Source organism: Diuraphis noxia, unplaced genomic scaffold (assembly GCF_037042655.1).
Source record: "Diuraphis noxia isolate RWA-SAM2 unplaced genomic scaffold, SU_Dnox_SAM2 contig0003, whole genome shotgun sequence".
Taxonomy (NCBI): domain Eukaryota; kingdom Metazoa; phylum Arthropoda; class Insecta; order Hemiptera; family Aphididae; genus Diuraphis; species Diuraphis noxia.
This window is the reverse complement of record NW_028301713.1, coordinates 20,050,143-20,194,321: the sequence shown is the minus strand read 5'-3', so window position 1 is coordinate 20,194,321 and position 144,179 is coordinate 20,050,143. Positions and strand designations below refer to the sequence as shown.

Below are 144,179 nucleotides of genomic sequence, written 5' to 3'. Positions count from 1 at the left end.
TTACAATAGTTTACATACTAAATAGAATTAGGTGTTTTAATTTGAGCATTTTGTTCATTCTAATTAACAGAAATAGCTCTATTGTTTTGAAATAGTCAAGAATTTAAATTATGAAAAGCATCTAGTATATAAAATTGAAATTTTTGGGTAATTTCTACTTCATTACTATATTAATTAATCTAAAATCATAAGTTTTATAGACGACTCATTACTTCAAACACAATTGCTGTTGAAAGTGTTTAATTATCCAATAAATAGAAATTAACTTATAAATATATTATATTATATAGGTACATATTATAATATACAATATACATATATTATACCTATTAAAAGAATATTTTTTAAAGTCAACAGAAATCATTAAATTGGTGTTAAAAACTTAAAACCATACATAAAATGTATATTTATGTATTCGTATGCATCACATTTAACATTTGTATGACTTATTTTTTCTGAATAATAAATCAATTGATTTTTGTATAATCATAAACCTCGGATGACGTTCAAAAGGTCTATAAATATAAGCCATTCTAGCTAATCCTCGAGGTTTGCTTAAACCACCATGAAACTACCAAATAAATTCGATTATATACTCTTATAAATTATAATAAATAACGAGACATAAAACCATATGCAATATATATATTATTATATGTAACATTACGTAAAATTTAAGTATCCCATATAACGTTTTATTTATTTTTAAAATCATTTTTGTCATAGAAAATAATAATGTGACATTTCGTAAGGTTTTTGGTAGATATTTGTGAACTGTATAATAAACTTATTACGCTGAATGTAAAATAAATATTATAATATATGTTTTATTGTATTAATTGACAATATTTTAGCGGCGAGTGTCAGCCTGTTTCACTGCACCTTAACGATCGGTGGAAAACGACGAACTAACTTACATACGATATCGCGATCGCGTAGCGACGATACCACAATCAAGTCTTATCTATGATTTATCCCAAACAATTTTAAAACATTATAATATTATAAATCATTATATAATATTTTATAATATATTATGTACTGTTTATTAAAAAAACCATTTTCATTTATAAATAAATTACTATAGGTAACTCTATATAAAGTATGTCATTATTTAACTTAAATAAATATATACAACTTTTTTCGCACTTAATGAGTCTAAAACTTATTTTTTCTATTATGATAAATTATTTTTGTATTAAAATTGTAAGTTTTTATAAATTTTAAAATTCTTATAATCTGTTTAAAATTTAAATGATCATTAGAACCTAATTCATAAACATTATGCATAAATTGAGGTTCTATATCTGGTGTCCAGGTATATAGTTTACTTATAAAATTCTTCTAATTCATTTTTGTATGTTGTATCCTATTGAGTTCAACTAATACCAGTTATACTATACGTATTAGTGTATTACGTATTCTTAAACGTTCTCTACATGTATATCAATTTATAAAATATATTGTGTATTATATTAAAACATTCGTATTTTATTTTTAAAAACACACCTAAGTGCGCATGTTAGATTCGTATTTTCTAGTATACGAGTACATGAGTACATTACATTGTTTTGTGTATGATGATAACTAAACACAATTAAACTAATCAAATTCAAATTACTTGAATTATCTTTTATATTTTTTACAATGGTTTACTAATAATAGAAAAAAAACTATATTTTATGTGAATTTGTTTTTCATAAACAATTTTGTATTCATAATGCACTGACTAAATATATTTTGACATCGAACTATAAATATTCTAGATATTGTATTTTAATGTTTATAAATAAATATATATTTCATATGGGTTTATTCAATAACATAAACATTGCAAATCATAACTAATGTGCATTGTTTTCCCACAATGTTTTTTTTTTTTTTTTTGCTTTATCTGGTGGTGCGTACCTATTAAACCATTATTCATACTTTACTAAATTAGTGCAAATAAATATATTTTTGGATATACAATGTGATGCTATATAATTTGTAAAAAATTAAAATAATCACAAACTTTTTAAATATTTGATTGATACATAAATGTAATATTACTACATGAAGTAAATAAATGAATCAATCATTACTTACCACAAAGATTGTGTGTGAATTAAGTACATATTAACGGTGTATCTTCATCACCTTTCTGCACCATTTTTTCTAAAATAAGCATATCTCTTTCTACAATTTATTTAATGCTGTACTTATCACACCTAAAGTATTTTTATACATCATATTTCTCATACAAATTATGTTTATATACAAATTAAAAATTATGCACTAAATGATTTCATAAAGACAGAGCACCTGTAGTTTACGATTTTATTATTAAAAAAAATAAAATCATCATTGTTTTTGTATATTCAAATGCTTAAAAATAAACTTTTCAAATAACTTAAACCAAATTACCCTTAATATTGTTTTAAATAACTATTTTTGAACAATAAACCATCGAGTAGCCGTGTAGCACTATCGGCTGTGAAAAAAGAAAAACAATTTAACACAAAACTTAAAATGGCTAAATGCTATTTAAGTAGGGTGAAAATATGTAATAAAGTTTATTATTAGCATCATTATAAATGTTTTATAAAAAATAAAAATACCAAATCTATAAAATATGATTATTTTTTCAAACGTTGAATAATAACAATTTTTTTCTTACATATGGCGTTCGCCACCTGATTTGTGCTGTTTGGCTTCGTGTTGTCATACTTGTGATATCTTAAGGCATAGACATTTAGATTTACAAGTATTAGCGACACTACTAAACAGGGAGGATACGAGAAGGTACAGCAACCCCCATAAAAATGTTGATTTGTATTCATGTACCTATAACAATAGTTTCAGTAATGTGTAAATCATTTTTAAGATTTATTAGTTTTAACTTTTAAATATTTATCGTTAAAAATTACTTAAAAGTTTGGCGGTATTCTTGCTGAGTTAAGAATCACCAAATTTTAGTAGTTGTTTTTTTAGGTTTTAAATGGAATAATATTATTTATTTTGGTAACAAGTAACAACATTGAATAGAATCATAAAAGTAATGACACGAACACAAGTACTGCGTATTTATAATAATACTTAATTGCATATTAATAGATAATAGTTAAATTAATTAAGAAAGTAAGCAGTCTAAAATGTAAGGGAATAGAGAAATGCCAGTTTTAAATAAATTAAGTCAGGTATTGTAGGCTTAGGAATACTTAATAAATAAAGAATGGTGAAAAGAAATTGAATATATATTTATTATATATTATACAAATACAAAAAGTAATGTCAATTTTTATTTTTATTTTGATTGTATTTTCTTTATAATAGTTATATTAAAAAAATAATACACACAAACTCGAAATAACTTTAAACGAAACATTTGGTATTTATAAGTATATATTTGATATCTAATCATTTCATTTTAATTATGAAACTGATAGTACAAAATAAATATATTTTATAATCACTTTTATCAAAGATGAAATTATTTTTTTTCCTAGAATCAATGACTTCATATTATACCGATACCAATTTTAATCTTTTAATGATATAAATGTAAATATTATATTATAAATAATTTTATTTTTTGACCCATGAATGTTTTTTATTTTATTTTATTACTTAAAGTATTTAAGGTGACATGCTGAATGAATAATTATATAAACGCACGCTAATACTATTAAATATTTAAAGACCAAGACTAGGTACAACTTTGATATATTTTATTCCTTCAGTATTATTAAACTACAATATATTTTGCACGTAGGTCATATGTAGTATTTTTGTATATTATGACTTATAACTAAGACACAGTAATATTTAATGATGAATGAAAGTTTAAAAATACTTTATCTATTACGAGTTAACACTCCAAAATATCTATATTTCATTTGTTTTATAACTTAATACAAAATTAACATTTTAAAGTTTTATCCACAATTATTGTTGGCTTATTATTGATTCCATTTATAAAATGTATGTTGAAAATGCTCATAGAATACAGTTTACAAATTACAATTACATTTACATAACGAATTCACCACGATAATAAATTTATATACATTTAAATATTATGTTTAATAATTAAGTAACCCAGTGTTCGGAACGTTCACTAAAAAAAATGAATTCGTTCACGTTCACGTTCAGTCATTAAAAAAGGAACTCGTTCACGTTCATGTTTTTTCAAACGAACGCGTTCATAAGATCGTTCATATAGGTAATTTTTTGTTTATAAATAGTTTACCAGCAGTTTGTATAAAACCTCATAAACATATAGGTCTCAAACCAGGGGCGTCCTTGTGGGGGGGGCGAAAGGGGCGATCGCCCCCCCCGTAAGGTGACTGACTTGCATAGTAATTATTAGTAAATTTTATAATTTATATTAAATTATTTGACATTTATATAATATGAAATTTCAGTAATTTCACAATATTATCTTGTTATCAAAACACGTATTCGCGATCATATAGTATCATACTAGTATCTATAAACCTTGCAACTACTCCACATGGCCATGATAACTGATAAGCGTTGACAAAATAATAGACCGCTTTGCTAAAAATAAAAGAATTTTAGATTTTGTTTTATAAACTACTTATATTTAACTATTAATCAATAAAATAAATTTGTATACTATGATGACTATGACAATTTGTTTTTAATATTGTAACATTTCAGTGACACAAATATTTTATAGATAGGAGACTATTATAGTTCTAAATTACAAAAGTTGAAAAAAAAATGGTTCATCACTCAGTATCTGAATCCCATATTCTCATGTAAATTAATATTTATTTTTTTATTATTTCGCCCCCCCCCCATAGCCAAGGTCTGGAGACGCCCCTGTCTCAAACCAAAAATAAAAACAATTTGGACTTTAGAGCATATACATTTTCTAAAGCATCTAAATTATATACATATTAACATATTATATTAATAAATAGTAAATAAATTGAGCGTCTTCAAAATCGTTCAAATTTATTAAAAATATAAACGTCGTTAACGTTCACGTTCTATTTTTAAAAAATGAGCGACGTTCGCGTATCGTTCACTAACTATGAACGTGAACGTGTGAACATACGTTCATGAACGACGTTCTTTCCGAACACTGAAGTAACCATAGGAAGTGTCATCAATGAGTAGCTCCTTTCATCAAAATAATGTTACATGTGAATAAGAATATAGGCTAATAGTACAATTATTGTACTATTCTTTACCTATATTCTTATTGTATTAATGTTATACAGATCGTATATTAATAGTAAAAATAAAATATATTGTATAGTGTTTACAAGTATGGGAAAAATAATAATATCGATTTTAAAGTATTAATAGATCATATTCTCAATTCTAACTTCTATATAAGTGACCTTGGGAGATTATAACTCTCACTTAAAATATAAATTATTGTTGGATTTTATTTATCATTATTGAAAATTATTGTAGGTATAATGTACAATACAATACAATAAAATATTATAGTCGATAGTAAATTTTTATCATTTAATTTCATGTATTTAATACATTAACAAATGATTATTGTATTTCATTATTGGTTAATGGTTAATGATAAATAAATAAATTATGTATAAAACTTTTTGAAAAATTTTATTTTATTACTATTTTGTAAATAATATAAGTCGTGACTTAGATAATAACTATAATAACTAATAAAGTAATAGGTAACTAATAATAAGTGATCAAATTGTGCAGTGGATTCATTTTTTGAATTCAACCACTTGTGTGACGCAGTGGAAAATCAATGGTAAAAAGGATTGGACCTATTAGGCCTAATAGTTAACTAATATAATTTACATAGGTTATGTTAGGTTAGGTTCAATAACAATTTTTTGTGTATTTAACAAAAAAAAAAAAGGTTAGGTTCAATATTTGGTGAAATAAAAATGTAAAACATATGATGCAATGATATTTCCAATGCGTAAATTCTGCCTTGTACTAATATTCTGATCATTATAAAAAGTTTGGTTTAATAGTAAATATTTCTTTTCGTTAACTTTAAAAAAAAAATGTGTTTTTGTGATAAAAATTCCTTTTTTACTCGTTAAAAAGGGGTGGATACAAGGATAAGTCACTGGATTAGAGAATGCGCGCTCGGTACGCACATATCATATATGCTACCTGTCGCAAATATACTACTAGAAAATTTTTTCCTGGTTAACAAATAAAAAATACATGTATTCTTTTTATATTATTTATACTAACACAAAGTAATAAAATATAACACAAACTGCTTTGCAATTTTTTTTAGAACATCATAAACCAAGTACTAATAATATCACATATATAACATATTAACTATATAATATATTATACGTACCTATATTGTACTTTATACTAGTTTGTAGTTTCTTTATATTGTTTGTACAAAATGATTGATTTTTCATGTCCCTTGTTTTCGTGTATCTGATCACATTATAAAACGACAATAAATGAGTGTGTGATTTTACTTGATATTTTTACTGTCAACGAATAATACTATAATAATGATGTTAAATTGTGTGCTTGTTTTTTTTTAATGAATTTGAATTCTTATTAGTTATTAAAATTTAGGGTTAAGTACACGTAAAATGTAAGTGCTTTGGATTATACGTGTATGTATGCCTAGTTTCCATGTCAAATTATAATATTTTTCAACTTTTAAAGAAAAGGTTGTGTATTTTCATAAAATCTATAGAACATAATTATTTTATAGGATAGTATAATACTTAATGATATAAGAAAAATTTAGTTTATGATAATAATACGATAAATATACAGCTATGTTCCAAAACTTTTAAAAGGAATGTTAACTAGTGTTGTTACTTTTTTTAAATAGTTAAAACAATTTAATTCTTACAAACGTAAAAAAAAACTACAAATTAATTTCTAAGTTAAAAACCCAATAATAAAAAATGGTTTAATCAGACAAGAAAAAAATAAAAATACATTTTACCTTAAATTATTTTACCGCAAGTACCTACCGTACGTGTTCCTTTGGGAATGAAGTTGGAGAAATAACCACAGTTTCTATAAAATGTTACTTGAGCGCGGACCCAATGAATACTGTCTTTTTTCTAAAAAAAAAAACAACCCCTTGGCACAAAATAAAAACATAAAAGCTCTCTATACTATATTTCACAAGTCAATATTATATATAAATATTTTTTTTTTTGTGAACCAATTTTATTATATAATATTTTTTTACATAGCCATAATCATATATAATGTATCTTGACGTTTATTTCATACTTGACAATGTAAGAAGAGTAAATAATAACAACCAATGATATTATAAAAAAAGTGAAAAATGAATTTTGATTTATTTTTCGTAAGAATGACGATGAGTAGTATTGAAGTATCTTATCATATTGTGATTCGTTTGACTTCTATTACATTTCACAACTGTTGTACCTATAATTATTATAACCTTTCGTGTAACTATAATATTATATTTACACTTACAATTAAACTACATTATTCATATTCCTATTTGTTTTTTTTTTTGACATAAATAATATAATATAATATTCGAATCATAAATTGGTACATCTAATCAATCACTTTTAATGGACAATAGTAGACAAATTCAAATCACATTCGGAACATACCAACGTATTTTTGTAGGTATCTATGAATCTCTATTCGATTATATTATTATGTTATTCTTAAAGATGTGAATTTGAATCACCTTGTTTTATAATCATTTCTATCTTTAAAAAAAATATATACAAATTTTTCAAATATATGTACTTTAATAATGTAGTAACTAGTAGTGAAATTATTGTAGGAAAACTACCTTACTATAAAAACTATAATTATGTGATGAAGTCTGTAGTCTTGAGTCTGTCAATAATAAGAAATAAATAATAATAATAATAATTAATAGGTGTAATATACACTATAATAGTATAGTAATAGTAATCATATTATATTTGTTTAAATGGTTTATTCGAGTAATTTATCTAAGGTGCAGTGTGAAAGTTAATTTTAATTGAATACATATATAAATGAAAAACATCACTAACTACTAATATTTTCTATTTTTCTGTTTTAAGACTTTAAAAATCAGATAAATCAATAACCAATTTTTTTTCTTAAAGTGGCTTTCATTAAAAAACAAGTATAGCTTAAATAAAGTATAATATAACCTGTAAATAGAAAAAATTTAAATTTAAAAATAATAATAAAAAAAGTAGTTATAGGTATACATTGTTAATACAAATAACTCGGGGCAAACAAAGGTTCAGGTTGGTCTATTAGAATGCCCATAGTTGAAGTCTATATTTGGCTATGGAACTACAGCTTTGCGACATTTTGTGGTCGAAAAGTTTTTACCAATGTCTGAAAGTGTTTTAACTTTAAGAGAATGATTTTGAAATTAAGTTGTCAAAGCATATTATGTTTAATTTGAAATGAAATATTTGGTTTACAGAGATAGTATTATTGATTTTATCGTCATGTAGATTAAAATCGGTATCCGGACATTTTCCCCCCAGACATTTTCCCCCCGGCTGTTTTCGGCGTAGTAGGACATTTTCCCCCAATAAATTTTTGGATGCGGACATTTTCCCCCCGTATTTTTTTCTATTATTTACCTTCGAATATAACACATATTTTTTAGCTTTCGTTTTAGTTTTTTATTTTTAAGTCAGATTTTTAGTTAATAATTATATATTGTTTATACAATCTTTTTTTATTTTTATGTCGGATTTTTTGGCCAGTTGTATTGTACTATATTATATTATTTAGAAAATCTATTTAAAATTATATTTTTACTTAACTTGTTTTAAATATTATTCATTATTTTTTTATTGAAATTAAGATTAGAGACTTTTTAGTTAACGTACAGTTTTTACAAAAATAAAAAAAAAATATATGAACAAAAGCTAAAAAATATGTGTTAAAGATAATAATTTTATATTCGAAGGTAAATAATAGAAAAAAATACGGGGGGAAAATGTCCGCATCCAAAAATTTTTCGGGGGAAAATGTCCTACTACGCCGAAAACAGCCGGGGGGAAAATGTCCGGGGGGAAAATGTCCGCCATTCATTAAAATCTAGAGGTTTTTTATGGTAGAAAGTTGAAGTTTTTATAGAAGTATTTTGTTTGGATGGGATATTAGGTTTTTTCTTTGGTATTTTAAACAAAACAAAACTGTAAGTTAAGTTTTCCAACTACTGAACTATAGTATTTTAAGTGTAAAGTGGTATAAGTCCTAGTTAGGTACTTAAAAAATAATAATAATATGTAGGTACTAAAGTATCATGGATTTCGAATAAGTTTTTTTGAATAATCAATGGAATCGTGTAACTGAGGTTTGTCGTAAGAGATCGTGAAGCCAAATTAACAAATATAATAATAATATTTTAGATTTTCAGTGGATGGATAATAATATAAGTGTATTGGTTTTACAATAAAGTGTTTCTATTTTTTTGTCAGTCTTCATCTTTTAAGGATTAAATGCTATATGATTTTATATTTTAAGGTTGCTTTATGGTAGAACATTTCTACTTGTAATTGAGATTTTATAGATTTGATATATTTGACTTTAGAATAATTGGACTAATTTAAGCAGATTTTATATCGAATCCGTTGACACCGTTCGATGGCATTTTGTCGTAAACATTGATACCTTGTTAGTAGGTAATAACTAATAATAATGAATGGTATTATATTATTGTAATAATTGTTAAGGGGGTGCAGTGGCCAGGTGGATTAAGTCGTCGGTTGCGACGCACACCGTCGCCGATTCGAATCCCGGTCACATGGGCGTGGCATTACTTTCCGGGCAGTTCATGCTGTTTGGAAAGAGAGGCCGCCGCCCCCCACCTGGCATGGCAGAAACTTACGGGTGCCCATTCGAAATTCTGCCAAAACATCCACAAGTACCAAAACTAACAGTCCCCTCCCCGATAGTTTCACAGGCTAATGACCCTTATTGTTGTCGAAGTCTCAACCACTAATAAAAAAAAAAAAATTATTATTATTAAATGCGATGTAATGTGATCGTGATCTTTAATAGTATGTGGCTTAGTTTATTACTCTTAATAATTAGATTAGATTTATAACTTTAGTGTTTCTTCTTTTCGACACTCAGATAACGGTGGTATGCGTAAAATAATAAAACGCATTTTCAGAGCCAGTTTATTTGTTCTTATATGATGACTTTCTGAACTGGTATATGGAATGTCGAATGCGTTATATATGTATGAATACCAAAAGTATTTCATTTTGTTTTAAACGCATTTAACTACTTCAACCATTTCATGGAAATATCTGCAAATGCCAATTCCAACATTGAGTCCGTTACCATTCCATAAAGATTCGAATATTTTAGATTATTATTTTGCAAATATATTATCATGATACTGAATACTTATATAGCATTTTAAGGAATTCCAAATTTTATAAAATTATTTATAAGAAATATTTTGTAACCCACTAAATATTTAATTGCAAAAATATGTGAGGTTTTTACTTAGATTTATTTGAACGTAATATAATTTTGAAAATGTAATAACTCATTAGTACCTTGGTAAAGATACATTTTTTGAGTTTGGAATATGAATAATATCAAATATGTATAAATAGGATTTTTTGACAGTGTATAACTAAATTGTGATTTAGTAATTAATAGTCTTGTATTGCATGAGAAATGGATTTTGTTTTAACATTTTAATATAAACTTTAGTATGTACCATTATGTTATAACTATTTTATTATTTTTTTGTTTACATTTAAATAGTAAACATCTACATTATAATGTTGCATTTCATTTATTGAGTATAGGTAGTTACACGAAAAGTGCAGTTATCAATGAAAATTGCATGGAAGTTCAATTAGCAATTGATACGATTTTTAAATTATTAATCTATTCTAATTTATTATTCAATAATCAATTGTATTTAATTCACATTAATACCTATTGTATCTGCTTAAAATTATGGTATATATATTATGATTTTTTTTGCCTTTTATTAAAAAATAATTATAGCAATATTATGATTTAATTATGATAAAAACGTTAATAATTATGTCATGTTTCACAGTCACATATTATATTCATCTAATTCTTCGTTTAGCCTGTATTATAATGCGTCGCCCGCATATATATATATATATATATATATATAATAACGGTCGTCCCGAAAATCCTACAGAAGTGGTGTGCAGTAATTGTTTTAGGTTAAATCTTGACGTGGGCTGAATGTTTACTCTAATTAGTCTCGAATATTATATTTTTTATTTTGTGTATTTTTGTCTAATATTGTTTGTGGATTTCAATAGTAGTTTCTTGTATTGACAACATTTTGACTGAGGTAAAATAAATTTTATTATTTTTACAAATCATATTTGTCGGTCATTATTGAAATTAATCCATTAATATTACCATAATATTTCATGCTGCACTAACAAGGCAATCATTACTTAACTGGGTTTGGGTCCCTGGGTATCTTGTATTGATGTTATGTTTCTTTTGGACTCCATCAAGTATTATTCTGGTTATAGTGCAAAGTTACCCATCTATTATCCGCATATACGATTGAATCGGATTTGTCGTCGAAGACAGATAATAATCCTTCTGTGATTTAACGATCAATCAGGTCGAGATCTGTAGGTAGAGGCGCATTGTCCTTACATCAAAGTTGGCAATTACATCTAACATTGTAGTCTGGTAGGAGTAATTCAGTACTTGCGTATCGTAAATCAGAACGAATTCCATTTAACGACCCTAGAGATTTTTCTAATTTCAATCCACAGTCATTTAAAATACACGGTTGGTTGGTCAACCGGATGGGAAATTCCATTAAAATGAGACGTGTGGGACGAAAAAAAAACCTAAAATCAGGTCGAATACTCGAATGTATAATATAATAAAACGATTTCGGATTATCACTATTTGTTTTTAAAGTACGACGTGTTAAAACTATATAATAGAAAAACAAGTAATAAATCAATAACGAAGCAGGTGTATTTTGCTAAAGCCTATTAAGTCGATTTTAATAAAACAAATCAAACATTTTTATTAGATTAGAAAAAAAACATTGGCAATAGTTCAACAGTATACAATACTGTATAGGTAAAACTATAAAGATAATAATATGTTGTTGGTTCATGCTGTACAATATACATTAGATCAGAAGAAGAACTTAATGAATTACCAAATAAAACTGGAGGATAAATTTAATTTTATACACACACATTATATATATATATATATATGTATATATAAACAATGAGCATTAAATTTAAAGCGTAACATATAAATAAGAAATTAAATAAAAAGTATCTTAAGACGTTTCCTCGAGTAAGAATTGTACCAACAACCATGAATGCATGTCATATGTATGATGGCATTACCTGCCAATTGAATTTTACTTTTAAAATAAACAGTTTACTAGAACTGTATTTTAAATTTATTATAAGATGATTTATTTACGATTGCCTAATTACCTAGTTGTATTTGTTTGAGAACGGAAATGAATCTCGTGTAAAAATATTTCATGTGATGTTAACGACAATCAATAATTCTTATTTCTTCAATAAAAATAAAAATATAATATATTTTCTATAATATCAATGAAGAAATCAATGAATGTTAAATCAATATTATGATACCATTCATATAGGGACCTACTCCACTACTTTTATTGCAATTTCAACGGTGTAAACTATAATTATAATATATCAAAAGAAATAATATTTTTAATTAAATAGTTGAATAATTATCAAATGTACCTACTGAATAAAATAAAATCTAACTGAATCTAACTGACCATTATTATTAATCAAAAGCACTGTTTATTCAAGATATTCTTGTAAGAAGTCAACCATGTAATTTTCGAGTTTATTACTTATTAAATCTTTCCAGCATTAAATATAAATAATTAACCAAAAATTGTTTACGTGGTAGCATCAAGGATGTTGTATATTACATTGAAAAGTACATTGCGATACTCGTCAACATTAAATTTGGAAGATTAAAAACATTATGAGTGTAACCTTATAGTTTTAAGCCGATAAAATTAAAGATAGGTGAAGTTGTTTTCAAATGTCTAATGAATAATATTGAGTACCACTAATGGGCGTCTTGGGTTCACTCCAAAATCAGTAAACGATCTAAAGATATAAAAAAGAGGATGACACGAATCCATTAGAATCTATTAGTAATCCATGGATAGAGAATAATTTACTTGATCCGATTAGAATGATTTTCACTTAATCAATTTTTTGTTGTTATTTTTTTTTTATAAGTCAATGATTTTGTTGTTATCGTTCAGATGATCAAATGTAGTATCGCAAAAATCAAGCTTCTCAATAATTACGAGTATGTGATGCCTTTTTATAATATGTCCATTGTTTTAAAAATTAATTACATACCTAAACGCACTACTTATACAAATAATTATGAAATAACTTGATTTAGTATAAGTTATTAAATTATTAAAAATTTTATAAATTCTGTTTTATTTGATGCTAAGAAATATTTAAAACATCTGTTAAATTGAATTTAGTGACTTATTATGAAAATCAGTAATTACTAATTATTATGTTATTAATAATATAGTAATGTGCCTATCATAAATGTTTGTAAATATTGTTTATCGTATAATTAACAGTTCACTAGCATCGTGTTTGAAATACTCAACTATAATTAGTCTAATTGAATTATTATTATCATTTTGAATAATATGAGATGATAAAAATGTATAGGAACCATAATTTAATTATGTAGTTTACGAATAATGTTTGAAGGTAAACAGAGTTGACAGCTTCTTGTATTATGTTGTTTACGACGTTTATCGAAATATTCCCCTAGCTGTCAAGCTTTATGCCGTATTTTAATAGTTTGCGATAATAATAAACAATATTATGTAAAAAAAAAAAAAAAAACTGAAGAAAACTTCTGTAAAGAAATTTAATGTTGTTGTACATCGATTACAGCCATCCAGTCATCAAGATCGACATTTTATTTCATCATTTTTAATCAATTATCAGCCAAAAAAATATTATTCAATTTATATTAAAAAAGGTGCTATGAAGAAATTGTCAACGATTATTATTATAACCATCGTTGAATATAAAAATTAGAATATGATAGATCATTACCTTCCATACTTATCTTCTATTAGTAGAAGTTGATCCAGACTCGCTTTTAAGTCCAGGCAAAAAAAAAAAATTAGAAATTTAGACGAAAAGTAATAATAATAGGCTAAACAATTTGGTTGAGTGATACAAATGTCATTCCAGAAATGCAACAGCCAACAATAATTGAACAATAAACTGCAGTGGACTTTTTAATTTCTATTTTCCTCGTATTGTATAATGACAGTAATTTATAAAGTATATATATATAATACTGAATACAATGAAACGTTCAAATGTGTCAAGAAAAACTATTCAACATTAATCAAAAAAGTGATAACCATTAAGCATATTTTATTTTATTCGTTTTGATAATTAAATTAAACGGTTTTCAAAGGAAACCAATTATTCAATAAATATACAATGTGTTTAACTTTTAAAATAAATAGTTAAAAATACTTGAAAGTCAAAATGATCAAAAAGAATTGCAAAATTAACACATTGAATGAAAACGTAATATACATACTCAAGACTTAAACACAAAAATAATACTATATAATAATTTGAAATTCTTTTTTTTTTTTTTGTAACTCGTAATAATAATATTTTATCAATTAAATAAAAACGTATTAACTATGTGTTCTAAAAATATAGAAGTCATCAAATTAAAAATAATAAATACCTATGTTTGGGTGTTGAAAAGTTTTGTTTATTTTACAAATTGAAACTTCAGAACTAAACGAATTACACGATTTCAGTTAAAATGTTATAACTGTACGAAACGAAAATAGAAATATGTAAAACAAAAATGTATTTAATAAACAAGACATCGTATATGTAAGTATAATATTATTTTTTTTATATAGTATAAAGTATAATATATATTAGGTATTACATAATATTTACGGATATTACCTATTGGGATTTGAGATACAATTAATTACAAACAATAAAACATTCATAAAACGTTAAATAAAAAACTCAAATCAGCATCATAAATTATATGAAACTCTAGTGTATTAGATATTAATACAATATGGCTAAAATCCTAGAAAAAATGCAACATAAAATATTTTTGACGAGTGAAATATTTGTGTTGTTCGCATATATTTTAGTTTCCACAGTTCGTCATCATCTAATAATTATGTTACAACAAGAATAATTACTATTCAAAAAATACTAGAAGATTCCAAGTCTTGAGAATGTCTATCATTAAAACAAAATTCCAAAGCTATTTAGTGCAAATACTCCAAATTTATTGTTTAATTGAATGGAAGCATCTGAGTGTTTAATATTAATAGACAATTAAAAAATATTACGTGTATCATATTATATGTTCAAAACTAGAAACACGTAAATTTAAACCAACCAATCGCGGCAATCGGAAAGTATATATATATTTTCTAAAAGTTTTGATTGAATCAATACCGTATTTAAAAAAAAAAAATTCAAGTATCTTTCTTGAAAAGTGAACGAGGGGGTTTTTTTTATAAAGTAATCGTGTTTCATTTTACTCTTTCAAGAACTCGAATGTACATTATTTAGAAGTATAATTCGACTATAAAATAAAAAAAATCTCGTCTTTTGAAGCACATCCAAGAATAGTGTTGACAGAACCGCCGAGTATTTTATTTCAAAGACCTCCCTTTTTTGTCAAATACGAGTAGTACAGTGACATCACAGTTAAGTGTCGGCCCACTTTGATTAACACATAATATATATTTTTATATACATACCACACAATTCTCAATATAATATAATATAGTATATATATTATTATTATTACGTGTGCGTTCAAAACCATCAATGATCGTGTCGGTTTTCAAAACGCTCACACGACGTTTTCCTCACTACCCTCACTACAATATTATATAATACACACTATAGCTATGTCATTTGAAAATTAAAAGCAATATGATTTTATAGGTAATTAAAATCTCATTCAGCGAGAGTGGTTATACACCATCATGAAACAAATATGAAATTAATTTTGCTTCCGAACAAATTCAATTAGTGTTGTGACAGTAAATTTTTGGTTACCATTTTATACCGAGCTTCCACTGGTTATGTCGTTATGATAATATAATATTATGTTTTTTTGCAAAGTTTTTTTTTTTAGTGTTTATATTTCCAGTCGCAATTTGGCGAAACGACAGATTTTATGGAATATCGCCCAATTATTTACATCCAAATAATAGTAAACATAAATGTTCCACCTCTCGGTTATTACGGCCATTAATACGCTGCACAACATGATAATTTTTTAATCGAACACTTGTGATAGTATTTTTAGTATTCAATGTATAGTTGGTAATTAATGTGTATCCTTGTAAAACAAAAAAAACTTTTAAAATTGTTTTTAACAGATACAAAAATATTACTAAACTATTGAATACACTTTTTATTCGTACAAATAGGTATAAGTATAAAATAATTGATTAGAAATTTAAAATTACTAATTTACAACTATAATGTCACATTTAAGTATAATCAGAATTTAGAATTTTGTACAAACTACTCCATTTTAATATGATGAAAAATAAAAAAAAATGTTAACTCTGAAATACTTGAATATTAATTAAACAATTAACAGTTGTATCTAATGAAATTAAAATAAAAAAATTAACTATTCAAATTAATGTCGAATAGTTTAATATCGACAAATACTTAATTGTAATTATATTTCGTGAAGTTGTTTATAACAGTTTTGTACGTTTCATTATTTATCTATCTGTGAGAAAATGTACACAAAGTCTGACAATGTTAAGAACATTACTATTATTTTATCTCGCAGCCAGTGGCACCGGTGGTACAAATTAATTTATCATGAAACCAGTATTATATTATTAATATCGTTATGCGATGAAGGGTATGTCAATTGTGCCTACTATGCACGTATGTGTTGGAGTGTTGCAAACATAATTGGCTCCGAATAATTCTGGGATTAAAATATTAACATAAACAAATTTATATTTTAATTTATCGTCTCGTGTTGGCGTGCAGAATAAAGTGTGACAATATAGTCTTAGAGTTATGCACTTATACAAAATTAGAATTCTGATCAGAATTAATTATGTCAAAATACATTAAGTGATTCGCTAATATCATTGTATACAATATATTATATGCCTATTGTTGGTAAATCTTGCAATTTATATCATATAATTATTATTATCGTAGTTTAACATTATTATTGTTCAAAAGCTTAAAAATATAACAGCTGGTTCATCATCATAATTTATAATTTTTACTAAACAATTATTTTAGCACTTTTCAGACATGATATACTATTAATTTTTAAATATATTAATATTGCTCTTTTTAATATTTATAAAATAAATATTTACTCTTTCGAATTATTTAAGTTTTTTTTTTTTTTGTTTTAGATGTTGCAGATACGAATTTGAATGCTCATTGTCAAAAAGCTTGAAAATGTAAGTAATTTCGCGTTTCTAGTAATTTATCCCTAAAACAAATTATAATTATCAAAAATAAATGGGTGTCTTTTTATAAGATTTCGAACTTTTGAAGTTAAAGTTCGAAAATAATTCGTAAAAATCATGAACACGTGCAAATTATTAATATTAGTAATTGGTTTTTCTACAAATATACAGTACGGTATAATGCTACCATTGAACTAATTGTTGACAAAAACATCACGTAGATCATACGGAGGCTGACCTGCAGTTGGGAGAGTGGGACTGAAACGTCTGAAACACAAGCTCCGTGTATATGTGCCGAATGAAACTAGTGACTTTGACCATGTAAATGTACACATTTTATGCTGAAATTAAGACTATCAAAATCAATAAAGTTCGGTAAAAGATACTCGTATAAAATACAGGGAAGTTGGCCGTATAACGAAATCGCGTGGTGAACGAAAAAAATTCGTGATATAGAGAAACTCGTTAAAATAATATAGAATTTCCACATGATTTAAAATGAAGCAGGTGATGATTATAAAAAATAATTTGTTACCTTAACAGAAAAATTCGTTGAATGGAAGTTTCCCTATAAAGTTATTTTGGAACAAATATACCTTATATTGAATACTATTTTAAATACTTGTTGGGTGATTATCAGTTATCAGTTGTGATGTCATATCGCACCTCACTAGTAAAAACAAATATACGATATACTATACGGTAAGTACTTACATCTGAGTACAATTTCATGATATTATTTACAGAGTATATGTTGATAATAAAACTTTATACCTATATACGTGCTGATTTATGACATCATTTACGCATCAATGATCTAGAGATATCTAATCGTTCGTAATTTTTATTAGAATAAAAGCCGAACTCCTCAGAGATAATATATTATTTTGCTCAAAACTTGTATTCTAAAATTTTGATTCCGACGAAAACTCATAACTGTGTATACTGTCGTGAATGTGCTTTCAAACCGTTCTTATTACTAATGATTATTTTTATTATATAATTTTTAAACAAACTATAAATCTCGTATAGACACCGCCGCCTTCATTATAATATTTTATTACAACAGACAAAACGGTGCTAGTAACAAATAAATTTGAATTAAATATGACCTCATGCCGCCGTGCAATACTGTAAATATGTTGCGACTATTGTGATTGTTTTAGTGTTGGCTGAGACTTCTTTCGTTTCACTACTTATATCATGAAACTGTGAGTGCACTTATTGTTGGTGTAGTTTTTAAGTTCTCATACCTACGAACTTCGTATTTGTAAGCTCGTAGGTATATAATAATTCATTGTATTCCGGTCCTTTGTTTTCAAACTACTTGTCGAGGATTAAAAACTTATGAACGTATTCGTTAAAATTGAGTAAACGTACAGACTCCGCAGAGCTGACGGTTTATTGTTGTTTATATATTTAAACGTGTACGGCTACAGGACGGAATCTGATAAGCGGAACATCCGAACATGATGTACGGTGTAGGTGTATTAAATTATTAATATTGAAAAAAAATAACTTCCTTCTGTCTGACCGTTGACAGAACGTTATTCCTAATTTAAAAAAAAAAAAAGTGTTGTACTTTTCATCTTCTACCAAAGTTCCATAATATGTTATACATTTTTAAAATTTTAAAATGCATAGTTGAGAGGGCTGAAATCCGAAGGGTGCAATGCACACGTCATGTTAGTCATTCGGCGTAGGTCAGCGGTTTGGTGTGCGATGGTCGCACAAATGGTCAGGCAACTCCGACTAAATTATTATAATAATAATATACGTTTGTTAGGGTTGGAAAAGGATGAGGAGGGGAATACGTGGACGTACCATATAAACTTATTTGGCGCCGTCCAGACATATAACGGAAGAGAATATCCTGTTGTTACTTGTTTGGCATTTCATCAGATCGGAGAGCAATTGTATAACGGTGATCATCACTGGCACAACGTCGAAGGGCTATAATAAAATATTTATATATTGAAGACAATTTTCAACATTTTCATTTAGGGGCGTTCGTGCGTGGAGCGTTATAGAGAAAACCGTTACGAATTATTGTGTAATATGTATGTTTATATTATCCACATTAAACTACCATAAAATGTTAATAGTTCAAAAACGTTGATCGGTCACTGTACACAAAGTTAAATCGAAAAATTTTACGGCCAAAAAACTGGAATTTTTAATTCAATATCGTATTATCGTTAATAATTTATCATAAGGCGTATCGCCGTATTATATAGTAACCACCTATAAATAGACCGCGATTATAATTATTATGGGCAAAAATTTGTTTTTCGCATTCAATTCGCACAATTAAATATGCACATTGCGCGTGTTTTGTGAAATAAATAAAAAGTGTTTAAATTTTAAGCCATTATAGCAAAATACTGATGTTTACAAATTTACAATTTATGTCCCATATAACTACAATAACGGTAATTCTATGCATTATAGAGAACTCCTGATGCATGTCCTTCATTAAATGCTGGTTCAATTACAATAAATTATTTATGTTTATAATTGTATCAAGTGTATCATATTTTATCGTTTATAACTACTATAACTGAAAATATTTAAGAGGACGTAACAATAAATTTATCATTTAAAAACTATATAGTGAATCGACATTTTATAAAACTTGGTGGCAAGAATATTATCTGTGTTTGTATGTGGGTTTTTCATAATAGTACAATTTTTTTGCAAGCTTTGTGTATATAAAAATCGCATAAATTAGAATACTCATAACTCACTTAAACTGAACTATCGTAAAAAAAACCCACACATAAACACAGATAATTTTCATACCATCAAGTTTCATAAGATGTGGATTTACTCTAATTTTAAATCTATGTATACCTTACGCACGGGATGATCTGCTGAGAGTAAATTTGGTATGTCACGCGCAGGGCCGTATTTAAGGGGGTACAACGAGACAATTGTACCGATTGGCAAATTTTTAGAGTGTGGAATATGTGGATATAGTTTTAAGGAGTGGTATAGTGAAAAGTTACAAAATAGTCTTCTCACAAGAAATGTGTTAATCTTAATATGAGTTAATTCATAAAATTTTTATAATGCATTTTTATTTTTTGTTGATACTTGTAAACATTAGAGCACTTAAGTTATTTCAATATTATTATTATGATTAGCATGAAATGTTAAAACTAATAATTTATTTTTTATTTCATTTAATTAATCCTGTTTTATTTGAAAGAAATTATATTAAAGTGTATATTTTATTGTTTCACGAGGAGGAGAGGGAGACAAAATATACCCAAACATAATATCTCTCAAAAAAAAATTCCCTAGATGGAGGGGCTGTGAACGATTTAATTTGTACCGGGTGCCAAAATTCTAAATGCGGCCCTGATTACGCACTTGTAAAACGGAGACAACAAATGTCATTGTTACATTGCCTTTTAATACGAATTTCTGATAAACATTTGCAGGCGAATACACTTAAAAACAAAGCAGACAAAAGATACAACTTTCATTATGTCACGTCATGCATATAAGATGTTTGACGGATGAAATTTAATTCAATCTGCAATTTTAAATATATTAATATAATAAATGTTGACAATCGATGACGACAAAATGGAGAGGATCCGTAGCGGAGAAAACTTAGGAACTTGTCGCAATCGCAGATAATTTAACAGCTCATGAAGTGATAAAAGACTTATAAGACACAACAATCAGGTTAGTGATTTTATAATAATTTATTTATATTTATAATATTTGTTTAATTATACGCTACGAATATATACGTTTATACACACATTGCATTATCTCCATGCCAGTCCCCGGAACATAAATAATATCATTTCTTCAGCAAATTAGATTGTACAAACTAATTTAATCAGAATACTCAACCTTGTCTTTGTTTTCTTTCATTTTTTTTGTTTGCTTGTTTACTACTAGTCAACTTTTAATATAATGTATATAATATAACAGTACAAATGTAATATTGCATTCAATGGCCACAGTTTCCACGAACTGGTTTTCTTTAAATAAAAAAACAAAACAAAATATCATCAAATGTTAATAGTTCAAAAACTTTGATCCGTCACTGTCTACACTGTATATAAAGTTAAATTGAAAAACTGGATGGTTAAAAACTGGGATTTTTAATTCAATATCGCATTATAGTTAATAATTCATAGTCATAATACGTATCGTCGTATTATATATATTATAGCAATACTCATATATACAGGGTTTAACAGAAAGATCTGTCCACAAAAAAAAAAATCAAACGTATGACAAAAATTGTTAATATCATATGATAAGTAAATAATTTAAGAAATATACTCATGTCGGTGTTATTACGTTCCAAATTAATTTAACCAAAAAAATATTGAATTTAAAATATACACTACTCGACTTCGATAAATCTTTTTAGCATCAATATTGTTCTTATAATCAGATTCACAAATATTCTATTTTGAATTTATCCAAAAATATTTGTACTAAAATTTAATTTTTTTATTTTCAGTTCTAAAATATAAACATAAAAAAAATGTATTATAGCGCTAGAGTCACTTGATGAATAAAAAATATTAATTTGAATAAAAGTTTTCAAAAGTCAGTTTTATCTGTTACACCTTGTATATACCACGATTATAATAATGGGAAAAAATTCCGAAATTCAACACGAATTAAACCTATTATATAAACTGTCCTGTATTTCCGTGTGTAATTCCACCAATATTCGTGATTTATAAACATTATTGATAGATTTAGAAAGTTGTTAAATTAAAATTATTTTACTTTTTTTTTTATCGTAATCAAAATCGTACCCACTACAATGGTGCTACAAAATTACTGTTTTTTTTTTAGTAATCCACCACTCCTTTATAACTCAGTTTTTGTGAAGAAATATTTTTTGAGTACTCTAACAAGCAGAACAATAATATAATATAATACTATACAGTATACACCAGGTGACTTTTAAGCACGCGCATCCTATTTTTATGCTTAAATTATGTATATAAATGGCGAATCTTACTAAAAATGAACACTAAATTGTTGAGCCATGAGTACCTAATCTTAAAGAATATCACTTAAGGATTATAATTAAAAAACAGAGAAGTTGCGATTTTTAATTACATATTTTAAAAGAAAGAACTAATTAAAAATCACCTGCAATGACCTGTAACTTGTAAGAATAAAAAGTGCGTTACAATAAAAATCCACACTTTATCAATAAGTTTATTATAAAACGAGAAATTAACGGTGATATGAGTGATGAGCAGCTTAGAATTTTAGATGGAGTAAAATTCTCAATGATAATAGTATAGTACGCATAATATTTTAGGTTAGGTAAAATAAAAATACAATATTATGTAAAAAAAATTGTTATAATTTTAATACGAAAATATGTTAACATTACTCAGTATAGTTTAAGTGTTGGGTGTACAGATTTCGTGTGACTTTATATAATATAATAGTTTAATTTTTTCAAGTAATTTATTCAGTAATTGAAAATAAATACATACATTTTTTATGCATATCATATTTTAATGTTTACAAACAAATTAACTATTTCAATAAGTTGTATAATACGCGGTATTAACGAGTAATAATATTTATAAATTTTTGTTGGTTTTAATATAGTTCTGTGTATAATCATTATAAACAATATAATTTACTCGCTACGGCTTGTATATTTTCATTGGCGGTCTGGTGGGAATCGCATCCTCGTTTTTGCCATATCCGACTTCACTTTCGGCCCGTATAAATCCGGAAACTCTGAAAAAAATATATATACATTTATTTAATATACGCGGTACATGAAAATATCTAGTATAAACCGTCAAGGTGAGATGGGACGTTCGCGCTCGCTACACGGAATATGCATTAAAGTAATCGTCCGAAAAAAAAAGTCGGTGGTTCGATTTAATAATAATAATAGTAATAATATCTCGACAAAATAATAATATCAGCGTACATTTCCTTTGGTCGGTCAAAACCAGGAAAAAAATATTCAATTTTTTTCTTTTCATTTAGCTTTCATGCGATGTTTATTTTCTTTGGCCGACTACAGCCGCCGCCGCCTTCGCTACCACCGCCGGAAGGTGTTCCACGTTTTTATTATTATTTTTATTATTATACGCGCAGTTTGATTGAAAAAAAAATATGGCAGCCCCCGAGCCACCACAGTTATTCCAAGTATTGTGCATATGTAACACGGCGATCGCGTTTTATTTTTTAACGAATCTCACAATAGACATTTCGTTTTGTTGTACATGCCATTACAATTATAAATCACAATATTATAACATATTATTATACCTACAATGAATAACGTACAACCTAACATAATATATATAACAATATATGTCAACAACCAATCCGCGTTAATTATTGTGATATGTTTTTCGCTTTTATCATTCACTCGATCGGATACGTTTTAAAATATTGTGAAGGGAAAAACACGAATTTTTGCAATTTCTGTGGCCTGTGAGTTTTCACATATTATACTGTTTACAATATAATAATACATCGTCTGGTATTATAACATAACATTATCTAACCTAGCATAGCCAGTAACCATCCGTCCATTTAATGTAACACTCATTATTTCAGAAAACACTAACGCTTTTAAAACATTACTTTTACATATTACGATTGTAAGCCGTTACAAAATAACATTTTAGATTCTGAGAAAAACGATAAACGGATTGTTTTTTGAAAATAATAAAGTTTTTACCATTTTTATTATTTATAATTAAACTAAATTTACTTTTATTCTATATTACATTGTAGCTTTATTACTTTTTTTGTTGTTTGTCTGTTATTACGTTTTAGAGCAGTAAAAGTGTTTCGATTTTCGACTTCAGTATCTCGTTCGATCAGAAAGTGAATCTAGTTGGTACTTTGGGGGGGGTCAAAAGTAAAAAATTCTTAATACTTTTCTAAATAATTGAGAAAAACAAACTAAAAATTAAGGGAAAAACGGGAAATTTTACGCACACTCATTTTTCGACAAAATCGATTTTGGTTTTTGATGTAACTTAACAAATGACCATAGATACATGAAATTTTCACCTAATGTTTATATAAGTATATTCTATCCACCATGCAATTTTCAAAAAATTTCGACTTAAGTTAAAATATTCATAGGCTTTTCAAATTTTCGATCATTATTAGTTTTTTTTAAATTAATATCGATAAAAATTTATTTGTTAGGCAGAAAAGCTTGAAAATTTAATACAAGGCTCTTAACATATTGTTACTATAGCAGTTGAAAAATAAAAGAAATTCATAGTCACAATTTTTTTTTTTGTGAATTACAGAGTATAACACTATATTATAGACTACAGTTTCCTTTCACAATCAATTTGATCTAGTGTAATAAGTTTTTTTTATAAGCATTCAAAGTTTGAATTTTGACAAAATACGTAAAAATCACGAAAATTCACAAATTATTTTAAGCTAGAAATTCATAAAAAATTTTCTTTTTAAATCTAAGATTTAAAAATTTAACACAAGATTCCTTACAAGTTTTTCAATCTTTATCACAAATAAAAATTCCACCTGAAATTCAAATTAAATTTTTATGAGCATTTGAAATTTAAATTTTTACAACATTGGATTTTCACTTTTAGCGATTTCCTTATTTTGGTGTAACTCTAAAACAAATTACCACAGATACTTGAAATTTTGACTGAATGTTTATAAAGGCGTGTTATATATTTTATTATATTTTAAAAATATTTAGATTTGTTTTGAGCTGTTTACTGACATTTTAATTTTTCAACTTTACTAGTTTTTTTTTCTATAAATATCGATAAAAATTTATTTGTTCGGTAGAAAAGCTTGAAAATTTAATACAAGGCTTCTAACACATTGTAACAATAGAAGTTAAAAAATATTAAAAATTCGTAGGCACAATTTTTTTTTATAAGCATTTAAAGTTCAAATTTTGACTAAATGCGTAAAAATTACGGCAATGTTCAAATTATCTTAGATATAAATTCATAAAAGTTTTCCTCTTTAATTCTAAGATTTGAAAATTTAATACAAGGCTCATTATAAATTTTTACAATAGCAATTGAAAAATAAAAGAAATATATAGTCACAATTTTTTTTTTATAAGCATTTAAAGTTCAAATTTTGACTAAATACGTAAAAATTACGGCAATATTCAAATTATCTTAAATAGAAATTCATAAAAGTTTTCCTTTTTAATTCTAAGATTTGAAAATTTAATACAAGGCTCCTAACATATTTTGACAATAGCAGTTGCAAAATAAAAGGAATACATAGTCACAATTTTTTTTTTAAGCATTCAAAATTTGAGTTTTGACAACATATTATGTAAAAATCACGAAAATACAGAAATTATTTTAAGCTAGAAATTCATAAAAAATTTTCTTTTTATATCTAAGATTAGAAAATTTAATACAAGGCTCATAATATATTTTTACAATAGCAGTTGCAAAATAAAAGGAATACATAGTCACAATTTTTTTTTTAAGTATTCAAAATTTGAGTTTTGACAACATATTATGTAAAAATCACGAAAATACAGAAATTATTTTAAGCTAGAAATTCATAAAAAATTTTCTTTTTATATCTAAGATTTGAAAATTTAATACAAGGCTCATAATATATTTTTACAAAAAAAATTGAAAAATAAAAGAAATGCGTAGTCACAATTTTTTTTTTACAAGCATTCAAAGTTTGAATTTTGACAACATATGTAAAAATCACGAAAATTCGCAAATTATTTCAAACTAGAAATTCATAAAAAATTTTCTTTTTAAAACTAAGATTTGAAAATTTTTAATAATCTATAATATATCCTAGACAGATAAACCGTCTTCGCTCAGAATCGTTTTTCGTATACAATGATATAATATCATTTCATTCAAATTTAATTCCATCCATTACAGTAACCCACTTGTAACCTACTGTACAGCAGAGCGACATACACGACTTACCCGCCTTTTTTTATTTGTTATGAGCTGTTTACTGACATTATATTTTTTCAACTTTATAGTTTTTGTTTCTATAAATATCGATAAAAATTTATTTGTTAAGTAGAAAAGTTTGAAAATTTAATTCAAGACATCTAACACATTGTTAAAATAGCAGTTGAAAAATATTTAAAATACATAGGCACCATTTTTTTTTTTATAAGCATTTATAGTTCAAATTTTAACTAAATACGTGTAAAAATTACGGCAATGTTCAAATTATTTTAGATAGAAATTCATAAAAGTTTTTCCTTTTATAAGATTTTAAAATTTAACACAAGACTCCTAATATATTTTTACAATAGCAGTTGAAAAATAAAAGAAATACATAGTCATAATTTTTTTATAAGTATTCAAAGTTGAATTTTGACAAAATATGTAAGAATTACGAAAATTCGCAAATTATTTTAAGCTAGAAATTCATAAAAAATTTTCTTTTTAAATCTAAAAAATAATCTAAGAAAATTTTTAGTAATCTATAATATATCCTAAACAGATAAACCGTCTCCGCTCAAAATTGTTTTTCGTTTACAATGATATAATATCATTGGAATCATTGGATTCAAATTTAATTCCATCCATTACAGTAATTCACTTGTAACCACCTATACTGTACAGCAGAGCGACATTCACGACTTACCCGCTTTTTTCATGTTAGGTATTGACATTTTTTTTTTATGTATGAATATTTTATGCAATCAAGTATAATTTTTTTTTCAAATTATTAATTGTCTCGCTGAACCTAATACCTTTCGTATAATATATCATAGTATTTGATACATGCGTTCAATGGCAATTAATGCTTACTATAGTCCAAGTTCCGGAGCCACGATGAGCCTCGAAGCGTAAAAGTTAGTTTATTTTTGTGTTTAGTAGTCACATTCATTGTGTATACTATAATCATAATCTTTTCTTCATATAATTTATGAAACTCGCCGGCAATTAAAATTAAAATTTTAATGACATTTTCTATTCTTGTTTTTCTAAAGAAACGTAAATAAATAATACGTTCAATAATTATACGACACTGCAGTTTAACGATTGCCGGATGTATAGGTACTGTACTACTGTAAATATACCATTTATGTTTATACTTTATATAGTTGTCATAAAAAGAGTATTTATTGTATTTACAATTTAATTTATCGCAAAATTTGTTGATTTAATATTTAGATACACTTTAATATTACTATTGTATGGATCACTGTATGCTCGTCAATGTCAAAAAAATCATATGATATTATGTATAGTCCATACCTAGTCGTTTTTAAAAATCTCATTTAACATCAGATACTAATTCCATTCAAATTGTCTGTTGGTAAAATATTTTGGAGTTACTTTTTGAGTATGTAACATACTATAGATTATATCAAGTATCTACACTTCCGTTCTATAATATTCCCACACCATATGATGGCCGCTAGTCCAGTTCGTACTGGCACCTTTGACACTTCTGCAGTTTGAAAATTGTAGTTGTCAGTAAATCATTAGTAGTAGCGAAGAGATGCTGACAACAAAGGAATTTCTCTTTAATGTTTATTTTAATAAATAGAAAAACCATAACAATAATTAAAAAACTAATGTACCATCATAGTAAATGATTGTTACGATTTATTATCCTCATACAGTCATACCGGTATAAACTCGGACCAGCAGAAGTTATAAACCCCTAGCTAATCTGTTCAGACGTGTGACATAATTAAACTGTGTATCAAAATATGAACTCGGATATTTGACATTTATAGAGCGTATACTGTGATTTAAATAGTATAATAATTATTAATTTCGAGATGAATCACGATAATAATATTACGGTAAATTGCAATGAACGGTTGTCGATGGTCTCCGCCGCAGTCTCGAAAACTCCCCTAGCATGTGCTCTGACTTCATATTATTATTATCTTATAGCAATGATTACGTGAATTCCGCAAATAGGACGTCTGAATTTCCCCTACCACCGTTGTCCTTGAACAAATGTATGTGTGATATTATAATAACTATAGTCATGATCCTACACGAATTTTTCATGACAAATTAAACTATGCTATTGGATTTTCTTAGTAATTTTAACTCCCTTATACAATACAAATATTTTTAGTCATTATTGGATCGTTTTGAATTTTTGATAAAATATAAAAATTAAAATCCAATGTTTTAATAAAAATTGTATTTTCTGTCAAACCTGCAGCGGTAATCCTCTATGCAAATAATAAAACATTTCGTTTTTCAACAAATCTCTCTGTCTAAATTTGGCTTCGCGCTGCACCATATCATACTCGGGTATACAAGATCACTCGTAATGTGCCAAATTTCAGAACCTCATCGGGTGCAATACACTTGGATATATATTGTTTACACACACACAAGCGCGCGCGCGCGCAAACGCAAGCATTGTCTTTTATAAATATAGATATAATAATAATAGTCAAATCAAACTATTACCGTCTGCAAAATCGTGACCCACTAATCCCTTCACCGCGAGTGATAATCACGAATACGCGCTTTTGTTTCCGTTCCATTACAATATACGCTATACGCGTATAATGTATATATATAAAATATTATAACGTATTGCTGCCGAATGCTGATAACTACTGCGCTGCACCTCTTTTTCGATTCACCGAGGCGGCGTTGTAAACGACCGTTTTTCAAGACGGTCCGCGCGGGTCTTTGTGCACGGCCATTAATCAGAACGAGAAAAGGCTTGAGGAAAAATACGTTTCCATTTATTCGGCATTATAATATATAAAAGCATGAAATTAAACGAAACGCCGAACACGCTATATACACTTTTGAAGCGCGCCGATTAATCAACCACCGATGGTGGGAGGGTACACGACACGTATAATGGAATGGTATGCACCAGGCAATATATTAATATATTGTTTTATCATAATATTATATTTATATTATATTATAATCCGCGAGAGAAGTGCGGTTATAGCTTGTGCAATGTTATTTTCGATTTTACTATTTGCGCGTATATTGCATAATAATATACATATATATATGTGTGTGTACCTATCGATGCCCTATCGCCGTCGTCCACCACACAAACCTATGCATAATTAAAACCTAGCTCTTTTGTCCTTGAAATGTACTTGTGCCCTAAAATAATTATGCGTTAACATTTTCAAAATTATGCGATCAAAATTTTCCCTAAAACATTTTTAAGTGATGGACATAAGATGGCTGATAAAACCGTAAATATCAGCCCGTTTGGTGTAAACGGTGAGTTGAATATTATCAGTGTTTAATAGTGTTCGGTCACTACTCATTATATATATTATTATTATTATCGGTTGTACTGTTATCGGTGATTCGACCGAGACACCGGATCTATAAAATTATTGTTAAGTCAGTCGACATAGTACCGCGCGACCGAGTGTGCGTCGTTCGACCCTCTAAGCTATTTTATATCATTAATTGTAATATTTCAAGTTATGTTTGCATCAGCTAAATAAATTTATACCCAAAGTAAAAGAAACCAAGTCGAGTAATTAGTTTCATGAGTACCTACCCAAACCACGTAACATGATCTAAAAAACATGGTCCTTCGGCCGGGATTATTTAGTTGATGCAAAATAATATTACATAATATCGCAGTTCAATTAATAAGAGCGTCTAGTGCTCATCGCGTAAATCGATCGTCCAGTGATTTTAAACGCGAAATCCAAAGTGCGTGCACAATACTTCATTATAGAGAAGTATTAAGAAGAGCTTCATCAAGGAAGAGCTTCATCAAGGAAGAGCTTCATCAAGGAAGAGCTTCGTCAAGGAAGAACTTCGTCAAGGAAGAACTTCGTCAAGGTCATCCAAGGCAAGGTAAGCGAGCTGTTAATAGCACATAGTCTATAAGTTAGTGTTTCGGGGTTTAGTTCCTTTTCCCGTTTACCTATTCCTAATATTCTGACACTCTCGAGTCGCGGTTGAAATTATATATTAGCGTATATAAGTATAGCCAGTGGAAAGTACGTGGTAGAATTAGACAGTGCATAGAATAGCTACACACTACAATGAGTGAGCTGGCGAACCTTATCACACGCCGGGGCCAGCTAAAAGGCCAATTAACTCGTATAGCAAATTACATCCGCGATAATAAAGGTAGTCCAGATATCGATCAAATTACGGTAAGATTGGAAAAGACCATAGAAACATGGCATGAATTTCAACAAGTTCAAGTGCAAATTGAAGAAGAAACCGAGACAACTAATGAGAGCGAGAAATACCGTAGCGAGTTCGAGGAGTTGTATTATGATAACGTAGCTAAATGCAATAAAATAATTAGAGCCGCGTCGCCAGGCGTTAATTCAAATCCGTCACCTAATCGGACTTCGAACGAATCCAGCAACGACGAAGCAAATGGTCATGTAAGCCTACAGCCCGTACAGTCGGCAATCAAGTTAGCTGCTATCGAGATACCAAGGTTTACAGGAGTGTATACAGAGTGGGCCGCATTCTACGATATATATACGGCGTTAATACACGATAATAAATCGATGAGCGACATTCAAAAATTTTTTTATTTACGATCGTGTCTCAGTGGAGATGCGGAAAAGGTTATACATTGTCTGCAAACTACGGCGGAAAATTATCAAGTAGCATGGACAAGTTGAATCACGAGGTACGACAACAAAAGGGTGTTGATCCAGGTACGCGTGAAAGCGTTATTTGATCTAGAGCCACTGAAAAAAGAGTCGGCAGTACATTTGCGTACGCTAATTGACACGGTATCTGGTCATTTAAAAGCGCTCGAGTCTTTAGGACAAACTCCAGACAGTTGGGGCGCATTGTTATCTCATTTAATAACGTCAAAACTGGACGCAAACACGAGACGAGCATGGGAAAGCGAAGCGACCAAGATGGAAGATTGCGGAGTGCCAATACTAATAGATTTTTTAAAATCACGTTTTCGAATTTTGGAGGCGATAGAATCAAATAAAAACATGAATACACAGGTACTAACGGACATTCCAAAGTTCAAGAAATCAGGCGACAGGTCTTCATCATTTACAACTACCTCATCTTTCAGATGCTATAATTGCAATGGCTCGCACTCAATTTATAAATGTACCAAATTTCTAGCACTCACAATACTAGAGAGAATAAAAAGAATTAATGACTTAAAATTATGTAACATATGCTTACGCGCACACTCCGACAAATGTAAGTCACGTAATTGTCCGAAATGCGCGCGTCCACATAATGGTTTGTTGCATTTGTCGCGCGCTAATAATAATAATATACATACAGGCGGTGCGAGGAACGGCGGCGAATCGTCCAACACCACTCCACCTGCGGAGAACGATAGAAATGATATCGCTAATGAGGCAATGATTAATAGCGCACCCGCATCGGTAAATGCTCATGCACGTCAAAATAGTGAAGTAGGTCAGGTATTGTTATCAACGGCCGAGATTCTCGTATTCGACAGTCAAAATAAACCGGTTTTGTGCCGTGCGTTACTGGATAGTGGATCGCAGCACAATTTTATGACCGAGTCATTGACCCGGCGTTTAAATTTAAAACGAATAAAGTCATCGTGTTCGATAATCGGCATTAATGATGCATCGCATACGTCTACGTACAAAGTAACAACTACTATTAAATCGCGTATATACGACTATTCATTAAATTTGGAATTTTTTGCACTTCCCAATTTAACGAGCAAGTTACCGTTGATGCCGGTTAATCTGACAGAACTGAAGACCCCGGTGGATATAAGCTTGGCGGATCCATCTTTCCACGTGCCTAAAAAAGTAGATATCATTTTAGGCGCCGAAATATATTTTGAATTACTAACTAAAGAACAAATTCAGACAGTTTCACGGGGGCCAATGTTCCAGGGCACTCGTTTAGGTTGGGTCATCGCGGGACCCATCCCTTCGCCAACAAATCAAGCCGAAAACTCAACATTTTCATTATGTACGAGCGTAATGTCCGAATTCGCAAATATAGAAAATCAAATTGCCGAATTTTGGCGCTTAGAGGAGGTAAAGAATTGCAACGTATACACATTAGAGGAAAAAAGGTGTAAACAACATTTCGAGTTAAATGTAAAGCGTGGTGAAGACGGGCGTTTTACAGTAAGTCTACCTTTTCGTGACAATGCTCCTAGATTAGGAAAATCGCATGATGTAGCCCTTCGCAGAATGTTATCATTAGAACGACGATTTCAAACCGATACCAAGCTCAAGGAAGAATATTGCAAATTTATGAAAGAGTACTCTGAACTTGGACACATGGAAATTACGCAAAACACGATTCCAGATGATAAAGGTTATTATTTACCGCACCATGCAGTTCGCAACGAAAGCAGTACCAGTACTAAACTGCGCGTGGTTTTCGATGCGTCGGCGAGAACAAGTACTGACGTAAGTCTAAATGATGTGCTTCTAAAGGGACCTACCGTACAAGAGGATTTGGTCTCTATAATGACGCGATTTCGTATACACAAATACGTATTCACAGCTGATATAAAAAAAATGTACCGGCAGATTTGGGTGTCGGAAAGCCAACGTGATTTCCAGCGCATTTTGTGGCGTGAAGACCCGAGCCAGCCACTAAATATATATCGACTAAAAACTGTTACGTATGGCATAGTCACCGCTTCATACCTGGCAACGGCATGTTTACAAAAATTATCCGAAGAAGAGTCGTCAAAGTTTCCCGAAGCCTGTCAGGCCCTAAGTCGTGATTTCTATGTAGACGATTTTCTCGGCGGAGCCATGTCAAAACAGTCTGCATTAAGATTACGCGATGACCTAATTACGATTTTGAGGGGCGCTGGTCTAGAGCTGTGCAAATGGTCAAGCAACGATCCCGACTTGTTGATTGGTGTTGAAGCAGTACCAAGTGCCAACAATGACTTAGATTTGCAGTATACGGAAAATGTTACAAAAATTTTGGGACTTTATTGGAATAAAGACATTGATGCATATCAATACAAAGTGTTAATGTACAATAACAAAGCGCGACCAACAAAACGCGTGATATTGTCCGAGATCGCCGCAATTTTCGATCCACTTGGTTTAATAAGCCCTGTAATAATTTGTTTTAAAATCATAATGCAAAAAATATGGCAAACGCGGGTAGATTGGGATGCAACGTTACCAACAGAAATTGAAGGCGAGTGGCGCAAGTGCCGTGCAAATTTAAAACATTTAAACACGTTAAAAATTACGCGTTCGCTCGTAGGTGACGGTGACATTGCAGATATACAATTACATGGGTTCGCGGACGCATCACTTACAGCATATGGCGCTTGCCTATATCTCCGCGTAAAAAACTATAATGGTGAGGTCATAACTAATTTAATTTGTTCGAAATCACGTGTCGCACCATTAAAAACAATTTCATTGCCACGTCTAGAGCTATTAGCTGCCGTCCTACTAGTGCGGCTGGCAGCCAAGTACGCGACGAGTTTATCTATACCAATTGAACACAAATATTTTTGGTCTGACTCTACCGTCGTTTTATCTTGGATATCGTCGGAATCGGCAAGATGGAAAACATTTGTTGCACACCGCATTGGCGAAATACATGAAACTACTTCGATTTCGCAGTGGCACCACGTCAGCACCAAGGATAACCCGGCAGATATAGTTTCTCGCGGCTGTTGTCCTACAAAAATCGGTGAATCAAATTTGTGGTGGAAGGGACCTATGTGGTTGCACAAAGATGTTTCTGATTGGCCGAAAGAAAATAATATCTATAGTAGAGAGGACGAAGTTTTATTAGAAGCGCGAACAGTATCTCACGTAATTACAGACAGGTACGATTTGTCGATCATAGAAAGATACTCATCTCTAACGAAACTAATACGCGTTACTGCATTTTGCCTACGATTTATTAATAATGCGTCGAAGAAAGAAAAATTAATTGGTGCGCTTCAGGCCGATGAAATCGACAAAGCTACGAATAGTATTATTAAGTTAGTGCAAGCTAGTAATTTCGCTGGTGAGATCAAGGACTTACGTAAATCAGGCCAAGTAAGCTCTAAAAGTGTATTGTTACGCCTGCGTCCGTTTTTAGATAAAAATGATTTGATCAGGGTGGGCGGTCGCCTAGGAAATGCATCTACTCTAAATGAATCGCAGCAACATCCGATAATTTTGCCTGCGAAAAATGTTTTAACCAAATTAATATTTATACACGAGCATGACAGATTAATGCATGGCGGCCCACAGGCTATATTATCCGCGGTTCGTCAAAAATACTGGCCACTTAACGGACGCAGTATTGCGCGTAGTGTTGTACATCGCTGCATAAAATGTTTTAAATATAGACCTGTTGTCGTACAGCCTATCATGGGTGATCTTCCCGAGGCTCGTGTACGGCCTACACGGGCATTCAAAAAGACAGGTGTAGATTTTGCAGGTCCATTTATGATCAGGTCCAGTTTAAGGCGGAATGCTCCATTGAATAAGGCATATGCTTGCTTATTTGTTTGTTTTATTACTAAGGCGGTGCACGTAGAATTAGTAGGCGACCTGACCACTCAAGCGTTTCTCAATGCGTTGCAGCGGTTCTGTGATAGACGCGGACTGTGCACGGACATTTATTCCGATAATGCCACGAACTTCGTGGGCGCCAACCGTCAACTCCAAGAATTGCAAGCACTTTTTCAATCTACTGAACATCAGGAGCGTATTCAGGACACATTATCCAAATCAAGTATTCAATGGCACTTTATACCACCGAGGTCACCACATTTCGGCGGCCTTTGGGAAGCGGCTGTGAAGTCGCTGAAAGCTCATTTATATCGTACACTAGGCAATGCCTCACTCACTTTTGAAGAGTTGAACACTATATTAATACGTGTAGAGGCAATTTTAAATTCGCGACCTTTAACCCCTTTGTCCTCACATCCTTCCGATTTATCCGTTCTCACCCCCGGCCACTTTCTTATTGGTGACGCATTAACTTCGCTACCCGATCGTGATGAGAGAGATGTCCCGACCAATCGATTGTCGAGATGGCGACGAGTTGTACAGTTCACGCAACAGTTATGGGCCCGTTGGACGAGGGATTATCTAACGCAACTCCAGGAAAGGACAAAATGGATGAGCTCCAGCGGACCTAAACTCGGAGTTGGTACGGTCGTGCTCATGCGCGACGACAATGTGCCTCCGCTCCAATGGTCCATGGGCAGGGTAGTAGAGGTCATTCACGGTTCCAATGGGCAAGTACGGGTGGCTAAGGTGCGAACTTGCAAAGGCGAATTTTCCCGGGCAGTTCGTTATTTATGTCCCCTTCCCTTCGAGGGCAATTCACCACTCGATCAACAGTAAAAAAAAAAAAGAAACAGTAAAAAAAAAAAAAAATTGTTTTTTCTAAAGTCATGGGTTAATAACCGAGTATTATATTTCGCATGGTATTAACTTTAATGTATACAATTTGTAGAATTATTTAATATTTATAGTAACCATATGTCATGATTTATATTTGCGTATCCACGCCTATTACATATGTATTTTTTATATTTTGTTTTATTTCATGTATAATCTGTTGATTGTATAGTAATGTATATGTTAATGTGTATAATAATGTATTTTTATAATAACTATAAGTAAAATTTGAAACTTAATGTTCCAAGGTGGGCGGCATGTTCGGTCACTACTCATTATATATATTATTATTATTATCGGTTGTACTGTTATCGGTGATTCGACCGAGACACCGGATCTATAAAATTATTGTTAAGTCAGTCGACATAGTACCGCGCGACCGAGTGTGCGTCGTTCGACCCTCTAAGCTATTTTATATCATTAATTGTAATATTTCAAGTTATGTTTGCATCAGCTAAATAAATTTATACCCAAAGTAAAAGAAACCAAGTCGAGTAATTAGTTTCATGAGTACCTACCCAAACCACGTAACATGATCTAAAAAACAAATAGTCTCGACACGAAAAACATGAAATACACAGCCCACATTTCATTCGTCCAATAACGTTGTTTTCAAAATGTAGTTATACGAGAATATTCTTAATAAATTGAAGAGAAAATTTTCTTTTATTTAAATTAAATTCTAATCTTAAAATAATGTTTGTGAAATATGCACTTAAAATATTAAAATATACGCTCATCCGTGAAAAATATTTAATATGAAAATTATTAAACTACAATAATGCTATAAGACAAATTTTTACCTATATCACTTACGTTAGATACGTAACTGCCATAACTACTATAAGTCTCTAACATTTGCCATTTATATTAATATGTTATATATAGGTAACTTATTTTATACTTCTGAATCATTATTACTCATATATAATAATATTATATCATATCCTGCAACGCTGGTCGATGCGACTTCGGAAACGCGAAATACTCATTTAGTAGTACCCCTGGGGTACCTAGTACTTACCCATATTTTTATTTTATCTTTTTAGAAAACGTTATTATTACTAATACATTAACCGGCAGCGATGGCGTGTTCACATGGTTCGTCACCACTTTTAGCTACCTCCAATACCGACACCGTATTACACTGCACGTTTACGCAGCTGCACTCAATTTATAAATTTTTAAATAAACATATTATAAAATTGTAAATTAACGACAACATTTTTTTTTTAAATAACGCACCATTATAGTATATACGTGGGGTGATCCATAGTAAACGCTTGAGGTTTTCAAAAATATTTGGTTTATATGATTAAAATTCGTTTATATTGATTCTTAATAAAAATTGAATTACTATATATTGTCTTATCAGCTATTTTTTTATAAGGTCACTTTTGCAGCATCGAGCACAAATAGAATGTTCGTTTCCAGTTATAGAAATGTACTATTTCTATGTATAGCTAAGTTAATATGGGCAAAATATATTTTAGTTTATTTTTAAATTTATAACCTAACCTTAATATGGTACCTGCAGTTTCACTACGATGTATTATTTCATTTTTTCTCACACCTGTTTACTTCGTATACATATCTATATCGAATGCTTCAATACGTTTGAATTTTTTTTCATTTTTGTCCGTATGTACAATGTACATACATTCAGACATGATACCTATATATAATGTTATATTGCGTTCTCGTTTAGTTTGTTCATCGTGGAGAGTGAATTCCGTCACGGAAGGCAATATGATGATAATAATATGTTCATTTCATTGACACTCATCCTCACACCGAGACACTCGTTTCGTGTATACATAGGTATGCAGGCTGATCCATTTAAGTGGGTACACTAATTATGTCGAAAAATAAATGAATCACCCTGTATAATGCGTTGTAAGTGTATAAACGCTAAAGCCAATAACTATGTATAATATTATTTTGTACATAACCGATGATACCCCTCTAATGCAACTATAAACTACCGCACTTTGCCGTGGCCACATCGATTATAACTCGAGTTTTCGTCAATTCTGCAAAACTTTTGATACTCGATCGGATATATATACCGAAATGTTGGACAAAAATTATCAAAACTTTTTTTTTAGAAACCATTCAATCGGTAAAAACGATATACACAACTACGTCATCGCGGGGTTCACGTTGCAGACAGCTCGACTTAAAATATTATCATCTATCATCCGTTGTCAAAAATTATGCGTCCGTACAACTCTTGCAGCGAATCTCATCTCGATGTAAATTTTCTCTTTTTTCTCCAACCATGCTAGAAACGTCATAACGCCATTTCATCCGACGCACTGCTTATACGACACATCCGCAGTGTATGTATGTAACATGATGGTGTGCCACAATTCAATTTAAATATTTTTACGTAACGGCGTAAAGTAATGGCGTCGAACTCATAAACTATGCGAAACGATCGCTTCAAACAGGTGAGTGGGTTGTGGGTATAAGTGAGTTCTAGGGATTAGCGGTTAATAATAGGTTAACAAAGTTAAATCAGGTGTGCTATATACATAACTGCAAAGTGTATTTTAATATCGCATTAGATGACTGAAAAATTTGGGTAGATGATGAGTTGGTGGGTAAGCAATTCTAGATTTCGCTTCAAAAAAAATCCAAGTTTGGCGTCACTGCAGGTAACGTAGTTGCTTTATACACAAGATGAACAAAGATAAATATTGTATTCATATTATTATAGTTTATTGTATGTATATTATCATGTTATTCTTTTCGAGTTATACATTCTAAGTGGAGCAAATGAACGTATTGATTTTACAAAATTATGTGTTATATAGCGTTTTTTTGTGTCTCTGTGCCTATACATGATAAATATAATAGTCGAAAATATTTATTTTTTTTAATTAATTGGATCATGCGCGATCTTAAATGGTTTTTACAATAACCATATGTCTGAAAAAGCGTTGGAAGCGTTTATGGAATAGGATGGAGGTACTTCGATGACAGTCTGTACGCCAAAATCTGAGTGCGCTGCATATGATATTTGTTTCATAGAAGGGCGTGTTAGTAATATTATACACGTAAAGGTAAAAGTTGGAACATTTTTGAATTTTGTAAAAATTAAATTTTTCTTTGCCGCAATTCTTAGTTTGATATCATGATAGGTCCAAATAGGCGTCTGGTGGATTTTTTAGGACGACAATTTATTTTCTAAGTTAAGTTTGGAGTGTTTTAGTGTTTACCTTTGAGTGGATAGTGTAGGGACTATTATTTTGTCTTAAGTTTAATAGGAGACGTTTTTGTTTTATGTATGCCCAACCCAAGTTAGACGTTGTTATCAGGGAGTTGAAAATACGCTTAGATTTTTTAAAATTATTGGATCTAGTTGGTACTTTTAAGATGTAAAAACGGCGGGTAAGTCGTGGATGTCGCTCTGCTGTACAGTAGGTTACAAGTAGGTTACTGTAATGGATGGAATTAAATTTGAATCCAATGATTCCAATGATATTATATCATTGTATATGAAAAACAATTCTGAGTGGAGACGGTTTATCTGTCTAAGATATATTATAGATTACTGAAAATTTTCAAATCTTGGATTTAAAAAGAAATTTTTTTATGAATTTCTAGTTTGAAATAATTTGCGAATTTTCGTGATTTTTACATATGTTGTCAAAATTCAAACTTTGAATGCTTAAAAAAAAATTATGGCTATGTATTCCTTTTATTTTGCAACTGCTATTGTAAAAATATGTTAGGAGCCTTGTATTAAATTTTCAAATCATAGAATTAAAAAGAAAAACTTTTATGAATTTATATCTAAGATAATTTGGACATTGCCGTAATTTTTACGTATTTAGTCAAAATTTCAACTTTAAATGCTTATAAAAAAAAATCGGGCCTACAAATTTTTAATATTTTTAACTGCTATTGTTACAATATGTTAGAAGCCTTGTATTACATTTTCAAGCTTTTCTAGGACTTTTTATTTGTGATAAAGATTGAAAAACTTGTAAGGAATCTTGTATTAAATTTTAAAATCTTAGATTTAAAAAAAAAAATTTTATGAATTTCCAGCTTAAAATAATTTGTGAATTTTCGTGATTTTTACGTATTTTGTCAAAATTCAAACTTTGAATGCTTATAAAAAAAAAATTGTGACTATGAATTTCTTTTATTTTTCAACTGCTATTGTCTCAATATGTTAAGAGCCTTGTAAAATTTTCAAGCTTTTCTGCTTTACAAATACATTTTTATCGATATTAATTTTAAAAAAAACTAATAATGATCGAAAATTTCAAATGCCTATGAATAGTTCAACTTAAGTCGAAATTTTTTGAAAATTGCTTGGTGGATAGAATATACTTATATAAAAATTCGGTGAAAATTCATGTACCGATGGTCATTTGTTTTAAAATTACATCAAAAACCAAAATCGATTTTGTCGAAAAATGAGTGTGCGTAAAATTTTCCGTTTTTCACTTAATTTTTAGTTTGTTTTTCTCGATTATTTAGAAAAGTATTAAGAATTTTTCACTTTTGACCCCCAAAAGTACCAACTAGATTCACTTTCTGATCGAACGAAGTACTGAAGTCAAAAATCGAAGCCCTTTTACTGCCCCAAAACGTGATGACAGACACAAAAAAAAAAAAACACACACACATCATGGTAAAATCAATACATTCATCGCTCCGCTCAGAATCTAAAATTAAAAACTCCCAATGCTTTTCTTTACCATCTGAAAAAAAATGAATAAATGTTATTTTATTGCAATTTCAGTTTATGACATCGCTGCAGTATATAAAATGTTGTGTAATGTCACGGGGTGAGATAATTATTAAATTTAAATATAGTTAATCAATATTTTTCATATTTGTATGTTTTTTTAAATATTATAAATCGTATATTGAACAATCGGAAAATTTCAATTGAAGAATTTTTCACCTCCATTTTCGGTGTATAGGATAGTGACATTATGTAGAACCGTATAGGAGTTACGCAGGCTTTAGATTATTTACTTATTTATTTATTTACTTATAATAAGTATATATACGCCCAAACAATTAGTTCGCAGTACAGTTATTTTTCTTTATGACCTTTACGAGAACCGCACTCGGCGCGCACATCAAAAAAAGCGTATACACAGCAAGCATAACGACAGCGGCGTGCAATGTTATTACTCTGAGTCGATGATTTTTATTATTTTCTGGCACGAATATATATTGTTATTATACGTATCGGGTCGGGCGATGTATATAATACTTTATAATATACAATGTATTTATGGAACGGCCATTTGGCGTTCAGTAGCTTGCGTTAGTGAGTACGACCCACAAAGACAAAATACTACGCAGTGCGTAATATTTTAGTGGTAATATTGTAATAATATGTGGGTAGGCACACACACACATTACACTACATCCGAAAAAAATACTGACGGAAAAAATGTAAACAGTAAACAGAACGACGTTATGAACGATATGCGAAACGATTATAATAATAATATGATTGTGTTATATGTGCATCATATAGGTGTTTAAAGAACAAATTGATTGTGTAGAGGTATATAATATATAAAAATATTACAAATGTGTATTTAAAAAACAAACAAAAATCATCGTTTTTTTTTCGCTAAACATCCTGTAATATCTATTTTGACATTTGTTGCAGGTTCGATCGTACATTAATTATATTAAAATCATAATAATAAATAATAATAACATCACACATGAGACATGAAACAATCACGGGGGATATGAAAACGTCCGGTCCCTTATTCTGCACGTCCTGCAGGCTCTATCATTGTACAATCATGTGTGTATACAGGGTGGTTCATCAAGCGTGCTCGCCTCGTCGTTTTATTTTTGCCTCAATAATGTAGACATGTAGTTATGCGAAATTTGATTTTCTTTTATTATTATTAAATGTATACATAAAGACCATAATACTATAATAGTGTTTTCAAATTCTTGATGTTTTTTAATAAATATTCGTTATGAAAGGAAAATATTGGGGCAAACATGTTGGGCGAATCATTCGGTACACCGTCATCGGCTATAGTGGTAAACAACATCATAATGTAATAAATAAAAAACAATAATGGTAAACAATGAATATTATGATAATAGGTATACTATACATAATATAACAGAACTGCATGTATATACGATTCCGTTTTACGGCAAAGTTCGGGTAATCGGTTTTAAATGCCGTTTTGATCCTGAACCGTGTTTATTTGTTTAATGTGATATATACATTGTACGGATGTGCGTAAAACGGATGAACAGAATAACATTTTGATAATAATAATAATAATAATAATAATAAAAGGATGCATTTCGTGCAATCAAAGGACGATTGTCATATACAAAATAAATCCATTGACATTTTCCGGTATAAGGAGGATTCCGCTTAATAGAGGGTCCGTTATAGAGAGGTTTTACTGTATAATATTTAAGATCACACTGGTTACAATTTTGGGATAGGAACCGCGTATAAAACAATAGTCTATACAAAGATTTGTATTTAGGTATACCTATATAGTCCATTGTTACAGTATGCATGATCGGGTTTTTCGAATATAGACAAGAATAATATTATACACATTATTATTATTATATCATAATTAAAAAAAAAAATTGTCTTTGACAACATAAAACCGAATTTCAAATTGCAGTATATGTTTTTTTTTTAAATACTTGGTAAAATGCTTATAAGATATTATTAATTAGGTTTACCATAATCAATTAAATAATATCCAAACAGTCTTTCTAAATAAAAATTATTAACTAAGGTCAAGTTGAAGTAAAATAAACGGTTCATACCCACTTTGCCGAATCCCAATTTGCCGACAAATATACCAGTTTGAAATTTTTTAAAAACATTCCCATTTCGCCGACAGTCTAGTTTGCCGACAAATTATAAATATAGTTTTAATTTTCCTGATTTGCCGACAGGTGACAATAATTTTTATCAAAAACGGATTTTATGACAGCGATAACACAGTATGTTGTCGATAAGTTCAATAATTAAATGATTTCCCACATATAAAATCCAGAGGGAGTATAAATTGGTGAATTTAGTTCATTCCAGCCGTGTGTACTGTAAAGTTCAAAATTTAATAGTTAGCCAGTTAAAAATTAAAATGGAATGGTTTAAAATAAAATCAGAAAAAAATCATGATTTATTAGTAGTCAATAATTGTATTCATCGAGTGGATAGAATACGGGACAAAACTGAATATTATAAATGCATACAAAATTGCGGCGGTCGTGCTATTTTGAAAAATAAAACTTACGTAAAATTATCGAAGTCTCACAATCACCCAACACACGGAGTTGAGTTGGCTAATCGTGGCTTTCGAAATAAATTGAAAGTAAGTACTAATTTAGTAATGTTTAAGTAGAAATTATAAAAATATAATTTCAAATATATTATAGTACTTATTAAGTGCATTATGTTCCAAGTTTTGTTTGTTTTTTTTTTCTAAACTTTGATTAATGAAGGAGGAACTTACTCAAAACCTAAGGCATTTAATGAAATTAGGAGATCTGTCATAACTTCAGGAATAGAAGGTGCTACAAATTCGAAAGTTATAGATGCTATTCCCGTATTCACCAGTATAAAAAGTTTAAGTATAATATATTGTTTATTTTTTTTATATAATATTTATATTCGGTGAATTGGGAATCGGGAAATTGGGAGAATGTAAAAAATAGTCGGTGAAATGAGGTGTCGGCGAATTGAGAGTCGGCGAACTGGGGTGTCGGCGAACTGGGGTGTCGGCGAACTGGGGTGTCGGCGAACTGAGAGTCCGCGAACTGGGGTGTCGGCAAATTGGGTTTCGGCGACGTGGGAAGACACGAAATAAACAACCAAAAACTGATCTCCATAACGATAATAAAATAATGTTAGTCAAAACTCCTAAGGCGCATTTAATAACTGAAATTTAATTGCATAATAGTGCTAGTAAGTTGATATTAACTGATGATTCACACAATATTTCAAATATTATTTGATTGTGCATACTTCTACTACTTATGTTATGTCTACAAATTTTTTTATGCATTTGTTTTTATAACATTAAAATAAAAAATATGTAAAAAAAAATCTGAATTGATACATGGTGTACCTATATTATTATTATTATAGTACCATACAATAAAATAATGTTAAGTATTCTATTATTTGTTTTAGATGAGCACCATCAAGTTATATTGAATTCGAAATAAAAAACAAGAAACTATGGGAAAACAGTAGTCCACACAATATTTTTATGTCGTGTGCCGTAAGTAACTAATACTCATTTTATGATTAGAAAAATATAATTAAAGGACGGTGTGATGGAATTGAAGTCAATGCGTGATTTCTATGATTATTGTTTAAACAATTAATATAATGTTAAATGGTAATTGTGTCCGACTATTTGCTATTTTTTATGTATAATGCTATGTGCTCTTCGTCATTATCATCATCATCACGCGTTTAAATCCTTTGGTGATCGTTTTTGTTTCGGAGTTAAAATCTGCTAATCTAACTGATAATAATGATATATATAAACGTTTGTGACTGGTCTCACAATTATTGGTAAAATAAAGTCTATACAAAAAATGATGATGATATTATAGTGGATACAAATTCATAATACCATAATATTATTATTGTGAAGTGAGTAGTGACCATGATTGTATACTTGTGTCAGTAGTTTAAAAAACATTTAAATCAACCGTCCATGTACAGATTATATATATTTTTATCACGCTTTTTGAAAACGTGAAACCCACGTCCGACCTTTACTAAAACCACAGTGCGTTTATATGTATATATCCTATTTACATCATATCATATAAGCTCCTTACTGCACGATTTCAATTATACATGTAAGAATATTATGTACTTATGCGTCCTACACACGTCTTATAATAATATTATTTTTGGTTTTTTCGTTTCTCAAACTTTATTGTAAGTAAGGTACACAGTCGGCGGGACGTTTCTAATAGTATATTCGTTCTGATAATGTGCTGTAACATCAACAATGTAAATTGTTTATGTCTTTAACAAAAAATAAAAACATATATGTATAATAGTATAAGTAAATAAATAAAAGTTTCCAACCGACTCGAGCGCGCGCGTTATCGCGAGGTAGAAGTGAGAAAAATATATACACACAACATATACAGGTGCACTCGAATAATATATATACGCGGTATATGGTAAAAGTATAGGTTCTACCTATACATAACCTATACCTATATACCTTTAACAGCTTTATATAATATATTATGTATACAATATATATCTCCGGGGCCTACGGTTATTCGTGTATATATTTTTGACGTTTCGGCGCCGTGATGGGACCAATAAATTTTCACCGAAACGAAACGAACTGAAACTTTGTTTTGAAATTATGGCCAATAAATTTTTCCACTGTACCTATACCTAATATAATAATGGATAAATTGTATATTACGAATATTTATTTTATATACACATATATGTATACATTTTACACCACCACCCTCCCCCCAGCAATTCTGCACTTTCTTAACCGAAAGTGTATTGTATATACATCTTATGTATATATACTCCACTCTGGTTACAATAATTAATCCGTCTATTGTTTTCCCGTTTTTCCTTTACAATACATGTGAAAATTACGTCAAAATCGACTCATATGTGCGTTTCAAAATCTTCCTCGGACAGTCAGCAAAATGTACATGTGCATATTTCATGCTGCAATAATAATACTTATAGAATTTTAATTGCTTGAACATATTTAAACATCATATACAGCGTTTAAAATGTCAATACTGTCATGCATGATGCATTCGTGATACGCAAATTAAATAATAGTAAATAGTTGCAAACGAGTACACATTTTCCAACAATCTTATAAGCTGTGCGGTAAACAATTTTTTTTTGGGATTAATGTATAGGAACGTACATAACTTTAGACATCCCCTACGACCTAATGTAGACGACTTATAAAATATATTGACCCTGAGAAAATCTAGGGTTTTTCCATTGGCTGATTCCCTCCCAACACCATTTATAAAGTTTCCATGGAAAAAAAAAATTATTCGATCATTTAATACACCTATTTTATTTTCTGTAAATAATTGCAATTCTATAATAATTAAAATAAAATATTCGATTTTCGATACCCGACACCAAATTCATGAATGAGGTAACATATTTTATGAATTTAATTATTGTAGTTGAAAAGAATAAGCTATAAAACCTTTGAAAAATTGTAAGGAACATCTACCATAAAATTCGATCAAAATTATACCGTAGAAACAAAATGTGCATTTACGGCTTTTTATAATATGGTTTACCGAACATGTTCAATGTTTATCCTCTTTTTTCTTCAATACGTTCGACTTCAATAATTTCTTAAAATCGGATTTCTGAAATTTTTACTTATACTTAAAGACCGTATTGTCAAATTCTTGAGATATTTTGTACTGATTAATAATTTATTTTATGCATAATTTCATTGAAAATGTTGAATCATCAAATTCAAAATATAAATGAATAGCACCATTTCAGTATTTACCTTTGCGGATAAACTTTAAAGATATGGAGGCTATATTATGTTAATTATTATTATTAATTAATTAACATTATCAATAAACATTTTTAATTTGTAAAAATAGTAAAAGTATAAGTAATATAACAATAGGTAGGTACTCATATAGATCTAATATTAAATGAATTCTATACTTTTGCTGCAAACCATTTTGAATTAGGATTATGAATTTATTCTTATATAAAATGAACATTTTTACATACTACTAAAAATGTAATCATTCGAATTTTGAATCAAGTAAATCAAAAAAAAATTACCCACTAATAATAATTTCCAGTAAAAAAAAACCACCGGTTTCTCTCTCTTGTTTGTAACACAACCTATACATATTGGTATCTGCACATCAAAACATTTTCCTGTAAAGTTGAAAAATAATAAGAAATTTAAAATATGGTTTTAAAGAATATTCAATATAAATAATGCATTTATAGTATATAAATGCATTATTAAATGAAATTATGGGAATGAGCATGCTTGATGAATCACACCCTTCTTGTAATCTTACTCATTATTATTATTATTACACATTATATTATGTGTGTTCTAGGTACGCATAGGGCTTAACATTATTTTGATGTAAAATAATAATCGTCTTAACGCCACTTTTAGTCGCAGAAAACTTTAATTGTGTCACATTGCGGCCGATCGTGGGTCGTCATTAACAACGTCGTTCAAATTAAAAATAAAATCATGCATATAACCCAACCTCGTATATACATACATTTGTATATAAGTATTATACATATAATATATATATATATGTGTGTGTGTGTGTGTGCGTGTCGCGTGTGTGTGTAAGCGTATAATATCGCAGTGGGTAGGTCATTTTGTACGAGTATGATGTTAGTGTGGCGTTAGTTTTCGAGCGTTAAATTGTGTGTGCGTAATGTGTTCAAAGTCGTTATAATTAATGCGAAAAATTATTATAATCGTGCCTGTATAGTAAAATAAGTTTCCGCTACCTATTTACGATGCGCGTTTAATATTATAATCAACCGTACGCCGTACGGTCCGTATATAATAGGGTTTCTAAGAACCGTATTTTTCACTGTCATGATTATATTTTAGCTATGTAGGTACGTCACTTCGGAATGAATAATTAAATTGCAAAAAGTACGATTTCGCCTGTCCTTCGAAAAATTTTAATTTTGTTATTGTAATAATAATTAATAATGTCAGAATTATTACTCGTCGCCGTTAAAAATAATATATTTAATTTCAGATGGTCCGTGGTGAATTTTATGCCATATTTAATCGCAAAAACAAAATGTTAGAATGTGACGTGTATTGTATATTAATAATAGTTATTAGTTTTGAACAACTGCTGTGTTCACAATAAATTATTAAACACAATTTATTTGGAATATTAAATATTCGGGCAAAACTTAATAGTTAATACACTAGATCAAATTGATTGTGAAAGGAAACTGTAGTCTATAATATAGTGTTATACTCTGTAATTCACAAAAAAAAAATTGTGACTATGAATTTCTTTTATTTTTCAACTGCTATTGTAACAATATGTTAAGAGCCTTGTATTAAATTTTCAAGCTTTTCTGCTTTACAAATAAATTTTTATCGATATTAATTTAAAAAAAAACTAATAATGATCGAAAATTTCAAATGCCTATGAATAGTTCAACTTAAGTCGAATTTTTTGAAAATTGCATGGTGGATAGAACCATGGCTAAATAACATGGTATGACAGCAACTGCGTAGTGCGCATAACGACTACGTCATCCGGTCTCTGTAAAAAGGCGCGAAATCAAATATTGTATTATGATTTATGATAACAGATAAATTCAATTTATCACTTATGAATTATGATAAAAAATAATTAAAATAATAGTTTTTGTAAAATTAATTAATTAATAATTAATAGTTAATTTCTATACTATATAGTATATTTATAGAAAATGTTAATTCAATACAATATATTAGAATAATAAGAATTCCCGCCAAATAATATTTCACATCGTGGGACCGGCTGACGTCATTTTACAAGTGATATAACAATGAATGCGCGTAACAACTGAATATCGTCAGAGTTGCTGTCATACCATGTTATTTAGCCATGGATAGAATATACTTATATAAACATTCGGTGAAAATTTCATGTATCTATGGTCATTCGTTTTAAAGTTACATCAAAAACCAAAATCGATTTTGTCGAAAAATGAGTGTGCGTAAAATTTCCCGTTCTTCCCTTAATTTTTAGTTTGTTTTTCTCGATTATTTAGAAAAGTATTAAGAATTTTTCACTTTTGACCCCCCAAAGTACCAACTAGATTCACTTTCTGATCGAACGAGGTACTAAAGTCAAAAATCGAAGCATTTTTACTGCCCCAAAACAAGATAACAGACACAAAAAAAAAAAATAATAAAAACACACATCATGGTAAAATCAATACATTCATCGCTCCGCTCAGAATCTAAAATATTTTTTTTTTTTTATAAGGGGAACCCGCGGCAACATTGGTTATTGGGTGTGGGGTGGTACAGTAGGGGGTTATTTTTGTGTATTTGTTTGTAAGTTTTTAAGTGGGTAGGGTTGTAACACGTACGACCGCGCCTCGCCTATAGCCACCATAAAAATATTATAGATAATAAAATGTACCTACATAATATTAATATACATCATAAATCTATTATACAAACATATTTATAATTTAGACATTTATTGTTATTAAACGTTTTCTATTATTATTATGTAACACCTTTCAAAAAAAAAAAAAAAAATGTATCTTATCCCAATAGCCAAGTTGCCGAGGGTTATTTCATTAATAAAAAAAAAAAAAACATATTTATTTTTTTTGTACAATTATAAATGTTTGAGTTATACAATTATACTATCATTTCAATGGATTAATTTTTACTCTTATCAAATAAATATTTAAAAAAAGAAATACGTGTATCATAACCAAATTTATTGATTGTTCTCGCTATGAATACAGTGTCATACAGATCTTAAATATGTCTGTTATTTTTTAATGAACAATAATAACAAATAAAATAAAACTAGATAGTAATTTTTAACAATATTGTCGTAACCTTTAATAAAAATCATAATTGAAATGACGTTTAAAATAAGTCTGCTACAAGTCGATTCCGTTCCCTATCCTCCATAGACGTCATCTGCTTATTATACGGGGGCTACGAGGGCTTGGGGGGGGATTCAGTCCCTCTAGAATTTCTTAAAGCCCCTCCATAATGTTTTGGTAAATGTATGTCAGTATGTGCTTAAAAACATTTTAGTATTAACCTCATTTTGCTATACAATTTTTTTAGGACTCCAGCCCCCCTAACGTAAAGAGCTAGTTACGCCTATGTAGTATCGCAAACTAAAATTTATACCGTAAAATGTGAATTTAAAACAATAAAAAATTGTTCCGACAATCATTTATGAACATGAAATGAAACTGCAAAATAAATTCAATTTAATCTGAAGAAACTTGTTTTCTAGTCCTGTGCACGATTCCAATGAACAGACATATTATTATGATGAGTACATGATATTCTTATAATATATGAAATCAGCAATGCGGTGTAGTTATCTCGAGTTTAAACATAAAAATTTCATAATATTTGATACTTTTATTGTATTATATAACATTTTATCAAGTAAGTATACTCCGTAGGGTGTGGTGTTATATATAATATCAGCAATTGTAAAGGTCGACCGGAAAATCGTATTTGTGAAAACCGAACGGGAGTGTTTGAAACCGCAGTTGTCAAATAAAAATGATTATACGATTTCCACGATTTGACCTTTTACTCGTCTACAATAACGAAATTCAGGTATAATATTATCTTTATGGTGGTGGCTAACCCGCGAAACGTGTGAACACTACAAATGCGAAAAAATGGAGAGAATGACCACGGATATAAAAGGTTCATAGAAACACGCGTGTCTCGCTAATGTTCGAATCGTTTATCAAGTATGTGTATTTTATTCGTCTCGATAACGCGGAAGAAGAGACCGGAAAAATCGTGAGATTCCTCTGCAAAAATACTGCAAAAAGTCCGGCCGATTGTAACAAGATTCTATCACACGGTGTCAAAGACTTAAAATAGATTTTCCATACAGGTGGAGGTGGAGAAGACGATAACGATAAGTACGTACCAGTGGTCAACACGAGTAAAAAAAATATAATAATATTATCGATGCTGAAATTCGAGGCACAAAAATTAATTATATCAAACCGTTGGCCGTTGTCTCGGTAGGTATATCGAATGTATTCAACGAGAAAACGGAGAAATAGATTAAAAGACCGGATGTAACGGTGCGTGTTCGAGTATACCACGTTATTATGATGAACACCGACATTTGAGAAAATGCCAGAGGACATTTAAAACGAAACAAACGCTAACCTTTAAATTATTTATATTGGATTTTTTTCAACGCTTATAAAAACGAAATTAGGACAAAGCGACAATTTTGTCATCTGTATACACAATGACATTTATTGTACCAGATAAAAGACAAGATAATTTTTCAACGCAAAAACTAAATCTATTTTTTTTTTAAACTGATACATTCAACAATAGCTTTCATAACTTTTAAAAATAATCTATCTTCATACAATAGTTCACAAAAATTATAATAACTGTATATTTTGGTGGTAAATAATCGTCACAAATAATTTGAAAAATACCATTAGCTAACAATTTTTTTTTAAGCTATCCATAATACTATACTTACGTGAACACTTAAAAAATGCTATGTTGCAGTTAGACTTATACCATATAAAATTTATAAAAATGTATTAAAAAAAAATAAAACGAAAAACTTATTAAAAGTTTAGTGTATATAATATATTCCGATTGTGGCGATTGGCAATATTCCATTTCGACATGAAGTTTGGATTTTTTTAAGTATAAAAGTTTGTAGCAATACGGTGACAATCACTGTCACTGAAAAGCAACCTAATCAAGAATCGAAAAAATAATTGCTTTATTTTTAGAACGAATGAACTTTTTTTTACAACTTTTGTCTGGAAAAGTTGCAAATAACACTACGGGCCAAGTGTGTTTTAAAACCATCTTCCAAATTATATTTCGATCGCTAACGTTCGGCTGAAAATGTACTTTGTGAATTGGATTAATGACTGAAATTAAAAACGAAATGTATACCTACATAGTCGTTTTTCCCGCGGTATATTATTCGGACAATTTAATCGTTAGAAAAACGCCTCGAAGGCTTAAAATGGGTATTGCACGACGGCACAATATAATACCACGATATGGTCGATATTTGAAATTCTCCTTTTCTACACTCTCTCTCCCATTCTCACGTCACTCACCTACCTCGTTCTCCGGCCATAATTGGTTTTCTTGACACGAATTTCGGATTAAAAATGATAAAATAAAATACGCGCAAGAACGCGACCTGCAAGTCATGAGTGGTGGTGATGGTGGTAGGGGGAGTTGGATGGAGCATTGTTAGCACAATTCCCCTCTTAACTTTAGTGCCCCTTTTTCCATTCTTTTTTGAATCCTGCACCGTTCAGTCTGAAGTACGATGTAAAGGACCGTGCATGTGTAGGTATATATGGATTCTTCAGAATTTTTTTTTTATTTTCCCGTCGTCGTCGTCAAATGCGTTTTTGAGAAGAGTATATTATTATATAAGAATCGAGTACAAGGTAAAAAAAAAAAAAGTTCAATAGTATTATAATAGACGTCAAAACGTGACAAGGATTGCGACGGTGCGTCTATAAAATATTTAACGTCTTTAATGTAAATCAAAGCAACATTTTTTTTATATCAAAATGTAAATTCCGCGGTCATCTGTAACCCGCCTGTGATCGGGGTTGGTAAATTGAGTCCCGGGTAAAAATAGGTAGTAGGTAAGTTGAGTCCCAGAAAAAATAAGGTAGTAGGTAATTTGAGTCCCAGAGAAAAACGATTTATATGTATTTAAAATTTAAAAATGTGCACTATAAAATTTTTATTTGTGATTTGTGGACAATTCATTGACTGCATGTATATGATTTTGAAAATAGCAACATGCATTTTTATTAATTATATAATTATTTTTATGCAATAAAAATGCATATTGCTATTTTCAAAATCATATACATGCAGTCAATGAATTGTCCACAAATCACAAATAAAAATTTTATAGTGCACATTTTTAAATTTTAAATACATATAAATCGTTTTTCTCTGGGACTCAAATTACCTACTGCCTTATTTTTTCCGGGACTCAACTTACCTACTACCTATTTTTCCCCGGGACTCAATTTACCGCTTTCAAAATGTACCAAACTTATCTTGGACTCAATTTACATAGCCCCCCTGTGATATATATTTTGTGCTCATACCTGTAGGTATATGTGAAATTCAAAATTTCTTAGAAAAATCTAATTTTTCAATCTAAGTCGTTAATTTTCTCAGGAATTGTTTCATGTTATAATTTTATATGCGTTGTAAAGGTGAGTATATAAGCGTTTATCTATTGTCAAATAATCGTTTTGTTTTTATTTTCAAATTACGAAGGCTGAAGGGTACCTACTACAGTAACCGTAATGGGTAGGTTCGTTTTTTTTTCGTTACAATAAAATGATTTTAATCGCGTTTAGATAATATAATGTTAACATTGATTATATTATATAATTTATCAGTTTTTATTTCACTTTCTTTGGTTAGGGTATGCCGTATGAACTGTATATAATAATAATAATAATATAGGTATATATATATATGTGTGTTATGGGATTATACTGTCACACAACATAATCTATATTACGGCCTAAACATAATATAGGTATAGTTAACTTATACGCTGTATCGATAAACAATAATTGAGTAATATAAGATAGTCATTAGTCAAGTAGTCGGTAGTTAGTAGTCACCATGGCACAAGCAATTGAAACTTTCCGTGTACGTGAAATATTTCTACATGATGGGTATATGTATATTTTTTATGCATTTAGTACAAATAAATTTAAAAAGTTTTTTGGCGATGTCGTTACAAAGATTCATGTAAGGCAAGGATTCATACAACAGTTGAAACTTAGGAGATCATTTAATATTTCATTATTTTAACTATCAGTAGGTATTAAATACATTTATTATGATTTTAGTTATTAGGTCTTGAAACAAATGAATGGACATTCGACTCATGACTCGGAAGCGGCTAAGATTGAAGCTAATTCTGCAGTCACTAAGATGAAAAAACGAACTCGTGAGACAGTGGAGTCTACATCAAATATCATCAATGAATATACGGGTGGATTATCACAAGTAGGAAAGTAATTAATTTGAGAATTAATTTTGAATTACTTAGGGAGCTTTGACGGCCGATGGAGTTTTAGAAAAGAAGATAAGACGCACACGGCGTGAAATTCAAACTAAACCAAATGCTCCAAAAGATTTGATTTCATTAATAATACCAGTAAATTACCAGTCGTATTTGTCATCTAAACGGTTTTTACAACACGATAGTGGACATGGAGACGATAAAAATTTAATTTCTTGTCGCCCTCAAAATTGAAATATTTTATCAGAGTCTTCCAATTGGTATGTCGATGACATTTTTAAAATAGTTCCTCATTTATTTTCGCAGGTATACGAAATATTAAGTAAATACCTCGTTGCAGGTGTTCATCCATTTATTTATGCTCTTTTACCCGATAAAAAAATCAAACGTATAAACGGCTGTTTACAACACTAATTGGATTAAGACCTGGGTTAAAACCAAAATCAAATGCTTGCAATTTTGAGCAAGCTGCGATCAAAGCAATTAAAAACAATTTCCCTGAAATTCAAATTCACGAATGCCTATTTCATTTGACAAACAATTTTAGCCTTAAAATGTGAGACCTGAAGTCATTTTCGAAGTATAAAAATGATGCAAAATTTTCAATTTATATTTAAAATGATTTTGGTATTAGCTTTTGTTGAAATTTACGACATTTACAACTGTTCCGGCTCTGGCTACTATATACAGAGTGATTCTTTTATCAAACAACACTCATTATTTAAAAAAGTATTGACTTTTTTTAAAATATTTTTTTACATAGTTTCAAGTTGTTAAAAACCAACGCTTTTATTAAAAAATTATATTTTTAAATATTTTTTATCCTTATCATTTTTTAAGTTTTTTACTTTTTTGAATGGCAACATAGTTTTTTAATTTCATATTTCAAAGCAGAATATTTTTCTAAAAATGTTGATACATAAAAATCGAATTTAGGACGAGTAGTTTATGAGTTATAAGTATTTAAAGTTTTGACAAGCGGATAGTAGTGGACAAACATTTTGCGGGGTAACCCCGTACCACTCCACTCTGCCAATCTAAACTTTAAATACCTATAACTCATAAACTACTAGCGCTAAATTCGAAATTTTAACGTAATAATTAATAAAAAAAATAGCTTTATTAATTTATGAAATTTTAAGTATAGGTTACCATTTGAAAATCAAAAGTTGATAGTGGTTTATCTAATAAATACAAGGGTGAAAAATATAAAAATAATAAATAATTCAAGAAGAGTGTAAATCTACAATTTGAAAAAAAAAAATTTGAAAAAAGTCAATACTTTTTTAAATAATGAGTGTTGTTTGATAAAAGAATCGCCCTGTATATAATGCACTATTAAAATCGCAACCACATAATATTCGTTTTATATTTTCAGCTTGCTATTAAATAAAACCCGACCGGCGACGATTCAATAAGTGAGATTTAGTTTAGATTTTTAATAATATATAGACAGAATCAGATATTTTATGAACGCCATAATTTTACCAGCTACTAATAATATTCGTCTATTTTTATATTATGCTTTCAAGTTCCAATATTATGTTAATTTAAGTCAATAGAGTTATTAATTTATCGTTACTATCTTCCGCGCAGGTGGATCATTCGTTTCATCGATTTTGTTTATTATTTACCTATATAATATTATGTATATGACATATTAGTACACTGCTGCAATGTTAAAATATATTTTATGTATATCATCACCGTTGGACTTTGTAACAAACTCGAAAGGAGGTCGCGGGACGGTCAGCTCCCATTTCGCCGCCGTTTCATTTTTTTTTTTTTTTTTAATTATGGTTAAGGCTTCGGCAACTGAGGTCATTAGCCTGGGGAACTGTAAGGGAAGGTACTGTAGGTTTTTAACACGTGTGTTTTTTTTGGCATTTTTGAATGGGCACCCGTAGGTTTCTGCCATGCCCGGTTTGGGGGCGGCGGCCTCTCTCTCCAGACATCGCGAAATGCCCAAAGAGCGATGGCGCCCGTGACCGAGATTCGAACCGGCGACTGTGTGTGTCGCAACAGACGCCTTAGTCTGCTCGGCCACTCCACCCCCAGCGTTTCATTTTGCCGCGGTACCATTTCGCCGACTTTAATTTTTTGCAATTCCATTTTGCCGAATTTATTTTTTAAGTAACTCTTTTAAGTAAACTTAAGATTAAAAATTACATACTAATTAGTTATATTTATGTAAAAATAGTAATAATTAGGTATCTTATATAGGTAGTCATAAATAAAAAAATCAATATTTTCATAATAAAAAAAATAATAAAAGTAATCATAAATAATATAAAATAATATAAAAAAAAAGTTTTGTTAAACAGGTCATAATAATATAGTTAAATTATTCGTTATGTTTAATTAAATGACTAATATTGTCCACAAAAATAGTCAATCCATTTCATTTACGGAGGATCGCTCGTCAATCTTTCCTTAAGACTACAAATTCTTTGTTCCATGAACTAAAGTTTTAATTAGTGGATCACCTTCAGATGAAACATAATCATTTTGAAGACCAACATCAACAACTTACCTATAAACTGCCTCACTGCCTGAGTATAATGAAAAAAACATCCACGAATTTGTGCATCTGGATATTTATTTTTTATTGTATTAAACATCGTTATTTCAAATTCTAATTGAAACGTTGTTGGCAATAGACATTTTCCTAAGCTATTAGCTTTTGCTATTAAAAGGTCAATCATTCGATTATATGTAGTTTCAGATTTATTTGGAAGTAAAGCATATATTCCTGGGAATACTACATCAAAATATACAAAATGTATAGTATATAATTGTAAAAATATTTTTGGTACACTTTTAAAAGTGCCATCCATAAACAGAGTTTTGCGTCACACATTTTAGAAAAAATTTCTGGCGTTCCAAAAATTAAAATTTTATCATCTAAACCATCGTCACATAAAATAAAATTTCTTCCATCTAATGTTTGACGCCACAAACCTGGTATATATAGGTCTTTTCTATTTTTCAGGTTGCGGAGGCACTTCCTTACGTTTATTTCGATGAATACTGGATTTTACTGATTGATATGTTGCAACAGCTTCTTTTCTTTTATTTTGGGTTACACAATCTCCTTCTTGTCTTAAAAAAGAAGTTCGAACTTTTTTATAAATCTATAGAAATTAGAAATACCAATATATTAAACTATAAGTGTGGACTGTGGTCAGTATGTTATTAAACATCTTTAATATTTAAATAATTTAATCTTAAAAAACGTAACTTTCCTTTTAATTATTACGTATAAAATACAATATATAATTATTACTTTAAATTATTATTATTCTGTATTTTAAATAATAAATAATAACTTTGTATTAAATTTTCAAGTGTTTTGACTCGGCCAAAAAATTTTATCGATATTAATAAACAAAAAAGAATATTAAAAATATATTTAGAAAAATTTAAAATTAAAATGCATTTAAAATTTCTCCTATAATGTTGCTTTGAGTTTTCTCTATAGCTACTTGAAGGAAAATTTATGGCAAATTTACTGTTGAAATTTTTAACCTTAGATATAAGCACATTTTTTATGATTTTTCAACTACAAAATCACTTGCAAATTTTCGTGATTTTGGCATATTTCGTAAAAATTCAAACTATAAACGCTTATAAAAAAAATTGTGACTATCGATCTTTGATTTCTTTTTTAACTACAATAAGAACAACGCATATAAAGAACCTTGTATTCAATTTTCAAGTTTCTTTGGTCATGTTAAATTTTTTTATCGAAACTTCAAAAAAAAATTAAAAATGTTATAATTACTTTCGGAATTGGTTCAAGAGGGTTTTCTTTTGCTCTCAAACGAAGTTTGGCCTTAAAACGTTTTTCTTCAATTTAAACTGGACAAGGACTGTGGTTGTGATTACAAAACTTATCGGAATGTACAGTGAATTCATCTGAAATTATTACACGAGCTCCACAGTTTTCAATACACTTCCAATATTTTTTATTCTTTTATCAATTCTAAAATAATAGTTATTGAAAATAAGGCATTCCCCTTTTCGCTGTGTAGAAATATATTCAATATTCGACATTATTATTTAAAAACTGTGAACTATAAATGCGCAAATACGTACTGGTGATAATCATACGACACTGACTGTGTTGACTTTACAGGTATCGCTGCGACGACACACTATTCATTCTATTTTATTTATATAATTATTGGGGATTTATCAATCGATAACTTCAGAATTGAGATAGTATTTCACTTAGATCATTTCAAACGATAAATATTTCTCTGAGTCTATTTATCACTTTTCAAATCACAAATTCATAACCATGTTTTAAGAAAAAAATAATTTTATGCGGCAAAATGGGTCGGCGGCAAAATGGGATTAATTTGGCGGCGAAATGGGATACGACCCGCGGGACGTCTGTGGTTAAAACAAACGTTCGAAACGACATGGTTCGGGATTGTCACTATAACCTAACAGCGTTTCACCATTAGCGAAATGTGATGGTTTATATAACGTCAACATTTCGCGAAACTCTTAAAGAAACTATTTAGAAAATAAAAAAAAACAACTAACCTCGTTTTTACCGAATATAAACGGCATTTGAAACGCTCTTGGAAAACACATCTCTGATCTTTATAATTTATATATATATGTATATATAACATAATATATTACGCTAAACATACTATTTTATTTTATTATAATCGTTTTCGCGAGTAATATTATGGTTTGATGTCTCGTTATTATGATCTTTTTTTTAAGCGCTTCATTTCGATACTTGTGCAACATTTTTCCGTGTTCAATATTCTGCAGAAAGGAGCGATTTCCGACCACAAATTGGATCTTTGGTGAGTCAAACTGTTTATTTTGCTTTTAAAATAATCGTGAAAAACAAAAAATAAAAATTACACGTTCGATTGTCAAAATTAATTTTTTTAAATTATCGAAATATAAGATATTACGAATATATGAAGTTGAAATAATATATGTATATAGTAAAATTGTGAAACTTTTCCCCTTTGGTTTTTGATTTTTAGACAATATAACGTAAATTTAACACAATTCAACAGTTAAATTCTTCGATTATGGTTCTCAGACACATAATATAAAACCAACCACAATAATATTATACAGAATTCATGAATACCCCCCCCCCCCCGCCAATAGGAAATGAATCTGTTGTAAAATTCTGTTTTATAGGCTTACATCGAGCAAAACAGGGAGACTTGTTTTCGTATATTTTTGGTCAACAGTATACGAACACCGATTTACCAGAAACTGTATAGTCACATCCATATTATTATTATTATTTTAAATTGTATTGTTCAGACATCGTTGAATTCGTATTTGTATTCATTTACGATGGTGTACACAAATCAAAATGATAGTATTATTTATTTAATTTTATATAAATCGAACTATATACGCGAGATAGATTTGTGTGTGTTTAACAAATGTTTTTCTCGGCCAAAGTAATAATTGGTTCATATCATACAACTTGGGCTAGTTTTTGAAATCGAAGTTTTTTTTCAGAAAACAAAGAAAATAAATATTAACGGAATAAACATTCGGTTGTTTAAGCCAGGGTTTTCCAACCTACGGCCAATGTGTTTGCACCGACCCGCCAAGCTAATTAATGTTTTGAAAATAACATGTTAGTTTTCGTTGTTTTGTAATTTATTTTTATTTTGGTCTTATTGATAACAACTTATAATTGTCATAGGTATATGTATACTGACGTTATCGAACGTACGTGTAATCTACGGGTTTTTCTAACTGCGCAAGTCCAGTGTAATATATTTGGGACAATGTTGAATCAGTTTTTATAATTATTGCAGTTTATATCGCTGTTTCTTATCGAGTGTTGTGCTCTGTGCTGTATATTTTGGTATTTAAGAGTTTAATACGAGTTTAAGTAAAAGACGGAAAGTCGATACAGAGTGCCGTGTTTTTAATGAAAAATGGAATAATGACTACTTCTTCATCTAACAAAATATTTTGCATTGCGTATGCGATATTAGTGAGGAAAAGGTTTCTGCTTTGAAAGAATATAATATTCGTAGAAATTTTGAAACCAAGCACACATCTACATATAACGAGCTATGTAATAAACTACGAAGTAAGTTTTCAAGTAACTCGTACTCTGGCGATAGCCGGAATACCTTTTACCGACGGTGAAAGTGTAAAGGAGTGCATTTTGAAGACAGTCGAAGAGATTTGTGCTGATAAAATCAATTTATTACACCGGTGTTAGATTGTCGGTGAATACAATTGCGCGACGTACCACAGATCTTGGAAATGACATTGTTCGTCAGTTTAAAAGATACTGCTAAAAGTTTCAAATACTTTTCAATTGCTTTGGATAAACCTACCGACACTTCAGACCCAGCGCAGGTGCTTTTATTCGTTCGCGGAGTCAATGCAACTTTTAAAATAAAACCGAAGAATTGGCCGACGTCCACTCTATGAAAAATACATGTACTGGTAATGACATTTTTCTCAAGGTAAAACAATCTATTTTTGCTTTAGGTCTTGTTTTAAAATTTTAAAAGGCGTATCTACTGAGTACTGACGGCGGGCGCAACATATGTATGGTGGAACACGTAAAGATTTGGTTGGAAATGTTTGTAAAGCTGTATTGGGGACTGGTACAGCACAACCAGTGGCTATATTCACTGCATTAAACACCATCAAACTTAGTGTGGGGAAAATTCTCCAATATCTGAAGTTATGAATGTTGTTGTACAGAACGTAAATTATGTTCGAAAAAATGCTATCGATCACCGACAGTTTAAGAACTTTCCTGCTGAAATTGAAAGCGAGTACCCGGATATTCCTTATCATTGTGAAGTTCGTTTGCTCGACCGAGGTTATGTCTTGAAAAGATTTTTTATTAGAAATCGACATATTTATGACGGGAAAACCCACGTTGTAACTGAGTTAGCTGATTTTTCATGGCTATGGAAGCTAACTTTTCTCGTTGATATAACTCAGCTCTTGAATGAGTTAAATTTAAAGCTGCAAGGTGCAAACTCTTTAATTTCAGATGCATATTCCTACATCAAAGCTTTCAAATTAAAATTAACTCAATTCACAAATCAATTAATAGAAAAAAAAACTTGCCAGTTTTCCAACATGCTACAAATACAAACTTGAAAACAATGAAGATTTTCCTACCGATTTTTTTGTTGGAGTTCTCGCCTATTCAAAAGTGCAGTTTCAGGTCCAGTTTAGAGGTTTCGAAAATGCAGAAGACCGTATTCGAATTTTTGAAAATCCATTTTCCATAAAAATAGAAACTTTACCAACAGAGCTTCAGCTTGAAGTTATCGAGCTCATATCAAACAACAGTTTCAAAGACTACTTCGAGGAAACTATAGTCTCCAACAATTTTACGCCATGTTGCTAGAAGAATCATTTCCAAATCTCAAAAAACATGCGCGTGAAATGATGACAATATTTAGCTCCACATACTTATGTGAGCATACGTTTTCAAAAATGAAATACGTCAAATCCAAATATAGAACTAACTTAAGTGACGAACATAATTTGCAATACTAATTGGAATCACAAAGTTTGATGCTAACTATCTAGACATATTAAAAAACGAGCAGTTCCCAAACGTTTCACTAAACAATTTACTCGTTTCATAATAAAGCAAAGTTTGAATTGTAAAATTCAAAAATTAAATGAACAAAATAAAATAATTATATAAATAAACATATACATTTTATCTATTCTTATCTATTCCTCAATTTCATAACCAAACTATTTCTCGAAAAATGTTAGCCCGCGATGCCCAAGCGTATCTTAAATTTGGCCCTCCGTAAAAAAGGTTGAATGCCCCTGGCTTAAGCTAATAAATATTCTTAACTTCTGTTCCTCCATTATAATAAGACTTGGAATAAATACATAATATTACGTTATATATGTATGATTATATTTTACAACGTATCTCATATTTAACAATCCGGAAATACAACAGAATAATTTTCTATAAGAAATTATTCTATAGGTTCCTATACCAAATTCGATATTCATAAGATATTTTATTTGATTTCATTCATTCGTCTCTTGTTGGGTAAAATACAATATTTAAATACAAAATGTTTAAATAAATATTTCAAAATTGCAAAAATACATTATAGGTAGATACCACGAGTATACTATATAAGTCTATAACACAGTATTATATAAATAAAAACATAATTTGAATTTTCTCTATTTACAATATTCTAAATACAATCAAAATTGTTAATGGTTACATTGCTGATGATCAGACAAATTTATCAATCTAAATTGTATGTAGGTACCAATAGCCAGACCACGATAGAATTACAAGTTATATACCTTGTCACTATTTACCTTTTTTTTTTTGTTGTTGTTGTTGAATCGCGGCGCTACAGGGAGGCACTTTATCCTAGGATAGTCCTTCTATAACCTTCACTATTTACTTAAATAATGGTTTTATAAATATATTAGAATTGGACTTTTATAATAATTATTGTAAATACATATCACTAAAATAAAATACCAACTTAAATTTAAAAATACGATTATTTAACTATTAAAATAAAAATATGGAAATAAATTGTATTTTAAACCTTTTAAGAATTGTAATAAATTATTATCATATAATTTTAAGTGACTCGTTAAGCTCCCTCATTAGTGTAAAAATCAAATTTAATCCTAGTGACATAGCAATACAAATTCAAAACAGATTAGAGGAAGCAAAAAATGGAAACAATACTATAATTCTAATTTGAATACCTTGACACACAGGAATAGATGGCAATGAAAGGGCAGATAAACAAGCCAAACTTGCTATACGCTCAAATGACGCACAATTCATAAACATTTCCCAATACACTGACGTAAGAAAACAGATTAGACAAAATACAATCTTTCTTTGGCAAAACATATGGAACATCCAAACAAACAAATTAAACCAAATTAAAAAAACAGTAAAAAGATGGAAAAGAAACCCAAACATTAGTACCACAAACGAAAAAAAACTGAATTAACTAGAAAGGGACACTTAAAATTGACTCACGGGTATTTGATGGTAAAAAACCAACCATTAATATGCCAAACATATTGTAGCACCAAACTCACAATTAAACACATTTTTGAAGAATGCAGAATATACCAAATACAAAGAAAAGAACTAAACATAAGCCATGACATCTGAATAAGTCTAGGTCCAAATCCTGAAAATGAGTCCAACAAAATAGAATTTTTCAAAACAATAATTAATAAACCTACTGTAAATCACAACTAAAATATTGTAAAATTATTTAAATTATATACCATATTTATTATTATATAATTGTATTTTATGTAACACTAGTGGCCTGTGTTGTCGAAGCGGAAATTTATTTATGTAAATTTCAAAATCAATAAAAAAAAAATTATTATCGATATTATTTTGCTAAAAATAAAACTAATAAAAAAATTTTTTTAAAACTAATTATGTACAGAAAAATACTTGAAATAATATTTGAAACTAATTAATCAGTGTTAAAAACATATTTCCCAAAAATCAATAGACATTTCTTTCATATTTTTATATTGAACACTGTTAAATATTTTTTATCCCACGCTGAATGCTCCATTGCGTTATTTATTATTATTATTATTATTATTATTATTATTATTATTAGGTACATGGAATCTAATTTAATTTGCAAGTGTCAACGTTTTTTACGCCAACACCATTATTATCTGAAAATGCATTTTTATATTTGTTTAGATGTTGATATTGTTGTGCATGTACCATAGTCAAACAATAATAACAATTTTATAATCATACATATTAAATTATACTAAAAAAAAAAAATTAATGAGTGGAATTCAAACTTAAATATATTAATTATAATTTTTTATTGCTAATAACCAGGGCTTGGAACTTTTTATCCACCAAAAATCTATGAAATATGTGCATACGTATGCAATAAAAAAATGCAAATATGCAGTAAAATATGCATTTATTATTTCACGAAAAAGATACATTTTAAAGGTTAATTATAAAAAAAAATTATTTTTGAATCATAAATATTTTATTTATATTTATATTTTGATGATTTGAAGTCTTTATACTGAATCTATTCCAAGAATCCTAAATTTAAAAAAATAGAATTTATCAAACACAGTGAATCATGCTAAGTATTAATTGCTATATTTACCTAAATTACACTGAATGATAAGATGCTTTTTATATTTTCGAGTTTAAATGATCGTCTGTTGTGGCTCAGAAGGTTATCGTAAACAGAAAATGATCTTTCGACATCCACGGACGTAATTGGTGTGTACTTGTAGAAAATTAGGTCATTTGTTGTCAGATCTTCAGGAAGACCATGCATGGTGGAGATTGATCCACTAAGTATTGACAAGATTTGTTTATGTGTTTTTAAACCAATATTTTTAGATAAAACAGTTTCCATTTTTTCGTAGACTTTTTTCCCTGGTTCACCTTGAACGGATTTTAATTGTGTTTGAACATTATCCACAATACCTACTCAACGATTCGTCTAAAGGCATGTTTTTAGTCTGCAGTTTTAAAATTGATTCAGAAAGAATTTTAAAATTTGAAGTAATATACACTAAATTATTTTGAACGTGTTCTTTTACCAAATTTTTTTTCGAAACTTTAATACTTAATTTACAAATTTACAATATTCAATTATTGAAAACTTGTATATTGTTGATTTTTAATACGTTTTTAACATAAAATGCATTTATATACTCAAAATCTTTAAATATGCAAAATCATATAAATTTACTAAAATATGCAAAAATATGCAATATACATTTTTATATTTCAGTTGTATGGTTAATGAAATTAATTTGTATCGAATCAGATTTGAAATATGCCGTTTCCTGAGAAAGGTGCAAATGCATAAAGTTCCGAGCCCTGCTAATAACCCATCAAATATAAAATTAACTCTGCTTTAGGTAAATTATTGTTTTATAAAAAAAAATTAAAACGATAAATCAAAGTTGGCTTAACATCACAATAGTTATATAATATTTAGATTGTGAGCTGAGCAATGAACATATTGATTTTACAATGATGTGAATGTTTTTTTGTGTATGTGTGCTGGAGATATTTTTTCTAGTAGAAAAAAGGTTAAGCTTAGATTTTCTGCTCTGAGGGTGGTTTCCGGTAGCGAATTGGATTTTGACGGTATATAATACTACATCGGGGGATCAAAAGTAAAAAAAAATTTATCTTTAAAAAAAAAAATTTTTTACTCGAAACCAGTTTTACAAGATCGATATTGTTTTATTGGTGTAAATCAAAGAGACATAATCGCAGGTGTCTACTTAATATTATCACAAAATATTTACATTGACATTTTTTATAAATAATAAGAATGATAAAATATATTGACTATTTTTGAGTTACATTATACTATTATAGTATAATATAACATTTGACGTTTTCGATTTAATTGTCTATAAATTTGATTAAAAAAATGTTGATTCATACATTTAAAACTGACTTACTCAATAACAAGTAGTTATAGACTCAAACTACTGCATATAACAGAATGGTTATCTACTGTCCCTCTCTTTATTTTTAACCATCATGTCCAATGCTCTATATTTATAATAAAACATTATTCATTTACGAGAGCTAAAACAAATTTCGGGAGGTATTTTCATTTTTATTTTGAAAAACAACAATTTATTTTATCAGAAAAAAATTTAAAAAGCTGTTTAAACGTCTCTTAAATGTCCTCGTATATTTTAATTTAATTTATATTTTGCATAAGTTGTATTTTCACGGAGTGTTTTAAATAGAAGTTGAACCGCTTGATTACGATTAAAAAAATAAAGTGTACCGCAAGCGCATAATCTATTTTTGATAAAATTTTGGCTGTTTTCTGGTTTATGTGTACAACAAATAGACACTGAAAAGAATGGATATTTTCTCGAAGGCCACAACTGTTCAACATTTATAAATTAATAATAATCAAAATACTGCGCGGGTAAATATATAATTATATATATATATAGGTATATAATATTTTGGATTTCGAGGAATTGAATATTTGACTGCAGGAAATATAATTAAAAATTCTTTTTTTCTTTTTTTTGGCAAAAGCAAATTTATCAAGAGCACGCAGGCAAGCATTCAGATTGCGAAGAGTTCAAAAAAAAAAAAAAATCCGCAACAACACCAATTCAGTCCTACCGAGTCAACTGAAACGAACAACCCTCTTTCGACATCACTCGGACGTTATTTATATAGATGTTATACATCATATTGTCCTCCAGCTGGCGTGCTACCCCGTAATAAATAGTGGCTTATTACTCAAAACCGGACGTCCTTCTCTCGCAGACACAAATAAAACACGGCACATATACTGTATAGCTTTGTCGTCGTATATTATGTTGCGCGATGGAATAATATACAGAGTGATTTTCGGGCTCGTCTTATTTTTTTATACGGTTAGTTATGCTAAATATTAAATTTCAGATTTATGTAATTTTTAAATACATCATATACCTACGTATTGAATACAATTTTTCGAATCATCATTGACATTTTTTGTACCACTTGAGGATAGTCGTCTTGTGACAATACAAACTTATTCGGGTTTTCAAACAGGAACTTCCTTTTTTTTGTTTTTATTTTATTAATAAGCAATTTTTTTTTTTTTTAAGAATTTTGATACATCATCTAAATCAAAATTCGAGCTAGCATATATAGGTTTTAAGGATAATATGTCCATGGCAATGGGTTAAGATTGTGGGCTAAGACGATTTGAAAAAGTTAGCTATTATTACTATTGATTTATCGGTACAAATAATTTATGTAAAAATGATCCACCAAGCATAATGAATACTACATCTAACATTACATAATATAGTTTTTGTTATCATTAAACCATTTTTAAGGATTATTATCCTTTGAGTAAACATTTTATTTGTTCAGAAACTACCGTTGAAAAAATGATCTGCTAAATAATTTTCAGTAAAAAAGGTGGGTTCTCGTTTGAAAAATAGAAGTTAGTATATCCCCCTTGATTATCACAAAAAATATCAGAAATTTGAAGAAAATACGGTCTTAAGTGTACTTAAAAATACTATAAATCAAAATTTGAATACATGTTAAGCTATCCAAGGAAAAATTGGGGGTGGGCATGCTTAAAAAATCACCCTGTATATATGTATCACGTAGAGATATTATATATAATATGCAGTATAGTATGTAGATAAAGTTGAACAATTTCCGTTTTGAAAACCTCGTCGGGATCGCGGTGGTTTACGGTTTTCAAACGATGACGATATTATATAAAATATTGATAGCAGGTCACACCTCCATCTGATATTTCCTCAGGACGTTTACCTGCTGAAAATATGTGTGACATAAAGTGGCCTGAATGGTGTTGAGATAATATGTCATCTTACGATGACCAGTCTGGTAACTGGAAAACATCTGCAGCAGTATTTAAAAATAAACGTAATTATACATCATAATACAGGTTGTCTCAGAAAGATAAAAAAAATTGGCTTATTAAGCGTATGACAAAAATTGTTAATATTTTATGATAAGTAAATAATTTAAGAAATATACTAATATTAGCAAATTCTCAAAAATCATATTTTTACAAAATTTATTACGTTCCAAATTAATTTAACCAAAAAAATATTGAATTTTAAATAAAGTCTAAAATATAAACTACTTGACTTCGATAAATCTTTTTACCATCAAAATTGTTCTTTTAATCAGATTCACAAATAGGCTATTTTGAATATATCCGAAACATTTTTTATCAGTTTTTAAGTTTTTATTTTCAGTATTGAAAAATAAAAAAAAAAATTATACTTAAAGTGTAGAGCAATTTTCTATGAATTATATATAAAAAAAAATTTTAATATTGAATATAACAAAAGTTATTCCATATGTCATCGTGAGACACTCTGTATGTTTGTTTTGTATTACGTAATAATATGTAGGTAGGCAAGTTGTACAGTCTTATCAATTTATTTATTTTATCAGCCATATATTGATACAGATAATAAATGATTTGATTAATATGTTTAGATGATCAAAAATTTATCTAAGTCAAGAAGTTTATTATTTAAATATTTTTAAAATTCAATAATTTGTTGTCAAATTAATTTGGAACGTAATAACTTTTTTAAAAAATATAATTTTTGAGAATCTTCTAATATGAGTATATTTCTTAAATAATTTACTCATCATATAATATTAACAATTTTTGTCATACGTTTAATTGACATCATTTTTTTTCGGATCTTTCTGAGACACCTGTATATACGTATAATAATAATAATAATATTCGTCAGAGTGGGATGAGTGCGTGACACGACAAACTAAACGTATTGGATTTCGTGCAGCTGCAAGGTCATGACCGATATTGCACGTATTCCAGAAAAATTATAGAGAGCCTCTGAGGAGAAATAAGGATAACCAGAAGAAAAGAACGCTTTCCGGCCATCGAGACAATATAACGACATCATTGTAGGCGGCGTATGTCAAATCTGCACGCACGACAATAATTATTATAATATGCTTGGAAAGCGTTTGCGGGAAATGTCGTAAAAAAAAAAAAAATGTATACGAATAAAATGCAATAGGAAAAACGAGAATATTGTTTGAAACGGTAAAAACACTAAGAACCCTTAATGACACATTGAATTCTCCGTACATTGCAGTACATATTATATATAATAAACATTAAACTGTATCGTCAACACCGCCATACACCGTGATTTTCCACTTTTCGTGTGCATACATGGCAATATTATTATTATTATATGTATGCTATCTACGGTCGGTACGCGTCATCATTGTGGTGTGATCATAAAATAGTCTGCAAAAAAAAAAAAAACGTAAAAAATAAAATATTGACTCGCACAGCGCAATGATAATACAATATAACGACAAACGTAAAAAAAATACAAATAAAAAAACGGATTCTGTCGGCCTAATCGGTATGCCTACGACGTCGTTTGATGTGGTGGATTTTGACGATAGTTTGTCATTAGGGGGGTGGGGGGAGGCGGCATAGTGTATAATGTACCTCCCTGATTTTGTTCGCGTTTCATTGGTCTGTCGTACAATATTAACAAACATGCTGCCGATGGCTGGAACCCGACTGAGCGCGATTGACCTTTTTCACAACCCGATTGAGCATGGTTGGAATCAAACAATTGGAACCCAAAAAAACCCAAAAAACAACACGATTGAGCACGAAAATAGGTGCGACGTTGCCATTTTGTATCGTATAATATTAATATTAAAAAATAAAATACATTTGAATGTAATAAAATAAAAATCGTTTAATGGGTTTTAATCACATATTACATATGTACCTACGTCAGTTAGTTTATTATATTATATTACAATGACAGTTAATTCCGTTAAATACTGAATATAAAAATACATAATATAAAAAAAATAAATAAAAAAATGTTGATAATACGAATCAAAATAAATTTAAAAATAAAAATTTAAATTTTTTCCCCTAAATACATATTTCCAACTTTAAATAAGTATTTAAGTAGGTTATCAACAACTTTAAATTCAGAGTACTCCTGATAAGCCTTTATAGTGAAGTTAATTTTTTGGTTTTCGATAACACTAATTTTTTTATGATTATTACTTGCTATGGATTGAATTTTCGTGATCGTTTCAGCCCGAGTTTCTTGTAACACTATAATAACCAAGTGTATATGTGGATGTGCCTTGTAAAATTGAGAATTGTATGTCCTGTGGAAACTTATGTTAGTAATTACCTATTGGTAATATCTACTACTCAACATACGTAGGTACTAGTGAAAATCTGACAACGTTGTATACAATATTTTTTTTTTTATCGTGCTCAATCGGGTCGTCTAAAAGGTCGACCGATAACGACCGTGCTCAATCGGGTATCACCGCTGCCGATGACCGAACCGTGTAAAAAGTTGATAATTTAAACGAATTACGCATACCTATTATATTATACTGCTTTATTGGTATAGGTACCTATTAAAATAATATAATTTTATTCATATAATGCTATAAAGTTATCGTTTATTGACAATATAATAATAATATTTATTAACTAAGATCCGGAGATTATACCTACACGATTGTTAAAAAAACACATTCTTCGAAAAATCTTGAATATGAAAAATTATTGATTTTTTTTGTTTGATTTCAGACGATTCGATCCCGCGTGCGGCCACGATCTATTCCAAAGCTGACCTATATATTATATGTCAATATTTTTACGTTTATAGCAACTGCCAACTATAAAAATAATAATAATAATATCCTCGCTATTATTGGATAAAAAGTTGTGGACATATTTTATTTTGATTGTTAATGAGGTTTACTTGAAATTGGCTTTTTAAATTTATTGAAATCCTGCAACTATTAAACCGATTATCATATAATATCGTTTTTAAATTTTAAACATTAAGAATTTAGCATAATTATATAATATTAAACTGGATGATGAAATATTAAAAATGTATTCGAAATACATATTGTATACTTTGCGACAAATATTTTTTCAGACATTATTTTGGAAGAAATAGATTAATACTGCAGCTTCTATATACCTATAGTTAATACAAATCAATTGACTAAAAGATTGATAGGTACTTTTTTCCACCCCCTCCCCTCTCTCTCAAAAAAAATCAAAGTTCGTAAAGTCGTGAACCGCATTTATTTGACATGTGTGTGCTTGCATGCTCAGGAACAACACTCTGTTATTTCTTTTATCCCATAGTCATCATACACACCCACTAATGATCACTTAAGACCTCACACATTTATACGTCACGCACTAGGAAAATCATTTATATCGAATCCCATTAAAACATTATTTAATGACATTTTCACAAGTTCGCGTTTTTTTTTTTCACTTGTATAGCCGCAGTTAGGATATACTTTGTATATAATATTATGTTAAGTATGTATTGTATATTATTTGTATATAAGTATATATTATTGACGTTTATTTTCGGTATTTTACTTAGGTATATAATAGGGACGGATATTTTGCGGCTACCATTGAATTGGCTCCCAATTTTGGGTAAATATAAATTCGATCCTTGAATTGGCTCCTGAAAAATGTATATTTAAATTGGCTCCTTAAATTGTTAAATATTATTTTTTAACCAGGGATTCTCATATTATAGGCGTTTACTTTTACGATGTAAAATCCAAATATATTCAACTTTTTCTATACCTGTATTAGATAGTACTTAATCTGATACAAAAATTATTATAAGTATAGACCCCGAAAAATAGTCTTATACATATAATATTTTTGTTTAACTTATTGATTTTTATGTATAAATTTTATAATGACGCACTTTGCTAAAATACTGTCTGTTTTTTCTAATTTTTTAATTTATATAATATACATAAATTTTATAATGACGCACTTCGGTAAAATATTTTCTGTTTTTAAATTTTTTAATATAATTTTGTGTAACGAATTACGAATTATACGTACTTTAAATTATTAACATATTGGCAATCAATAAATTTTTGAAAAAAAAAAACGGTAGGGAGCCAATTCAACAGTAAATTCTTGGGAGCTAATTCAAAGGTACTTAGTAAGGGTAAAATATTGACTACCTGTATTGGGGAGCCAATTCAATTGCTCCGTATTTTGCACGTGTCATCAGACCATACGTTATCTACTATTTCTTTTCCTCCAAGTCAACCTTTTATGACCTATAATTAAGTAACGAAATCCGGGTTTTTCCTGTAAGACAATATGTGTTTGTATTATAAAAACGCAAAGGCTCCGACTCCCTTCAGAAGACAAACACTGTTATGAGACGCTGTCGCGTAGATGAGTACCAATTTTCAAAATGTTCTATTGAAATAATATATAGAAGTTTTGTAGTGCATAAAATATAAAGGCAGTAAAATCGTTAATTTGTTTGCAGGTAAGGCGAATGATAAACACTACGGATAAAGATGATATATGTTTAAAGTTTTAAAAACCTTCACTTCAACAGTGTCAAAACCTAAAAGTGTCCACTCGACAACTCAGTCTGAGTGACTCGGTCCATCAATCGTCGTATACGACTGTAGTTTTAGTATAAAATGAAATATAACAATCTGTAAAAGTGATTAATCGCGCCATATGTATATGTGATATGTATATATATAATAATTTGTAAAATGTTATATTGTAAATAGTTATATATATATACAGGGTGATTTTTTTATCATGAACCACTCATTATTTCAAAAAGTATCAATGTTTTTGAAAATATTTTTTTACAAAGTTTCATATTGTTAAAAAAACAACGTTTTTATGAAAAAATTATATTTTTTAATATTTTTTATCCTTATAATTTTTAAAGTTTTTTACTTTTTTGAATGGCAACCTAGAGTTTTAATTTCATATTCCAAAGCAGAATATTTTTCTAAGTATTTTGATACGTAAAAATCGAATTTTGGACGAATAGTTCATGAGTTATAAGTATTTAAAGTTTAGATTGGCGGAGTGGAGTGGTACGGGGTTACCCCGCAAAATGTTTGTCCACTACTCCGCTTGTCTAAACTTTAAATACTTATAACTCATGAACTATTCGTCCAAAATTCGATTTTTACGTATCAAAATACTTAGAAAAATATTCTGCTTTGGAATATGAAATTAAAACTCTAGGTTGCCATTCAAAAAAGTAAAAAACTTAAAAAATTATAAGGATAAAAAATATTAAAAAATATAATTTTTTCATAAAAACGTTGTTTTTTTAACAATATGAAACTTTGTAAAAAAATATTTTAAAAAACATTGATACTTTTTGAAATAATGAGTGGTTCATGATAAAAAAATCGCCCTGTATATATATATAAATATATATTATATATATATAAATATATATATATATATATTATGTTACCATAAATTCAGTGACAGACGACAGATCTGGTATTATATAATATGTGAGGTACCCGCCCCCCTCACCACCGTCGAAGGTCCTTTGTATACGCGAAATATATTGTGCAGTATATTAATACGACACCGCCGCGATATAGGTAGAATATATATATATATATATAATATATATATATATATATATACTGACTTAAAAACCGCCAAATTCTCGCCTAGGTCTTGAATTTCGTTATTAATTTTCGTCTCCCGCGTAATAAGATATACAATGTGTATTTTGCGCGAAAACGTGAAAATGGCGGCGCATTAATCTAATCACTTTAGTGGATCGCGATGTCATTATTGCGCGGTCCCCGCGTTTATTATTCTCGACGTAATAATAATAATAATATAATACACGTGATGATATAATATTATAAATATGTATAAAATAAAATTGTGATTTTTTTACCCAACCCGTGAACGGAGCATATTTTCGCGGATTTTCCGTTATATTCTGCGAACGATTGATTTGCAGTTTATTGCAATATATAATCGTTGGCTTATAAAACCCGCGTAATCTTGGTGTGAACTATATACGCTATTCGTTTTCTCATCAAATCGTGGTGTTCCGTGTTTACAAACCGTATAATATACCTATTTTATAGAGAGGTTTTAGTTGTTTCATAATCGATTTTCCGACCACTGTTTTCTACCTGCTGCAGCTGCTCTACGCACAGTGCATGTGCAGTACGGTGGTGGTAATATCACATTGTTGCGATTATTTAACGGCAGCGGCCATAAAATGAGTTTCGATTTATCATTAAAATAATATTATAATACCATATTATTATAGCCATATATAGGCAGATACTCGTTTTAGTTCAGAGCCGACGATAAGAGAAAAAAAAATGATAGTATACCAATAATAAAGCAGTAATAAAGGTTTTAGATGGGTTCTGCGCGCGTGCCTATATGAATAGGTAACGTATATGTAGGCGGCGGATAACGATTTCATGAAACAGATGAAATTTAAATAATAAAGTCATTTTTTTAAATAAATTTCATAGCCATTTTTTTCCGTGACACGTTAACATTTCCCAAACGGCCAGCAGCTGCAGTGTATAAATGAGCGTTGCAGAGCACGCTTGAGTACGCGACGGTTTTAAATTTAAAATTCAAACTACGACACAATCATACCGTGAGACCTCGAACCAAAAGTCGTGCAGTGCAAGCTGTATATCATTATTACCGTCGTATATAATGATTTGATATTGTGTACCTATTATAATTTTTTTCTGTTTTGCGTTTAAATAAACAATATTCACTTTGCAGCCATTCGCGCGCGTTCAACAAGTTGTACGCGACGTGAAAAAGTTGATATTTTTATTTTTTTTTTGTCGGAAGGAAATAGCCACGCATAAGTAGGTACTATAAGTTATTCAACGCAATACAATATGCATAAATAGAATAGTAGGAAACACCGAAATGCGATTGCAGTACGAAATCGTGACTTTCCGCGTCGCCGGAACCCAATTTGCCGAATCTCAATTCGCCGACATCCCAGTTTCCCAGTTCGCTGACTATTTATTTACATTTTCCCAATTCGCCGACTTATTAAAAAATAAAAGTAAACACAAATTTGTCATGTATAAACGGTTATTAATACATAAAGTTAGTAGATATATTAAATAAAAATGAAAGTAGGTTAGGATATTATATTATTATACACAAAATAAAAGTAAATATAATTAATAAAAAAATTATAAAATTATTATATGATATTTTATTCTATCGTCGACATACTCTATTAAAGAGATTTCTTCTGATTTCAATCTATTATTATATTATTATATTCTGTCCACTCGATGAATAAAATTATCAACAACTAATAAATCTCGATATTTTTCATGTTTTGTTTTAAACCATTCCATTTTTAATTCAATTTTCTATAATCACTTTTCAATAGTTATACCAAAGTTCACTATAAAATCAGCTGGAATGAACTAAATTCACCAATCTATACTACATAATATGGATTTTATATTTTTAAGTGTGGAAAAACATTTAAAATGTTGAACTTATATCGATAACATATTAACATACCATAATAATATCGCTATAATATCTTATCCGTTTTCGATAAAACCATTATGGATCAGTGAACTGTCGGTGAATCGGGAAAATTGAAACTTTATTAATAATTTGTCGGCGGGCCGAGATGTTAAAAAAAAATTTTAAACTGGTATATATGTCGGCAAAATGGGTATGAACCTTTGAAATAAACGACGTTAGAGTGCTAGACGTACCTTTATTGGACGTAATTATATTGGCCTGATCTATAGTTCAGCGTCATTCGAATAATAACAAGAAATGTTTCAATACGGAACGATTCATTTAGCGCAAAAAACACTCATATTATTTCAAAAACAGTTATCGTTTCGAGACTACGTTTTTAAAACCAAATTATTTTTTATTTTTTTTCACCACAACATGCATTTTTGATTCCTCATTCTAGAATAAAATTATTGAAACATTGTTGTATGGTAACATTTATTAAACAGTTATAAACAATCCATTTTATATTAATTATTAGTACCTAATAATTTTGAAGTTTGAATATTCGTATTTGTCTAATGGAAAATCAACCTTTATCTTGTATAATAACTGTGCGTAAATATTATATTTTTAATAATTTATAACTTTATAACAGGATAGTATAAAAATGTTATGTATATTTTTCGTAGACTGAAGATAATATTTTGTGTAAAAAAAAAATAAAACCAACATATAAAATGAACATAATATCCACGTTAACAGTTATCTGTTCTATATTAAACACGAGTTACACTAGAGCTGGCGGTATGTGAAATTCACTCACCGGTATTCGGTATGTATTTACATACCGGTAATTCGGTATTTTTCGGTAAATACCGTCTCTTTGGTAAATACCGTACATTCGATAAATACCGTATCTTTACTCGCCGTACCGAAAAATACCGGTATACCGGAATATTCAAATACCGGTATTTTTAAATACTGGTAGTTCCAAATACCGGTGACTCACCGGTATACCGTGAATACCGCCAGCTCTAAGTTACACATGGTACCCAACGATTTTCCCGAATCGAAATTCCCGAATGCACTTTTTCCCGAAAATGCGAAAAACCGAAATCTTTTTTCTCGAATGCGTTTTTCCCGACGGTTATTGTACCCGAAATAAAAAATTTCAACATTTAATTAATAGCATATTGTCGCGGTCCGCTGGCGACGTGTGCGGCGATGAAGATGGTATTTATGAAAAGCTACGGGTATCTTGCCTTTATCGCACTTCACCAACGTTATAATATGAACATTCAACTATTTTCACACCGATATCATAATTACATTGTAATAATTGTAGTCGCGTGTACTATCAGCAGTCGTTCTACTTCCTAGTTCTTCGAACTAGTGTTTTATTGTAAAAATTGTTTTATTTTTACTTTACCAATCACCATCATGGCTGAAATTAAAATTTTGGGCGAAGCGAAATTAATTTACGATGGTCTTATTTACGTACGTTCTAAATTACCAGTCAACGGAAAAACATACTGGGAATGTCAAAAATTACGTATGAAAGGGTGCAGAGCAAGAATTATTATTATGTTCGGGAAAAAGTTCATTCGGGAAAAGACGTACGCGAAAAAAGGTTTCAGGTTTTTGGATTTTCGGGAAAAATACCGGTAACCCGTTACACATTCCGTGGATCTAATAAAAAACAAAAGATGGAAGTAAGCGTGTTCAAAAAATGTATTTATTATGAAAAATAGTAATTTTTTATGTTTATTTTTTGAAGGAACAGACAAATCTTGAAACAATTTTTAAAGAGATAAAAGAACTAACAAAAAAATCGAAGACGGCCAGCCTGCTATAATAAATTCACCCAATGTGACCACTAGAGACGTAAATGCAGTGGGATCCATTAAAATTGGCTATGATTATATTATCATGGACATGTTAAAACAATACTTTAATAAAGGTTAGACACCTCTTAACAGCATAAACGGGGACCTAAACGGCGCAGATATTTTCATCAAGGCCACGCTTTTTTGGACCATTTTTTCACAAATACGGTTGGCTTGCATTTCTCATAGTTTCATTGTAGAAGTTATTTATGACGGAATTTTTGTAGTAGTTGTATAGTTTGAAGTATCGTTTGGTGCTTTTTGAATGAAAATATCTGAGTAATTTTGGTCCCCGCCTATGGTGAATAATGTTATTTTCATCACACCTTTTGTTTAAGACTAACGATTAGATATTTTAGAAATATTAGATCTAAAACTAGAAAATGTCTGACACTATATGAAAATACCTAACATTTAGTCAGTTTTTGATATATAGCCTATATCTATTATACTTTAGTGGTAAAAGTCTAATATTTTGAATCAAACTATTTTCAAACAGCCATTATTGTAAATGATAATATTATGGGGTTTTTTTTTTAACGCATCAATAAAAATTAAGCTGTATATATTATTTACTTTTGTGTTTTACCAATTGAGTCCCCTAGAATCTTTTAAGATTTTCGGAGAGAAAACCCACATTATTAATATTCGTCGTTCGTTTTCCGGTGTCTTTAAAATGCTAATACATACATATTACGTATAGGTATTAGATTTTGTATGTCGGTCACGAGAAAAATCGAAAATCTTTGCGTTTATGTATTCATAGTATACAATATTATGGATGTTATAATAATATATTTGTTACAATAAAGCCATATTATAACATATAGGAACATATAGCTATACCATTTAAACCCTTTACGCAAGGATTTAATCACAAAAGAAAATTTAATTTCAAATGATACGAAAAATTATTAGTGCATCATAGTGCATTATTATGGGTATACATACACCGCAAATTATTATAATTGTATAGATTTTACATGTTCACCCGGCCCATTTTTCAATTTTTATTTTTTTATTTATTGCATGAATTTATTCGAATTCTGATTTTTCAATTTTTCAATACCTATTTTTATATAATGTGTCGTTCATGGAGTATCCTATATGGGTGATATTAACTGGTTCTTTTTAAATAAGTACCTAACACTTTTTTTGATTTTTTTTTGTTAATTTTTCGTCAGATTTTTTAATGTTTATGTACATATCAATCGAAATTCGAATGAGTAGTTTTTGAGATAACTTTGTGTAATTATATTTAAGGAAAACAATATCCTGTTAATGATAATGGATTTGAAATAAATTCAGGCTTTGATGATTTGAGAATCTTAGTGATTAATATTAGTTAATCAATATATTTGTAAATATTGTAAAGTATAATAAATTCAAGATCCAATATTACGCATCACATAAGACATAACATATTTGATATTTGAGTGAATTCTATTTTAATAAGTACAATCTTTAGTAGGTATAGGTAATCGCGCGGCACGAACATTTTAATAAATCAGAAATTACGCTTTTGAATTTTTATTTAGATATATTTAGCCATTATAGGTAGATAAAAATTTTCAAAAAAAACATCCTAACAATAACAAACATATAACAAAGATTCATATTTGATCAAAATAAAAAACGTATTACCACAGCTAGAGTTCTCCTTAGATAAGAGATCTTCAGCCTTTTTAGGCAGTGTGCTGCCTATTATTTTCTAAAAATTTCAAAAGCTAAAGTAATATACGGAAATAAAATGTTATAATAATAAGTGAAAAAAATAAAAATAAAAGTTATTAATAATCTTGTTGTAGTTACGTATAACGTATGTACAAATATACGGGTGCGTTCCGATTGCGTATGATACTATTGCTTGTGGACCTTTTCATTAAAACTATTGCGTACATTCTACCAATCCAAACTTAGTGCAATGTTACCTTTGTTCGAAATCGTGATAATTTGTAAAATAACTAATTTTAGGAAATGATTGCTTATATTTGTAACAATTTCATAAACGTTACTGTAAATATTTTTCTCGGGCCAATAATTTTCGATAATCTATAAAATACTATCTAATATTAAGATATCTGAAAACTTAACCATATGTAATAATAAACTATATGACCAATTTAAAATAGATGGTAATGTATTAAATTTTTTATCGGGAACTGGTTATCGATACCAAGGTTTTAACCAATAATAATTCTATAAATATTGTTTTTAGTTAACTTAAACTTTTTAATTTTTTAAATTATATTATTTCTATTGTATTTATATACCTATATATTTTATATTGTTTTTAATTGACTATAATAATGGTTTTTAAATTGAATTATATTTATTAGCACCTATTGGCAACGTTTCACTCATTTTCGTACGCAATCGTAGTGTTTCTAGGTAGAAAAATCGTACGCAATCGTTCTACTAAAAGGTTAGGTAAACGTACGCGATCGTATATCACCGCAATATATAATATGCTGTTCTTAAAATCTGTCCGTGATGGCCTAAAATAAAGACATAACGGGGCGCGGGTTGTAAACTCCGTCAAATGGTACCTACTACATATTATTTTAATATTTAAACCATGGTGATTTAATAGTTTGATAGGTACGCTTAAAAATTCCAAAAATAATCAGTTTTTGGATAAATAAACGGCTGTAATACGATTGCGCGCGGTCCTTATCAACGGTACCTTTTTAGGTGTACGATTGCGCGTGCTAAATTATTTTTGCTTCTAATCAACGTTGCCAAATATACAGATTATAGGTGCATGGTAATTATCCGAACTTTTTATGTAGACTAAGTGTGAATATAAAGTATCATCTGTTATTTTTTGTAACTATTTGTACTATTTGTAACTTTTTGTACTATTTTTGACTGATTAATTGACACGTGATGCCACGTTTATAATGTTATTAGAAATAAATACAATAACAACATATACGACAAATAACAAATTTTTTTATAATTTTTTTTATAATAATAATTATTTTAAATTTTAATAATAAATTGGCAACGTCGCATCCAATTTCACGCGCAATCGTACGCTTTTGAATAGTCAAAAGCATGTTCTTTTTTATTCCGGCATCGCGCGCAATCGTATGCCCAAAAAGGTAAAACGCGCGCAATCGTACTCCACCGAAATAAACAAATTAATAAAAACAGGGATGATCATGCTCGATGAAACACTTCACTGTATACAATATGCAATATAAATATATAATGTTTCAATTTCCAAGTTTCCTACTTAAATAATTTTATACGTTTTATAATATCGCACAATCTGTGCGCACATCGTTCGCTGCAGCAGCTTATGACATTTGCGTTGAATCGTTTTTTTCCGGTATTACACACGTAACGTCCCATATATATATATATTATATACTATACTATACTTTATTTTATCGATGTTGGCGGTATTACTGTTAGCTAGGTAGGTATATATTATTTTTCTCTGAGTGGGTATTTAAAATTTAAAAATTATTATAAACTCGGAAAGCATTTCTATTTAAATGTTTTATAATATAATACACAACACTGCACTGCACTGACGGGTTATTCGATTTACGACAAGTACCACAATATATTATTATATATGATTATAATATTAATTTAGCACAATGTATAATAAATGCACAAACGAGTAATATAATATCCATGTCGGTTTATCGATATATTGTTTTCTTCGTATTCGTTATAATATTTATTTAAGATTCTTCTGGTTCTTTCTTTATTCAAATCGTTTACAAGGGCACACTGCATACAAAATGCGCAAATATACATATGTCACAAATATATACAGAATTATACACCCCTATTTTTCCCTCGATTTTATTCAAATATCATGAATTTTTGAATTTGTGAGCCTTACTTAAAGTCCCTAATACGATTTTTTTTAGATTTTCATTATACCAGTGAATAAGTGCCCGTAGCATAAAAACTTATTTGTTTCAAATGAGAACCGTACTTTTTTAATATAAACAAAATTATATAGTTTTCTTGAGAACTTTGATGTTCATTATTCAAAATTCAAACGAATAATTTTTCTCAGTTATGTTAAAATGTTTGTTTTAACGATAATATAGTCCTTAAAAATATAAATGATGCATATATCCAAGACTGAATTTAATGTTTATTTGTATTATAATTCAACCATTTTTAAAAATTATAAAATTCGTTAGATTTATATTGGTTCCTAGCATTTTAGGTATTCAGAGTCTATAAGTACACAAAGATTAATAAGTCATAAACTATACACTATTTCAAATTTTTTTGATTTAGATACGTCATAATTTTTAATACTATTGTCATTTGAGTAGATTATATGAGTCTGCTGTGTCTCCATATCACAGGACTAACTTTAGGTTGTTCATTGAATATCAAGAGTTTTAAAATATGACCTTCAATCAGGTTTATTTAAACAAATTGTTTAGAATATTTTTTCGATGAAAATGATTTTATAATTTTTTGAATATTGGATTTCCGATGAATCGGTTGGCTAAATATTAATATTCAATATTTATTAGTTATTAGGAGTTTATTTACAGGCATGCCAATCTATACTTATCAATGAAGTTCGCTTTCATAAAATTACACGTTTTTCTTACTATATCTTAGATGTAAAAACATGATCTATATCTTAGATCTCGAAAACAATGAAAGCTAGAATAAAAAAACAATTATACCGGGTGATTCTTTTATCATCGAACACTTATTATTTAAAAAATGATTAATGTTTTTGAAAATATTATTTTACATAGTTTCTAGTTGTTAAAAAACCAACGTTTTTATTAAAAAATTATATTTTTTATCTTTATAATTTTTAAGTTTTTTACTTTTTTGAATGACAACATAGAGTTTTAATTTCATATTCCAAAGCAGAATATTTTTCTAAGTATTTTGATTCATAAGAAGTTTATGAGTTATAAGTATTTAAAATTTACACAAGTGGAGTAGCGGTCAAACATTTTGCGGGGTAACTCCATACCACTCCACTCTGCCAATCTAAACTTTAAATACTTATAACTCATAAACCACTCGTTCTAAATTTGAATTTTATGAATCAAAATACTTAGAAAAATATTCTGCTTTGGAATACGAAATTAAAACTCTATGTTGTCATTCAAAAAAGTAAAAAACTTAAAAATTATAAGGATAAAAAATATTTTACAATAAAGTTTTTTAATAAAAACGTTGGTTTTCGAACGACTTGAAACTATGTAAAAAAATATTAGTAATTTTTGAAATAATGAGTGTTCAATGATAAAAGAATCGCCCGGCATAGTAGATTTATGTGCATATATACAACTCCGCGGGAAATACAATACTCGTAATCGCGTATCAAAATTCAAAAATAACATACTACGCGATTTCAATATTTACCTATAACGTAATGCATAAGGCTAGAGCTCGAAAACTAATTTAAAATATTAAATTGGAATGTAAAAATTCATAAAATTGACTCTATAGAGCAGTATAACAAATGTATTTCTATAATTATCTACAATAAAGTATATGTATGGCTGTGTACGGTTTTAATATCGTTAACGTGAAAATAAGCCGTTGAAAAAAAAAATCCAAAGCCCGTATGGAAAATAAAAACGTATTTCAAATATTATTATGCTGATCACGGATTTCGATCAAATTCAATCTTGACAAGCAGCTGCAGTTCAGGGCTAATGGGGAACTCTGAACTAATTATTTAAATAACTATACGTAGGTATATATTATTTGCTTAAGGGGGCTGCAGCACTACATTTTTTCCATACATTTAGACCAATAAGCGAAAGAAAATTAAACATACTTCCAGTAGCTCGATTTCAATTTTGAAAACGGAATTCGATTTGCATTCCTCTTTTCTAAGTTTACTCGGAAGTGGATTTTTATATATTTAATTTCGTCCCTATCTACAACAAAGTTAAGTATAAGTTTATTTTGAGAAAAATGTAAACTTATTATGCATTATATTATATTAACTAAAAATAAAATCGTAAATCTACTTCCGAGCAAACCTAGAAAATAGACTAACGAATATAATCATCTTTTCAAAATTAATATAAGTCGATCAAAACAACCTGAATTTTCATTTCTCTTTTGGTACTGTTTGCATAAAATTGCTGTCCTAGAGCAGGAGCAAAAGTATTTACTTCGTGTTTATTGACTTGTGCATGCGCGTATGGGCGTTAGAACATTTCTAAGAATCTTAGTAGCCATAACAATAGTACCCTCATTCCGAACGATTATAAATCAATTAGAGCTAATGACTACGGAAATGAAATAATAATATATTATATAATAATTGTAAAGTATAAAATATATGGTAATAAGTAAATTTATGTTACTACAAAACAAAATATGATTAGTTGTGTTCAAGTATTCAGCCGGTTAAGTTCAATTTGTTTTTCTTGTCCGTGATTACTTTTTTAAATTTTAAAATGAATGAAGACTGGCGTTTTGGTAAAAAAGCGCGTCTCAAGCTATGTGCACCACGGAAAAAACCAAATTTGGCTAACTTGAAACGCAAAAAACTCGAAGATCATGAAAACAATGATGAGGTAGGTATTTATAATATATTGAATAGATTGAATTTTAGATTCTGAACGGACTGATGAATGTATTGATTTTACAATGATGTGTGTTTTTTTTTTTTTTTTTTTTATTTGTGCCTGGGGACAAAATTTCTACCAGTAATAGTGCTTCGATTTTTGACTTCAGCCTCTTTTCTGAAAGGAAAGTGAATCTAGTTGGTACTTTGGGGGGTCAAAAGTAAAAAATTTCCAATACTTTTCAAACGCGCAGGGAAAAACCCTAAAAAAAATAACGGAAAAACGGGAATTTTTACGCAAAACCAGTTTTCGACAAAAGTTATATTTTGTGGAGTCAGAAACAAATATTGTTGTATATGTCAATTAGCTGAAAACCGTGACGAAATAGCACAGGATCATTTATGTTTCAAAAATTGGAATTCGGCCTCAACCGCGATGGAAGCCGATATTATTGTTGAAGGGTTCAAGCAAAGTCTGCATATGCATAATGTTATATATTCTCAGTTAATAGGTAAGTGACTTTATTTTTTTTTTTTTGCATAAATATTTTCATTTACTTATACGTTGTATTATTGAATATATTATAAAAAAGGAGATGGTGACAGTAGTATTATGAAACGTTTAAGATTGGAAAAGCCATATGGTACAAATGTTGTTATAAAAAAAGTAGAATGTACTAATCATTTACTACGTAACTACATAAATCGTCTTAGAGATATAAGTGGGAAAAGAAAAAATGATAAAGGAGATGTCATACCTGGTTGTTATCGGAAAGTGGTTCATGATCGCTTACTTAGGCTTCGGTATGCTGTCACTGAAGCGATAAAATATAGAAGACTTGAACAAACAGATCGCACATATGAAGCAACACTGACTTTACTCAAAGCAGATATAACAAACGGACCTAATCATGTTTTCGGAGACCACACTAAATGCCAATCGTATTTTTGTGAGGGTCAAAAGAAAGGTATGTAATTTTTATTTGTGTACTGTATGTTTGTATGACATTTATGATTTATAGAATAAAAACTTAAAAATAACTATAAATAACTCATAATATATAAATTTCAAGTTAATAGTTTTTAAATAACGACAAAATAAGAAAATCGTTGTATGAGAAATGAGAATTAGATAATTTACGAGTGAATATATACCTAATATGTAACTTCAAACGCACGTAAAAATTAACTTGAATTTCCAGTAAACTTATTTGTATTATTTGTTAAATGTAGGAAAATTTAAGGGGAATTTTTTAATATATTTTTAAATCTTAGATATAAATAGAAAAATTGTTATATATTCTAACTCGAAAAAATGCCAATTTTCGTGATATTGATAAATTTTATCAACATTTTAACTTTAGGCGCTCATAAAAAATTACTGTAGACGAATGCTCGGCTTTTTTTAATGTTCAATAACAACAACTTATGAGGACGGTTATAATACATTTTCAAGATTTTTGACCTATAAATAGTTAAAAAATAATCGCAGTATTTTGAAAATATTATGGTGCATATAATCATTCTGTGATGCATCATCTACGGTTATATTTTTAGAGTTACAATAAAAAAACAAATTCTCAGTTTTTTCTTAAATTATTGTTTGGTTTTCTTGACGCTTGTATTATATATGTTTTAGGAGAAGAAAACATCGTACCCGATTTAAAAATCTTTGGTGTTTGGGATGATATTTGTAGAGCCCGAAATCTTCTAACTTATCATACCGAAAGTTTAATGTATGGCTATAATAACAATTCAGCTGAACTTTATAATTCAATTTTAACCAAATATGTCGGAGGGAAACGCGTAAATTTTTCATTGAAAGGGTCTTATCAACTAAGGTGTAGCGCAGCAGTCACTGCATATAATTCAGGACCAAACCGTCTTTCTTTGTTTAACAAACATGTAACAAATAAAAGCCCAGGGAGATTTACAAAAATGTATATTAAAAGGCATATAGTAAGAGCTGAAACTCGAAAACGACGGCGATGTCTTTTTAGTGGACCAAAAAATAGAAAAAAATGTACAACAATAGGAGGACCAGATGAAAACTATGGAAATGTGTCTCATGACCCACTTTCTGAACTTACTGATGTTGAAATCAAACAGTTAAAAAATAAGTTCATGGAAAATTTAAAATTAACTGAAAAACAAATTATAGACTTAGAAATGAATACTAAAAGACAACATCAATGTGATGAATGGCATTTGGAGCGAAAAAAAAGGTAGATATTTCATATTTTTTTAACAAAATAATAAGTTTATATGAATGTTTTAAAATGTTTTAAAATGTATACATTTTTATTTTTTAGACTCACTGCTTCAGTGTTTGGTAAATTATGTAAAATGCGCCAAACCACGTCTCGCGAAAAGGTAATAAAAGAAATGTTGTATGGGACTTTTAGTGGTAATGCTGCTACGCGATATGGAATTGCACACGAAGATATGGCTAAAGAAGAGTTGGAGAAAATAATTGGAAAAAAAATTGAAAGTGCAGGTTTATTTGTAGATGCAAATTTACAATTTTTAGCGGCGTCTCCCGATGGACTAATAGACAATGATAGTCTCGTCGAAATTAAATGTCCAGCGTCTGCTAAGAGTTTTACTCCAGAAGAAGGAATTTTAATGAAAAAAATAAAAAGTTGCACTATTGAAAACGGTCAACTACATCTAAAAAGAAATGATAGTTACTTTTATCAAGTCCAGGGTCAACTGCACATAACACGCAAAATGTTTTGTTATTTTTGTATCTGGACACCTAAAGGTAATATTATTTTGTTTTGAACTAATAGGATTCTAATTAAAATGTATAATAAATAAGTTATTTGTGTACAGGTTTGATGTATGAAAAAATTGAAAAAGACGATGATTTCTGGGATAAAAATATGAAGTCTCAACTAACAACATTTTTTACAGAATACTTTTTATCTGAAGTTTTAAAAGACAGTCTAATATTGAATGAATAAATATAATATTTACGAGAAATTCAAACCCTTTTTTATAAATGTTTTTATTATTCATTTGATTGTCAAATCATTTTTTGGTTATAGTTCATAACTATGAAATAACAAAGTGACTCTCTTGTGTAGTATAATGTAATTGCACATTTTTGCGAATTGCAGCGAAAGCCGAGTAGTGAGTAGGTAATATAATAGTAAAAGATAACGCGCGCAATTGAACATATTTAGTCATTTTTATAGCATTTTAATTATACGTAGTTCTGGGAATTCGTAATACTGTCGACCGATAGTCCGAGGCACGCGATAATGGATTACACACACTAATGTTCATTTACTACTCACACATAGACATAGCCCAAATATTCATGTTATGTGAATTGCCTAAATATTACTCCTTAAAACATGATACGCTGGAGCCCCCTTAACTGCAATTAGCGTTCGGTCCGAGTACAAAATTGCATTTAGATTAAAATTAGCTATATTAATTTATTACTAGGTATAGTAATCTCGAACCGTTAACTATATATACACAATCTATAAACACCCGTTCGACTATATTTATTTTAATTTCGCATAGGTATAATATCATACCTATTTCCTAAGTCTAAAACCTACACTGCTGCTGAGTGCTGCGCGCGGTCAATATTATAATAAGGTGCATATTACATTAGTCCTTAATAAATAATATATTATCAAATCAACCACTTTAATTCGAACCCTTGGCGGGAATAAAAATATACATGTAATATTATTATGTAAAATGTATTTCGTCCGAATTTATGCCAATGGTTAACGCAACTATTTGGACACCATCATGCACGATTCTGTGTAAAATATGCTCTCAGTTTTATTCAGTTCTCATCGTCACCATCGTGCACCTGCGTAGTTGAACAGTATAACTGGGTCGAGAGCCATCCTCTGCCGGCTCGCGCCTATATTATTATCCTTGCAATCGCATTCATTATACAACCTCACAAGGAATATTTTATTCATGTAAATACGCGCGGCTTAATCAAACCATATGCCATCATATACTACCTATGCCTATTTTATTGATATACGTTTAAACGAAGTAATGTTACACTTTTTTTTCTTCAACGAGCCCTACTCTATAATAACCACCAACTTTTTTCTGTTTCTGCGTCTCGCTATGTAATAATAAGTGTAATTGAAAAACAAAATATGTATGTATAATATCTACATGAAATATTATAATATCTTTTATGTACCGTTTTAAAATATGGTAAGCTGCGGTAAATTAAATTTTTAAACGCTCTCGTTATATTGTTGTACATGTTAAATCCCTTATTAATTATACTTAGGTATATGTTAATAGGTTTACATTAATTACTAAATATTATACTTATAGCTGCGATTTAACTGTAGACATTGTAAGTGATGGTATTCTTTAGGGTTGGCTTATTTTTATTGTCGTTTGTATGCGCGGAAATAATTTTTTTTCGTGCTTTACACGAACCTATATATAAAGCCATCATACTATTGCGAATTGATTTTTTGACTAAAGCCAACTCAGAACTTTCAAAACGGTTAATGATGCGTATAAAATTATTTAGGGGGTTTTGTTCAAGTTGAAATTTTTGTTCAAAAATTGTGATGTATATACAACTTTCGCCGTATTTAATATTTTAGTCTCTCGTTAGTATAATATAGGTAGTCAAGACGGGACGGATTGAAAGTATTAAAAATATTGTTTTCTTTTTGGGGTGGATAAGGCCGCGTATAAGCAAACAATTTCATACCTGAAAAAAAGTTCTATTATTGCTATTTAATAAATAGGTTAAATGGTATATGAACTTTTAAAGAAATGCATAATATAATATGGTACAATGCATAACTGCTATCTCTTGTAAATTGTTCGCATTTATACTAAAAAGCAATCGACTTGCAGTTATTAGGATATTTCATAACAATAATTTTAATTTCAATTGTGTGTTTTATTTTTGTAACGACGTTATTTTTACTATTATTGTTTTTAATTAGTAAGTCACCAGTCACGACTGACAATAATTTAATTATTGCAGCACATTAGAATAATACACATTCGTCATCAAAATTAATAAGATAAATGATGACTTTAAACTATAGGACATTATTACTTGTATACATTTTTATGATAATGACAATGATAATATGTTTTATAAATTGAACAGTGTTCATCGTGATTGGCACATGCGCGGATTCAGTAGTGGGCGGAGGGGGGCCGCCCGTAAGCTGTGTTTTGTTTAAGAAAAATGCCCAGTAAAAAGAATCAAAACTAATTTTAACACGTTGAGTGCCGCGGTCGACAAATAGTCGATAATTGTCAATTTGTATAAGCATCTTTATGGTAATATGGCCTTATAATTTACTCGGTTATCAGAGCAATTCTTCCGTTTATATATACGTAGTTTTTCAGTGAAATGTCTTCTTTTCAACGGTGTATTAGGATTTTATTTTCGTTCATTTTTAGCAAAATAATGGTTATTTTTTCCCAGAAAACTGTCTGACTGATGACGGCGACCACGACAATTATTGTATACCCAATGAGCAGGGTTCGGATTTAAGGGCAATATAATCAATAAAAAAAAGCATTTAAAATGTAAAAAAAGGCAAAAAAAGACATTTAATTTATATAAAAAGGCAATTCATAAATATACTACAAAATAAAAAAGTGAACATTTTTTAAACACTTTCAATTGCACACATTTTGAGAAAATACTAATTAAAAATTAAAACTGCATGCAAAATAAACTAGTTGGTATTAAAAAAAAAATTGACTACCATGTATTTTGATAGGCTGTCTTCAGAAAAACGGCTACGGTTAGGGGTTAAAATATTTTTGTACATCGAAAACGATCTTTCTACGTCCACCGAAGTTATCGGGGCGTATTTCATACTTAAATAATTATCTAAATTAAGATTGCTACTTGATAGAAAAAATTAAACACAAAATAGGCATTTATAAGTACAAAAGGTAAAAAAAAAGGCAAAAAGGCATTTATAAGTAAAAAGGCAAAAAAAAATGCATCCATCGTCTAAGAAATTAAATGAAACACATTTTTGTATAAAAATTATTTTTCTATTATGATAAATAAAAGAAAGGCATTTGCCTTCAAATCCGAACCTACTAATAAGTATGAAAAAATATCTGCTGATGTTGACAATATAGTTCTATCATAAATATATTTTTGAACATATAATATATGCGCGCTTGCCCACATATTCTATTGTATTTGATATTTTAATTTTTGTATGTGAAATATTCACCCCCCACCCCCACCCCCCCCAACATAATCTCGGGCTGGATCCGTCCCTGGATTGGCAATTTAATGGGTCCTATAACTCTATGATAATATTATATACAAATAGTTGAATTACTAATACCTATATATTAAGTATGGATAGGCATAGAATTGAAACCAACGAATTTCCTGTTTAACGGGGAATTCATCTTCGGCCTACATAAAAATGTTGAACAAATAGATCTTTCATCAATCATTTGTTGTTATACGATTTTAATGAATTCTTAACCAACATTTTCAAAATATCCACCCCCTCCCCTCCTCCGGATCACTTTTTAAATCATTTTTTGTCGTTTCAGATAACAGTTCGATAAATATATTTAGACTGTTAAGCAAATGTAAACAATACACATTAAGATATTATATTATATAGTAGTGTACATATATTGTGATATTTTTAAATATAGATATTCGATAACAATATATTATTATACAACAGGAAATTATGATATTGTTTGCAGTAATACCTGTCTATAATATTTTGAATTTTTGAGGGTTGAAAAGAATTAACGCGCTGCTGGATGAGGAGCAGTATTTTATTACAATATGGCGTATCCGTGTATAAAAATCCGCCAAAGTTTAGAATTTTAAAGAGTGAAATTGACGTGTCAGTAAAAAAAAACAATATAATTATAATACATATTAATATGTACCTACAACTTTAACTATATGACTATTATATACACAATTAATACACGCCGCCCGCGATAATTAATTATACGATTCAGAGTTTAAAGTTCAAAGTTTAAGCTATTAAACGCTGCCATGTAAACATTGTACACGATACGATTTTTGAAATATACGAACGGAAAATAAGACCACATCGCGATTAATTTTACGTCAAAAGTGTCTAAAATATACTTAATTTTAATTGCTTATTTCGGTTGGTATTATCACAGTGAATGGGATGATTCGTGACGTGAATAACACAAGACGCTCATTATTTTAGAAACCACTAAAGTTTTTGAAAATATATTTTTTTTAACTTTAAGTTGTAGTGTGATAAAAATTTTATCGCATTGTTTTATCTTATTTCGCTGTTTATCTTTTTAATTTATTTTATTCTTTTAGCTATGTACAATAATTGTGTTGAATGGAAAACTGTGTCGAATGATAACTCACAAAGTAAGCAGTCCGCTAATATGTTTATATTAATTAAGTCTTTTATATATATATCGTCATTGTTTTAGCAAGATTTTTACTCTTTTAAACAACAACCTAAGTAGAATATCATTCAAAGTATTTTTAATCTATGTATATTATTCTAAAAATGTTGGATATAATATAAATTAGGTATTAATAATAATATTATTTAAAGTTTCGTCGAAAGGAGAAGTGGATGACCAATCCACTACACTCATATAAACATTAAATACACTTAACGCGATTGATATCGATGAAATCCAAAAAATATTATTTATTATTATATTATACAAAATATAGTTCAATACAATTCACCGCTGAGGTAATACGATATACCTAGTATATAAGTATATTTTTTCGAGTTATCAATATATAATTTTAGTATAATACCGATTAAAAAATACTATGGCTGGCGGTGTGAGGGCAAAACAAGGCCACGCTTTTTTGGACCATTTTTTCACAAATATGGTTGGCTTGTATTTCTCATGGTTTCATTGTAGAAGTTATTTATGACGGAATTTTTGTAGTATAGTTGTATAGTTTGAAGCGTTGTTTGGTGTTTTTTGAATGAAAATATCTGAGCCATTTAAGGTCTCCGCCTATGCTGTTAAGAGGGGTCTCGCCTTTATTAAAGTATTGTTTTAACATGTCCATGATAATATAATGATAGCCAATTTTAATGGATCCCATTGCATTTACGTCTCTAGTGGTCACATTGGGTGAATTTATTATAGCAAGCTGACCGTCTTCGATTTTTTTTTTGTTAGTTCTTTTATCTCTTTAAAAATTGTTTCAAGGTTTATCCGTTCGTTTAAAAATAAACATAAAAAATTGCTATTTTTCATAATAAATACATTTTTTGAACACGCTTACTTCCATCTTTTGTTTTTTATTAGATCCACGGAATATGCAACTCATGTTTAATATAGAACAGATAACTGTTAACATAAATATTATGTTCATTTTATAATATGTTGGTTTCTTTTTTTTTTACACAAAATATTATCTTCAATCTACGAAAAATATACATAACATTTTTATATTATCGTGTTATAAACTTATAAATTATTAAAAATATAATATTTACGCACAGTTATTATACAAGATAAAGGTTGATTTTGCATTAGACAAATACGAATATTCAAACTTCAAAATTATAAGGCACTATTAATTAATATAAAATGTATTGTTTATAAATGTTTAATAAATGTTACCATACAACAATGTTTCAATAATTGTTTGAAAGTTATCATTATAAAAAGGTCCTATACATTATATCTAGAGTCTCTATAAGAGTCGTATTCTAATAACTAAAACTCTATTATTTTAGGATAAATATATAGATATTATATTGTTTTTATATCACTATCTAATCATCCCTATGATAAAATTACTAGAATGAGTACAGTAGAACCTCATTAATCCGGACTAATTGGAGCTCTAGGTTGTCCGAATTAATGAAAGTCCGGATTAAACAAAATAACCAAAAATCGTAAATTATAAACTTATAAAAATGTTATTGCATATTTTATTGTATCTTTCTTATGTCTGAGACGGTTTGTTTAGCTATCCCATATTGCGCACAAAAGCTTGACACAGATGCTCCTTTTTCGAGTTTTTCAATAACACAGAGTTTATCGTTAAGAGAAAGAGACATATGCTTACGCTTTTTACCTTGACTAGGTTTACTTAACGACATCACAGTAATATGTATAAAAACGGACGAAGTATAAATTACGAAATGATAAACAAAACAAAAACACATACGAAAGGTACGAAACACTCCAAAGCGTATCAAGCAACCGACTGACGTACCGAACATATACGTATACTTATATATATAAATGGATTATATGTAATTAGATAACTTTAATGACAATTGGTATTGATATATGTTATCGCAATAACCCGCATTTATGGGAAATTTGTAGAACTCGTTTTCATGTATTCTTAATTATTCTTTAATTTCTCTAAAAGTCATTGTACATCTGTACCTATCTAAGATTTCAAACTTGAAATTAGTTTTTTTATTTCAATTCAATGTGTATTCTTTGTCTATTTATTCTTTATTTAGCCCATTGATTTAAAATTTAAATTAAAACTGTTATTGGATATGATCCATTTTCTTCAAACAGTTTAAGAAAAAAGTTTGTAGTTATGTATGGTAAATTATTATGAAAAAGCAATGTTTAATTTCTCTTAAAGCCATTGTTCCTAAGATTTCAAAAGTGACGTATTTTTTTTTATTAAATCATATTCTCTTTATTGATATTGTAATGATAAGAGCCAAATATTTCATCACCTAAATATCCTACGATTCCGAAATATTACCACTTTTCTATAAATGGAAAAGTTAAAGGTGTGCTGGGGGGTTGCTCGTATATCTTCTCTATATAAACGAGAATTAGTATATGTTAAAAAGTAAACGTTATTAAGTAGATATATTACAACTGTCGAAATGAATTGAATCTAAATTCCAAACGATATACCTAATGTTTTGGAAGAAAATATAATATTTTTCAAAGAAAACCATACAACTTTTTAAAGACTTGCAGTTATATTTTATATGGTTATTTAAACCAAACCAACTATTTTTAACCAATCTGAGCATATGAATAATTTAACATAATTTGTAAGTAATTTGTAAAAACATTAGTCTCATTTAAATATTTCATAATATAATAAATATAGCAAAATAGTAAATATACAAATAACTTATTCTTCAATTGAGCCTCTATAGTACAAGCAATGTTCTCTAGGTTTAAATTTTGAAGCATGTTTTTATGAGGCATATACCTACCTATTAAACTATAAACTGATGGCTTTCACAAACTCTACATTTCTTTAGATACCTATTTTAGATACAAACTAGACATGTATGATACAATCTTAATAGCAGAAGGAACATTTTTATACTATTTACTATAATTAGGATAATATATCATACATTTAATTGTATACATTTTCCAACGTAAATTATATTTTTATGTTTTAATTAGATTAAACGTTGTGATGAGGAAAAGTTAATAATGGATGATCCACAATCTCGCCTATATAATGTTATTAAAAGTGATTAAGAAAAACGGAGTCCTTACTCGTAACACACTTTAAATAAATTAAGCTTTTTCGTAAAATATATAATAAATTAAAAACGATAAATGCTTGTCTTCGTTAATATGGGGCGTGCCTTATAAATACATCTTTATAAACAAACATACTTTTGTTGGTTTCACTCAATCATTAAAGTTTTAAAAAAAATTGTATTTATCACTGATTTTACACAACGGTTCAATGAATTATATTATGAACTTTGTTTAGAATTTAATTTTAATTTTTAATTTCAGAACAACTTTTAATAAATAGATTATAGCGTGCGAGAAACGACACTGACGTCCGGGCATGTCTGATAAAAACGTTGGTAAAATGACGTTTTTCGCATTTTTAATGATTTCGGGACACCACACCCGCATGTGTTGTCTCTGTTTCACAAGTGCGTAACATAACAAAAACTATTTCGCGCGAGAAAGAACCGAGAAAGCTACAGTGATAACTGAGAAACGAAATTTTCACCTTATAAAAAAAGAGAATTTTGTCTGTGCAATGTCGTTTGTATTTTTTCGATATCAGAACTAAAAAAAAAGTTATTCATGATTAAAAAAACACAAAAATAATGTATTTAGAAACATTGAGAACTTTTTTTGTATAATTGATATCGAAAAAAAATAAAAACGATATTGCACAGACAAAATTCCCCTTTTTATAAGGTGAAAATTTTGTTTCTTAGTTATATCTGTGGCTTTATCGGGTCTTTCCCTTGCGAAACAAATTTTGCTATGTTACGCACTTATAAAACGGAGACAACACATGCAAGTGTGGCGTCCTCTTAAAACTACTGGTAAGTTCTCCTATATCTAATACAATCTATGCTCGATTTCCAATCTGTAGAGCTGCTGCATAAAACTTTTTAAGCTCTTTAACTGCCCGAAAAAATGTGTTAACCGAAAGAACATATACGCCAAATTGTAATACCAATATAGCTCCTTAGCCACATACCGAATTTACAAAGAAACATAAAATGAAATCCCTTAAGTATAATACCTATATTTGTGTATCTGAACTCAAATATATAAAAAAACGTTACCAAAGTACGTTTTTATTATTTAAAAAATATATTCGGACTCAATACTATTTTTAATAATTTATGGAAAAATAAAATTAGTTTATGAATTGGGTATTAAAAATTCGATTTTTTATTTATGTAGGTACATACTACAACATTACTGCTTACAAAAACTCAAATCCAATTTGATGAGAGATACAAGTATATCAATTTATAGGTATTTTTTTTTTTAGAAAAAATAAAATATGCGAAGTAAAAAGCTGAAAATAATTATTTTAAATTCGTTTAAGGATTAATAAGAATCTAAAATGTTTTAAAATACCTACTCTGAATATATCGTATAACGAATAAAGCTTAAATAATTTTTTTTGGATTTGTTTTAAATCCAAGACATTCTTCAATATTTTTCACTTAGACTAAGATTAGGAAAACCTAAACGTCGAAATATGATCTACAACACCTTGCCTAAAATTTATTCATGACCGGAAATAAGACCCATACGCGATATAAATGGTTTATATATATATACGTATTATGTACAACCGTACAGTATATAATAGTATCGTAATCATGCATATCCCTACCAAAAAAAAAGTACATTTCATTTTCTTCTACATTGTTTTTTTTTTTTTTACAAGGTTTGTGACTATTTTCGTCCAAATATTTTAACCCCATAACATATTGATATTATATATTAGTTCATAAAATATTAAAATTATTCATTTCATATATTTAATTATATGGCACAACATAATTGATTTTTATTCTTATAAAATATACATATAATATAATACAATAATACATACATAATACGGTAAAAGGACAATTCGCCCCCCGCCAATTCGTCCCCGTCAAAAAACAAGTCCACGGACGTTTCGTCCCCGTCTATTATTAAGATAGGACATTTGGCCCCCGGCAGTTATATAGATTTATACCTACCCATAGGACGTTTGGCCTCTGCAATTTTAAATCACTAAATTTAAATCTTTTTTTTTAACTTAAAATTTCAGTTCGTGCATAGACGTCTTACCGTCCACACGTATATTGTCAAGCGTTCCGTCTTTATCAGCTTCCGATAGCGTGTGTAGTTGTTGTGACCAGTTTCGTCGCATACCTGTACCTTCGGTAATGTATTATTACTTCATAATTACCTTCAACCGTTACTTATCAACATCATTATGAGTCTTCCTAATCACCCACCGATTCCTATCGCAAAAAGTAATACAAGACCAACAATTAATAAGCCAGTCTCTCCTATCACCATAGTAAATCGCAACAGAGTCATTAATAATAACGAGCAAATATCCGATAGGGAAAAAGCTTCAGCCGACGACTGGACTGTTATACCCACGGTTCATAATAAAAGATCGCTCACCTCTCCCGGTGGTTCACCGAAATCAAAACAACCGAACGATAATCTATTTAAATCGAACAATCGCTACTCAGCCCTACAAAATGATAATGAACTAGATATGGAAACCACAGACACGATTATACCGACCACACATCGCCCCCCTCCTATCTTCATTAAAACTGATATTGATTACCAAAAATTCTGTTCAGCCATAAAATTACTTATCGATTCTACAGAATTCACTTGTAAAAGCAACACATCAAGCCTAAAACTTCAACTCAATTTACCTGATGACTTCAGAAAAATTGTTAAAATGCTAAAATCCAAAAATATCGATTTTCATACGTACCAGATCAAACAGGAAAAATCCTTTCGGGTTGTTCTCAAAAACCTCCACCACTCAACTCCAATCGATTTCTTAACTGAAGAAATCGAGCATCTAGGCTTCAAGGTTAAACAAGTCGTCAACGTTCTTCAACGACTTACTAAAAAACCATTACCCGTTTTCTTCATCGACCTCGAACCCAATATAAACAATAGCGATATATTCAAAGTAAAATCAATCTGCCACTCTATGATTAAATTCGAAGAACCTAGACCTAATAAACAGGCAATCCAATGCCACCGCTGCCAAAATTTCGGTCATACTAGGAGTTACTGTAACCATCAACCCCGATGTGTCAAGTGTGACGGCCATCATTCAACCTCCGAGTGTCAGAAACTCAAAGAAGACCCGCCGAAATGTACCTTGTGCGGTGGACCTCATCCTGCCAACTACCGCGGCTGCCCGATCTTCAAGGATCTCCAACAGAAAAAAATGACCAACTCTAAAAACACCTCCAAAACATTTTCTAATCCAAATTCAAATGTATCAAATGCTAACACCAATGTACAAGCACCCATTGGTATCACTCCCAACCAAATTCCCCTCAACCCAACACATAATCCCTCTTATGCTACGATTACTAGCCAAACCACCCCCTCCAACCATTCCCAGATCAATGATGCTCATGTTAATAATACCACCTCTGATGCCCTTTCCCAGCAACTTGCATCATTTATATTAGATTTAAAATCTTTAATCAACCCCCTAATTTCTCTCCTCACTACTGTTATTAACAAAATACTTCTCAAAAATGACTAACAATAACTCAAACAATAACTCTTCTCTCAGATTATTCCTCTGGAACTCAAACGGCCTCCAACAACACAAAAATGAACTAGAAACCGTTTTATACGACCACAAAATTGACATTGCCTTACTAACCGAAACCCATTTCACTGCTAAATCCATCTTCAAAATCCATAATTATTCATTGTACAGATCCGATCATCCCGATGGCACAGCTCATGCTGGATCCTGTATACTTGTATCCAATTCAATCCAACACAATGTTCTAGTTCCTTACCAAAAACCATCAATCCAAGCAACAAATATTTCTATTAAAATTAACAACGCACCTTTAACTATATCCTCGGTTTACAGCCCTCCTTGTAATTCCATCCGTCAAGAAGACTACGTTAATTTTTTCAACTCTCTAGGTAATTCTTTTATTGCGGGAGGAGATTTTAATGCTAAACATCCTATGTGGGGCTGTTTTTCCAACAATCACAGGGGGAAAATTCTTCACTCAGTCATTTCAAACTATCACTACTCCTTCGTTTCACCAACAGGTCCTACATATTGGCCCACCCATTCAAACAGAAACCCGGATATACTCGATTTCTTTGTCACAAACACCTCTAATTCATTGAGTAAAAATATTGAAAATATTTGTGATATAGCCAGTGACCATACCCCCGTTATTCTTTCAGTAGGTGGAACCCCCTCTTTATCTACCAGACCCTCTCTCACACATGGGCCGATCGTTTGGGAAACGTTCAAAACCTATTTGGACGACAATATCGATCTCAAAGTCTCCCTTAAATCTACCAACGAAATTGAAATAGCTGCCCAAAATCTCGTTAAATTAATAACCGATGCAGCTTCAAATTCTACAATTCCAACCCGTCAGCACCAAAATGTCCCAAAAAATATTCTTCCTATACATTTACGTCGCCTTATTAACGAAAAAAGATATGCTAGGTCTGTCTGGCAACGCACCCACCTTCCCAGTGACAAAACCAGTTATAATCAAATTTCCAATAAACTGAAAAAAATTCTTTCAAAATATAAATACGAAAACTACATCACTTATCTTCAATCTTTAAAGACCTCTGACAACTCTCTATGGAAGGCCACTAAAAGATTAACCAAAATTAAAGAGCTATCTCCACCTCTTCTAAAAGAAAATAATACCTTAGCAGTAACCGACATTGAAAAGTCTATCTTGTTCGGTGAGCACTTAGAATCCACATTCAAAAACCACCAATATCCAAGACCTGATCCTAGTCATACAGATAAAGTCAACAATTTCCTCTCGTCTCCTCTACCCATGTCCCTTCCCACCAAACCTATATCTCCAGGTGAAATCAGTAATATCATTAAAAAACTTCCGATCGGTAAAGCTCCAGGTTATGATCTTATTACCAACAAAGTTTTAAAAAATCTCTCCAAGAAAGGGATATTATTATTAACATTTATTTATAATTCCATGCTGCGTCTATCATACTTTCCTGCCATCTGGAAAATTGCTGTCGTAATTCTCATTCCGAAAGTCGGTAAACCTAAAAACATGGTTACCTCGTATAGACCCATTAGCTTGCTGCCCACCTTAGGCAAACTCTTTGAAAAATGTCTCCTCAAGAGAATCAGACCCATCTTATCCGAGCATAGTATTATACCTAATACTCAATTTGGTTTTCGATCAAAACATTCGACTCTGCATCAAGTACACCGTCTAACTGACACGATTGCCTCTGCGCTCGAAAATAAAAAATACTGTACAGGTCTTTTTCTCGACGTCGCACAGGCGTTTGATAAAGTATGGCATAATGGACTTCTATTCAAACTAAAACAATTTATGCCAGCTCCACTATACCTTATCCTAAAATCATATTTAGAACGCAGAAAATTCAAGGTCAGACACGGCAATGCTTTCTCTCCACTGTTTAACATCGAAGCAGGTGTCCCTCAAGGTAGCGACCTCTCACCTGACTTATATAACATCTTTACATTTGACATCCCTAAAACCGACAACACTCTACTTGCTACATTTGCCGACGATACTGCTATCCTCTCAAGTAATAGTGACATAACTATAGCCGCGCAACACCTTCAAGAACATTTAAATCTTATAGATAACTGGGCCAATAACTGGATGATTAGTATAAACGAGAGTAAATCTTCCCAAGTCACTTTCGCTCTACGCCCTGGCATTTGCCCTACCATCAAACTTAAAGACAAAAGTATACCTATCTCGAACGAGACAAAGTATCTAGGTATAATTTTAGATAAACGTTTAACTTGGAAACCCCATCTCCAAAACAAAAGGAAACTTGCTAACAGTAGACTCCATCTCTTCCGACCTCTTCTTAAATCTAAACTTAATCTAAAAACCAAAATGTTATTGTATAATACAATGATCAGACCTGTCTGGTCATATGGTATTCAAATATGGGGGATGGCCAAACCCTCAAACATTCGCCCCATCCAATCTTTCCAAAACATTGCCCTACGTACTTTAACTGGTGCTCCATGGTACATGACAAACCTTTCACTTCACAACGACCTCAAAGTTATAAATGTCAATGACTACGCCAAAATTCACTACCACCGTTTCCACTCCCAACTCAACTCCAGTACTAATCCTCTCATTAAAGATATGGCTTCACTGCATATCCCAGGTAACCCCCCTCGCAGGCTCAAACGAAATTGGAATCGAGATCTCCTTAAGTGATCTAAATCCGACTATAAGTTCTTAGGTGTTACCAATGGGTGACTTCCTTAAAAGTTGTTGTTTTTTTTTTAAATAAACTATGTATATATTCTATATCTAAATAACTAAATGTGCTTGTTGTACAGATTGTTTTTGAATAAAAAAAAATAAAAAAAAAAAAAAAAAAAAACTTAAAATTTAAATTCTTTTTAGTTCTTGTTCGTAAAATTGTTAACTTGTTAGTTTACTATTATTATTTTTTGAGTTAATTAATTTAGAACATAATAAGTAGGTTGTTAATGTTAAAATTAATTGTTCGTGAATGTTATTGTGACACAACATGTGGGTAGAAAAAAACATTTACGTGCATTAAATATTCAAAAAAATAGAAAAAAGTGAAGTTGTTCAGACATTAATTAATACCGTTTCAAAAAATAATGCCTCTTTCCTAACCTAACCTAACCGGGGGCTTAACGTCCTATGAGTAGATATAAATAAATCTATATAGCTGCCGGGGGCCAAATGTCCTATATTAATAATAGACGGGGACGAAACGTCCGTGGACTTGTTTTTTGACGGGGACGAATTGGCGGGGGGCGAATCGTCCGCGATTCACATAATACATAATACATATAATATGCATAATACTCATTAAATGTTTACGACAATATTTTTATAGTATATTTTGGTTTAAAATGTATTACTTATTTATTCTATCTATTTCTAAGCCATTTGAAATAAATTATATTTGACTATATTTTATTAGGTATGTTATTTTTAATTTCAATTTATTTCTGTTGCCAGTGCATAAAAATAAAAATATAAACTTGGCTAGAAAATGATAGGATAAAAATTTTCTTATTTTAATAATGCAAGAAAAATAACAATGGAAAGAAATTGTCTTTATTTTAGTTAGTTTTTTTTTTCTTTTAAAGAAAATAATCAGTGTAGAAGATTACGTGATATCTGATTTTTATAGAGAAAAAAGGCTTTGGCGCCGTTTTCGACGAGGAATGAAAGAATGGTTTTCCAAACGGAAGTCGCGTTACATATTATGACACGTGATGTGCGCGCATGTGTCAGGTATCCAGAAAACAACTTGGTAACTATCTGCGCGTGTGTGTTCAAAATAAAACTATAAATAATATTATATAATGTATATAAAATAGTAGCGCTTACTTTGCCGTCGCTATTGATGACTAATTCGGAAGTCCAATGACCGGAAGCCGTTGTCGGTCCGGACCGGTTTCCGATGCCGGACGTCGGCGACCGGCCGCCTCCGCCACCGTCTGACCACCGCGGCCACGGCCGATCGTTTCTTGCGTCGGCGGCCCGTGGACGGCGGTGGCGGTGGCGGTGGTGGCCCGAAGTTGATGACCGTTCCGGACGGCGCGTGTTTGACTGGCAGCAATTGCACGTAATCGCCACGGGCCGAGTGAATGACGCCAGACGCTGCCACAGCGAACGTCTGTAGCCGAGCTGAGGCGGGCACGGTTACCAGTCGGGCTGCCAACAGTATCGGCACCAGCACGGCGGCCGCCACGACGCCGCATCCTAGCACCAGCATGGCTATGATGACGACGACGGTGCGTCGGGTTCCAGCACCACCGCCGCCGCTGTCGTCGGCCGTCGCCGAAGAAGACGACGAAGACGACGACCTACGGTGGTGATGGTGGTGAGGCTGAGACTGTGGTTGCGCGTCCCTGCTGTGTTGGTGGTACCTGTACTGGTAGTGGTGTTGTTGTTGTTGTTGTTGTTGTTGTTGTTGTTGTTGTTGTTGGTGGTGGTGGTGGTGGTGGTTATGGTGGTGCAGATGCGCCCGATGGCACGAGGTCGCTGTAACGCACGGCATCGGTTCTTCCTCGCCGCTCGACACCGACGGCGAACGGTCATCTGTCTGCGGCAATATCGTATACTCGAGCTCGGCCACCAGGTCACCGGCGCCATGTTGGGCGCGCACCGTTTTGAACATGCGGCGGCAGCGGCGGCGGCGTCGAATCGCACAAACCCAGCTGACACCTACGTGATAAGCACAAAACGAATTGATTTTATTTGCTTAATAAAATGGGCTGATGCCCAATATTAGTTTTTAAATTTAAGCGGTGGTGTAAAGGTATACTGAGTTATCCTAGCTGCGACGCATACCCATTTACCATTTGGTAAATTAGTGTTAAGGTTGATAAGGACTCGGAAGCTGTAGCATTTGTACGTTTTTTGTGGGCTATTATATTTATTGCTAAGTAAAACGTCTTGCGTCGTACTCCTATTTAAGATTCTAAGAGGAGCGAGGAATGCATTGATTGTGTGTGGTTTTTTTTGTGTCTGTAATCACGTTTTGGGGCAGTAAATGCTTCGATTTTTGACTTCAGTACCTTGTTAAATCAGAAAGTGAATCTAGTTGATATTTTTGAGGGTCAAAAGTAAAAAATTCACAATATTTTTCTAAATAATCGGGGTAAACAAACTAAAAACTAAAGAAAAAACGGGAACTTTTACGCACAATCAGTTTTCGACAAAATCAATTTTGGTTTTTGATGTAACATTAAAACAAATGACCATAGATACATGACATTTTTGTCGAATATCTAAAAAAATATTGAAAGTTTATAGTGCATATTTTTGCATATTGAGTGATTTTAATGTTTTAAGAGCATATTTCACAATTTTACTATTTTTTAGAGCATAATTTATTTTTATTTGAAAATTAATTAATAATTTTACAAGGGAAAAAAATATTTGTTTTAAGTTTTCATTAGGTATTATTATATCATAATTATTTTGAAATTCCAAGGAATAATATAGTATAATGCGATATATTAATATGCGTACATTAGAAATATCTGCTATTAAAATACGATTAATTTTACTCGTATGGTATTAATAGTTAATGCTATCATTTATTTATTTTATTTTATTTATTCAATACCTACATGGAAATGGTGTTTTAATATTACAAACAAATATTTACTAATATTTGTACTATTTTAACATTTTTGTACTGTTGGGTATAAAATGTATAGGCAATTGCAGAATTCCGTCCCGGGGGCGGAGCAACTATTATGTCCAAATTCCGTCCCGGGGGTGGATAAACTATGTCAGAATTCCGTCCCGACTAGTTTTAGACGGTATGAATATAAGTTCAATTTTTATAGAACTTCAAGAGGCTTCACCTGACATCACGCGTATCGTTTTTTTGTATTATCGCAATTATATTCATTTCATTTGAAATTCAACAGTTATTTTTATACTTCAAAACCAAACATATTTCAATTCACAGAAGCTGTAAAAGCAGTACAAACTGAAATTTATATCAAAATGCGGAATACATTGCCAAAATCAAAAATAACATTGGAGAGAGAAAAGTTTTTAAATGATAAAATGATGTTTTGGAAAAGTCGAAACATAGATCGACAACAGTTTGTGTGTCAGGTGTCGTCTAAGTTTTTACCAGCCTATTTCAAATCTAAAAAACGGTTAAGTGAATGTCGCTCTGCTGTACATTAGGTGGTGGGGTGGACGGTGGACCTCTATCTATGGTAGGTTAGATTTGAATGCAATGATAAGTATCATTGTATACGAAAAACGATTCTGAACGGAGATGATTTGTCAGTCTAGGATATATTATCTATTATATTTAAATATTATCATATATTCTATTTTGAAACAAATATTTTATTTTTCAATTAGGACGCATTTTGCATAAGGCATTGTTAATCAATTTTTACAAAAACATTGCATGTAGTAATCATAACTCATAATACCTTATATTATCATAGATATACATATACCTGGTTTGAGGATAAATCGTTATCGTTACGCGATTTCATAAACATTTAAAACTCAAACGCTCAAAACATTTTTTCCTATAATGACACTTCAAATTTTCTCTAAAGCTATTTGAAGCAAAACTTATGGAAAACTTAGTGTTGAAATTTTTAACCTTAGATATGAATAAAAACAATTTTATGAATTTTGAACTACAAAATAATTTGCAAATATTCATTATTTTTGACAAATTTTTGTCAATATTTGAACTTCAAATGCTAATAAAAAAAATTGTGCCTATGTATTCTTATAATTTTTTAATCCCAATAAGAATAACTTATGAAGAACTTTGTATTAAATTTTCAAGTATTTTGAATAGCCAAAAAAATGTTATCGAATCTTAAAAAAAAAATTTTCAGAAAAATTGAAAACTTCAGTTGTCTATAAATATCTCAAAAAAAGTCAATATATTTTGAAAATTAAATCATGTAAAGTAAATGCCAATCTAAATAACTGATAAAATTTTCAAGTATCTACGACTTATACTTTTTGAAAAATAACAAATATCGTTTGAGGATAAATCGTTATCGTTACACTATTTCGTAAAAGTTTAAAATTCAAACGCACTTAAAATTTTTCCTATAATGATGGTTCGAGTTTTCTATATAACTACTTGAAGGAAAAGTTAGTGTTGTATTTTTAATCCTTAGTTATAAACACAAACAATTTTATGATTTTTCAACTTCAAAATTACTTGCAAATTTTCGACAAATTTTGTAAACATTTGAACTATAAACGCTTATAAAAAAAAAATAGTGACTATGTATTCTTATAATTTTTTAATCACTATAAGAATAACTTATGAGGAACTTTGTATTAAATTTTCAAGTATTTTGATATGGCCAAAAAAATTTTATCGACACTTATTAACTAATATTAAAATATTGAATATAATATGTGAAAATTTTGCATTAAAAAATAAAATAATTGAATATTTTTGTACTTCTTTAAGCGCATATACTATATACTCTATATAGCATATTTAATACTTTTTATGTGCATTAAGTGTCGAGTCCTCACTGATTATAATAAACAAGGTTGACGTAAAACACTATCTTTATGTACGATATAAATAAGCGAAGGAAACGATTTTGGATAGTTTTAAGGTGCTGTACATAATGTAAGAATATTAGCAAAAAGATAAAAATATGACTAGACTATACGGAAATATAATATATATAATGTGATAATCCCAGATCGTCCTATAAATTATTAAGAATTAAAACACTAGAGTTGGATCAAACTTCAATTTTCACGAACTTTAGCTATTCCTCGAATTTTTGGGATATTTTCATCTTTAAGACTTTAATCGGATATTTTCATCTTTCAGCCTTTAATCGGATAACAATGCGACTATAAAATTGTGAACATTTATTGGAATCATAATACGGAAAATAAAAATGTTATTATAGGTTACGGCTATTAATTTATGGGGATCTAATTTAAAATATAACATCGATAACTAACTTGATTTTCCTCGAACTGTTCAAAACAATTTCCGTGTTCGATTTCGAGTAAATGTCCAAACTTCAAATTCGTCGAAGTTCGGATCATTTGAGAACCATCTTAATGATATTATGCGTTGTAACGTAAAACTCCCTACATTCTACATTGGTAGTTAAAACGATTAAAATACTATAAAGACTATTTTCGATTTTTCTCTAGAATCCCTCGGTGGAACAACTGGGCGACTGAACTTTGTTGATGTAAATTATTGTCTTTTCCGTGAAATTCCGAGTTCATGGAAAAAATGTATTTTTTTATTGGTATACCAATAATTACCAGACATTTGTTCTTGCATCATGATACCAACCATACAAATCCGATTGTTATTTTCCGAGTTGTATCCGCATATTACATTCCGTAAATTGTTTTCTGTGGGAATAAATGCAGGGGAATAACAATTATTTTCGAAATGGTCGCCCTGCAAAATTCTGAAAAGTGAATTTTCCCGGTTATTCCGCTACTCACAAAGCACCGATAGCTATTTTGTAGAAGATACTTGTACGTAAGTAATATTCAGTAACTAATAATTATAGTGTTGAACATTTGATTTTCGTCATTATTTTTATGGCTTGCAGATATTAAAATATTATTGTTTGATATAATTTACAGCTAAAACAATGATTTTTAGTTCAATAATATAGGTACTACGATACTAAATAGTTTTTAAGTTTGAATTTCGGCGATTTCTCATTGTTTCTATGACATAAAAACTTTACATTCAATGGGATAAATTATATATAAAAAAAAATGGAATTTATTTAACTATAACATTAATTGCATTATAACACCTGCACAAATAAGTAAGTTTGATTATATAGTACTAATTGTATATATTAATAAACAAAAATTAATAGTTGAAATAATTTGTTGGCTTAGTTTTGAAATTCGCTCGGAAATCCTACCACCGAAAAATTCAAAAGCAAGTAAAATATAAATGGAAATGGCCAGCAACTGGCAGCACCTTATAAGTATGAAAACATATTTACGTTTCTAAATGTTTTACTTAACGCTTGGATTACCATTATTACATTAATGGTCAAACTCAGTTTGGAAGATCGCAAAACACACGTACACCTTCTCCATTAAAATGTAAGTAACATAAACGACACTTGAAAAAGTATTCTTCATTTATATCTTAGTTTAAGTATAAATTTTTGAAACATTTTTTTTTTTTACCAAAATATAGTTTGCCGATACCGTAAACTTTTTACTAATAATAATATATGTCACAAGCCAATAGACATTAGTCCAGCTATACCGCGGCGCGAGGCTTTAGCAATAATAATGATAAAAACCCTGTAGATATAGGTACAATCTATTCTTTATAGTAGGTAAATACAACAACATTTTCATTTTTAACACCGGAGAATTCAACCACATCAATTTGGTCGGGTAAAAGTACGGTCTCGATTGAATTTATATGTGTACATGGAGCTCACTGCCCACGCAACAGTTCGGTTTCAATGTGTTATTTACACACTACACGTTATATTATTATGTTTAGGTACACTTTTCTTTGCCTCCTCCACGAAATCATTTACAGTCGACATATTTTCGTTGTTTTTTATTTTCTATTCTTCTTCTTCTTCTTATTATTATTATTATTATTATTATAAGATCGTATAGTTATAGTATTGTTTTTTCCTCAGTACATATAATATAATAACTTTTGCAAATTCTGTTAGTACCTATACACGGTCGTTAAAATTTTACTTGGCTTTGTTCGTTATATTTTATGAACGAGATATTACAAAAATACTACCTCGGGCTCAAATCAGATCCCCGTGGGATCCACTCAGCCTTAAAGTATGTTCTCGCAAAAGCGGGTATTCATTAGTTAAAACGTTAAATTTTTCAACTTGACTAGTTTAATTTACAGTTCAAATAACTTAGTTTTTATCAGTTTATTTAAAAATAATCCAACAAGTCTAAAAAAATTTTTAATTTTTTCGTTAATAGGTACATATTAAAACAATTACTCTCAAAATATCTCAATACAATGGTTTTTATGCTTACGTTATATATAATTTAATATTTTAATATGTCTGGATTGCGCCCCACAAACAATATAGGTACCTAATTGTTTAAAACAGAATTCATCGTGACACATCATAATATTATAATTTAATAATATATTAATCGTCGTGATAGCGACGAGTGATGACAATGCGCCGCTTTCATTTTAAACTAATCGCGAAAATTCATTATACACCTATATACATTTTTGATATATGTATAATTTAATATATATATATTATATTATATGTATAGCATAATAATACATATTCGGACAAAAGAACGTAACGCATGTGTATTACTACGTGTCCTCGTGCCGGCGAAGTGGGAAATGGGAAGGGGGGACGGTGTCCAAATGAACTTTAACCTGACTATATAATATACAGTATATCTATAGGTTTAGTCGTTTCCAGTGTGGTTTTGTTCGGTTAAAAAAATAATGAAGTTTAAATTTATGGTAACTGGGTTACACGCTGTTATACGCGTGTACATATCTAGTTAATATTATGTACATTGTATATAAATATATATATATTTTATACATTACATAGAGAACACGGGGCCGAGTTAAATTTATGGTTATTCGGCGTTTTGGCGTACGCCAAACGCATGAGCGTGGTATATACCTATATACCATAAGTCCATAAACCTTATAAACCTATATAGCTCCTGCTCCATGAACTGTTATACAATATGATTGAGCACAATGTTTTTTTTTTACGGTTTTTGTCTCTATCCAAAAACTTTTATTAATATTCTATACAAAGTACTAAGTACATTATTATAAATAGGTACGCGTATCGCCTATTGCCTAGCCAATGAGTCATTCTATAAACCTGCACGGGTATTGCAACTGCTATGTAGCTTTGTTGCAGTGTAATGTCGCGGCGTGAGGAATCTGAAACACCTCACCTACCTAGTACCTAGCTATAAGTGCCTATGTTGAATGCATTTCAACTCGACATTTTGGTACTGACGAACGCAACCGCGGTCTCTAAATATGTATGCTATATACCTATTATCATATTTCGACTTTCGTTATTTATATTTATTTTTCCAAATAAACGGGGAGATTCGTTCAACATAATAATATATTAGGTACTCATTATTTCAGAAAACATAAATGGTTTTGAAAATATTTCATTATTAAGTCATTAAACGACATTTTTGTTTTTACTGTTTTAAACGAACCTATATTTTTAATTTTGTAATCTAGAGCAAATTAATATTTCATTTTTATGTATAAAAATTAAATTTTGAACAAATATGTAACTTATTAGGTATAGATATTTTAAGTTTGGATGAGCGGAGTTGTTGAGCAACATTTTTCGGAATGGTAAATTCTGTACCACTCCATGAGTAGAGTACATTGGAACTTTAAACATTTATAAATCATTAGCTACTCGTCCACAATTTGAATTTTATACATCGAAGTGCTCAAAAAAATATACATTGAAGCAAGGAATTAAAAATGCATCTTGTCATTGGAAAAAGAAAATATTTTTTTTTTTGTTAAATAGAAAAAAAAGAATTAATTTTTAGAAAAGTATTGTTTTAAGGATTCTATTAATTATTTTTGTTGAAAACAGACTGGTAATTTTTGAATCTATAGAAACGAAGAAAGAAACTGATTTTTACATAGGCTTATAGATTTGGCCATTTGGGTCTCCATTACTTATATTTATAGGTTGAAAATCAATATTTGGATGATAGAGTTCCTCCAAAAGTTGCAACCAATGTCGAAGTCTAGATTCTCTGCCACTTACAAAAAAAAACTGTGCGAACATTCGTCTCCTCCACTTACTTTTTACATATACATATATATATATAGGTATCTCATAAGTCATCATCGTCGTATGCGATATTTAAATATATAATATTAAGGCAAAATGTCGTTGTCACCTTTTTATTTTATTATACCCAAATATTTTACGCTTTGTAAACAAATCCAATTTAAAACGTATAATTTTTCAAAACGCATATTATAAATACGATGTAGCTATTCGTTCTATTGCGGGAACACGCATAACACCAATAAACAATATATAATTCCTCGACGGGAATCGAGAATGTTTTTTATTTTTCTTCGTCGACCAAGTGCACAACGAATTTTCCTAAGTCTGATCGGAAAGAATGTTTAACAATACTATACACTTGAGTTGAAATATTAATTTGAATTCATTAAAGTTTTTTGATATATACATGCCACTATTATACATATATAACACGTAAATATATACCTATATAAATAGTATGTATAATATTATATTATATACGTCATACGAAGTAGGTATAAGGTTTTCATACACTTCTAAACATTCTGCTGGCATTGGAAAAATAATATCGTCAATGGTTTTTTTTTTTTTTAATTTAATTTAATTTAATTTTTATACCACGTTCTGTACACCATATTTATACAAAATAATTCACGAAGCTTTTTCACCCCGTTTTTTTTTCAACAACCCAACTATTCAAAATCTAATATTTTGAATATACTTAAACACCGTGTTTTTAACTCTCGAGATTGTTTGTACTTCACTTAATAATTTCCATTAAAAAAGAGGATTCTCATTTTAATATTTTTAAGCTTATTATTATGTCACCACACTCAGCCGCAGAGCACAGAACAAAGAAGTACAAAAAAAAATTCCAAATAAAACTTTAAAATTTAAATAAATTCATTATCAAATTAAAAAATGAGGTGAGCATGCTTGGCAAACTACATTGTTTATCGGACATGTACCGAAGTTAGTCGTTTCTTATAATATAGTTATGTTTAAATCCTCAGTCTTTTCTTTTTTTAACTATATATATCTAATAAAACTATGCCCTGTTTCACGATTATCGTGTCCCATAGTCGGATTACTTCGTCATCGCTAATGTTTGAATTGGTTTTCATGCGACCAGGCAATAATAATAGACTATTTAGCTGCATTAAATACAAAACGTTCGACAATCGCGTGTATTAAGCATATTACCTTAAACCGCTACACATTTTACTGACAACGCGCGTTCACTATGACATGACATTTTATATAGTTTGTACAACAAGTCACCAAGCATGCCATCTGAAAATCTGATTTTTTAAATTTTATACACGTACTCAAAGACCAAATTATTTATTATCTTATGTATACTATATTTGAGAAATGTTCTATGGTGAAAAAATACTGTTTGTCAAATGAGAACCACCATTTTAAAGGCTTGATTTTTTTTTTTTAATTTTATATGTCAACATTAAAACTCAAACGTTTCCAGGCCATCAAAAATTATATAGTAAGGAGTAAGGGTATGTATATATATTAATAAATGCAACATTAAACATATTGTGCATTATTCATTGTTTGTATTTACAAAAAAGTAAGATAGATAAGAGATTTTATGAAACAGAAAGGATAGATATTGTTTGTTTTTTAATTAATTCACAAACTATATAGAATTGTTAATTATAATTTTATTGTATGAAGCTATAGAATATAATTCTTAATAATATTAATATACCGAGTGATTCTTTTATCATTGAACACTCATTATTTCAAAAATTACTTATGTTTTTGAAAATATTTTTATTACATAGTTTCAAGTTGTTCAAAAACCAACGTTTTTATTAAAAAAATTTATTTTAAAATATTTTTTATCCTTATAATTTTTTAAGTTTTTACTTTTTTGAATAACAACATAGAGTTTTAATTTCATATTCCAAAGCAGAATATTTTTTAAAGTATTTTGATTCATAAAATTCAAATTTAGGACGAGTAGTTTATGAGTTATAAGTATTTGAAGTTTAGATTGGCAGAGTAGAGTGGAATGGGGTTACCCCGCGAAATGTTTGTCCACTTGTCTAAACTTTAAATATCGGATATCGGATTTGAATGCAAATCCCACTTTTTTCTGAATATCCAAAAATATTGCCTTACAAATTACAAACATTAAGTTCTTTTAATATATCAAGGAATTAAAAAAATTAAATTTTAAAGGCATTATACGTTTCAGAGTTATAACGTTTTAAGTCATTTTTATTTAAGAATGGAAAAAATTTGATTAAAATTTACTTATAACTCATTCTAAAAGAAAAAAATTAAATATTATTTATTATTTATTTTGCATCGTACTTCTATTTAAAATTCTAAGCGGAGCGAGGAATGCATTGATTGTGTGTGGTTATTTTGTGTCTGTAATCACGTTTTGGGGCAGTCTAGTTAATATATTTGGGGGGGGGGGGGTCAAAAGTAAAAAATTCGTAATATTTTTCTAAATAATCAGAGTAAACAAGCTAAAAATTAAAGAAAAAACGGGAACTTTTACGCACAATCAGTTTTTGGCAAAATCAATTTTGGTTTTTGATGTAACTTTAAAACAAATGACCATAGATACATAATATTTTTGTCGAATGTTTATATAAGTATATTATATTCACCGTGCAATTTTAAAAAAATTTCGACTCAGGTTGAACTCTTTATAGGCATATTATACAATTTTCGATCATTATTAGTTTTTTTTTAAATAACATCGATAAAATTTTATTTGTTAGGTAGAAAAGTTTGAATATGTAATACAAGGCGCCTAAAACATTGTTGAAATAGCAGTTGAAATATAAAAGAAATTCATAGTCACCATTTTTTTTTATAAACATTCAAAGTTTGAAATTTGAACCAAATACGTAAAAATCACAAAAATTTGAAAATTATTTTAAGCTAGAAATTCATGAAAAATTTTATTTTTAAATCTAAGATTTGAAAATTTATTACAAGATTCCTTACAAGTTTGTCAATCTTTATTTTTTATTTATTTTTTTTATATTTTTTTCGATAGTATTTCGATAGTACAAACTTATAAGTTTTTATAGGCGTAGCCCGTTTCACCCAAAAATGACCGTCCCCGTTTGGCCCGGGTACCCGTTTCGCCCAAATTTTGTTTTTATACGATTGCCATTTCGCCCAAAGTAAATTAGATCAATTTAAAATTAAGTTGGCAATAGTTCAGTCAAATATTATATTTTAGGGAACGTTATAAAATCCATAATAATAAAATTACGGTAATTGAGTTAAGAAAATAAAGCCAAAAGAAATATCGTTTATAAAATCGATAACAGATAAGAAATCCAGTCGTTATCGAATTGAAATCGATCAAAATCTATAAAGCACACCGAAAAAATGATGCCTACGAATTTATGAATGCGCTGCATCATCACTGTAGCTTATCTTATCTAATATAAAAGATACATAACCATACAACAAATTACATACTTAAAACTTATAAAAGTAGGTAATGAACAAAAAAGATTATCAGATTTGATCGTAGTGCGTATATGTGACATCGACGTGTGAACATACCACGAATTTTATTAAAATGGCTGTATTTTTAAAAAGTAAAAGAGTCAAAGATATGGTAATATTTAATAATTATAAGTACAATTTCGGTTCAAATAACGTAAATACATGTGAGGTTCGTTGGCGTTGTGTAAAACGTCCGTGTTCTGCCACGTTGTATATTATCTTTGGTTCTAAAGTTGTAAATGAAGAAAATATTCTATTATATGATCAAGATCGCCATTCGCCACAATCATATACTATGCAATATGATTCAGATATAAACCGGCAAATGGTGAGTACAACTTGTAAACGAAAAGTTTCGGAAGAACTTTTTATACAACCAAAAAAAATTATTTTAAAAGAATTAGCACAGAACTCAACTTACTGATGGCCTCACATCAAACGATTTGAATACAATTAGAAAAGTAATTTATAGAAGTAAGCAAGTTCTTCCTGTGTTGCCAAGTAATATAATTGAAGCACATGTGGCTTTAAATACACCTGAAACTGTAACCTCAAAAAACGAACCATTTGTTTTAATAAATAATCAAGAAAAAAATGTTATTATTTTTTCTTGTAAGACTAATTTAACATTTTTAAGTACAGTGGAGAGTGGACACAATTTATATGGATGGAACTTTTCAATATTGTGCGCGATTTTTTACGCAAATGTTTACCATTCATGGTTTTGAAAATGGACATTAAATACCGTTAATTTTTTGTCTACTTCCCGATAAAAAGTATGAAACATACTTCTATACGCTTAACGCAATTATTGATAAATGTAAAGAAATAAATTTAAATTTTTACCTAAATATATAACTATTGCCTTTGAACTGGCTATACACTCAGCTGTTAATGAAATATAGCCTCTTTCAAAGAGGGTTGGATGTCGTTTACATCTAACACAAGCGTGGTATAGAAATATTCAGCAGCATGGTTTAGCAACAGAATATAAAACAAATTCGGACATTGGCAAATGGGTTAAATACACTTTTGGTTTATTATATTTGGACCCCGAAGAAGTGTCTGATTGTTTTGTTGGAAATTTGATGCCAAAATTCCCAACTGATGAAAGAGTCACCAAATATTGTGATTATTTAGTAAACAATTATATTTCTAAGGATAGTACATTTCCTCCTTGTTTATGGGCATGTAATTCAGCGAGTATTCTGCTTACGAAGAATGCGTGCGAGTCATTTCATTCTAAAATATCAAAGACATAAAAATATGTAAATATAACTAAAAAGAAAGTACACAATCAAAAACAAATAACGAGGTACCGATTAAATGATATAATCGTTATGAATTCATAAAAAATATGTGTAATAATTTTAAAAGTAATGTGTAGGTATTCATAAATATATGTTGAACGATTAAAATCGATTTTATTATAGAGTATATGTAAATGTTTATTATTACGTAAATTTGATTTTTTAATGATAAGTGTTTATAAATGTTATGGACTAAATTTTCACTGTAGTAAAAAAAAAGTATCCATTGAAAGTACTCTAGCGTGCGTATAGCACTAATATACACTACAATAAAATAAAATAAATTTAAACTTATGGATGTGTTGGAGTTTTCAGTTGTTTATTATTAAGTACATATACAATAACACTGTATTTTGAATTTTTACTAAATATAGCAGTACATTATTATTTAATATACTTAGACCACATTCGAGATATGAAATACTGCAGTGCTAGATAACCAGGAAATCAATTCTCAATTTTTTTGCTTCATCTTTTATGGTATAAATTAGAAATATTAAGGTATACTCGTTAGTTGTTGATGAAAACTGAAAAGGGTTTGATCTCGTTCTTGCTGAAAATTGCAGCATTCAGACATTCAGTAACAGTAAATTTGTTAATGCTTATTACATATTATTACTTATTAGTTATTAGTAGTAACATTGATCAATTGTATTATATAAACATATTGATATAATTATTTATTTTTTACAGAATGATTCAAAAATATCAATTACAATTTTCAGACATCTGTGTATGTTACTTTATGCCGAATTATGACAATTATAAAAATAATATGCAAACCACATAAAAATAACATGAAACTAGAAATAGTATTTTTGTAGGTATGTAATTCGATGCCATCGAAGCGGACTGTCAGACAAACATCCACACAGGTACACTGTTTTATTTCCTTTTTTTTTTTTTATTTTATAATAAGACATTCCTAGCCTATAAGGCTATCTACATCTATGGATAAATAACATAATTTTTTTTGACCAATTTTAACATGATATAAGTATTTGCAATTACAATTAAGAGCGATAATTACAGTAGTGACTAGTTATTTAATAGCATTATCGAATAAGATCGTGCGGGCGACCGCGTTTTAGTCGTCTTTGAGGTGGTGGACGTATGTGTAAGTTGAAGTGTATTGAGCCAGTTGATTTTTGGAGTGAACTATGGAAATTTTCTGCTAGAGCTTTTATATGATCTTGAATTTTTATGATTCGGAGGTCTTTATGTAGATTTTCGTTGCGTATGAACCATGGTGCGTTCGTTATTATTCTGAATACTTTGTTTTGGAAAATTTGTTTTTTTCTTAAGTGTGTCACTGAGCAGTTTCCCCAGATAGGACAAGCATAGGTAATTAGTGAGCGTAATAATTGCTTGTAAATTAATATTGAGCATTTTTTTTGTATAACTGATTTTTTGTTTAGGATAGGAAATAGCATTGAGAGGCGCTGGTATGCTTGTTGTAATTTAGAAGCTATGTGAGGCCCCCAAGTTAACCTCTTGTCCAGCGTGACACCAAGGTACTTGACAGAAGACTGCCAAGGTATGGAATCGTTGCCGAATCTTAGAGGTGGTGGAGTGGAATAGCGACGTAAGCTAAAAATGACTGCTGAGCTTTTTGAAGCGTTTATGTGTATTTTCCAGTTATTGCACCATGTTGCTAATAGATTTAGGTGATCTTGTAAGTTGTTTGTTATCGCTTCAACTTTGCGGGATTCACTGTATATTGTTGTGTCGTCTGCAAATAGTGCAATGTTTGTACGTGGTGACTGTGGTATACCAGAGATGAATATATTGAACAATATAGGTCCCAGTTTGGACCCTTGAGGTACACCAGCAGATATGGTCCGGGGGACAGAGAAATTATCATTAATTCTAATTGAGAATTGCCTATTTGTTAGAAAGGAATTGATAATATCAAATAAGTACTTCGGTGTATTGAAAGATTTTAGTTTGTATAAAAGACCTTTGTGCCATACTTTATCGAACGCTTTTGAGACGTCTATAAATACGGCACCAGTATGGCAATGTTTTTCAAATGAATTACTTATATGTTCAGTTATGCGAAAAAGCTGTTGTACTGTCGAGTGGTTGGATCTAAACCCAAATTGAAATTTTGGGATAACATCTGCGCTGTCCAAATAATTTTGTAGTCTCGTATGAATAACTTTTTCAAAAATTTTTGATAGGGAGGTAAGTATACTTATCGGTCTGTAGCTATCAGGATTTGATTTATCCTTACCAGGTTTTTTTATTAGTATAACAGTTGCTAACTTCCAGCTTTGTGGAAAGTGTCCAACATGTAACAAAAAATTAAATAAGGAAGTTATAAAGACGAGTCCTTTATTTCCTATATACAAATAGTATTATTACGTTTAGAGTAGTATTTACCCTGTATGCTGTAAGTCACATTAAGACATTTATTGAACGTGAAATATTTTAAATTGTTTAAATGAGAAGTGCATGGCTATTTTTCTAAAAATTATCTAACTGTTAATATAAAATTTGTAAATTTAGATAATAACATTTTAAATAAAATTTACCCACAGCATCTCCCCCTAAGAAAAATTGTACTTAAATATGCCACTTAAAGCCATACCTACATGTACATGGCCGAAGTTTCCTATATTTATTCCGCGCTCATTTTGGCAACTTAATTTGAAAAACAATCATAATTGTAATTATATCATTATTCTATTATAGTAATAATGTGCTTGGTATAATATCACAATATTGGTTATTTGTTATAACTACTTAATAAAAAGCGGATGAAGGTAAAAAATTAAAACCAATATAAGTATTATGTATTAGGTAATGTACGTTCTTTGCATCGCAGTTCGCTCATAATCCAAAATATTATGTGCCTACAACCCAACTAGCTATTACAAATATTTTTCTGAAGTCTGATGTAAAAGAATATTTTATAATATAATGCACTCAAGTTGGAACTCATTTGAAATTGTTTAAGTTTTTCAATGCATACAAAATATACGGTTTTTAATCCTAAACTAAGCAAGGCTCCTCTTATCTTATCGGTAAGTCGCTTATCCGGTTTATATACACATTCAGTATTCCACTTTCAATTTTACAAACTTATATAACATTATTTTAAACAGTTTTGTTTATTATTACCATTTGCGGGCGTTGATTATATAAAATAAAATGTATGAATTATCAATATTTCCAAGGTTGTATTTATTTCAAAGAATTTAAGCATTAATTTTAATAGTATTATTATTATATTCGATGTAAAAATATATGCTTACATTTACTTAAAGTAAAATTGTTGAGTATCATATCAATTAAAAAGAAACTTGACATAAAGACAACTAAGTCCACGATAATAAGGTTTATAGGATATTCATGAGAATCATGAGATCATAACGATTGAAATTACTATGATTTTTATTAAACTTTTATATTTATATACATTAGATTAAAATATAAAATCATAATTTGAATAAATCCATTATTAAAGGGGAAGAAATAATATGAGTTTGAACAATGAACGTGCTTAGTGAATGATCCTGTTTATTATATAATACGTACATCATATTATTATTAATTCTGAGATCATACGCGATGTTGGTGTGTTATCAATTTTATTACAGCGCTTTTGAATAATGTAACATTTTAATTACAGCATATTATTATTATTTGGAATCTGTATACCTAGACTGTATCTGTATTAAATACTAGGTAAATAATATATCTATATTAAAATTCCATTAAAAAACATAAAACAACACGTCTTTATTATTGTATATGACTATTATTTGTATTTTAATTGATAAATTACATATTATTATTATTATGTGTTTCGTAATATTATTATAAAAGTACATAATTTAATATTTATTTAGGTGGTTAGGTAAACGCTTTCTATTAACATAAAATAATAATGATACATTGTGAACAGTAGGTATGAATATTTTCGTAATTTAGAAAATTTTAGTCTATCATATAATACATGATTGATTTATCATAAAACACTCATAAAACACTCAAAAAGTATTGACTTTTTTCAAAATATTTTTTTACATGGTTTCAAGTTGTTAAAAACCCAACGTTTTTATTAAAAGATTATATTTTTAAATATTTTTTATCCTTATCATTTTTTAAGTTTTTTACTTTTTTGAATGACAACATAAAAAATTATAAGGATAAAAAATATAATCTTTTAATAAAAACGTTGGTTTTTTAACAACTTGAAACCATGTAAAAAAATATTTTGAAAAAAGTCAATACTTTTTGAAATAATGAGTGTTTTATGATAAATCAATCACCCTAATATAATAATATATTAAAATATTTTAAACTCTGTCGATATAATAATCAACTGCAACCGTTCACGGTAAAATAGTCACAAATTTGATCAGTGATTTCTCACTTTTATTATAACTACTCAAAAAGTAATTATCGCGTGGAGGCATGCAATTATAATTTTATAAGCTTATTATTATTATTATAATCAAATGTTGAAATGACGACTTAAGTTTTAATTGGAATTTGATCGAGTCACAAATCACAATAAAATAATATATAGATTATTATACCATTTTATGAAAGATACATCAGTTGAGAATTATTTGTTCATTCTTAGATTTTGTGAAGTTCGTTTACTTTAAGCGTAAAATATGATATCAGTCGGTTAAAAAGTTTTACTCAAATCAGTTATTTTCCGTATCAATTTCAAATTAACGACAACAAAGAAATATAAGCCGTTTGTAGAACTTTAAAGTTCACGTTTTGACCAAATTAGATATTTACATAAAATTACGATTTCTTCTCAAACGTTATCAATTATTTTGCCTTAGTTCAAAAAACATAAGGTAATAGTATGAACTTGAAACTTATCACCGTTTAATATGTGTATTGTTATTTCAATATTTTCTGTTTTCACACAGCATTCCATCCTGCCTTAAGCCATTGCACAAAAAAAGTCGATACACTTACCACCTAGTATCAAGTTCACAATACAACCGTTCACAATCTCTCAAATAGATGAATAAATAAATAATTATATGGTATAGGTATTCTCATAGACGTCCGCAGAAATTTTTCTAGGGGGGGGGGCAATGTTAGGATTTGAGGATAAATATTATAATTTTACTAGGTGTTTTAAAATAATAACTTTTTTACTATACTCGTATACAATATATTATATTTTATTATATTACAACTTATTTTATATTTTATACTTTAAATTTATTTTATAGTATATACCTAGTAATTTATCTTAAAACATTCAATTCAAAAAATATTTTGAAAAAGCCAGGGTGGGCAAATGCCCCAGCTTGCACCCCCCCTGCGGACGCCTATAGGTATTCTCATTCTGTATAATTAACGTTGTAATAAAAATCATCTTTATAATAATTAAATATAATCGGAATCATTAAATTAAAAGGCTGATCCATATACGTAGGACCATATTTAGAGGTGCCACAAAATCAGCCACCAGGGGTAACATCCCGCTGTTGCGCTAATTTTGTGGTTGTGTCTACCTACTTTTTTTTTAAATGTCCATCATTTGGGCATCGCCCGTTTCCGCCAAAAAATCGGTTCCCTGATTTAGGCATAGCCCTTTTCCGCCAAAAACGAAAAAGGTATGATTCCCGTTTCTGCCAAAATTTATTTTTGTGAAAAGACGTTTCCGTCAATTTGGGAACCATGTTCAAATATTATATATTTTTATCATAAAAAATTTTTTTATTATTATAAATTATAATACAAGTACCTAGATAATAATAATACATTATATTTAACTATTTCAAATTATAATACGAGTATAGGTCAATTATAGTCTCAATAGAGTTTTGAAAAAACATATCGTTATTTTTAAATAATTAAAAATGTCACAAAAAATATTAACAAATTCCATCTTGAAAATCGTATTAACTGTTGTTAAACTGATGACGAACAGAACAGATACTGAATTAAAATATAAGAATTTAACATTAGTCAGATAATATTGTGTGCGAATTATTAATAAACTATGATTCATTTCATTGTATACTTCCTTCCGTTATCGACGATTATCAACAATTATCGAAGATTATCGCTGTATATATTATTGTTGTACCTATTTCCAATTTCGCAATTATTTACAAATGGCATTGTTATTACCTACATTTTACATTACTATTTTATTTTATATACAGGGTGATTCTTTTAAGTGGGTACACTATAATTATCTCGAAAAGTATTTACTTTTTTCAAAATATTTTTTTACATGGTTTCAAGTTGTTAAAAAACCAACGTTTTTATTAAAAGATTATATTTTTAAATATTTTTTATCCTTATCATTTTTTAAGTTTTTTACTTTTTTGAATGACAACCTAGAGTTTTAATTTCATATTCCAAAGCAGAATATTTTTCTAAATATTTTGATACGTAAAAATCGAATTTTGGACTAGTAGTTTATGAGTTATAAGTATTTAAAGTTTAGTTTGGCGGAGTGGTGTGGTACGGGGTTACCCCGCAAAATGTTTGTCCACTACTACTCCGCTTGTCAAAACTTTAAATACATATAACTCATAAACTACTCGTCCAAAATTCGATTTTTATGAAATTAAAACTCTATGTTGTCATTCAAAAAAGTAAAAACTTAAAAAATGATAAGGTTAAAAAATATAAAAAAATATAATTTTTTAATAAAAACGTTGGTTTTCGAACAACTTGAAACCATGAAAAAAATATTTTGAAAAAAGTAAATACTTCTCGAGATAATTAGTGTACCCACTTATAAGAATCACCCTGTATACCACAATATATATATTGCTTAAAAATTAAGAACATTGGTTTCCAAACTTTTTTTGCGGAAATGTCTTTTGGCGGCAACGGGAATCGTACCTTTTTCGTTTTCGGTGGAAAAGGGCTATGGCGGAAACGAGTAACTCCCCATCATTTAAATCGTCTCATATTCCATTCACTGATTTCCAATAGCAAACATTATATTTTTCATATTTTATAATTATTTATTTTCTATAACGGCTACCATTATTATTTATATATGTGTAATTTTATTATCATATTATATCATTAGCATTTGTGCACATATTCCTTAGCCGTTTAAAAAGCTACATCGAAACCTTCAGTATCAATTATTTTGATAATTTAATTAAAGAATTTTCTTCATTCACAACCCTGGAAGAAAATATCATTTTTTTGACCATTCAAGTTTATCATAAAAATTATTTTTGATACCGTTTTATTCATTACCTCTGGGAGGTAAATTTCTAATATAATAATCTTGTCTATATGTAACTGAAATAGTAAACTGCGGGTGCGTTAAATATTTAAAAACGTACGGGGTCGCGTCGAGATTGCAACGTTTGTGCTTTTGAATAGGACTGAAACGAATTACTTTACTTACATACATGCATACTACCTTTAGAGTTAAAATTTTTTACACCCGTTAATACAATAATCCAATCAAACATTGTTAGGTAAGCCCATTATAAACGTTATACCCTCGATTGTGTATTTTTTAGCTTATCGACGCCGACGTTTCGAACACGTTAGGTTCGAATAAACGTTTTACTAAGAAAAATTTAATGTTAGGTTACATTTAGCTTACATTCTTAGTATTTTTTTGCACGTGCGTTTCATCTAACTTATCTGATACAAAAATAAATATCGAGCTCTTCCACATCTACATACGTTATTTTTATTATATAGACGTTAGTTGTGAGGTATATGTATGCAACAGTATCGGTTAATATAATCTGTAAATATTCAATATAATTTAAATATTTAATGCAATGTAGATACGTATCACTGTATACAAAGTGATTCATCAAGCACGCTCCTTGCTCATAATTTTACTTTAATAAGTAAATTTATGGAAATATTGATTTCAGACATTTTTAATAATTAGTTACATCGAAATATGAAGGATATTAGTTATGTACGCTGCACGGTTGCTGGCACTTCTGTATGTATATTATGGTTATTTAATATACTTATTGTGAAACGTTTACTGAGCTGCGTATTTAACGACGAATATAATATGTTATTATTATGCAGATAAAAGTGTTAATATAATATGCACCCGTCTACACCCCCGAAATTATGTCTATGAATAATAAACTATGATATGTATATAATACGTTTACGTTATATAATAATATTATAACGTCATCCTGCGGTGACCTATTGTGTTATTGCAATATTTTTAAATTGCGTGATTGCATAAACATTACAATATTATACGTTGTATAATGATATATGAGTGGTACGCCTGTTCGTTTTTTATTTATGTACACTATTTTTTATTTTTGTATCCGTGTCCCGTGATATATATAATATATTACACTGCTGCGATCGAGCTGTGTATAATGGAAGTAAAAAGTTTTGTGTAATAAGCCGACCACAATAATGTAATATATTAGTACCTAAGTACCTACATGTTAATGTTATGTAATATTTGTATTATATTCAAAAATATTATGTTTGGTCGACGTATTTCGTTTGTATTTTTAATGAAAGTTAACCGTAAGTAAAGAAGAAAAGTACTGTTGTATAAATGCTATAAACTCAAACTAATTTATATTTACATTAATTACAGCAGGCTTGTGCCCCCGGGTCACGACAAAAATATTAATATTCAAAATAATAAAACATTATAATGTTCACTGTATTTTAAGAAAATATTATTAGACAACATTATTATAGATGTATTTCATTTTAGATTCATATTTTAAGCATAATATTATAATATTTAGGTAGTAGATACCTACAAAATATGTGATATGATAAATATTAATACATTGTAACCCCGTGGTATTTTTTTTGTTTTGGTTAAATTGTTTTTGTTTCGGTTTACAATATCCACGTAGAGACGCGTAATACCCATATATCTATCGTGTGGTGTCAAAACTCAAAACGCTTTAAACATTGTAATACTTATTACATAGGGAATGAGTGATAATATAATAATTTTTATTTCTATCTTAATAAGTGAGTTTATAAGGTAATAATTAATAGCTTAATTGCATCCAATAAATGTACTAATAATTAATAGAACCGTTAATGTTACAGTTATCATTTAAAAGAATTAAATTTGTTTATTATTCAATATTTTAATATTATACGTTCTAAAATTATTATTATTATTATTATTATAAGTTCCTATATAATGTAAATCTATTATATGCTAACGTAATATTTAAAAAAACACGGTTGGGTACCTTATAGTTTAAATTGCTGTGAAATCACAGTCTTCCACTGGTAAATGCTAGTTATTCTTAAAGTTTAAAAAAATAAGTGTTTTGTGGTGTTTGATAAAAACTCATCAATTTATGATATACGATATATATATATATATATATATATATATTATCTCGTATTTTACAATGTAATAAACAAATTTAATAAATTTAAACGAGAACTGTAGCATTAATTGACTAATACTGCGATATTATTTTCATTAAGGCGACAGTTTTATGTGTTCTTGGAATATAATAATATTATTGATTTCATATATATTGTGTTAAACGTGTAGTTAGTATGTTTTGATTTATTATTTTAAAGTTATAACTGCAACAACATTAATTTGCTGTTTTATATAAAAGTTTTTTTAATTGGTTTAAGACATAAAATTGAGGTAATATATTTTCGTTACAAAATAAATGGTTTTTATTCAAAATAATCTTTATCATATTGTTTTGTGTTGTTTGAAAATAATTTTGATTTACACATAAGCACTACAGCAATCATTATTATCATGCGTACAACTAACCACAAGTCACAACTGGGGATATAAACCACAGTGAACTTAATGTATTTTTTTTTTTTTCTATGTACGAATATTATTTATGTTTTTAGATTCTGAACGAAGTGATGAATGTATATTGATTTTAAAATGATGTGTATGGGTTTTTTTTTTTGTGTGTCTGTGTACAGCATAACTAGTCGAAATAATGCTTCAATTTCAAACTTTGGGGGTGGTTTCTGATATAAAAGTGAATATCCTTGGTGGGTTATAGAGGTAAAAAGTAAACATTTTCCAACAGTTTTCAAAAAAATCGAGAAAACAAAAAAAAAATGACAGAAAAACGGGAATTTTTACGCAAAACCAGTTTTCGACCAAATCCATTTATTTACCTATATATGGTTGTAATTCAAAAACTAATCTCTGCAAATACTTGAAATTTTCACCAAATGTTTATGTTAGAGTTATCTATATACAGTTTAATTTTCAAAAATGTTTGACTCTTTTTGAGTTATTTATAGACAAATGAAGTTTTCGATTTTTATGAGAATTTTTTTTTTTGAAGTGTTGGTAAAAAAATTTCGGATGACCAAAAAACTTGAAAATTTAATACAAGGTTCCTTATAAATTGCTCTTCTTGTAGCTTAAAAAAAATTAAAAATCGTTAGTCACAATTATTTTTTATAAGCGTTTTTATAGTTCAAATTTTTACGAAATCGGTCGAAAACGCGAAAATTTGCAAGTAATTTTGAAGTTGAAAAATCATAAAACTGTTTGTGTTTATAACTAAGGATTAAAAATACAACACTAAGTTTTTCGTAAGTTTTTCTTCAAGTAGCTGTAGAGAAAACTCGAAGCATCATTATAAGAAAAATTTAAAGTGCGTTTTAATTTTTTACAAAATAGTATAACGATAACGATTTATCCTCAAACGATTTTAAATATTTGTTATTATTCAAAAAGTATAAGTCGTAGATACTTGAAAATTTTATCAGTTATTTAGATTGTCATTTTCTTTACATGATTTAACTTTCAAAATATTTTGACTTTTTTTGAGATATTTATAGACAACTGAAGTTTTCAATTTTTCTGAAAACTTTTTTTGTAGATTCGATAAAATTTTTTTGGCCCATTCAAAATACTTGAAAATTTAATACAAAGTTCTTCATAAGTTATTCTTATTGGGATTAAAAAATTATAAGAATACATATGCACAATTTTTTTTATTAGCATTTGAAGTTCAAATATTGACAAAAATTCGTCAAAAACAATGAATATTTGCAAATTATTTTGTAGTTCAAAATTCATATAATTGTTTTTATTCATATCTAAGGTTAAAAATTTCAACACTAAGTTTTGCTTCAAATAGCTTTAGAGAAAATTTGAAGTGTCATTATAGGAAAAATGTTTTGAGCGTTTGAGTTTTAAATGTTTATGAAATCGCGTAACGATAACGATTTATCCTCAAACCAGGTATATGTATATCTATGATAATATAAGGTAATATGAGTTATGATAACTACATGCAATGTTTTTGGAAAAATTGATTAACTATGCCTTATGAAAAATGCGTCCTAATTGAAAAATAAAATATTTGTTTCAAAATATTATATATGATAATATTTAAATATAATATATCCTAGTCTGAAAAATCATCTCCGTTCAGAATCGTTTTTCGTATACAATGATACCTATCATTGCATTCAAATCTAACCTAGTTAGAGGTCCATCCCACCACCTAATGTACAGCAGAGCGACATCCACTTACCCGCTTTTTCAACATTCTTTTCACAGAACTCCTATTATACATATAGGTAGTACCTACATTAATAATCAGTATTGTATGTATAATAGGTACTTAAGTAAAAGTATTCTTTTTAGTACTCGAATAGGTACTTTTTTTTATATATGTAATTTTGAATACCTAAGTGTTTTAAATACTTTCTCAAAGTATCTGTATTTAAAATAAAATACAAATTTTCAATCCACATGTGTATATTTTGATAGTTACGCCAAATAATATTATACGGTGTAAAATGTTCTATACAATTAACATACAACAATAAAATCAGGTTCTGTTGTATTGTGAGGTTAAAAAATGTATTTATTTAAAAATTGAAAGTAGGTATTTAAATACTTTTCAAAATTAGTATCCGTATCTGTACTCGAATAATTTTAAAAGTATCTTTTACGAAACTGTTGATAATGTAGCTGTTACAAATTCATTTTGCATGTTTTTGAATATTTAAATTTGTGGGCATATTTTTCATTATGATTTTATACTTTAGTAGATGATTTAAGATATTTTTATTCATTTTAACAATCTGGCAATCACGATTAGCATTTGGGTTATTGTTGTTTTTTTTTTAATGTTGATTTCAATCCAAATTCTACAAACTATTGTAAAAATATTAAGAAGATATTGCTTTGGATTATTATCTTAAAACCTCAAAAAATAAGTAATTTAAATAATACCTTTGTTATAATAGGTACTATAAATAAAACATCAAAATGCAATCCTGATTTTTCGCATTCAAATATTTTTTTTGTAATTTCAAAGCCAATTTTAACATAATATTTTGAAATTGCTTGAATATCTTTATGTTTTTTAATGCAAAATATTGTACTATATGCAGTATGCATGCATATTTAATGGTTTTTACTTTTTATGTACTTAATTCAGAACACTTATTATTTATAAAATTAAGATTTTTATACGTTCAAACTTTTTAAATTCGATAATAAAAAAATAAATGGTAAAATGTTGTATAAATTGCATTTTAAAGAGTAATGAATAATGAACCGTAAGAATTGAAAAATTGTATATTGTATATATTATTTTAGTAGTATATTATTATTGCAATTCACGAAATCGTGTATGATTGATTTATTATACTTTTTTAATATTTTATTTTCTTACGTTCAAAATATATTAAATAGGTATCTTACTGTAACAAAAACTATTATAGTCTATAGATGACATGATTTATATTTAAATTACAAGTTACACTCATATATTATCTATTAGGTGTAACACCTAATAATGGTTTGTAAAATAAATTTTATTATTAATGAAACCAATTTATTATTAATTATAAAATTAAAAATATATAAATGTGAAAACATGAATAGTTAAATACAATTCATTTATTTTAATAATTTTCCTTGTTTGGAACATTATTTTTGATATTAATGTTGCAATTAGTGCTGTTTTATGAACTAAAATATTCTAGCACGGTGTCTTAAGATAAATAAAATAAAACAAAAGAATCTAATGATAAGTGGTAAATAAACAATGTTACTTAAAAATTTTAAGATGTAGAATATTAAATAAGGAAGTAATATCAGTAAATTAAAGTTATACTAATAAATTAACTTATTCGAATGAATAACTTTTATGTAAAACAGCGTTTCTTACAATATTTTCCTCAACTTGAACATATCACTCGATTTTTCGTGGATTATAAGTCAAAGACCTGAGAAACTACATCCAGACCGAATATAATTTAGTAAATAAGACATTTTAAAATTATTTTTAATATAGTAATAAACCGCGATGGTCATAATAATCAGGAAGAAAAAGTATGACTTATTTTTTTTTATATACTTTGTTCGTGCGGACAATAAATTAAACACAAATTTCTCAATGCAAACTCATCTATTGTGTGTGAGGTTTTTTTTGCACTTTTATATTCCTATTTTGGATACAAGATGTTATACACTCTACAGTTAGTTATAAAATTTTAACAAAATATAAATTAAATGGGCAATGAACGATATCGTAATATTTAAACGCTCGGCAACACGACGGAGTATATAAACAATGTTGATTATTTTGTCAGGTAGATATTTAAATAAAACAATAGTAATTAGTAAACGTAATGTTAATGAAATGATCTATTACTGGCTAATTAACAATTTTTCAATAACCTTAAAACGTTTTAAATCGTTGTCGTCGTTACCAATTAAATTAATAATGAAATAAAAAACACAATATTTCGCTATTTTATCTATTATTTTTATTAAAATGTATAAAAAAAAATATATTATATTTTTACTTATAAAATATCAATAGATATTTATTAGTTTATTTATTTTTATACAAAGAGTAGAATACGAACGAATATCTTCATACATGTTTATGAGGTGTTCCCTATTGGTTATAGATGTTATAACACTTATTTAATATTTAAACTAAAAATTATTGTTCAAATAATAAGTACACATGATTTATGTTAAACGTCTGTTACTTCTCTACTGATGAAAAACAAACGGTAATACCGTGGTTTTTACTATGATGTAGTAGGTATGTAGAAATCTGAAATATCCATTAGACATATGAAGTTAAAAACTATGGCTGATATAATATATTAGATGTTAATAATAATATTATAATATATTATGTACTATATTCTTTGTCTTTAAGTATAAAATACTAAACATTATCATCTATATTTTTTTGTACATGAAATGTATTTTTTTTTGGTTACCTATCCATGTAATACAGTTAGAAATAATGTATAGTTACTTTTAATTACATATCATATTATATAAAATATAAATATTATTTGTAGTATATCAATAATGATTTACGTTCTAAAAGTTATCAGACAATTTTTTACAGCTATAAAATAGTTTATGTGTCTGCTTATTCATTTTGTTCAGTTTCTTAATGTTAACTAGTCTGCTTTGCTATATTTTTTGAAACAATTTAGTTTAACTTAATATTTTCAACGTATGTTACATTTTGAACGCACGTATATGTAACACTGACAAAAATGATTATATCCCACTTTTTCCAACTATTCATGGTAAATAAAATAAATATTTTAATTCATATTCTATTTATTTTTAACATAAACGTCTAAAAAAGTACGCTAGCTCTTAATGTCATTTAAAGAAATGGAAGAACTTTATGATAAATAAAAAAACAAGTTATAACTCGCTGTTTATATTATATTTTATAAAAAACGAATACATTTGTAATAGATATGGCTTGTTTCGTGATATGCACTTCGATATTCAATTTAATATTGTAGGTTCCTATTTGAATTCTAAATAATATATGTTTGTACGTTCAACTAATCGTTTTATACGATGTTGCATGGTTATCCAAAAAATAAATTGCAAATTTGTCGCACATAACTTATGGTTTTGAAAATAAATAGATATAATTAATAATATAAAAACCTACTTGTTATCCTTTATACCCACTGAAACCATGCGCGCATGATAAATATAACATTCTACAAAATAATTGCAGTACAATAATTATCGTTTTACGTCGTATAGGCCCTAGGATAATGGTTATTTTTGTGGTGGACAGATTTTTGACTTTTTTTTTAGTCAAAATATTGTTAGATACCACTTATTATACGCAATTAAAATATTTTTTCGATCTTTTTAGTGGCGTTTTAAGACTTGTTTTGTTTTATAGGCGGTGGAGTAAAACTCCTCCAATCACCCTTCCATATATTTTTAAAAACGGGAACATCATAATAGCAATTAATAAATTAAACTGGAAAATCAGCATCAATATTATATTTATAAAAGTATCGATATCGAAATAATTTTTTCCCGAATTTTCTGTAGTGACGTCTAAGTTTGTATACATGAATTCTCTACGAACTTTGAACTATTCAAATTTATCAAAGCTCGGGGTGTTTTATACTTCGATAAGTTTTGAGAACAAATCTTAAGTTTTTACAATTTTCTAATCGTTTCATCATTATCTGATTATAGTACGAAGGTTCTAAAAGTTCGAAAAAAATTGATTTTGACCCATCCTTCATGTTATTATAATATATTATAACATAATATATATTATACTTACAAAGTTTGCGAAAAGAAAAACAAATCGTCAGCCGATGGCACACTATATAATTATTATATTATAATTTATTTACGTGTGCCCGAACTGTATCGCAGGAGCCCGGAAGACCGTTACCATATATTATCACATACCTAATAATATAGGTAACAATAGAGTGATAACATAATAGGTATTTTACAATTAACTATATTATTATCAATAATTAAAATATAAATGTTACGATAGTTCGGGGCCTTGGTAAACGCGGCGGTGGCAGGACATCACGTCGGAAACGCGGTTAGAAGGTGGCGGGCGGTATGAGCGGACGACCGGGACGCGCACGGCACACTGTAGGCCATTCGGACATGAATCGCGATTCGCGAATGCCGCAAAAGTTTTCCGTCGGACCACCGCCGCCACGCGAGTCTCCGCGCCGAAGCGTGTGAATACCATGTTATATTACTATTATTATCATAAATATATGATACAGCAACCGCCCTCTGCCGCTGAATTTAGAAAGGGGTGGTTTTTCAATGATTTTTCTTCGAAATTGTTTTTGATTTTCGGAATTTAAACGATATTTCGACCATATGACACATATATATCCAGCTATAAATAATAAATAGTATCATATTTCTAATGTCTATATATATAAAAATGGATTTCTGTCTATCTGTCTTTTTGCATTCCTAAACGGCTGGATTGATTGCGACGAAATTTGGTCAGAGATATATTAGACCTATGGGCAGAAGATAGGCTAAGTTAAAAAGCGATAGTCCCAAATTATCATTCAATCGAATATTTAAATTGTCAAACTGTTCCCGATCAAACGAATACAATTACATAATGATAAACATTTTGAAATGTTCTTAATTTTAATTATCATACTAAATATGTATCTGAAATGTTTCCGATTACATTAATATATTTTAACACCTATAAATAAATTTATGAACACAGTATAATGAATTACTAATAATCAGTTAAATGGTTATATTTTAATAAATTTATAAATTTATATAAGGTATATTGTGTATTGTGTCTTATGCCGATTTGCATAAAAATTTAATAATTAAATGATTCACCAAAATTTAATTGTCCAACCACGTGCCACTAAATAATATTTTCGGGGCCATTAGCTTAGTTCTTTAATTTTTGTTAAATGACTGTTCTTGCAGCCCGAGATTTATATGTAATTAAAATTATCTATCCATACCCCTTGAGAACTCGCATAAAGTGTTGTGTCCGTCTAACTAACTCACAATACTTGACACATTTTACGTACAGAATAGATTATTTTACTCTGTTGTATTTAATATTAGATTTATTTTACCTGTCGTATCAATTTAAATGCTAAAAAGAATAATTAATTAGGCCTCCGTAGGTTTTCTTAATATTTCAATTTGAAAACAAGTTAATTAATATGCTACTCTACTAGAAATAAAGAACTTTCTGATTGTAAAAATTAAGCTGGTTAATTATAAATACTAAACTACCAATACAGTATCGATTTTCTGTTAGTTTCAATAAATTTCTCCATGAGAAAGTATTTAAAAAGTTATGATTGTGTAAGCAGAAAAAAATAGTGTTACCTATATGATGGTATATATTAAATAGATACGCCTTATACCTATGATATATTATCAATGAGCAAAATCAGGTATTCAGTCATCCTGCCATTTTATGTAAAATAATGAGTTTTATTAATTACTGTTATTTTCCTTTTGAATAAAAAATAATAAAATAATTTTTAATTATTTAATAGGTAACTATCAAAAACATTTTTTAATATTAAAAATGACAATTCTATAAATTAAAATTAAAAACTTTAGTAGTTGTGTTAAAAAATATAAATAACAAGTAGTATTATGGCTTAGGACAGTGGTTTTCAAACTGGGTGCCACAACATTTTTTTAAAGTTCTTTTCTTTATATGTCACCGATTGAATTAAACTGTGACATAAAAATTAAAACAAATCGACAAATTTTAGGAAAACAACAATTAAGTAGTTGGAAGTAAAGTTGAATAAATATTTTGATAGTACCTATTGATATTAAACATTATAACTTGGTTCGATGTCATTTTAATGTTTCTATTGATGACTTAGTTGGTTTAATACTTGCTGAAGAATATTAATATATGAATATAAATGATCGAACATTGTAATTGGAATTCAAAAATTATACCCTTAATAAGTTCTGGATATGTGTTTCTTAAGAATAGCCAGAAAAATCTGAAAAAAATCACTAACTATTATCTTGCCTTCCTCGACTTCATAATTTTGTGAACAGGGGTTTTCAGCACTTACAAATTATATGCAAAATAAGAAACGAGAGAAACAAATTTCGGTGGAAGATGAAATGCGCGTATGTCTGTCAACTATTTTTTGTCCATGAATTAAAGACATTTGTAACACCCATCAAGCACACATTTTTGGTAATGTACCATATCAATATAATAACAATATTATTAAAAATACAATATGTTGTGTATTCAATTTGGTGAAAAACTATTAAATAATGAATAAAAAAACTGTTTTAAAAATTTCAATATGTAAAAAAATGTCTTTACTGCCGAAGAAAAATCTAGTTCTCCGTTACGCAAAAGTCATCTGATAAGCCACCTGCCTCTCTCTGGTCAGCATATTCGTATCGTCCGTTATTTCGATTTATGTATTTTGAAGTATTACTTTGTGTTACCTAAAATTGTTGTCTGTTGCAGCATTATCCAGAGACTGCTGCAAGTCAGTTTAAGCATTTAATAAAATATTTTGTATCTGATATTATTTCTCAGCACTTATAAATATAGGAAAATGAGAATCATACAGCATACAAAAAATTCAGAATCGTACAGATTCTTAACTTTAATAGATATTCAATTTTCATATTACTATTGACACTATTGACAGGAGTCTTTTTTTATATTCATCTTGTTTTTACGTTATTACAGGATTGAAGACACTTACATTAATATTTGGTTGGTCAAATTTTAACATCTAAAATTATAGTTGTGAACAAATTTTTATTTTCATCAAAAAGAGAATATAATTATTTGATCGTTATTGTTAGCATATATTATTATATTATAAGACTTTTGTTTTAAATAATTTTTATATAAAGTATTAAAAAATTTAAAATGTATATTAATTAATTATAATATATAAAATCAAGTCTGGGCATAAACGAGTTAAAAAATTATGTTAAAAGTTCTGTTAATTTTAACTGTTAACATTTAGTTTTCGTTAACTTAATTTTGAACTTAACTGATTTTTATTGGTATAAACTTAATAAATAAGTTACTTTTAATCAAATCTAAGTTACGTTAATTTACAAATAATAAATATAATAAAATGATTAACGATAATACATAAGGTATAAACATTTACTTTTTATGATTTTAAGCCATTACATAACTGAATGAAATAAATAACAACTTGATAAGTTATAATTGTAAGTGTCCATATAAATTTTGAGTTAATTATGTTAGAAAAATATAAAAGAACTATTAACTTGAACGTTTAAAAATGATTTCTTCAATTTAATTAGACATAGTTAAAAATTATCGTTAAATTGCACCCAGTCTTTTATAAAATGTATTCATCTCGTTGAATATGTATAAATTTCAATCTGAAGAGTTGGAATCACTTTCAAGATCCTCAAATAACTGATCCATCGCTGCTTCGCCTACTACCGGATAACCAAAATGTCCGGTTCGACCTAATTTGAAAATAAAAAAGTAGAAACATCGTTAAGTAGAAATAAGCAACTCAGTTTAATGTATTTTAAGAATTAATACTTTATAAATTATATAAACTTTTACTCAAATATTTAAATATGTGTGTGTAAATATTAAATTTTAAACTATATCAGTGGCAGTTTTAAGATTGAAGATCTCTCTTTTCTTAAATTACTTTCTTTTTATTAGTGTATCATATTAAAAACAATAATTTGCAATATATAAATATAAGTATATTAAGTATTAGTATACAAAAAATAGTAAAAAATAAGGTAAAATTAGAAGTTTTATACAGAATCGGATTTTGGTGGAACTATAAAAAAAATTACGTAGATACAAGCCATTTTCACTGAATAAATATTTTATCATTTTCTATACATCTTAAAATTTTCATAATATTTTTACTCGTGTTAAGCTGATTATAGGCATATGAAAATTTTTATTGTTTCTATTTTTTTAAACTAATGTCTATAAAAAATCTTCACTCGGTTAAAAAAACTTGAAAAATTAATCCGAAATTTCTCGTAAACTCGTTAATTCGTAATAATTTTTATGAGCTTGTAAAGTTCAGTGTTTGACAAAATTTATAAAAATCATTTAAATTTTATTTCGAGTTGAAAATTCATAGTTTTTTTATTATGTCGGAGTTTCGAAAATTTAATACATAATTCTTCATAGATTTTTATACATATTTTGAACAACAAAAAAAAATGCCAGAATGTCAAATTTAAAGTTTGTGAGTATTTGAAGTTCAAATCTGTACTACATTGAATATTCACACGATTTCTTATGAAACGATTAGGTATCTTATTTTGTTGTATTTCAAAAACGAAATTTACACCATAATATATTTATTTTATCATTTTCTATACCTACTTGATGATTTTTTTTTAAATACTTTAACTAATTTTGAGCTGTTTACTGAAATTTTAAATTTAAAATTTTTTTTTTCTTTATCATTAATATATTATTCGTTTGGCCAAAAATCTTGAAAATATCATACAAGGTTTCTCAAACATTTTTACAATATTGGTTTAAAAATAATTAAAATAAATCATTAAGTTTTTTTTACAAGTATTTAAATGTTTCAATTTTATGCATAATTTTATACAAATATGATAATATTACTTCAACTTACAGTACTTAAAAATATCAATTTAAATATATTATAAAATGCCCTAAACTGACTAACCGTCAAATTAATTTATGTGACAAACCAAATTTAACACCATCCGTTACAATAACCAACATTTAATCTTCTATACATCAGAGTGTCATCCACTTACTCGTTTTTCTTTTTTCATCAAGTTCAACAAGTTTGCAAAAATTATTAAGTTCGTCGGAACTCAGCACGGTATGGATTGGTCTAGTGCATTTCCTACACTTGATAATCTCGTCGTCACGATCATCATTGCTGTCATTTTTGTGGTGATACTCGTTCATCCATTCGATGAAACATGGTAAACAGCATGAATTCCTTGCAGTCTTATAAAATACATTCAAATACACATTATTATTATTATTATTATTATATAACTTTCATTGTATCGAATGATAATAATATTATAAAAAAACAAAATAATTACCAAAACTAGAAATTGGCTACATAATAGACAGTTGGTTATTTGTGTAGTTATCTCAATGGCAAGATCATCAATCGCATCATAGACTAAACTTTTGAACTTTGAAAGACCCCGATTGAATGCTAACACAAAATAATATAACAATTAATCAAAATTTTAAGATACCTCAAAAATAATATAACAAATAATTAGGTATAGGTACATTTATTAAGTTTCCTGTAACTTTTAGAAATATGTTTTATTCTTTTTGAATCACCGTAGGACTGTTCCATTATGCTTTTAAATCTTCAATGATGCTGAGGCAATATAATACATATATATAAAAAAAAATAAAACACAAAAAATTATAAAACTGATATTATATATATAATACATAATATATATGAATTCAAACGTACAACGGACATAACTATAAGAGTATCGTTTTTATAATAAAATTACGTAACAAATCACGGTTGCAGATACTCTAGCTGGTCGGTACAACTCTATGAAATAAATGGGCCCTCTCTTAAGTGCATTACTATAAAAAAAGAGGAACTACTGAGCGCTCCTTGTGTAATATTTTTAAAACATTAGCCTTTAACTTATAACAGAAATCATATAGTTTGCCGCTAGGGTTCATTACAATCTAGTTATACGGGGAGCCTTATTACATTGTTTTGTACCTTATTACATGACACATTGAATGACCTATGTCTTATAAGACATTTAACACAGGAGTTCTCTAACCAGTATATCTACAACTGTGTTAAAATAGCATATTACTGGGTCTGTGGTCCCATATTTATATAAAATCAAATGTGGGAGGATAAGCGTGATGAAGGTTAATGTTTCGTGTATCTTTGTAAGACGTGATTAACTGGTAGTCATGGATATGGGAGAATATCGTGCAGAATTAGGATGTACGTTAAAAAATAATAATTTTCTTTAATATAAATCAATAATATGTACTTAAACCAACCGTTAACGTTAGAATTGACGAACTTTAAAAGAAAAATAGTCAAAAATATATAACTACAATAAATAGGTATACTCATTATTGTTAAAGTTTACTCCGCAACTAGATTACACTGGGCAAAAATGTTTACCACACGCTTACATGCCATTAATCCGTTAATTAAACACAGTGTCGTGTATGCGAGACACACGAAACGCCGATAACAATTAACGGATGTGAGGGAAAGCGCGCAACGTTACGGCTTCACTGAGCACGAAAATGGAAAAGCACATGTTCTGATAAGAAATTTCAGAGGCGGTGCTAAGATGCGAGATTTGAGGTGACTCACTTCAGTTTGTTTGGAGAGAGTTCATCCTCGAAAGCTGGATTAAATAAGACTTATTTATCAGTATGCGAAAAAACTGTGTGTGTATAGAACATTGATATATCTTGTTTAGAAAAATAGCTCGAGCCTCCAACGCGCAAAATTATACATTAAAAAATGGCCGCCACTGCTAGGAATTATTTTATACTTCGTGCTATGAGAGAATGCATACGGCTCGAGCTCCTGAAATAATCCGGTTCCGTCGTTTTTGGCCCCACCGCGCCACGATAGAGCCCCTACAGCAATACGTGATTGACGAGGTCCGATAGTACTACATGGCTTGTTACAACTGTTCAACTGTTTCGTAAAGGAGATGCGAGAGAAAAAAAATTTTGGTTGTGCGACGCATTTTCGGAAGCTATTGTGCACGTTAAGATGATAAGAAATTCTAATGGTCACTCGTCCTCAGATGCTGTGTATAGTCTATATAGATCGATCGTTGGGAAGAGGGGTTGTATAATGTATAGTATATGTGTCACAAACGTAGGAGAATATATAATTTGACTAATAGATACAAATCAATATTTTTTCCTGATTCTTCGAGATAAATCATAATAATATTGTTTTTTGAGTAAATTGATTTTTTTTTTTAATAATCCCTCCAAATATATGAACCTATATATTAAATTATACATTTTATATAGATAGGTTTAGTTATCACCGCTATTCGACAAGGCCGGGCGTGAGAAAATGGCCGCCAACGACACGCATAAAATATATTCTACAGGGAGACCAAATGAAACGTTGTTAATGCAAAGTATGAGGGGAAATGAACATTATGATAAAAAAAATCCTGTGGTACGCTATAATACGTTAGACGTCCTGGGATTCTTGGTGAAGAGGTGATAAATTATAACATCGTTACGACAATAGATGTTCACATGAGTTAAAAACTATTTTTTTTAAATCTTCGTCCTTACTTAAAAGTATTAGACTTACTATGGGTATGGTAAACTACGCCACCGAAAAAAACCGGCTGGCTGCACAAAATGGCCGCTATCAAAGCGTTCGCGCGTACGACGATTGGTGGATATGGCGAAAGTAGTTATCTATAGGTACGGGATATGTATCGTAACGCCTTGACTACACAACTCGTAGTTTTAAATACACGATAATAAACAACAAGTTGATAAATATATAAACCTAATACAAATCTATATTTACTCACTATATGGACGCTCGCAGCCACGGTTTGTCCGCCGAAACTGGTGGTTCTTCTACTGCCGCTAACTACTGACAACCGATGGTTATCGTACGACAAACGCCAAATGAAAGTGAGTGAGTACCTACCTGCATTGGGTCCAATAAACTGTTACTACGAGCACGGTGAGTGGCTGCGTAGGGTGTATGGTATGCTTACCACCACCCCAAATATATCGCCTGCAGTGTGGCTATCTGTTATCAAATATCATCGCCGCCTCGTATATTATATACATTTTATATGATTGGATTCTAAACATTCCTCAACACCTATCGCCTTTCATTAAAACGACCTAATAAAAATAAAATAAAAACAAAGGTACTTAGTGGTCTGATTTAAAAAACGTAAAAATTTTTGATTTGGCAAAGAAGTTTAATTTGCACGAGTTGAAACATTGGGCATATTCAAAAAAATTTATCCTGGCGTGTTTAATAAAAATTTTGGAAAAATCGATTAACTTAGAATATTTATTCTCGTCAAGAGTTTACTTAAACTGAAACAATTTTTCGACCGATGCAATAAATATTCTTAATTATGCATTCAAAAATCATTAATTTTTTTAAGATTGGACATTTGGAATTATACTTAAATCTTTTTCAGGCTTATTGCTATTTCACTTCCATATATTGGGTTTTAAATATTTTGATCTAATAATTAAATGACATTTTGACGTGCGTGCGTATAATTGTCTGTATGATGTGGATGTTGTTTGGGAAGTATACACACAATAATGATAATTTACTAGACACACTAAGACGAAACAGTAAGCGCAAAAAAACAAAATAATTGCTTAAACAAAACTGTTTTAAAATCTCTGTAGATGTATTAAAGTCGACTCGTTTACGTTTGTTGGCATGATAAGGATTAAGGTGAATCGTCATGATTCAAATATATATGATGGTTACGCGTTATTTATCCGGTAGATGTAGGTGAGGGTAGGTCTTGGTGACTTCTTCCGAATAATTGTATACGAATGTTAAATAATTGTTCAAGTTTTAATAGATTTCGCTTAGACCGTTATTTCAATTAAAATTTTAAAAACATGGGTAAGGAGACGAATACTTCGATTGCCATGTCCTTTTTTATTTTCTTGTCCAAACAAATCTGCAGTGACCATTTTTATTATTATTAATATTCGCTGCAGAGGCTGCAGTAGCGGTCCATTGAACGATAGAATCTTTCCTTCGACAGATGTCGCACTAATAATAGATGTAACATTTTTATACAATATAACTGTAGTAGCTCCAACGATCCAATCGAAAATTAAATCGACTGTTCAACAGAACACGATAACACGTTCGCAATAAACACCTGTAACATTTCTATAAAATAGAACAGAAAGAGAAATAATAAAATAAATATAATTTAAAGTTTATAATATTGCATACATCATATTTAAGCATTAAAATGAATCAAGCATAATGTATCTTTTGTTAAAGGAGTAAGTATATAAGCCATACATGTGCGTGAGCATACATATTTTAATATTTTAGGTAGGTACTATAATTATTCTTGATAAAATTCATGCTGACAAGAGGGGACTATTTTTTAAATGTTTACCTGACCGTACCTGATCTGGGACGTTTAAAAATGAAAAATTCCATGAAGGGATGTACTTACAAAGGAGCTAGTCATAATGCGACTACATCTATTGAATAGGTAATTTCAGGCAACTACATACAAATGAATATTAAACCTAACTGAGAATTCTTAGAAATTATTTCACTTTGATTTCCAGGACTATTACTGCACCTTAACCGGCATTGCTCGGCGTTGTATCAAAAGAATATGGGCTACCTACCTTTGACGGATAGTAATAACTAATAAGTAATAACTGATAAGTGAATATAGTGACTTTTTCTTACACACACCAATAGTAAATAAAATTTGTTCCTTAAACCCTTCATTAATCGTCAAAATCTGTAGAGAAGTTTTTGATTCTTTAGCATTATCCATGAAGTTTAGCTCTTATTTTATTTCCCCAAAAGCCGTTATTACCCGTCGCTAAAATTTTAATACTCTTGCGATCCGTCTTATATACTTGAAAATATGATGTGTTTGTTCAAAATGTGGTGCCAATTAGTCAATAGCTGTGGATTTGCATAGGGTATGTCATTGTCGGCTTAAAAACCGCAATGGTGACGTAAAAACTATGACGGCAAAACCATTAGGGCACGACGGTGAAAATATCACAATGTGGCTAAGCTCTGATATTTTTCCTGATAATTTTTCAAAAAAAAATTCATACGCACTGTCCCAAAAAAATATGGAATTAATAAGATCAAAAGAAAATAATATATTGACATGAATGATAAATTTATTAAAAGTCTAGATGTAAATATAAAACGAACGTCTAGTCTTTTTTGTCAAAATGTATATTAGCTATTATGGCTTATAATAGATATTTTTTATATCTGCATTTACGCTGCTGCAGTAAACTTATTATATTTATAAAACAATGAAAAACATGTATTATAATAATATAATACTTACAAGTTGTTTAATAAATTGTTAATTTTAATCAAACGAAATACCCAAACCACCACCGGCTGCTCAAACCCCAGATAATGTTTTATATACTTAACGAAATCAAATAATATTAATACAAAAGTATATAATGAATATATAATAATAATGTAAAAATATATAATAACGAAGTGCTTTCTCTCGCATACATTCAAACACGTTCTGTAAATTTATACCAAACCATATAATATTTTATTATATTATACCTAAATATATTATATACGTTTGTTTTTTTTTATATATACAACAGTGGCTACTAACATTGTGACAGTCTGCAGACAAAGGTTATTCATGGGAACATGTGTTTCTCCGAATTCCGAGAACGGACTGCTATTATATTATGCGCATTGTAGTCCGAAGGTGAAGGGTGAATTATTGGTTCCCAAAGAAGGTAATATTAGTATGGGTTGGGTACTATAGCAAGTTGTCGCAGTGAACAGCATGAAATATTTTCGTTATCATAAAATACATTTGAATACATTTGATTATAATAATTATAAAAAAAATGTATAAAAACAAAAATGATACATATAGATAGAACATTATTATATATTTTATGCCACCAATGAATTAAACCGGTCGGCTATACGTTCAACAATGGCTGCCGCACGCCTACAACCCGTTCATTATACATATATCATCGTGTTTGGGAAACACCCGAAACGCCGACAACAATGAACCAACGCGAAGAGAAGTGCTTCTTATGATACATAAAAAAATATTCTGGTGGCGGCGCCTTAATTATAGTCGTCTGCTCGTCCCGAAACTCGATATGTCGTGTTTATGATGCGTAAGGGGAGGGTAGGGGAGATGATCTATTCACCAGTCACCAGTATACATGTAAAACAAAAGATAAAAACAAATCTATTTATATTTTATTGCTATGTGATTATTTTGAAGAATAACATTGGCTCCACTTAGTACTGAACATGTTCGTGTGGGAGCCCACGAGCATATGGAATACATAATTAATACATAACGTGAATCGTGTCTAGAAATGTAGCTAGTGTATATAGCCCAAGCAAGGTCGGCAAAAAGAAAATGGCTGCCACTGTCACAAGCATACATATTTAGAACAAACGAATTGTCGAGAAGCGTATAGGGCATATGATTATAAATTCCATTGGCGGCGTTAATAGGTAATATCTGACTATAATCGAGATGCCGCGGTGCTATATAATGGTGGTTGTTTAAATTACTTATAAGTTTCGTAATAATATTTATTATTATGTTGAGTATCTATCCCGCTATTGAGTATACTATACTGTAATTTGGATGTGTTCAATTTGAATTCAGTTGTAAATTACAAAATACGATTCTGGTCAAAGACGGTAAGATTTTGTTAATGTTGATTATCAAACAATTTGATATAATTGAAATTATAACAATATTGTACGCATTATGTTTTATAAGTCTCAATCAATTTTCCATTTTTTTTAAATTACAGTACCTTGTATTAAATTTTAAATTATTAACATTAGATCAATATACTTATTATTAAATTAATTAATTAATTAAATAATTTTGAAACTCGTGTTTCACTAACACAGTTCACAGCAATATTATATGCGAGGAGCAAAATGTTTTGTTAAAACAAAATTTCTCTGTAAAAACAAAAAACGGGATTATTGGTTTCTCATGTTGCTAGCACTATTCGATATTTCTTGATTTTGGCCACCAATTAGCGACACTGCCGCAAGCCTACAACCTTTCCAGTGGTTCCGCCATACAAGGAATATATTAGTATTTAGGTGTCTAGGTGGCAAGAGGACGTCAATTGCGTTTGAAAAGTCAGAAGAATTTTTTTCGTGACATTAATATCCACTGCGGTGATCATTATACCGACTAACTGGAGCGGAGTAAGTATAATATCACTTGGTTTTGTTATACCTACCTATTAATTTAATCATGACTTGGAAGGCAGTTCAATTATATATTTTTACTTGTTGCAATGTCTTAATATGATAAGTAGCATATATAATGCCTGAACGACTGTTCTTCTGTAATATAGAACTCGTATATAATATGTACAATAATGCGTGATTACAAATTATATTATAACTATACAGGGTGTAACAGATAGAACTGACTTTCAGAATAACTTTTGTTCTAATTAATAGTTTTTTAATTTTTTTTTTATTATTATTAAGAGACCCTTGCGCTACAATACGTACAATATAAAAAAAATTTTCAATTTTTTAATAGTACAAATAAAAAAATTTAAATTTGATTAAATTTTTGTTGGAAAAATTCAAAATAGCCAATTTGTAAATTTAATTAAAAGAAGTATTTTGATCGTAAAACTATTTATCTAAATCAATTAGTTTTTTTTTTAGAATTTTTTTAAATATCAATATTTTTTTGCATAAATTACTTTGGAGCGTTATAACTTTTTTCAAATATTATTTTCAATATTATTTCCGAAATGAGTATATTTCTTAAATTATTTATTAATTATATAATTTTCACAATCTTTGTTGTACGTTAATTTAGCATAATTTTTTTTTTTTAGTCAGTTCTATCTGATACACCCTGTATAATACGATTTTGAATATGTCATTAATTAATCAATTTTCCCATTTCCATTTCCTATTTCCATTAATTCCATTAATTAATTAATTAATGGAATCCATTAACAGTAGGTTAGGTCATAATTTATATTCGAGTTTAGTATTGAATTTAAAAAATATATTTTTTTAAAAGGTTGACGAAAATCAAGGAATCCAACATGTTTTTACGTTCAAAATATAAAAACTATTTACTCTTACTAGTATTATTTTTAAAAAAAATATAAAATTATTCATTCATAAATAATGTTATGAAAATTATTTATTAATAACATTTTAAGTTATAAAAACCCGGAATCTGGACCTCCCACACCCACAGCTACGGTCTTGCTACTGATTACGAATGTGTTTTGATAGGCGAGCAGGTGCAGTGGAATTAATTGTTGAGATAAATGAAAATGATAAATTTCTTAAACATTTCTTGAACATAAAATACATATAATGGTTATTCGGAAAATTATGAGAACGTTGTAATCGAAAATAATATATCAAATCAGTTCCTAAGCAGCTACCAGTCACTAAATGATTATAAAATCTACATGTACGAGTATAGTATTTATAATCATATAAATCGCATAAATCATAATTACCTATTATATTCTTACTTATATTATATAGTATAATGAAATGATCATTTTTAAAATTGTGTTAGGGACACTAATCAATCTGCTAAGTAATCGATAAATCGATTTGTTTGAATTCATTAACAATATATATTCTTGATGGAGAGTGTATATATTTAGAGTAATTTTTATTTGTTACCAGTAGACGTTTCAACGATCAACTTCGCCAAGTTTTTTATTTTAAACTGTCATTACTCATCAAGATGAATCGATTGAAGGTTATTGAAACCAATAAACGCTACCAAAACTGGTATAAAAGGACTCGATAAAAGGTACACAGCGCAATGTGGTAAAATCATTTTTGTTGATTTGTTTCGTTTCTGACTGACGATGTTTTATTTTTATTTCATTACAGACAAACTGAACGCTGAGCCACCGATGAATTTTGTTTTCATAATTCAATTTAAATGCATATTTTGTAAAACGGATATCATCGAGGTAAGAGTTTAGATTTACTTTTTTGCAAATACACACACACACACACACACACACACACACACACACACACACACACACACACACACACACACACACACACACACACACACACACACACACACAAACGCAATCAACTGTAAATGTATGTCAGAGGTATATGTATTTTTTGACATAGGTGCGCGATAAGCTGTGCGAACATGTAGTTTGTGAACGATGTATGCAAGTGACAAACTTTGGCGGCCTCAGAGAATGTCACATGCCATTTGATACATTCTATGAAATTTCCGAGGAACAGTTCAAGGAAACGTTCAAAATCGATGATTATTTATATGATGCCGTCATTTCTATTAAGGTGAACCTCTACGATGAAGAAGTCACAATGACATTTTATCAAAGTAAGAACTTAAGTTCATATAGTTATTTTCTATTTGATAGTATGATATTATGTATAGTTCGATTTTGAATTATAGATTTTACTATAGTTAGTCCTTTATTTATAGGTTGAATATCGATGGTTCTAAAATTATGCAATTTTTCCTAGACCCGTGTCTACTCCCTAGATTTTGACCTCTAACTTAAAAACTTTATAAAAACCATTACGTTTAAAGGTACAAAATTTAAACACATTCCAATATTGTAGTACTCAAACAGTTATAAATTATTTTAATAATGCATCTAAATAATTCTTATATTCAATAGAGTTTTATATCATTTTTATATTTCATTATTATATTGTATTGCAATTATAATCCACAATACGACTTTTCGGTATAGATCGATAACTTGACGATGCGTCAAACAATAAAAAATAAAAATAAAAATTTGTTTAAATATATTTTTTAAACAATTATTTTCAAAAACTTTAGCGTTTTTAAATAATTAGTATATTATGTTTTATGGATCTCCTCAAGTAGTGAGTTTACCGAAAAATAATATACGATATAACCGATAAGTACCAACCATTTATATAATTTTCAATTGTATCTCGTATGGAATACATTTGAAATTATATG

General features: G+C 29.2%; 4 protein-coding genes, 1 long non-coding RNA gene and 1 pseudogene across 5 annotated transcripts in view; 4 read left to right on the top strand and 2 right to left on the bottom strand.

Moving 5' to 3' along the window:
* Positions 1 to 22,856: 22,856 nt before the first annotated feature.
* Positions 22,857 to 129,547, bottom strand: LOC149057004 (uncharacterized). The gene is made up of 3 exons (XM_089224616.1): positions 129,193 to 129,547; positions 100,897 to 101,736; positions 22,857 to 23,266 (listed from the first exon to the last, which is right to left on the bottom strand). Exon 2 carries the CDS (start codon positions 101,687 to 101,689, stop codon positions 100,907 to 100,909), a length of 783 nt encoding a protein of 260 aa, XP_089080742.1. The 5' UTR covers positions 101,690 to 101,736; positions 129,193 to 129,547; the 3' UTR covers positions 22,857 to 23,266; positions 100,897 to 100,906.
* On the top strand, positions 30,516 to 35,792 carry LOC149057007 (uncharacterized). Its single transcript, XM_089223269.1, has 3 exons — positions 30,516 to 30,869; positions 31,043 to 31,151; positions 31,249 to 35,792. The coding sequence occupies exons 1-3, from the start codon at positions 30,516 to 30,518 to the stop codon at positions 35,790 to 35,792; spliced, it is 5,007 nt and encodes a 1,668-aa protein (XP_089079395.1).
* Positions 62,249 to 62,949, top strand: LOC149057006 (uncharacterized; annotated as a pseudogene).
* Positions 82,911 to 86,113, top strand: LOC149057005 (uncharacterized). The gene is made up of 6 exons (XM_089223268.1): positions 82,911 to 83,034; positions 83,389 to 83,532; positions 83,614 to 83,988; positions 84,660 to 85,245; positions 85,333 to 85,784; positions 85,856 to 86,113. Exons 1-6 carry the CDS (start codon positions 82,911 to 82,913, stop codon positions 85,984 to 85,986), a joined length of 1,812 nt encoding a protein of 603 aa, XP_089079394.1. The 3' UTR covers positions 85,987 to 86,113.
* A 3,245-nt stretch (positions 129,548 to 132,792) lies between the features above and the next one.
* LOC149057003 (uncharacterized) lies at positions 132,793 to 134,761 on the bottom strand. The gene is made up of 4 exons (XM_089223267.1): positions 134,692 to 134,761; positions 134,493 to 134,611; positions 134,193 to 134,391; positions 132,793 to 132,887 (listed from the first exon to the last, which is right to left on the bottom strand). The coding sequence occupies exons 1-4, from the start codon at positions 134,759 to 134,761 to the stop codon at positions 132,793 to 132,795; spliced, it is 483 nt and encodes a 160-aa protein (XP_089079393.1).
* A 4,932-nt stretch (positions 134,762 to 139,693) lies between these two features.
* The window catches only part of LOC149057002 (uncharacterized), a 4,953-nt gene continuing 467 nt past the window's right edge, over positions 139,694 to 144,179 (top strand). The window contains exons 1-4 of the long non-coding RNA XR_016191163.1: positions 139,694 to 141,397; positions 142,871 to 143,000; positions 143,084 to 143,166; positions 143,342 to 143,561. This is a non-coding gene — a long non-coding RNA (uncharacterized LOC149057002). The remainder of the gene's footprint in view (positions 141,398 to 142,870; positions 143,001 to 143,083; positions 143,167 to 143,341; positions 143,562 to 144,179) is intronic.

What these genes read in the sequence shown, in the direction of transcription:
- LOC149057007 (XM_089223269.1), top strand. Translation starts at nt 30,516, where the DNA reads ATGAGTGAGCTGGCGAACCTTATCACACGCCGGGGCCAGCTAAAAGGC. An exon ending in ACGACGAAGCAAATGGTCAT is followed by an intron (nt 30,870 to 31,042) that starts GTAAGCCTACAG and finishes ATCGTGTCTCAG; the next exon opens with TGGAGATGCGGAAAAGGTTA. An exon ending in ACAAAAGGGTGTTGATCCAG is followed by an intron (nt 31,152 to 31,248) that starts GTACGCGTGAAA and finishes GTCATTTAAAAG; the next exon opens with CGCTCGAGTCTTTAGGACAA.
- LOC149057005 (XM_089223268.1), top strand. Translation starts at nt 82,911, where the DNA reads ATGAATGAAGACTGGCGTTTTGGTAAAAAAGCGCGTCTCAAGCTATGT. An exon ending in TGAAAACAATGATGAGGTAG is followed by an intron (nt 83,035 to 83,388) that starts GTATTTATAATA and finishes TATGTCAATTAG; the next exon opens with CTGAAAACCGTGACGAAATA. An exon ending in TTGTATCTGGACACCTAAAG is followed by an intron (nt 85,785 to 85,855) that starts GTAATATTATTT and finishes ATTTGTGTACAG; the next exon opens with GTTTGATGTATGAAAAAATT.
- LOC149057004 (XM_089224616.1), bottom strand. Translation starts at nt 101,689, where the DNA reads ATGTTCAAAACGGTGCGCGCCCAACATGGCGCCGGTGACCTGGTGGCC.
- LOC149057003 (XM_089223267.1), bottom strand. Translation starts at nt 134,761, where the DNA reads ATGGAACAGTCCTACGGTGATTCAAAAAGAATAAAACATATTTCTAAA. An exon ending in TTACAGGAAACTTAATAAAT is followed by an intron (nt 134,612 to 134,691) that starts GTACCTATACCT and finishes ATTTTGTGTTAG; the next exon opens with CATTCAATCGGGGTCTTTCA. An exon ending in TGATGAAAAAAGAAAAACGA is followed by an intron (nt 132,888 to 134,192) that starts GTAAGTGGATGA and finishes TTTTCAAATTAG; the next exon opens with GTCGAACCGGACATTTTGGT.